A 144,179-nucleotide genomic window follows, 5' to 3' on the forward strand; every position below is an offset into this window, starting at 1 on the left:
GTAAACAGTGATCGATATATTTTTTCGAACAATATACAAATCATTTATACCGTACAATAATATAACATTACACGCGCACATAATATATTATACGACGCGGCGGCGGCGCTATTTTATTGACACGGTTTTGTTTGCCTCTGATAACGCGGTGTCGTGTCAGATAAGAGCGAACGGTTATAATATATTATTATTATTATTAATATATTTATTTTTTTTTTATGAACGTGAAAAATCGTCTGATCGCGCACGAAATCGTCGTACGCGTGCGTACAAATAACGCACGCGGCCTAATAGTCGGTATCCGTAACGCAAACACACGTATACTTAATAATTATTGGTTTTTTTTTCCTGTTGTTTCACTAATATACAATAAAATATCATATCACGTGCGTACGCGTCGAACACACCGTCGAAGCAGATATCTCTATTTATCTAATATTCTATATAGGACATAGGTACATGTCTATTATATATATATATATATATCATAACATAATAATATGCTAGTGGTGTGTACAAGCCGATCGATAAAAAGGCGTACAGATTTGTCAACAAGGCGAGGCCGCGCTCTTCTCTATATAATAATATATTAATATATTACCCGTACGACGGCGGTCATTGCGTCATAAAATAGAATAGTGCGTTTCGTCTGCCGCCACTGTCGACATAATAATATGTCAAAACAATTCACGAGACGCCGTGTCATATTGTCGTCGGTACCACAAGTCGAGGCACTCCGCAGTAGCGTAGCGTTCGGTCGTCGATATATTAATATATTATTATTTTGTACCAAAAACGCGGTTTCCGATGTTCCCACGAGTACACCTATTTACGTTTTCTGCGACGATCGGCCTGGTTTGGTTTTACCGTCGGTAGATCCACACTTATGGGTTTACGAGTGAACAACCGCACTGGTCATCCGTTCGAATCGAACATTACTAAACAAAAGTCATAACGTAGTGATTGGGGTTTAGTGTTTAGTTGAAATAAATAACTACATATTATATTATATATATCGTAACAATTATTTATTTATCTATATAATGATCAAGTAAATTTGTCATACATTTTGTCTCGTATTTCGAATAACATTATTCAACAAACATAATATGTTTTTCGATTTTAATTTTATGTACAACTTGAAAATTACAAAAATTACAATATGCAACCCGTCGGTGCGTATAATATAACGTTCTAACAATAAAAATATATAAACAAATAAAATACACGTAATGACTAGTCTTTTGTTTCTTTAAACTCTTATTTAAGTAATATAATAATAATAATAATAAATAAATAAATAAATAATAATATTTAATGATAATACAATTAGCCTAATTTTTTTAAAACTTTTTTTACAAATGGACATTTTATAAAATGTATTAGTTACTTCCGAATAATATTATTAATATACATATACATGCGTACGCTATACTATCTACTGTATTTCCGATCGATAAAATATCGTTAATAATAATAATATAATATAATTACTTATAAATACATAATTGTTTTATCAAAACGAGGGAAGGGGGACACAGTCGTAGCGCGGCGTGTGATCGCCAACATTCGAACGATACCGCGCTGACGAGGGACCGAAAAAATCTATTTTAACACTTTAATGCCACATAATATTATTATTACAATTATTATTCTTATTTTTTTATTATTATAATTGAGGTATATAATATGTACATCATATATATGTCGAGTATAATATAAATTTATATAGGACGATTTATCGAGTAAATCAATTATTTTTTTTTTGTTTTATTCTCATCGGATACCGTGAAAACGTAGGTCGAATTCACGTACTCGAATATTTTACACAACAATAATATTAAATTATGACATAACGGCGCGGCGGTCGGAAGTTATACGTTTTTTTAATTTTTTCGACGGGTATATAGTATATATATATATATATTGTATTATGCGCTGTACACATAATTATATATTTATACGTTAGGTACATATATTATTATCATTATTATTATTATTTTTATTACATAGGAAGACAATACTGGCCGTCGCGATGACCACACACTATAACATTATACCGCGGTCGTGGTCGCACAACTACCACCACGTTCTGGGCGTCTGGCCGTGCATCAGCGGATGCGAGTACGACGGCAACACCATCTGTTCGGCCTTGCCGCCGGCACCGGGCTGCTGGTTGGTGCACGGCTTGCCGTCCCGGACCAGCACGGGCACGGCGACCCGCCTGGGCGAGGACAGAGCGTTGGCCGCAGGCCGCCGCGTGATGGTCCACGTGCATGCCTTTCTCCTGTTGCGCCCGTTTCGTCTTGTACCTGTGATTCTGGAACCAGATTTTCACCTGAAACATGCAAAACACACGGAAACGTCAGTCCGGCCGTTGTACAAGTGTTATGTGTGAGAGACGAGCATAGAGCACGCGGTAAATCGGAAACCTTTTGCCGGGACTACCTACGCCGTATGTTAGCGACTATAATATTCGCGTGTACATACCGTGGTGATTCGAGTGCTGTGCCACGGGAGCGTCGTATTCGGGCACAGTGTACATAGGCACGGAACCAGATCGACATTGACTAAAGGGTGCCTAGTTTTGACTTCACTCGGGTATCAAGCCAACACTCGTATTTTTACACGCGGTTGTAGGTTATAATACTGGTTTGAGTTTAAGGATAGGGTGAAAAAGGTGGAGAATTGAAAAGTACCCCGTAAGATAGAAAAAACCTATAACTACGTCACTGATTGGACAGATTTTGAGAGAACGACCTAATCACGTACTTAGTATCTATCTGATAAAAATTTCAAAATTTGTAAACATGTATGCGCTAAAAATGTGGAGTACTTTATTACAAACGTTGTGAATTTTGTTTTGTGCCTAGGTACATACACTACAAGCATATAGTAGTGCGATAAAAGTAAACAGACAAATAGGCAAGTGCACGAGAGTCCATGCTCAACTATAACGCTTTTCCGTACGCTAACGAATTGTATATAAGTACTAAACGTATATACGCTTATTACGATATACTATGGAAAATGAAAAGCAAACCGACCTGCGTAGGAGTCAGCCGGATGATCGAGGCCAAGTGTTCGCGTTCGGGAGCCGACAGGTACCGCTGTTGCCGGAACCTGCGCTCCAGCTCGTACGTCTGGGCCTTGCTGAACAGGACGCGACGCTTGCGTTTTTTGTGCACCGCGCCGGCTCCGCCACCGCCGCCGCTGACGTCGGATGGGTGACCGCCAGCGCCGGACGAACCGGACCGGTCCTGTTCGCCGCCCCCGCCGCCCGATTCTTCCTCGAAATCGTCATCCATATCGTCGCCGTCCGCTTCGGACGGTTCATCCTTGGCGCCGGCGCCCGTTACGGAACCGGGCCCGCCACCCGCACTGACGTTCGCGTTCACGTTCGAAGTGTCGGCCGCCAATCCGCTGGGCGTGCTTGACGTGTCCGTCAGGTCTGTCACACCGGGAGACGTGCTGTCTGGGCTGGCTTGCTGGGCACCGTGATGGTTCATTCCGAATCCTAAAACACAAATAACGTGACCCCGTTCGTTAATGTCCGCTGTGCATTCGTCATAACCAAAACATATCAAAGCATATCAAAACCCAATTATACTGTATTACGTGGGCTGACGGTGAAATGGTTCAATGTAAAACATATCCGATTTTTCAGGAGAGCATAGGATTTAAGGGTTGTTGATGAATATTAATTTACAGCTTTGTAAAATTCTTAAAATAAATATTTTGTCCGATTATATGCGGGTATTTTAATTTTAAAATTAGAAATATGTATGGAACATATTTACTCTAGAGCATATTTTACGATTTCTATTAATCAGAAGAACAGCTTAATAAAATATTTTATACCTATTCATCATTAAATCATTCATCAATTATTACAAATGCGACCATATAAAATGTTTAATAAAATCAGATTGGTAAAATAAAGTCATAGCTGTAAAAATATAAAATGACAAAGAATAAAATGTATCTTTATATTATATTAATTTATTAAAAACAATAACTATAGGTAATAACGTATTTCACTCTTCGAAGAATACAATAAGGGTTCCATTTTTATCGGTCCAGTATCGAAAAAATGTCGATTGACATAATTATAATATGAATCTATTAAAAACTAAAATTTTAACTGTTTAAGAGATCCTAAATATTAAAAATTCGTTTTTAACTCTACTGTTCATTATGTGCTCGATCTGTAGAGATTATTAAACTGGTCTATGAAATGCAGTGTTTCTTCTATACTGAAATTTAGATTGTATATTTTTTTGATCATTTTTATATGACCAATTCGTTGGACCCTACCTATGTACAAGACATAATATATTTATCGGTTCAATAGGTACCGTTAATGAGGATATAATATCATATATAAACCTAAACGTAATTATACTGTGACGAGAAGAACACTCGTCACTACGTATAAATGTATTGTGTGTAGAAGACACTGCAGTAGATTACGGTCATCGGTCTTCACTATACCACGGTATCAGTTACGCGCCAACCCCCTTTACAGCCACCCCTGCAACAGCGTGTGCACTGTCATTGATACAACAAAAAAGTCGTTAAACACTAATCGTTTACACGCCAATCGCATTGTCACCGTGATTCCTGTCGCAGCGCATCTGCCTCGCCCGGCCGACTGGTCTCTAATATCATTCCGATGTACGCGTAATATTTTATTATTATTATACGATACAATCCCGTGTCGATCGTTTTTCTTAAGTTCCTCATCATCTCTTTCTCTGTATATTATTATATTGTAATTGTATATCATGTTATGTTGTATAGACGGCGTACGTGAACTGGTAGGGCGAAACAATTAATGTTCCTATATTATATATATATATATATATATATAATATCATATAATATGTGACGTGACGCGGCATGCACCTACCTACAACAATAATATATATATGAACAGCAGACGGGCCGCCAGCAACCATTTTGTCCGCTCTTTTGTTATACGATGTACGTACATATTATTATATAGGTACGTACACGAAACCGTCGTCAGATTATCCTTGTACCTATTGATGTTGTTTAGTTTATAAAAAAAACCCCCAGACCGTCCCCCATATATTATAAAAACGCGTATTGCGTGTACCTCCCTTCGCGGATATTTTATACATTATATTTTAATGTATATATATATATGTATTTTTTTCTTTTTGTGCGTCTAAGCCCCCGTGTAATTCGCACAATGGTCACCTTTGAACGGCCGTCGTGTCACGCCCTTTTGTCGCCAAACTCCACCCAGTTTGTACACACCGCATCGCGTACATGCGAGTCTTTCTCCCTCTCCCTCTCACTTACACACTCTCTCGGGCGCGCGCGCGCGCGTGAACGTAGTAAAATATATTATACATATTATTATTATAATATTATACACACCTATCCCACACCGATACGCGCATTGTAATAGTATAATGTTAGGTATGATGTATGATATTGTGTCGCAGATGTTCGACACGAGTTTTTAAAACGTCATACGAAACGTATTTCGGTGTGGCGGGCGCGCGCTCGCGCTCGCGACAGACTCGCGGGCGGCCGGACAATCCGTATACGGATCGCTACAGCTGATGGACATGTATTATAATGTATATAATTATACGGCTGCGAGTTAACCGCATTGTGCTCGGCGTAATATAATAATATATTATATATTAACAACAACAACAACAACAACAATGATAATAATAAATGTTATTTGTCGGAAACGTACAAAAGCCAACCATCACGTTATAATAGTTTTCTTCAAATCGCAGCTCGTCCGAGACGTTCGATGTACACCTACCACCAGCTACAGATACTGCCGCCTCGTACAATATCCGCGTTCTGACGTTTTATCGCTATAATGGGACGTAACGCGGTATGTCCATAGGCATTATGTATTTTGCCACAACTGTGTATCTCGCCGAAGACGCGCGACGCCGACGATTATCGTTATAATGTTATTATGCATTATTATTACACTATTGTATTATTGTGCGTTGCGAGACGCCCGTTCGTGTTGGAACACGCCGCGCGCCGCAGAATTGGAATATTATATTCGCCGGAGTCGCGATGATACGGTATCGCCGCAGCAGCTGTTCGCGGTGGAGCCTCCCCTCATTTCGGACGCTAACCGCAAATATCGGAGTACCTATCGGAAAAGAAGTCAAAGGTTCTCGGAATATCCGAATCATTGCTGCCGTCTCGTTTTCAAACAAACACTCGGCGAGTGCGTACGCAGAAACGGTTCCAGCCAATGGCGTAATCTGTGGGAAGGAGCATGCTGGTAGTTTGTCCCTGAAATTTTATGAGGGAAAAATACATTGTTTGGGCCTCCCTTCGTTTTAAGCTCCAATTCATAATCGACTATTACGACATATTTATTTTTCAAACATAACCACGCTTGAGCTTGAATATTATTTTTCTGCGTGTGTTTTATGTAATTTATTACTAAGTTGCCATTAAAATGAGTATATCATAATAGGTACACTTAAAGTTTTGCTGATTATGATATACGTAGGACCTATACTTTCTTCATATAGTATATATTTGTACAATTTACAATTAAAAAAGGACTGCAGTTTATTATATTGTTTACGTTTCGTGTAGATTTTTTTATCGATCAACTATTTGTGGACTATAAAGTTGTTACTTCTTCCCTTACTATAATTTTTGATACAATATATTTATTATTAACTATATTTTGCCTCCTCTTCCTAAAAAAATTTAAACCAAAATACGCCATTTATTCTAGCCGTTAAAATACCGTTGGTAACTATTATTACCCTTTTATACGTTATGTACTATAATCAATAATACTTTAAAGCATGAATTACTACACACTCGTATACTTCAATACTACGTATTAAAAACTTTTTATTAGAAATAACTATAAAAAGAGATTTTATTGTTTCTTTGTTAATTATTATCATTTACTAATTTTTGATTGATATATATATATTATGTATATTGTTTACGCATATTTTTAACATACATTTACAATATTACTGGAAGCACTGAGGAACTGAAAATGAAGTATCAATAATAACGTTTTTATTTGTTGATGCTTTAAAAATTAATAGTATTTTATCCACGTGATAATCAGTATGGCTGATCGATGTTCGACATTAATCCGGAAATCCATTAGGAAAGCAAAAATATTACTATATGGGACGATTTATCGGCACTCGGGTGTGCAGGCCATCTTGTTTTATATATTGCAGGAACCGACCTGCGTGTCATATAATTGCGCGGAAATTGTGTACCGCGTTACTCGTGATTTTGCTATTTTTTTAGACGCTTTATAGTTTACAGTGCATATTATTATACTGGTGCGCGCGATATTTTATTTTCTTCAAATTCCGGAAGAGGGAAGGGACAATTTCATCGAGAATGGCGGCCGTCTAGAGTTTTGCCCCGTAAAGAGCCAGCGAGCCGCGCTCGATAATAACGGTCGAAAACTAGAGAGCACTACAACCCACATGTACACAAAACCCTCCGTGTATATAATATAATAATATGTATGTGTGTGTACGTCCATATACACGTGTACACACACACACACACATACAGGTGTATACGTATATAATATACTTGGGTTTTTAATAAAAACCATTGTCGGCTGCGGCGCGCTAAACGGCAGGGAAAATCCGCTGTAAATCTGTTGCTCGCACCGGGAGGGAGCGTGTTTTAATCCACTTAGAGGCGAACGGGAGCTTTGGGTTCACGAGCCTCGCGTATATTATATATATATATATATAAATAAACATGTATACGTCCGGGGTGTGCACGATACGACAACGACGGGGGAGCCTTATGCATTTAATTTGTATACACCTCCCCGCGAGCGTCGCACTCGGTCGCCGACAAAGCCGCCGCCGCCGCCCTTTTCGCGAGCTCTCCATCGGGGCCCCGCTTCCGTATAACGGGTTTAAATTTTAACGTCCGTCCGACCGCCATTATTAGGACGCGACGTCGTGTACATGTAGGTACATATATATATATATATTTATGATACTACCTCTGCAGTACTCGGCTTGCTTAATATCGTATAATAATAATATAGTTTTATATAGACACATAGTAATGTATTATTGTTATTATTACATAAGCGTGTTGAGGATTGTCGAGTGTTCGTATTTTCTATCTTCGGCGCTCATCGATTTCTATATATATATATATATATATATATAGAGAGAGAGAGAGAGATTCGTGGAATATATAATATGCCTACACATATACACATATCACAGGCAGTGGCGTCAAAGCTTGCCAATGGTGTAAAAACCAAAATTACACTTTTTATAAAAAAAGAAAATAAATCAGTATTCTGAATGGCCCGATCTGTTTTATAGACACGGGTCCCCTCAATTCATATCTGCATTTCCCGAGTATTATACCTTATTATTGACGCCACTGCAAATCATATAAGTATATAAATATATAAAATTAAAATATTTTACGTGATATATATCGCGACGATATGGCTAAATAAGATAAATTACACTTTCCCCATCCGTAGGCCATACACGAAATATATTGCGCGCATAGTACACATGAAGAAAAATGTCTAATTCTACTTGAACATGGCACACCGTTACGTCATGGACGCGCAATTAAACACTATAATAAAATCAAAATTTTGGTCGTTGTATTTATACTCGTATTATGTATTATTATACCTAATCTATTATATCATGAACAATTTGCTAAATTATTACAGTGATGTGTAGAAATTTAATATCGTTCTTACCTCGGAGTTCGGTGAGCGACGTGGGCCAATGGTGTAACAGCTCGGTAGATGATTGCAGAACGCTAGGGAACTGGAAGCCGGTGCTTACGTTGTGCACGTCCGGAGCTGTCGGAAAAAAAAAACAATGATATAAAACGGTTTTCCTTAGTCGTGAATTTATACGAAACACGTATATAAGTCGAGATATATTTTATCCGATACGCGATCGGTGACATTATTATAAATATTAAATACTATTGCATTTATCTTTTTATATATTATTACCGTTGATATGGGAACTCAGAGGTGTGTTTGTGTTATCAGTGGAATTGACTTTGCCATCGTTCAAGTCCAATATGTCGCATATGTGGAAACCTGAAGGTCGTGTTTGGCTGCTCGGCATTTTTATACTGTCCAAAAGCCTGTAACATACAGAAAATAAAAATAAAAACCTGTTAAATAAACTTCGCCACTCATTATAGTTATGATAAAATATATCACTATTATTCAACAAATGGCTTTATTTAGTCATTGTAATGTACTCTTTTTAGGCGTGTGCCTATTATAGTGGGTACATTTTTATTCATGAAGGAGGTTCTACAAAACACAAACTATTTCTCAGGGGTACCGTGGTCGTAAAAGTTTGGGAACCGCTGACATAGGGTATCTAAATGGCTACTTAAAAGTCCCCGCTTATAAAGCGTGTTTTTGGACTTTAACGTCTTTCTTCTGTAAAGAATCCGTAATTCTGTAATAGAGCTTGGATTGTACGATTGGTCCGAGACGTCCGAGTAGCCACGAGGAGGGTGTTCAATATTAGCGATAAAGCGTGTAATATATACAGCCGATGTTTCGCGTAGCGTGTGGTATACCATAATGCGCATTGAATTTAACGACGTTTGTTCGTCCGCTACTAAAGCTGCAATGTATTATTCATTATAAATAGGACATGAGCACCGCACGCTCCACTCGACGTATAGGTATATAAGTGGCACCTATATAATATAATAACACTCTCCTTCGGCCCACGCGATGCCCAAAAACAATATAATATATAAATCGCGGTGGCGGTGAGTTTTATACAATCGAACAGCAAGTGATACATCAAACAGCACATAATAAATATACGTGTGTGTGCGTGAATGCGTGCGTAAGTACCCTTCTGTTCCGATGACACTGGGTAATTTCGGTCGTCGTCAAATCCTCGGGAATTCCAATCGAGCACGTTCTTCCTGTGCCCTCCCCTCCCAATCCTACTACCGACCGACCGTGAAGTGGAAGCGACACCTGTTGTGATTATATTATTCTTATATTATTTTATGCCGCCCTATACACCCACACACTCGAAACTGCGTGTACAAAGTATTATAATATTATTATATTTGTCCGTACAACGCCGCGAGACGGTACATGATGCGTATAATATATGATATCCGTGGCTCTCGCCAAAAGCGTCTCCGAAACATCGTCGTGAGAATAATATGCGAACATTGTTGATCGACGATTTTCCAAACTGTTTTCGCGAGGAAGTTCAACGATAAAATCAACGTTTTAGAGTGTTATTATGTAATAATAGATTCTATAATAATATGGACTATCGTCGTATTCTCGAGCACGAAATTTTGTGTACATTTAGAAATTATACATCATCTATTATGGTGTACTCGTGACTTTCGAAAAAGATAATATATAGATAGGTAGGTAAGTATTATATGTTTCGAAGCGGTTAAATGTATTAAATAACCATAAAATCTACCTAAGACCGAAATACATTTTTCCACGGTAGTAGACTTCCACTTTTATAAAATAATAAATACCATATTGGTACTAAGTTATAATATAATAACGTACTACAAACGGATCTTGGTGCAAAATATAATACAGAATAATTGACTTGGGCTTGGATCCTTGGTCCTTAGCTCCTGTTTTAATAAAAGACACGATATCGTCAGAGACGCTATAAGCTTCGTCCACTCTGAGTGCGTAAAACCGGGCTGCACTAAAATTAACATACACCGCGACGGCGGCGTCGTATTTACGACCGTACCTATAATATAATACCTGGAGAGCGGCGGTAATGTTGCCGAAATTTATTCAAAGTCACGTACCGGACTCGTTCGCGCGCGCGTTTGCCCCACGAATATAATGATATAACATCACCTTAGCGCGCGGATCGGCGGCACCAATAAAACGGTATAACATTTTAGGTATAGCCGGTACATATTATTATTATTATTATTATTATTACACAAACGGACCGCCGCACAGCCGTCGACACGTCGTCATATAACGACTATATATAATATATATTATTACTATTACTAAGCCGACTGCAACTGCCGATCGAGACCAACCGATATATATATTTATTTATATATATATATATATATAATGTACACGATGTTATATATTATATTATTATAATAAATGTATCACATATATTATTATTATTATGTTTGTGTGCGCGAGTGTGAGATGCACTAAAAGCTATTACTTTACGAGACCGCCATGCCCCGACCCTCCCGCTTCGTAATTTTGAATTGTCTGCTGAGCCATTGCATGCTATAAGTACGCGAGCACATTATTATGGTAACTAATGTGAAATCATCGCGCCATTACCGGTTTTTTTTTTTTATATTTTGGATCCAAGTTCGTTTTTAATACAAACTGATTTTTAACATTTTTCCTTTCCTCATCATAAATTTTAATTCAACTAAATTCATACATTATATATATTTTTTTTTTTATTAGGTACCTACGTATTATATTTTATTATTTTATGTACCTATAAATTATCTACTCGATACACACGTTGCCACTCGTTGTTTTAAAAAACACGCTGTTTTTTGCCAATAATCCATTGCAGATGACATAATAATAATACGTAATATTATATACGCACTTCATCTGATCGATGGGTAGTACAGCGTTTATATTATAGCCTATAGGACGGACGTACTTACCATACATCGATTTTGTAGTACTAATTCATACCGAAATATTTACACGTAACTACGATCTGTTATAATGACTGTAATTATTCTATATAATTAAATATTTTACCAATGATGGATTGTACCTCAAAATCATGCCATTCACATTATATACCAATATATCTAACCCAACCCTAATGCCGTCTGAAAATAATATGCATCATCGAATAAATGTGAATGGTCCATCGAAAAAATAAATGTCACACATTAATTCTTATGGGACATGAATGGATGTAGATAGGTATGATATAAAAATATTAGGTATAGTGAAATGTGTTTTTGGAGAAGATTGTGTACATAGTGCACAATTAGACACGTATAAAAGATAAATTATGATTTAAGTTAACGAAAGATATATTATGTATATTAGACTAGTTTTACGATTGACATGTGCATACAATAATTGTGAATCTCTTAGTAAAAAACATAGGTACATATTTTAAATTTTGAATAAATTATTTAATATAATTCTATTACATATAATAGGTACTTCTTTTTATATAACAATTTTTAAGAAATTATTTAAAATAAATTGATAATTTACCACAGAAAGAAAAAAAAGCCGTATACAATAATTTCATAGTATGATAATAATATTTGTCAGTCTTTTATTGTGTAGTTAAATGGTTTAAAATTAATTTTAAATCAAGTTTAACACCCAATTCAATCATTGTTTTCAAATATTAAATTACAATTATAATAATTCGAAGGATTTATTACTCTCGAGTTTAATTATTATTATTATAATGAATGGCCCACCAAATATAAATTTAATATTGTGAGGAATACGGGCCCTAGAATCAACCTTTCCAAGTGAAGATTTTTGGTATTTTTCGACAACTATTTACTACAAAATTACTATGCTATCTAAATTGTTTATTAATACTACAGAAAAGTTATGCGGTACCTATCTACTAAAATTATATTTTTATTATCGTGTATCGTGAGACTGTATACACTTGACCACATTAATACAATTCTTTAATCGTAGAATATATAAGTTTACAATTAACTACACTATTGTACTGTATATACACTGTATGCATTATATATTTTATATTTGTATATCTTATTATTTGTAGATATTAAATCAACGCGGCTTGTGTTTAGGAAGGGGAAAAACGATTTATTTCCAAATAATTTAGTCCACCCCCTTACAAACAAATTAAAAGCAAATAAAAAAGCAGTTGTTAACTTTAGTGATATCAAATTAGTTAAATATCAGTTTCCTGTAAAATCCCCTGCCCTACATATTTCATTGTTTCGACTTTAAATTGTAATAATTATATGTAAATAATTAATTTTCATAAAATATAGAGTAATATTAATAGTCAATTAACATCAATATTTCGATTTTTAAAAAACATTTGAAACAAATTATTCTTTGACAATTACAATATGATAAAACAAATATGATTTTTCAATTATCTAATTATTAGTTTTTTTTTAATACTCAAATATCTATATTAAAATGCGTTAATGTATTTATATATTCTAGTAATACATTCCGTGCGCCAGAAATCTAATAATAATTGTTTATGATTATAAGTACTATAAATTATAGGTATACCTAATAATAATAATAACTATGATAGACAATATTATAAAAACTGTTATTTTAATATTAAAAAGTTAAGTACAGTATTTCTCATAAAAATACATACAGATTAGTTTATACAATAAAATTTGTCAAGGCAATAATATTCAAAAATGATTAAGTTTAACATGTAAATCTCGTGTAGGTACGTTGAAAATTCCGAAAATGTCTTGAATAAATCACCAAAAAAAAAAAAATCACTCTAATATCATATTATTTACTATATGTTATTATATGTACTAAAATAAATATTACAGTTGAAATAAGTACTTTAGTACACGATCAAAGGCGGAATCATTGCAGTACCCAAAACATAACTTATACATATATTTATAATACAATTAATACATATACGCGCACAAGTACGTTAAAACTTGCGGAGTTTAACGAGTATTTGATAGCATTTTATGTATAACAATGTTCATTGAACAACTCAACGATTTAAATGTGAACATCACTATGGTACACATAATGTATTATTATACAAACTATATAAACGTATCGGTGTGTGTATAATAATACAACTATACCAAAACCCAGTAATATGTTTGTTCTGCAGGATTTTCGCACAACACTACCCCACGTCCACGCGATGTCAAATACATATTATTGCTATAATGTCATCGTGATTTTACATCGTGACATTTACGTCATCGGCACACACACACACACACACACACACACATAAATCTCGTACGACCATATAAACTTATAATTATAATATATACTGACCCCGGGAAAGCGGACCTGAGGGCTGCCGGATTGCACCAGGCGGCGGGCAGCAGCGAGCACCAGGGCGGCATGATGGCCGGGCACCACGCGAGAAGCGACGGCGGTATCCTCGGGTGGTGGTGATGGTGGTGGTGCATGAGAACCTCTTCCGCGGGTTTCGGGCTTTCGCTGTCGGACATGGCGAGCGCGATCGCGTGCAAATGTTATGCGCGGGTCGCACTTGCGGTATACTAATAATCGTATAATATATACGAAAAATATTAAAACGATATTATTACGTTGTCGAGAGACCGGGGCGAAGTCGCACGTGCCCGGCAGTCGCGGGCGGAAACGGTCTCGCGGTTTAGACAATAATATTGTTAAAAAAAAATTAGTTCTCAACACCGTGAGCGATGATACTTATCGCACACATAAAATAGTTTTAAAGACGATATTGTGACACACACTCGCGTAAATCTATCGAGTTTTCGGGTGTTTGCGTACTACACAGTAACAGCTAGTGATAATAATAATAATAATAATAATAATAATAATAATAGTTATAATAAACGCGCATACACGACGGTCGCGGACGAGAGCTGTCGAGAATCGGAGAGAAACGCGGTCTTCGGATCGGACACTCGAGACGCGATGAGGGTCGTCGGTGCAGTGGTCGTCGACGAGCAACCCACTTGAACGAGAGACGACTGCGGCTGCTTCTGGTGCTGCCGTTGCCGTAGCCGCGACCCCGTCGGCGGAGCGGTGTTGGCCGGGAGGGCGCGAAAAACTCGGCGAATGGGGAGTGGCCCGGGGCGGCGATTGGACGGCAGGCGTGGCTGCGGTGGAAGGGGGTAGAAAGTGACGGCGGCGCGCGCGCGCGCCCCTAAAAACCGTTGTCCGTCGACGGCGACCGGCCGCGTCGGATACATCATCGCATTATTATTATTATTATTATTATTATTGTTATTAGTATCGTCATCATCTGTTTGTGTGTGCGTGTGTGTGTGTGTGTAGATCGATTCCAGCGGCGGCTCGCTGCCGTGTATCGTAGACGATATAGTGTCGGGTAATTATAATTGTAATATGCAATATCATAATATCTGTATTACGATAATATAATAGTTATAGCACTGCTGCCGATGATGCATTATTGTGTACACGTTAATATACTATTTTCGGATATCCGATCGATCTAATGACGATCCATGAATATTTTTATTTATATTTTAATGTTTAATAATTTTTTACACAATATATGCCTATTAGCGGCGAATAGCGATTGTTAGTGAAACGATGTATTTATGTAAACGGGTTTTTTTTTCAAAATGTTATGTTTAATATTATGTTTATTCATAAATCTCTTGTTATTAATAACGATATACAGGTACAGATAATCACGCAACTATGGTACTAATAACAATTTTTGTTTATTTTTAATTTACATATTCACGCGTTATATTATATCTGTATGTTATTATTTATAAGTAGGTACACTACAGGATTCAGTATATTACTTTAGACCAGACATTGGCACTGAGGATGCCTTATTCAGTACGGCTCAATTCATTTTTAATGATTTACATAGCAGTAAAAAGGTAATTGCTGTATTCTTGGACTTAAAAAAAACATTTGATACTGTGAATCACAAAATCTTACTACAGATATTGCCAAATTTTGGTTTTAATAATCTCAGTTTAAAATGGTTTGAAGTTATCTAAAAAATCGAAAACAAATGGTTATAATAAATAATATAATAGGACAAGAAGTTGTCGTTGAATATGGAGTCCCTCAGGGAAGTGTATTAGGTCCGATTCTATTTTTATTATACATAAATTTGGTTAGTGATTTATGTCGTGATGGATAAGTTGTTTTATATGCAGATGATACATGCCTACTCTTTTCCGACAAGTCATGGGATGGGGTTCATAAAAAAGTGACTGTTGGATTAAACAAAGCTTATCAATGCCTATGCGACAGAAATTTAACACTTAATGAACAAAAAAACCATGTTTACGACGTTCTCGATTTATAAACATTTTCCAAATCTTAACCCTATAACAATTCATAGATGTGTCGATGGTAGCAGTTGTAGTAACGTAAGTAAATGTATAGTAATAAAAGAAGTAAATAGTAACCGATATTTAAATATCGTATTTGATAAAAACTTACGATGGGATCTTCACATTCAAAACCTAGTTGGGAAGTTACGCTCAATAACTTATAAATCCCATAAATTAAAAGATTTAGTGCCCAAGCAAACAATGCGGGTTATTTAATTTGCTCTATATCAATCAATATTCCAATACGGAATGTTAGTATGGGGGGGATTGGGCGATACTGTTTTAAACAAATTGCAAATAAATCAAAATAACATAATAAGAATTTGCTTAAATAAGTACTCCCTGCAAGGTTCTACAAATCAAAATTATAAGGAGTTGGGAGTTTTACCGACTAGATTTCCCTATAAAAAAATTGCTATTTTGTTCACTTTTAAAAGGTTCAGCCAAGATAAAGATTACAAATTGTTGGATTGTAAAAGAGAAAATATAAAGTACAATATACCTGTTAGATATTCTTATAAATCTTTTGTAAATTATCTAGGGCCTGTTTATTTTAACTGTATGCCATGCCAATATAAAAAAAATATTCACTGTTCCAAATTTAATATTAAAAAAATTGTATATTATTGGTTATTTTCTCAATTAATCTAAGACCTTCATGATATGTATGGTTATATTTAATATGTAAAATTATCTCATTTTAAAAATTTTTTTATTGTTAATATTATTTTAATTTCTAATGTAATCATCATTTTAGTATGCTAATTATATAATATAAATTATGTTTTTAATTATTAATATTACTCTCTATCTCTAACACAAGCTAATTGCTTAAAAGAGATAGATAATTATGTAAAATATCTGAAATTATTTGTATTCTATGTAATTTATAATGATTAAATAATAATAATAAAAAAAATAGGTAATATGATTTTATTTTAATAATAATAAAACAATATTGATTTATCACTTTATTTTGTTTTAAAAACCGATTCAACTGGTGTAGGTAGTAGGTACCTACTTGGTTATTCAAAAACTATTGAATAATTATGTGTTATGACTATAACATATTAGTATTATATAAAAAAAAAAACTATATTCTACGTCCGCTTAAGATCTTCTATTTTATAAAAAATATCTGTTTTTTCTAAAACCAAAAACCTATGTAATTTTTTCCTGTGTGAAACGGTTTTTAACAATCACGTGTGGGAACCCCTTAAACGAAGTCGTATACATTTATGAAATACAATTTATTGTAGTCTACCAATGCGCTTAATGTATTATTAAGACCTTAAATATGTGGTTTAATCTATGCTTGCTTAAACTATTATACATATAAAATGTTAATTCGTGTATACAGTAGATAATACCACACTGTAATACTGTTTATATGCTGGATATAGATAATGTTTATTATGCTTTAAGCTCGTCAAAAATAATATATCGCAACAAATGTAAATAATATTGTTTAAAAGCCAATTTAAAGACAGAGAATTATTATTATTATATACATTAATCGATTTTATACAGCGCATGATTAGTGAGTAATAATGCGTAGGTATGTACATTTTCAAACCATATACTTGTATAATATTATTTTATACTTTGTACAGTTATTGATTTAACACATAATATATATGATTATAAACCTTATTATATAAACTTGTATAATAAATATTAATTATTAGCCGAAAACTGTTCGCCACAAATTGTATTTAAATTATTTCGCGGAACAACATGATTTAACTCGAAGGTAGTATTGATTTAGTTCACTAATATTTTCAACTCGTTAAGTTAATATAGAAATATAATTACCTAATATTTCTATATTTATAAATAGCTCCGCAATAAGCGAACATTAAAAAAATGTAACTTAACTTTAACTTTAGACTTTGTTTATACCTGTAATATGTTTATTACTCTTGTAATATAAAATTTATTATATAATATTAAACAGCAATACATGTGTGTGTTTTTACAAGTGGTTGTTTTACCGTATAATAATAATATGAAGAGTGGGCTAATAATATTATATAAAAGAATTAAGAATAGGTATAACTATTTCTCTAGAGTCTCTCCAAAATTAAATGGTAGCGATGAGTGTCTAACATTGATTTGTTCCGGTGAATTCCGAACACGATGGACGTCAACAGCCCCTCGAACCCGTTCGCATGTGCTCGCAGACAAGTATATTATAAAAAAAAAATATGCATACCTATTACATGCATTGTATTGCGTGTGCGTGTCGTGTCGAGAGACCCATAAAAATATAATAATAATAATAGTAACGAAAAATTCCGTTCGAGGACTCCATTACTTTGTCAATAAGCCTTTTTTAAAAATAAAAAAATACAATATTATGATATACTTATACATGTTATTTTGTACTGTAAAGTGCATAGTTACTATTATAATTTGTATCATAGTGATTGAAAACGTATAACGCTCGTGATACGATCAAAATTCAACATCAAATAGAAAAATAGATCGAAAACAGCTTAATGTAATGTACAATGCTTTTTCGGTAAAGGCTTGTTAGAACCAACTAACCACGTTTTAATGATCGGCTTATACTTCACTATTCTGTACACAAAGTGATCTTGACGTGGTTCGATCGTTCTCTTGGTTAGATTTGGTAATTTAAAACAAAATGTTATTGTTTTTTGTAAATTGAAGTACCCTATTATTATAAGCACTTTGCGACATTAGACGTAAGTAGGTACACACTACACACTACGCACATTGGTATATACAATATACATAATATAGTTCACTATTTTTTTTTTTTTTGATTATACGCTATATGGTGATCTATTATTCTAGTCAAATAACAATTATAACAATAAGGCAATAGAGATTGGTTAATACATATTTTAAATTTTAGCATAATATTATGGCGATGGTTCTGTTTAGTCGTCAATAAATTCTTAACGAAAACCAACGCAATGAATAATAATTCGTGAATATTTTGTGGCAATTGACCTCCCTGAAAGTTGTATAATCATATTATACTGTTGAGCTGTGCGTATTACGACGCTTAATATTATCGTGTTATCTGGTAATTATAAATGATAGCGCATTCAGCTGCTGTGGCAACGTAATGTGTGAAAGGATCAAGAAAATCACCGAAATTATTGCGTTCCCATTATCTGACCGTTTGAACAATTTCACGATAGCTATCGTTTATGCCTTTCTTCCATTTCTTGTGTACACCGATTAATACACGACCTACATTATAGTAGGTATACACAGTAAAATCCCGTTTCAACGAACTCCAGGGGACCGAATTTTTTTTCGTTATAACGAAAATTCGATTAAGCTCTTTATAAGCCCTGCTCTTCGGCAGGAGACTTCTATGGCTTTCGTTATAACGGGATTTTTCGTTGCAACAGGAATTTACTGTATTATATTTGGTCGTCAAAAGGTACAGTACTGTGAAATATTTGTAATCTCTCTTTTTTGATTTTACTCGATGACCAGTAGCATTGTGACTATAACATCTATACTGGTCGTACAATATCGTCGAACGTAACCTTACTGACTTTCAAAGTATTTCTATTTGTAGAGGACTCGGCCGAGTTCAACACAGCTCATTCAATGCATAAAAAAAACACAATTTGTTTCCCATTATTTGTAATCGCCTGTTGAATTTTTGTGCTTGCAGTGAACCATAAAATATTTTTATCTATCGTCCGCGTCTAATACGAGATATCAATAACTCGCAGTGATTACACCTATGCGTATTATAGGTGATACGGCGATTATAACAGCGCGAGCAATAGCGGCACTGTGCCGTAGGTATAATACCGCAGTGTCAATACACGGGTTATACCGCCGCTGCATACTCCTAAGGCGCATAATGCATTACACATAATATTTTAATTACACTGCGTATCTATTCTGTCGGTCAAAATGTATCCATAAAGTTTATTACCCCGCATCGTTATGCACGTGTCGCGTTCGAGCCGGAGCCGTAATCCGCCATCGACGCGTGGTAAACGGCGCGCGCGACCGTTACGCGTGTTTTTTTTAGATTTATTCCTTTGATATATATTATAATATTCAATCGCCACTCATTATAATATTGTATTACACCTATTATTAGCATTTTCGTTTTGGAGTCTGATGTGCAACACAATACACTTAAATACTGCACACGCACACGTACACATTATTCACCCCGCCGGGAAATAGGTACGATATATTGTGTCGCGTGGGCGCGGGCGTCGTACAATATAACACTTAAATCGAGTGCGAATATAAAACTTTATGTGTTACGTGTGTATATAAATATAATATTATATGGACGGGGATTAATAACACTAAAAATTAGCGCGGGAAACACAATAAAACAGAACAAATACACACGACGCCGGTCGTCGTTGTTAAATATATTATATTAAAACGGTATGGGTTCGATATGATATATATATAATTGTACAAAGTCCCGATACAATGTAATGCATACAATACCACCGACCGAATACGATGGGGCGCGTTAATATGTTATTTTTCTGCTGCTGTTGGCGATATCGTGCGTATACTGTTAACTGCACAACACACAACGTGTACATCCTTCAGCTACACGTCCTTTGCACACAACAGATCTGGCGATCGGTAAATATACAGTAATGTACTGATATGGTAATATCATATGATATACTAAGTGATTATTTTATCGAAGCACGTCCATTATTTCAAAAACTTTTAATTTTTTTAAATTATTATTTATTTACATTTATTTAAGTCGTTACTAAACTATATTTGTTGTCGTAATAGCATCTTAAGTTTTTTTTTATTATTCGTGTAGCGATAAAACAGAATATATTTTGGAGTATTCAATGTACTATAGGAAATGCATTTCGTGCGAATACTTTTTTTAATATAACTATTAACTATATATTATAAGTATTTAAAGACAAAATGAGCGGAGGAAACGGAATAGGACTGGACCGCAAAATGTTGTAGAACTTAAACAAATTAACTCGTTGAAAATTTGAATTTATTCATGGAAATTTATTCTACTTCACGATGTATAAAATTAAAAATGCATGTTTTCATGCAAAACAGTAAAAAATGATAAAAAAAAATTATAAAGATAAAATTTATTTTTGCAAAAATATTTTTTTGCAACGGCTTAAAATGATGTAAAAAAATAACTGTACCACCTATATATTAATATGTAAATACTCAAATACCTAATACCTAATACTTTTGTTTTTAGACCACGTGTACTAGTATAGTATATTATAATGATGAAATACGTGAATCAAAAATATAGTTGTATATATAATATAGACACACGCAATATGCAAGAATGTAAGCATCGAAAGTTCTGAGTTTTTAAATAATACCGTATATAATATTATCAAGACGTAGAAATGGATTTGTAAAAAATCGTAATCATGATAATTAATTTGTGTTTTTTTATTTCTAGAGTATTTAATACTTATATAATATCAAATCGTTTCACGCTATATACAATTTTGGACTTAATATATTGTAGGTATAAATCGAACGCGGATGTTATAACTTAGGAAGTGGTGATTTTTCATACATCTCTCAGTTCTTTCGAGAACTTTGCTAATATAAAGATAAATGTAATGAGCTACAGGGCCTAAAATTAAGATATTTTGCCACTACACACCTAATTCTACACATCAAAATATTTTAAAATAATAAACACAGATCTAGTGCACAATGCACATGCCACATATAACTTCTTTGCATATGTATTTTTGATATTTATTAATAATTAGTTATACTAAATACAATCTAAGACAATTTTCTATAAAAGTTATTGATATCTATATGACTAAAACTTTTAAAATTAAAAACAAAATAGCTTGAGTTGATACACTTATGCATAAAAATGTATTTATTTAATACAATTTGAATAATTTGAATTTGAATTTCGATTTTGAAATTTATTGATTTTTTAATAATGATGCTATTTGCCAGAAACATTTTTTTAAATCTTTCAAAAGGTTTTCAAACATGTTAATTGATGAAACTTAATTAAAAATACCAAAAATTGAACTAAAAAAGGAAAATATGACCTTAAAAGGCTAAAAAAATTACTTAAAAAATTAAAAACGTAAAAAAATGGAAAATAAAAGTTTCGTAAATGGATTTATTGTTACATAATTCAAATTATATACTAACTAAGCTACGTTTCACAATAACCATAAAAAAAAAAATGCACTTTCCTAAAAATTCACAACCCTATTTATTAGCTATCCGGTATTGGCAGTTTTAATCATTTTTATATACCTATATCATGAACATTATTCTCTAATGTTCATGACCTACATGGGCTATATCTATATCACAGATTATATTCATATTTCATAATATTTTTGATAATATAGTCAACATTGTGACCGCGACAGTTATACAACAGTTCTGCTAACGTAAATCGGTACCACAACATCCCGCGTCATGAGGTAAAATGTCGTTCGGGCAGACGGTGTTAACGTAGAAGCCAAGTAGAAACAAACAGCACTAACGCAACACAAACGAATGAAAAAAAAAAATTGAGAATTTCCATTGTGGTGGTGTTATGGAAATGGACCAATTTTAAATGAATACAAGCTAATTGGAAATTTTCAATAATCAATATTAAAAATAATTAATCAAATAAAAATGTACAAAAGCCAAAAAACTTACTGCACACTTTTAAATTTGCTGCTGCATATTCAATATTGGCTACTCTATATATAGTGTGTGCTACTGCACACAATTTTGGGCCCTAATGAGCTACAACGGTGGTTTAAAATTGAGGGCATCGCCTAATTATCTACAACTCGTGTATTGCTGTAACGTTGTTTTTTGCTTTGATTTAATCGTTTTTAAAAACCCGTAAAAAAAACCACCCAAGCTTATTGATTTATAATATGCAATACAAAAATACAAATGTTAATATATACTCACACGACTGTATAACTATATCGCTGTTATATTATACCTCACGCGTGCGGTGGGCGACAAAAAGGCTTTTTAAATGCATCGCCTGTTCAACAGCAATATTGTACAAGTATGTGTGTGTGTGTGGCAGTAGAGCACTAATGGACGAGCGATATGGTTTTTATTATATTATTATTTTTGTTTTAATATACCGACAAATTGCGTTCGTTCCGAGCAATTAGACTGCTCCCTTCGTGACCCGACTGAAGCTCATCTGCCCTTAATTACATAACACCCCCACCACCCACTTTCACATGTATATGTATATATATACTTTATTACCTATACTTTATAGCCCGTCACTTTTTTTTATTTTTTTTTTATCGTATATAGGTACGCGTGTGCACGACACTCCATACTACATAGCTGATTCAGGTATAAGTAATTCCGGTAATATGAATGTTGTTGTTTTTGTTGTTGTTGTTATGTTTTTCGTTAATATGACTGCTGGCCTAACCCCGTCCGGAGCAGGTGAAAATGTTGTATATTTTTTCATTAATTTATTTAGAAGAGCGCACGTGAACGCAAATAAATAGAGTAATTGGTTATTATACGACATACACATAGAATATTGCAGTAAATAGATACAAGATACCTGTATTGTATGTAATATAATACAATAAATTGTTTTCTTATAAAATAGGAAGGTGACAAGAATAATACGGTGTATATATTGCGTGGTGAATCGTTTTGGTTCTACTTAAACGAGTATAGTTCATGATAATATATCAATAATACATCGATGTATAAAAATTATATTGATTAAGTAAAAGTAAATTATGTTTTTCATTTGAATGTAGGTATGTAGAAATGGTAGAATAGAACGGATGATTGGAAAATCAAATGTATTGTTCGTGTTATTTCGAGTAAAATACAATACATTTGAATGAATCAAAACAATAAATAAAAATTCTCTACAAAAACAAATAAGTAAATAATGATAATATGAAACAATTTATAATTAATTAATTAATAATAAGAAACTCGAAATTCGAAATTCGAAATAATATGATAATATTGTTTGGTAGTAAAATATGTAAATATGTTATATTATATAAGATACATAAATAATTAATACTTCTATAAGAATTTTTTTTTTTACTACAACGGTTTTAATTAATTAATTTTAAAATTTAGATCAAAGTTAGAACTCATAAAAAGAATGTTAAAACAATAACATGGTTGAAGAAAGTTAAAAATTGTAGCGTGACTATGTTTTTTTAACTCTTTGTTGATAGTAAATACTTTTTTAAATCCACTCAGTATTATACTTATTTTATAATTGCAGGATCCTACATAAAATAGTGCTGTACTTATTTGCGCCTAAAATAAATGGGTCAATGGGTTTTTATTTTTTACATCGAGTTATATAATATTAAAGGATTTTGCAGGACATAATAATATTATTATACACACTATTCAGTACTTCAGTAGATATTTTCATATGCCGATGTAAATACTGACCAACTTAGATTTTCAGCGATATAATAAATAATAATTACGAGTATATAATATTACGTTCATGCTTACAATGGCGTACTTTAAGACAATATGAAATCGATCGTACAAATATCGCTCATCTATTTGTCTGCAACCTGAAAAACGGACAGCAGTCCGTTCGAATTTGACGTTATTACCTACCTATATACTATAATAATATATCCACGCAGGTACATAATAGTATATGTTATATCAAAGTAATATAACGGCAAAGTACTTGTATCGTTAATGGTTTCGGGACATTAAGCGGTTGGCGTATTTGGCGCGTTAATCATGAAAATCTTTGCACGTTTCTGACGATCGGTTAAAAAAAGAAAAAGGAAAAGAAAACCAGCAGTGCCAGGCACGTGGTTGTGCACGTCTAATCATCGGCCGCAGCTGACGGTTTCTCTCACGCCCTCCTTTGGCCTTTCCGTCGGTAGGTACACTTACATTATATGTATATAAAGACCTGCGTGTATATAGTAATAATACATTCACGGAGCTCGATGTACCCCATTGGTATATATATATATATATATGTGTGTGTGTGTGTGTGTGTGTGTGTATGCATAAAATATATAGTCATAATATTATCATGTAATTTTTTTTTTTTTAAGTCGTTTCGTGTGCTTTCGGTACGAAATGTGTGCCCACGTTTAAGTATATATTATACGGTCGGCCCAGTGGAGGGTATAACGAATAACAATAACAACAAACGCAAACTTCGAGGGGCCCAACCACTCGGCGCAATAAACATTATAACGAACGCGAACTTCAGCTATCTGTGTGTGTCTGTGTGTGTGTGTGTGTGTGTATAGGCGGCGTATAACGACTTTAACAAGTTTTCGGTTTCCAGTGTCTCTTGTCATGATATCATCCAAAGTCCTCGCTCCCCTCTACATATACCTTACCGCCCACCAATCTTGGTATTGTGCGATCGGTATATTATATAATAAATACTCGCATGCCACGGGGTATGACAATTGACAACATAATATTATTGTCGTACATATAATATATATTCGGTATCTGAGTGCACATAATAGACTCTCGACTACCGAACACGATAGCATTTTGAACGACCGTAAATTCGTCGAGAGCTTTCCTATTTCGATTATATTAGAATATAGAATATAATATATTATGTGACATTAAATCCTGCCCGATAACGGGCAGAAAGTCGTACAGCTCGTTCTTACGACTGAATGTCGGTAAGGGGTACACCGCACGCGCCGATGTCATTTCGATTCACGCATAGCGTTACGAGTGCACTTTAGCCAAACGCCACGAACGAAACCGTTCGCTCGACGAATAACTGCAACACGTCACGGTATATGTATACCGTATACGTGGTAACGAATCGTTGTGTTTAAGTTAGATATTTTACATTAAAAGAGGAGTACCACGATAGCATATCACAGTTAACCGAAGACAATTTTAAATAGTTTTATAGTTTATAATAATAATAATATATAATATTATATTAATTATGTGTACTTGTATCTAATTCAATAACTATTATTTAACTATACGAAACATGATTTTCAGTCGAGTAGCACAATATTCACTAACCCAATGTGGAACGACGTGAACAATAACATCGATATAATTAATATTACAATATTATTGTGTGGTATTGTAAGGATGTAGGGATGAACAAATAGATCCTATTTCCGCGAAGTTCGGTATCTATAAGGGTGCGAGTTGTGAGGTGAGCATATCGCCAGAATAAGTTGAACGATAAGGCGAGGTATACCGATACTAATCTGTGTGTATGCGTTTGAAAGCCGTGTAGCCCGTGATACAATTTTGTACTGGGTCTTCTGCACAAGACCGAAAACGATAAATTAGGTTATTATAATGTGTACAGTTTTACACAAACTGCCCACTAAAAAACTACAGAATGACTGTTAAAATTATACAATTATCATGCAACACACACCCCTACCAGAGCCAAACTCAGAAAATATAGGCCCGGATGAGCAATATAACTTTAGGAGCCTTTAATACTTGTTAAATGCAATAATCATTAAAATAACATATAATTATTGCATTAGTGAACAACATTTTTATTTAAAGAACATAAATAAGTTTTTATAATTGTATAATATTTAAATATAATTATTAACTATTTATAGATATAGTTATAATAATATCAGCATAAATGAAAAAAATAATTAATGTTTACTGATGTACCTACATCATGTAAATGTCTAACGAAACCAATGATATACAATTTCACAGCGCCCACTTTAATATTTAATCATCAACATGGGCCCGGTACTGCACCCCCCTCCCCCTATGTTGGACTCTGACATACACATACACATACACACACACATACATATGTATAATAAAGACTACGTAAGTTCGTGGCGCTCGACGGAGCTCGCTGCTTACCTGTCGTATCTCAGGTCGTCGTCGTACGGGTAATCCGGTGGAAGTATCTGCCAACAGCTGGTCTCGTAGGCTCCGACCGTTTGAGTTCCGCCACCGCCTCCGCCTACAGATTCCTGCGGGCCGAAAGGGACCAGGGCACCGGCCGAATCGGTGGGTTCGATGTGGTGGTGGTGGTGGTGTTGTAGTTGTTGTTGCTGTAGAATTATGTGATCTTCGTGATGCTGTTGGTCCTGCTGCTGTTGCTGTTGCTGCTGCAGGTGATGGTGATGGTGGTGTTGATGGTTATTATGTTGTTGTTGTTGTTGCTGCTGCTGCTGTTGATCGTTCATGATCGGCATAAACGTGGTCCCGTGATGGTCCTGGTGATGGTGGTGGTGCTGCTGTAAGACCATCGGGTCGGCTCCGGTCAATACGTCGTGCTCGTGGTGCGCGTGGTACATGTCGGCGGTTCGGGATTAGTGGCGTGTGGCGATCGAACCGTTGTCGTGTTTGCGGTTATCGGCCGGTCGGGTGGTGTCCGTCTCTATTCCTGTGTTTACCGATCTATAAATCGATCGATTTATGTCGAACACACTACGCGCGTTTGTCGCTGTGCGGCCGAACGACGCACTGAACGACCGATTGGAAACGCCACGCCGACGACGACGGCCGCGAAGGCGGTATAGATAAGACAACCTCTTATCCGACGCACCGGATCCTTGTGGATATATCTACGTCTTGGATGTGTGTGTGTGTGTGTGTGTGTGTGTGTGTGTGTGTGTGTGTGTGTGTGTGTGTGTGTGTGTACACAGCGCGTATTTGTACGTATACACACACATAAGTGTACACATACGTGTGCGTGCACGCGTAGACGACACGATTTTATTTTATTTGTCATCGTTGAACGTCGCCAAAGGTTTTCGACATTTTTATTCTCTAAACCGCTGCAAGCACGACTACGTCACACGTGTGTAACATGAATTTCGGTAAAAAAATTAATAAAAAAAAATATACTCATCGGGTGCATCTGAGTATCTATTATTTTTCGTATATTTTTCTCGACAAATACATAGCTGCGCAGCGCCCGAGCACGTCAAAACGACTCAATAACGCGTCTCATCACGCCTGTCAACGACACGCATATTGTCGATGTTTACAATGCAATAATGATATTCCATCTATGTTCCATACGGAGCTATAGGCTGCAGTGTCGCAACTATTACAGGTGTTGATCGGCGGAAGAGCGAGTGCATAGAATATACCGACCAGGACAATATATAATTTATCAACGCCTCATTTCCTTCCCCGAAGAAACCGGACGAGGAAAAAAATCTTTTATAATTGCGATTATTATTCGATTTCAATAATTAATATAATATATATTTTTTAAAGTGAATGTATTTATAAAAATAGTTTAAGACAAATAATGGTCTTGGCTGCTGTGGTTATTTCAATCGATACAAAAAAATAATTATTACCTATTTAATTATTTTTTTTTATTATTATTATTATTAAAATCAAATCAATCGATCCGGGTTTTTTAATGTTCTTATACAAAAATTCAACAAGATTATTGTAAATTTCACCGATTAAACATTTTATGTGTGTAAATTCCGCCGGTATACTAACATTTGTCCTGTAAAATAAGTATAAAATAACTCCACTGATCTTATTTTTAGACCGATTTCATCGTAATTATTTTAATTTCAAATTAAAACTAAATTCGATTAAAAGAGTATGCGTTTTTCATTATTTAAAGCTAAATCAATTGGACAACGCGTTCGATGTAATTTTTATTGTATAAATGTTTGATTTTCTTTATTATTAGTTATCAGTTATTACCGTATTGTTTATGAATATGATTATAACGACGAAATACATTTGTAAAGTTGACTTACTGTTCTGATAAAGAATAATACTGAGTTTGCAAATTTAGTTTTTATTTATTTATTTTATACGGTATATGTATATAATATGCGTATTTATAACTTTGTAAGCGTCATCGTGTATATAATATAGCAATTTGGATTTTTTTTTTTTAATGATGTCGGTTTGATATGTTTATACATAAATTTAGTACCGGAAGATTTTACATTTATGATTTTAAAGCCCTAAAAGTCGATAAAAATGACCAATACAATATTTACATGTAATAAATCCGATCCTAACGACCACTATCTGAAAAACGGTAGAATCCACGCGTGCAGCTCGTAATTGATACTTCTTGCACCCCCTGGTATAGTTGCGGTGCTGTTGTCGAAAAGTGCAACTTATATACATACAACTTCAATTTATATTTGTGTGATTTCGGAAGAATATATTTTTGCACTCTGTATAATCTGGCCTTTATAACGTATCACCTGCACACAATGGCCAATCTCCGTTTCGATCGTTTATGTACGTCTTTAGAAATAAACGAATTCGCCAATCGCGAAAGAGCCGTCAAAGTGTTTGTTATTTTTGATAGATGGCTGTAATGACGTTCACGGAAAGATAAACACGTATTTATTAATACTATCTTTTTATTTATAAAGCATTATGTAGTGCATTACATAGTCTGATGTATAGGCCTCAATAAGTCATATAGAAAACTGTGTGTGTGTGACAATACTATAACAATAACGATGATATGTGTTACAAAGCGTACGTACACAGTGTATAGCTATAATGTGTACACACACTTACATACCTATCGTATTATATTATAATGTCGCTATGTTTTTGTACTATTAAAACGGCACGACCTTGTGCCACTATTGTAACGTTTATATCGTGTGCAATACCTATATACTGTGAACGCATCATCGGGGTGTGTACAAAGGGAATCTCATCAGTAAATCGTATCAAAGTCGTTCTGTCTTTCACTGTTATAATATCTCGTTCTAAATATCAGTAGGACATTTTACTCGCAAGTCACATATATATCATACTTCAAAATACACCGGAAACAAACAATAACAGGTGAGATATATCTACATATATTATCATATGGACTTAATGTTTAACGATAAATTCGACAAACCTCATATACACATACACTGTCGCATGTCGTGTACATATACTGTGTGAAGCGGAACACCGCAGCACTAACTATATAGAACTGCAATCATATACGTACATAATATTATTGCATAGGCATGCGTATTATGTTATTATTGAGTTTATGGTCAGGTTATCATGGTCGTGTGCGTATATAATGATTTATGACTTGTGTAAGCATGATGTACCTGTGACATGTGCCTGTTGGTAAAAATTATGAAATTTGAAGGAAAAAAAATTAGTTTATCGAATGTCTGATTTTCGATTTCAGGTCATGGAATCGCGGTCGCGGCGATAACACGCGTTGAACTCTATCTCGAAAAACAACACTCGGCAATCGCGGCAGAATATCGCCGTCGAAACGAGTGGCTCGAAACGTAAGTGGCCGCGCGGACAGGTACTCCGTATAATACGACGCAATGCGTATACCTGCCCAACGAATAATAATAATAATAATAATAATAATAGCTCTACAACTCCGAGGCAGTATACAATAGTAATACTGTAAAGTGCGCGGTGGTCGGTGTGTACAATCGTCGAAAATGTTGTTATGCGTATACGTGTAACGATGCCGCCGCTGCAGCCACCGCCGCCGCCACTGGTCCGGCACACACGGACCGCGTAACGCGCGGACGGCTCTGCGCGCAGACGAGGCGGAGAGGGCTGTAATAGTAACAGCAACATTGCGCTCGTTGCTCGCGTTTTTATATAATATAATATATTATACTCGCCATCAATATATTTATCTATGTTGACAACGGTAACGTGCGTATATTATTATTATTAGACCATAAAATGTCTTGTTTTATTGCGGTGCGTGTGCAACCAATAGTTATATACCATTATGACATGTGAGCGAGTATACGCAAATGTGTGTGCGTTCACAACGATAAAGACGATGAGGATAATTATTCGAATAAAGCAATAATTTTAGAACAACAACCATTACCGCTATGTACACCCTTACGGCAATATATTACTATGTTACTATATTAGGTATAGGCATAAAGGTACAGCACTAACCGACGTTAGACAAACGCGGTGTGTTTTTCGAAAACTTTTTGTCTGATTATCGTTATCACTCGGACTTACAAACAACGCGCGTCTCGTTTTGCGTGTAGAACAGCGCGGAATTGAAATTTGACGACCGCTTTCGCCGCGACAACATCGTAATATTATTTTCGACCGCGTCGGAATCGCAGGCACCTGCGTACACATGGGAGGTGTGCATTAGTTTCCGTCGATGTCGCAAAACCGTTATACGGTTGTACGACATTGGAATATTGTACCCATTAATCGCGATGCGTGTTGCCGACTATTTTTCAGACCGAACGTCATCGTCGCCTTCGCCTGCGTGTTATACATGTGTATGTGCCGTATGAGCTGATACGTGTCGTCGATGAATCTTGTTTTCGACTATTATGAACAGTTGCAAAACGACCAACAACGACACCTCATGGTTGATTTTTTTTTGGGGGGGGGGAGAGGACCTTCGCGTCGTTAAATCCGTTTTTTTCCACAGGAACACTGCTATCACAGCACAATATATTATTCGAAAGATATATTTTTAATGTACTGTTAACCAGCTATATAAATCGTTTCGTATTATTTCCAATTACGTGTGTACTATCCACGGTGCCGGTACGCATCTTTGAGCAATTACACGGTTATGTTTTATTGTAATAACAGTAATAATATTCAATCGTTATAGTACGTTAGAAAAACATATAGGCGTCCGCAATAATAAGATGTGTGGGTAAAAATGTAAAATACAAATAGTTATATTAAACAATTAAAAACAAATTTGTAATGTATATTTGTCTCTCTATGTAACTCTATCTACAGATATCGTGATTATGATTTATACGCGCTGACACGTTGAACTTCTATACAGATTTCTGAAATAAATTATTATACGCGGGTAGTCTATGGGGCATGGCTCCCATGACCCCGTCCCCTTAAACGTCGCGACTCTTCCATACAGCTGTAATACAGTTGACTCCGAGATTAGTATGGTAAATGATGTAAGAAATTAAGGTGTACATTTATCATCATCTGACTTTAGTTTCAAAGGCCATATAGAAACTGTTTGTGGACAATCTTTTAGAAACTCGGGTTTTATTAAACGTAACAGGGTGTAATGCAGTATTTCATAAAACATCGATTAATTTTAAAGTTTATTAAAATTTAACGGATCGATCGCGGGCCACGGATATCGCTCGAGAGACTATTATTAGCTCGTTATTGATTTATTAAATATTTTGTAATCGTTTGCAATTTTGTTGGAGCTACCCGAAACTAGAGTTCTTTATTTTGCCTCGATGTGTTCCGCTTTAAGCGTTTCATTCAATAGCTTAGCACCGTTGATGAACTAGGTAGCTTAATCGATAAAATGGTTTTTATGAACTGATCGCATTTGAATTAAACATGTAGTGACTATCTCTATTGCTGACATTTATTATTAGTGTAGAGTATCTCCATTAGGTAAAAGACGTGATCATATAGCGATAGCCTTTATCTTTACAAAAACTATTAAATAGATGTATTAACTTCTCTCGGTTTCTAAGGGATATCAGCTGTAAGGCCTTAATAATTAAAATTAGACTAGAATACCTATTTTATACAGAACCCTACAATCATAATTGCAAGTTAAATTATTTCAGAAATTGAATTTTGGGATTCGGCAATGAACATCTATCAGGTTTTTAATTTTTCTTTTATAATAGTTCTAAAAAATTACAATAAATCGTTTCATGATTTTTAGTATTTTTTCAATATTATTTGTTGTATCTGCCTTCGTGCAGTACGCGTATGTGATACCATAAGTCTATAACAAGGCCGTACATTTTTTCGTGTTATATTTTGTGGTAGTAAAATAACTATTTCAATCTCTGTTTTAATCAAAACACAACTTTTTTAGCTTAACCCCCCACCCCCTCCCCCGTAATTAATTTCCAGTTACGGCCTTGGTCTATAACACTTTAAATAATAAAGTACGACAATCGAATCCAAGCGTTAACTATCATATATTACCTATATCTAATGAGTAATGACGTTACACGTTTATACCCATAATATATATAATATGGTCGATTATTTTCTTAAAAAAAAAAAATATTTACTCTAAACACGGATTTGACTGGTGTGTGCACGAGATATAGATATTAGCGTATTATGATATGCCAAGTCCATATAATAGCTATAGCAACAATGTAACAATAATTTTGATTATTACACTTGCATTACATTTCCGACCAACGACGCGTCCTTTTCCAATTAACGGTTAATTAAACACCTAGGTATCGATAGAGTGGGGGCGTCGACAGTTGTCCGTCGGTTATTGAAAAAAAATTAAAATTAAAATTAGTTAGTTATGGGTACGTACAAAATACAAAGCTATATAACTCAAGCATGTGTATCGATTTTTTTCAATTTCTTTGGATAATACATTCATAAGATGGTCAAAATATTACATATTTGTTACTATGATATTATCAAATATTAATTCAACGAATAGTCGGTTTGTTATACATGTAATAATATTATCAGCTGTTGTGCAAATTGCAAATAACCCAAAATCGTCTGGTTTTTACGTTATTATGTCATCAGTTAAACAGGTATTACCCGTGTACTGCACAGTATGATATAATATACCAGCGCACTGTACACCTATGTATAATATATATATATATATGTATACATTGTGTACATTGTAGTATTGTACACTGTAGGCGCAATATACCTACCTAACGTATACTTCCGATGGATCGTCTAAACTAATATTTGACATGTGACTGCAAGAGTACAATAATAGGTAAATAATTATACGTATATATATAAGCCCGCGGTTGTAGAAATGCACACTTAAACGTCTTACAAATACACACACACACGCGCGCGTTCTCACAGGTATCATGGTGTTACATAAACTATTAAATCGTAGGTAACTGTTTAATCATTTTAAAACTCAAGAGAGGTAAGTTTCCTGGACTTGATAATATAACTACTGAAAAGATTACTGCCTTTGACATATTTAATTAACTTAAGTTTTAAATCAGACATTTATCAGAAATATGAATAAATACAAACAATCTGTTCTCGAATATTTCTAACTATTGTCATATTGCATTAATACCGAAAATAAGTAAAATAATTGAGATGCTTGGAAAAAAACAAGTCCAATACCTATTTTTTAAATTTTAAGAATTCTATTAATAATTGTAATATTCGATATGGTTTTAGAAAAAAATATGGCATTCGTACTACTGCATTTACTTCACTCTCTAGTATTATTTATGAGGCACTCGATGATGGTGACAAATGTTTGGCTATGATTGTTATGATATTGCCAAAACGTTTGACTCAGTTTTTCTCGAGTCTTGACATACTAATATGCAAGATTCATAGGCTGTTGAGTAAAATTAATTTCTAGATCAGTTTAAATATTACTTATCTGAGCTAACTCAAATTGTAAGAATTAATAATCTAATTAGTGACATTAAAATATAATATACTACATACGCAGTACCTCAATGTACTGTACTACAGTTTCTGTAATTTTTTTATTTATGTTAATGATTTATATGAGCCAGATGTAGCTTATGCGGACGATACTGCACTATTTTTTTTTTTTAATAAGAATCGCATTAAAATTTAAAATGCTTCAATAGAATAAATACGTCTCAACACTCGACTACTTTATATTCTCAGCGTATTTAATATAACTTAAAACTATGATTATTGTTCGATTATTCAATTATTAAAAATTCAGGGTAATGGAATGTACTTAATTAAAATTTCCGAAGGAAGAAGAGAAGGATGTCTCAAGATCCCTTAAATACAATATTACAACTTGTCAGAATTATTACGTTTATAGAGCCATATTAAAATTTAATAAGCTGCTTAGCTGCCCACAGAAGTTCAATTAATAACGATAAATATATAATTATTCAAGTCTAAGGTTGAACAAATTATACATCGAAAATGCAATTTTTAATTATTAGGTAGAAATTATTGTTGTAGTTATTTGTAAATATTCTAATTAAATATAATGTTTGTCATGTTGTTATCTTTATTCTTTGCTAGATTTTGTTGTACTTAAATAACTTAATTTGCTTAATTTGTTTTGTCTTTTTAATATCTGATCTATATACTGAAAGACCCTCTGCTCACCAACAGTTTGCTCAAACAGAAGAGTAATCAACTCATGTATTAAATTGTAGGTTCCCTATTGATTATATAATTTTACCTTTGTTGAGTTGAATAAAAATAAATAAATAATCAACTGATATACTCTATTATTAGTTCATTAGCAATGAGTTAGGCTATATCATAAGCATCCACAGCTAGTAGGTCTAGCTATTGGGAGGTAATGGGTTTAGGTCAATTACGTTTTAAAACAATTTATTTATACTTTTTTATGCAGTTTTTGTACCAAAATATTAAAATTTAAAACTTACAATGTTGAGACTTAATAAATAGTAGATAATAAAAGCCATTTCTTGTACAAGTTTTTTATAAAATGTATTTATGACTTAGTCTTAACTCTTAATAATACATTTTGGAAATAATATAATTTGAAGTAGATATCTGTATCTACTGTCTACTCTTTTAAAATTGATAAAAAATTACAACTTCGAAAGAATAGGGATATATGAGATGGATGATCTAACATGGGAAATTCAGTATAGAATCCTCAGTTATTATATAGTCAATTTATTCATACTTACACGGGTGATTATGGTTGATAGTTACTAGAGTAAATAATGATAACTCAATAAATATAATATCTTATGTACATATTTGAATCTTGTTGGCAAATCTCATGTTAGGTCTCAACTCAATGATCGTATGAGAGCCAAATATTGCCATACGGGATAGGGTTCCATTTAAAACAAAGTATATGTTTATTATTTCATTAAATAGTATAATATTAAAAAACTAGCCAACAAATAAGTAAACATCAAATTAGGAAAATAAAATACAATCAATGACTTAAAATTATGTACGAAACAAAAATTAAAAAAAAATGTTCTAACTATAAAATAAAAGGAATAAAACACACATAAAAGTTATAGTTTCAACCACAGAATATATATAAATATATAATAATAATAATTTTAACTATAGAACTTATGATTTATTACTAAAACAATATTACTATGTATGTCGACACGAAAAAATGTCCACTGGAAAGTTGTTATTATTCTAGGCCAAAGAAACGACGGTCAGAAAGGATTGACTAGGTTGACCTTTTCAAAATATCATTGTACATTACACTGGGTCTACCGCAACGTGTATTTTATACTAGACAATTATATAGTTAATATTATAATTATTTTAGTTACTAAATGAAAAAGTTATGAACATTAAACAATTTAATCTAGAAATCATAATAAATTGGGCATGCACGATGGCCGTTGCAACGACATGCGAGTCATTATTCGTTACGTCGTCGTTGCGGCATCATACGAAAAACTCAGTCTTGTTGCTCAGCTCGTACTCGATCTCCTCGTTCTTGTACATCTCCAAAAGCTAAAATGTACAGATCGAATATCTAAGATTATATGAAAAGACAACAATAATAAGTCGAGTTTAAACCGGGTAACATTAAAACGTACATTGTTTATTTCTTTAACCAACTCTTGCTTTTGCTTCTCATGTTTCGCCTGCAACTTGTCCTTATCTTTAGCTTGTTTAATCTACAACATTGGAGTCGAAGTGTAATATTAACATTAAAACTCAAACGCACTGTTTAAAATTCACTTTGTACTCATTCCTCATGGAAAATCTAGCCAAATGTTTTTACCTGAGCATATTTTCTCTCATCCATGAATTTTTTAGTGTTGTTCTGTTTCTTTTCTCTTAATCGCCTGTCCTTGTCACCTTTTGTCTTCAACGTCTTATCGTTCATCACCTCTTTCATCACTTCGACAGATACCTTTGCCTGTCTGGTGTTCATCTCTTTTAAATCTCTATAAGCAATAAAATGTCCGTTAAGTTTAATCGCAATATGTGTTTAGTACCGCTGTGTGTAAATTAAAACATACTTTTCGTGTCGAACTTCTAACTGCTTCATTTGTGCAGCTTGGAGGTTCTCCATAAGTTTTAAAAGGGCATCCTGCTGTTCAGTAGCTTGTTGTTTTTGTAATGCCCATTTCTCTCGCCTATGACGTTCAACCATTTCAGACCACTGAGTCATTTGCTCAGTCACCAATTTTTTAACACCGCCATCATTGATTACTTCAGTTTTGCTAAAATATCATGTTAAGAAATAAAAAAAAAGGTCTAATTTAATATTATAATTATACTCACTCTTTGCCTTTAACAGCTTTTTCCACAGAGGTACATTGGTGTTTTTGTATAGCAGACTTTTCCTTAGCTTGTCGCTTGCGTAAAGTCTCTAATTCTTTTTCTTGCTTTCGTCTTGCTTTTTGAAATCCTTTGTCATTTCTCAGGTACTCGAGGTTTATATTTTCGAATTTCAGTTCTTCCTCTGCAACAAAATAGTATTAATCAAGTTTAGATATTTTAAATTAGAACAGGTTGAAGCAATTTTATCACGTTAAGAAGAGAGGTGATGTCACGGAGCCAGTTAGAGTGATTATAGAAATTAATGTAAAAATAAAAATAAGAAGACTGAAAAATTAGATAAATAGACAGAATAGAGAATGACATGAAAAAAGCTAGTGAGTAAAGAATAGATGAGGGGGGGAGCCTATGAAGGGTGATAAATATTATATGTCTATATAGTTGGGAACAAAACAAAAAATATTTTATATTTCAATATTTACCTTTCTTTGGTTCATCAGACTTTTTATTTTTGCTCCCCTTTTTACCAGTCTTCTCGCCTTCTCCTGCATTACCAGCTAAAATATCTTTGGTATTAATATCGGTTTCTTCGATACCCATAGCCTTCATCTGTTGCGCACGTTTTTCTTGTGCTGACAAAAATGCTCTTGGATCAGATAAAGCAGCCATGAAATCTATATTTACATACAAAAAAACATTTAGCAATTCATAAAAATTATAGCAGTATCTATTGAACAAGAAATAGCTGTGACAATTAACTTTATCATATTTGTTACAGATATTTTTCAATTTAAAAAAAAAAAAAAAATAGAAAACAATATGTTATACATATATGATAAAAATCAAAACGATTAATTATATAGGTATATTTATTATCCAATCATGCCTAATAAAGAAAATTTAACCTTCTAAGGTATAATACAAAAAAAATATTTATTAACTTGTCTATGTTAAACTTTAAGACTGTATTATAAAAGGTTTAAATATTTAAGGGGCTAAAAATTAAAATTAGTGAAAAATAAAGGGATCGACTCGATATTGATCTGATGAGTAAAAAAGATTAAATATTTAATTATTTTTTGCGTCATGTACATTATGCAATAAACTAGAGTGACCATATTTAAAAAAATATAAATTAAGACAAAATAATATCCGATTTTGTCAGTATCTCTTAAAGACGGAAATTCAACTTTTAAGTTGCGAGTAGATAGTACCTTCTTTTATTACATTTACATTTTTTTTTAAATTTAATATTTTAGTATTTTAATTTTATAAAACAAGAATGTTAAAATATTGCGTTAAAGAATATTGTAACAATAATAAGAAAATGAAAACAAAAATAAACGATTTCAAAATCAAATTTATTTTTATTAATAGAAAAATGATTGGATCACGAATCACGATAGCCGTTCGAGTCTTGACATAGAGTTATATATAACCTACGTATTTTCATCGATGTCGATTCTCGTGATATTATTTATACTTGTAATACTATATAAGTATAACCATATATTATATTATATTATACTAATATAATTGTATTCGACAAATTTATTTAATTTAAAAATAAAATATATATATATACAGTATGATCACGATTTTAAGAACTACTAAAATATCTCAGCTGGAAGACCGCAGATTGAAATGGGGTTTATGAGAGGTGAAAGAGAATACCTAATTACACATTTTGAAAAATAAATTTTTTTTAAGCTTTTCGGTACGCACATGTTCAATAAAACTTACGTTATTTTAAAGACTTACCTATTTTTTCTTATTACGAAATTGACCATGTTAAAGTAAGTTCAAATTTAAATTTATGCATAAATTAGTATTAAAAAACAAAATATAAGCAACATGTAACATTCTAAGATAGAATTCAAATCAAAGCAGCAACTGCGACTGCATTTTTAAGGTGACTTGAATGTTGAACCATGTTTAGAACATAAGGGAGAAAACTGAATAATTCATAAGATAAATTTATTTAATAAATTATATTATATTCAAATTTGCTTAGTATGCTTTAGTAGCATAGACTGTAAATATTCTTTTAAATAAAAATAAAAAAACAATTATATTTTGTGTTATCATTACTATTTACTACTACTACTACTATTATTATTATTTTAACTATTTTGTTATTGATTTAATTAATTCAGTTAACGAAATACAATAATCATAATCATTATTATTTGGACTTAATTTATTAATTATAAAGGTAATAAATTCAAATTTTATTAAAAACGAATTATGCATAAATCCAAATTTGAGCTTACTCTAACATAGTCAATTTTTAAAATAGAAAAAAATAGCCACTTAAAAAAAAGTAAGTGGTATCGCGTATGAGCGTAACGAAAGGGTTAAAATTGTATTTGGATACACTTTCACTTTCCTAAAACCCTATTTCAATCCAAAATCATGCAGTTAGTGGTACCTGGAATCGTAATCAACACTATAAATTTGTATGATCACCTTACGATAAAACACAGACGGTTATTGCTAGAATGTTAGAAAACATAGATAAAAAGGTTCTCTATTTTAAAAGAAAATAAATGTATGAAACCCCGATATTTGAGAAATACACGGTCTAGTCTAGATCTAACTTTTTAAGCTTATAATAAATGACCATTTTGAAAATAAATGACAATCAGCCGGATTGTATGTATTAAGAATAATGAAGTAAAAATATGTTTCAAAAACTCTAGGTACCTATATTTTTCTTGGGTTTTTTTTAAAAAAAAAAATTTACTCTTCGTAAGTGAATTGTATTTGAATTAATTAATTCATTCGCATGATAAATGGAGAAAAAAATGATTAGGTTTAGATTTGCATCATCGGATATTCGTAAATTAACACAATATATTCATAAAAGATAAGAATTAAAATATTTAATTACACTCTTGAAACAATTTTATAGATTTTAAATCTATTATTTATTATTTTGTAAAAATGTCCTACCGGTATATCCCTTCGAAACTTGGCGGTATAAAAGTGCCTTTTTTTTGTTGTAAGTATTTTTTAATGTCACGCGACGATCGTTACACACTTTTGCGAAAACGCGGCCAACTGTTGCTACGATTTTAATAGCAGTTACCGGAACTTCTCGATTTTTATAATAATTTGAACGTAGGTATAATATTATATACGGCACCGGGCAAGTTACGTGTAATAGTTATCATAATTCAAAATAATAATTATATTAATGTACCTAACACGTCGTAATAATAATTCGTGAGAGTGGTGGTGATGGTGGTTGTGGAGTGTAATAGGACATGGGTGCACAGTTTCTAAACGGCTTCAATCGGAAATATTATATTATCGCTGTCCCCACCGACAAACGGTATCGCGGAACAGGTTTTCAAAGTACTAAGGATTAATTCAATTTTTATTATGGATGTCCGCGTTCAGGATCTATTCTCGACTGTAATGTGGTCGCTTTTTGCGCGCAATTTTTTTCGTAATGAAACTCGTTCACGCGTTGCATTTCCCATCCCAGAAACAAGTTCACAATTAATTAGGTTCTTACTTTTTAATATTACTAGGCGTTTAGGCATGCTATTTTTTTACAGTCTCAAAACCTACTGAAAAGTTTAAAGTATATTATAACTTTTTTTTAAAATTATTTTAACAATTAGGTTTTCTAAAGTTGATTTATTTTTTTAAAATTATTTAGATACAATATTCAATTAATAAAGAGTATATATTTTTGTTAACTATTTAAAAAAAAATATGATAGTTTCCCATTGGAAAAAAAATTACAACTTAATAACATATTAACGCACCTTCAAAACCATCAGGAACATAAATTTTCAATTCAATGTTACAGAATAACATAGGAAGAGCCATTGGGAAATTGGCTTCTGATCTTAATGATATATGTCTATAGCCAGCTTGTAGACCATCCAAAGGCAAAATTCTTTGTCCCAATAGTTTTCCATTTTCTTCATACACACCAATCCTCAATACTGCTAAATCTGGTAACACTACCTAAAGTACAATATTACAGAAATTAATATATTATATACACTTGATGATCAAATATTTTAAGCATAAATTACATTTAAAAGTAATACTATACACTATGTACAGAACATAATAAAAAAATGCGAATTACCTTTCTAAATAAAAATGGTTCTTCATTGTACACTGGATTTAAACCATTGCTAGGTACCATCCGGGTACGGAATTCTTTACGGATAGTATCTGTAGGAAGGCCATACATATCAACTTCAACATAAGTACCAACCTTCTTATCAGACAAAAATTGGCCAGCAATCACTTGAACAGAACACTGGGCAGCAATCACCCCATCTACAGGGGATTCTGCAAATGGGTCAAAGCTTCGGTCTGCTCTGCGCATGAAATCTGGTTTCAATAAGTATCCACAGTTACCATTGTATTCAAATTTTCCCTGATTAAGCTGCATAGGCAAGTCAGCAGTTTGAAAATTTAATGATACCATTTGACAACCAGCGTTCCAAAATACCTACAAATTAATATTATTTTAATATTAAAATGATAAATAATTTGTTAAAATTGAAAGTAGAAATACATGTTCTTGATATTAATAAATTATTGAACAATTATTATTATAATAACAATTTTATAATTTTACTTGTGGCATATAGTTTGAAGAATCAGCACGGGTTCCTTTTGGATAGATACGGCTCATCTGTCTTTTATTGTAGTTTACAAATTCAATTGCTTGAGATTTTAAATACCCAAGTCCAGTGTTTTCAGCAAAGGAACTCATATTATGATGAATATTCTTTTCTAATAAATATATAAAAAATATTTATACATGGTAATTAATTAAAGAAACATTACATTATCAAACTTACTTTCAGCTACATCAAATCCCTGAAATTTGATAGGCTGTGCATAATTAACCATCGAAGATAACCACGGATGTACATTTGTAGTTGATCCAGTATATTGTATAGGCGGTGGTGCCTCGGCACCTTCAGTACCTGTTCCCACATCAGGTACTTCAACCTTGTGAGAAAAAATAAAACAATTATTTTCATTTCAGTAGAAGTAATGTATGCGATATGCATATTTGACTTGAATTATGTTTATTATTTTATCAATAAGAAAAAAAATATAGAAGTATTAATTTACCTATAATTGTAAGAATATAAGTATCAAAAACATAATGATAAGTAGAGGACATAAATTTTCATTAAATTAACATTGTTTCATACAGTCATACCAAAACCCACACTTAAATAATCTAATGTTTTTCTGACATATGAAATCTAAGTATAATATTAAGACAAATGGTGAAACCCCATTTTTAGACAAACAAACTCAAGAAAAGTGATGGACACACTATCACCCTAAATAATAACTTTTAAAGATCTTATGAATGGCATAATATAGAAAATTTAAACCTACTTCGAGGTGAATTAAACATTTTATAAATTCAGTAATATATTGTTATGAAATCACGTGATAGATAATTATCAGTAATAAGACAAGTATTAAGTAATAATTATAAAAGGTAAGTTAAAGAAGTATGTAATATCTAATATTATTTGATGTTTTGTATTACCTTTTTTTCTTCAGGTGGATTTGAAGTCACTGCAGTTGCATCCTCTTTTTCTTCATCCTCAATGACAAACTGACCTTTCCTAAACAGCTCTAACTCACTTTTTTCAACTTCTGGTTTTAACCGTTTATTCTTTATCATAATTTTCCTTTTAAGCATTGACGGAGGAGGTAATGCCACTCCTGGATCACACTTAAAATATAAATTATTAAAACAATATTGATAAGCATTAAAACAACAATTATTAACTTACTGGAAAATCAGGTAGGCATTCTCTCATTAATAAATCTCCAAGAATTTCATCACAATATTTGGCAAGTTTGTATTGTTGACTTTTACAACAATGATTCTCAAATGATAAAATAATTGGAAAGTCAGATGTTACAAATGCTGTGTCTCGGATAGCATAGATTACATCCTAAATTTAGTCAAACAAATACCTTTTATTATTTAAAATTAAGTAGTTATAAACATATAAGATGATGTTCATAACATAGTTATTGTTATTATTCTCAACTTCAATATATAAATAGAATTTAAGTTATTCTTGAAAAAAAAATAAAATAGTATGATCAATACTTCAATCTTTTAAAAATTCAAGAAATCAAAATGATTATTCAGTATTTAACAATAAAAAAAGAAAAGACAGCAAACACTTATACATTGTTTAAAATATTTTACTAAAATGTTAATCTAATTTTAAACAAAAGTAACAAACATTTTTTTTTTTTGGAGCTAATGACAACAATTTTTTTTAAATACTATTTTTAATGATTAAAAAAAATTGTAATTACAATTTTTAAATTAAATTTGTATCAGATCATTATTTTTAGAATATTTAATTTAAGTACTTATTTACATTGTTTTAAACATAGTCAAAATAAATACAATTTATAAGTGTTTTTATTATACATATTAAATTCTAATGGTCAAGATTGTTATGAAAATAAACTGCTCTTCTTGGAAAATATAATGAACATAAAATTACTAAAAAATAATAGTCATACCTTAAATAGAATATCTGTACACATGGCTTTCCCGTGGGTAATAATAGGTTCTTCTTCTTCGCCTTTACCATCCCAACAATCGAGTTCAACACATCTATAGGTTTTCAAGGTAGGTTTTAAAAAATAAAAATTAATTTGAATGAAAAAAGAAGTTTTAATTTTATTAAAATAACCTTACCTGCATCCAGCTAAAAGTGTCTGACGATACATTTCAACACTAGACTTGCCACCAAATTGTCGTCCAGATAAATATGTGTTATGAGATGAATTAATATAATAATGAGCTAAAGGTTGATCCATATCCATGTAGAAATCTAATCGATCCAAAAAAACTGGTGCATTTTCATCAGACATTAGGTATCTAATGAGACCTTCTTTTGATAATTGCTCTAAAAAAATTATTAGTATTATTATTATCATACTGGCCTTAATTAAATATTAAGTTATTAATTCATATATTGACTGTAACCATATAAACACAATTACAAAAACTCAAAATCATTTATGATTTTTGATATTAGTATTATGTAGTAATATAAATCAGAATATGGATGTTGATTTAGATCTCAAAATATTTGGTAATAATTTTGCACAGAAATATTATACAACACTCAGTAAATGTCCACATAATTTAAGTAAATATTATGAAAAAAACTCAATATTTGTGCATCACAAAGTGACTAATGAAACTCAATTTGTGGTTGGCCAAAAAAACATACACAATTGTGTGGTCCATCTGGGCTATAAAGGATGTAATATCAATATACTTTCAGTTAACACTCAAAAGCTCTATAACTATATAGTAATAGTTATTAATGGTGACTTGACTAAACACAATAATGATCAGAGAAATTTTTCACAAACAATTGTTCTGGATCGTAATATCAGAGATGAATGTATAATAAAAAATGATACACTTGTTTATTTAGATCACAGAGCAGAGCTCAATATAGACAACAAAAAGGTAACAATAAGCACAAGAAAATCGCAAAACCAATCATTTAATAGAAAAATGCATTCATTAAATCAATATGATAAAATAATGTATCCACCTAGAAGTAATCAGTTATTTTTGTCCGGTATACCAGTCAATACAAAACCTCAGGACCTGAGTCAGTTTTTTGAACAGTATGGTCAATTATACAGTTTGAGGATCATGACAAGAAATGTGAACTACGGTTTTATAACATATGCTACATCCGAGTCCACACATGCAGTATTACAAAACCGTCCAATAACATACCCAAATAAAACTGGAGTGTGGTTAGTCGTCAAAGAGAAAAAAAAGACATACCAATACAAGGAAAACAGATATCTTCCAAATAGTCATCAGCTGTTTGTAGGCGATATTCCAGTTGACGTGACATCTGATGAATTGAAACAATTTTTTAGTGCGTGGGGTGAAGTAGTGAATGCACGAGTTATAACCACAGAGAAAAGCCTAGAACCTAATACAGATGTTGTGCCAGGATTTGTGACGTTTATGACAGAAGACAGTGCAAAAAAAGTGTTAAAGAATCAACCAATTATGTTTCCTGATCAAAATGGTGTAGTACTAAAGGTAACGGAAAAAATAAGTAGAGTACAGAAAAAGAAAAGTATTGTACATGATGAATATCAAAAAAATGTAAATGATGATAGTTCATTATTTGTATGTTTTTAAATAACTTCATCAATCTTACAAAACATGATGTACCTAAACAATAAAATAAACTTATAATATTTATCTATTAACCAAGATAAATTTAAAAAAGCTATTTTTATGTTATCATGGAATAATCCAATCCTTGGCGCCAACCTAAGTGACCTACTACCATGATAAAATTCATCAAAATGTTTTCAACCAATTTATTTAAACTGTTATATTATTTAATAATTTTTATATTTTTATGGTTCTTTCAATTAAATTGTTTTAAAGTAATAGTAATAATAAAATAATACATAGACATAAAAATATAAACCAATCAGCTGAATTGACTTTAATTTTAACATTCAATAATAATAATAATCTCAGATTAAATAATTAAAAAAATTGTAAGTAATAAACTTTAGGTCTCCCAACAGTAGATTGTAATTATATTTTTAGTTCATTACTTAGTTTCGAAATATATATTATACAGAGTGATTCTTTAATCAAACAACACTCATTATTTCAAAAACTATTAACGTTTCAATGATATATCGTGATATAAAAATCAAAAACCAGACAAGTAGTTTATGATTTAAAAGTGGAATATTAGACCAACATTTTGTAGGATATCCTTGTACCTCTCCATTACACTCGCCTAAATTTTGATTTTTTTTATACATCAAAATAATACCAACAATATTTAACTTCAGAATATGATACTGAAATTGTATGTTGTCATTAAAAATATTATAATAACAAAAATATTTTTAAAACAACATTAATAGATTTCTAAATAATGAGTGTTTGATAAAAGAATTGCCTGTATATATGTATTATTAATATGTTATAGGTTGCTAAAATTTAAAGTTTTTCAAAATGGGTAGTTCCATGAAAAGTTTGGAAACTCTTCTGAACTATTGTTAATTTGAATTAAATATTTAGTTTAAAAATGTTTACTTTCATTCTTCACTTCTTCAGATGGTTCATAGTCGTTGATAATTTCAATTGCTCTCTTTTCATCATACAGAGGATACAAAATCTCGTTTAAACGAGGATCACGCTGTTTCTCATTTAGGAATGTGATAAATTGATCCAAACTGATATTTTCAGCTTTTCCTTGAGTGCTAAAACACAAAATATTGTTATGTATGTAGTACTGGAAAACAGATAAAAGATAGTACTTAGAATGTTTAATTTGTTTATAAAACATTTTTATTGAAATATCTAAATTAAGAATCTCAACTAATCTGGTGCTAAAATGATACTTTTAAAAAGCTTCTTATAATTGTAAGTAACCTTATTAATATATTAAATGCAAAATATACTTAATGTACTCATTAGAAAATACAAGTCAAATTTATTTTTAAGTTCCTTGCAGTTTTTAAGGTTACACTGATATGATTTTATATTAAATTAATAATACATTAAGTATTGAAGCGAAAAAAAAAATCAAGGATAGAAGCAAATTTTTTATATATTTTGGTACTGCAATAATCGTATAATTAATTACTCACATTGACTGGAAAAGTTCTTCGATATCATTTCTAGGGCATATCTTGTGATAAAGTTCATAGAATTTATCAAATGTAAAATCTGATGGTTCAATAGTATCATTCTGAAATAATAACAAAATTATACAAATATAATTTTTTTTTATTCAATTTTTTAATCTTTTATACTTTTCCACTAGGCAAGTTGAGATCAGCCAAACACTGGTAAACCATTTTTTCAGTTTTACCTGAAGCAAATGTTCTAGCGATTACTTTTACAGGAACTTTACCTTTTGGATCCACCAACATGCCTAATCGCATCCAACTATAATATATTAATAACAATTAATGACACAAAATACATTTATTTTATACAAAAAATGTATATTATATTTTATAATAAGATAAATTATTATAAACTCACTGTTTCATAAGATTGGTCCGTACACAAACATTGTTCATTTTGTTGTTATGCGTAATTTTACGAAGGCCTTCTTGCCATTGCTTTAATGAAACAAAATATACATAAAAATGTAGTATTTATTTAATAGTTAAAATAAAACTGATGTATAAAATGAGTTAAATGCAAATTTGAATAATTTAAATTTTATATTAAAATTTTAAAATTATTAAAAAAATAATATCATTATTATCTATAAACAACAAGTTAATTTACAGCTAGCAATTAAAGATTAATAATACCTACACTAAAACCAATTTTAATTGTATTTATTATAAAATTTATTTTAAATTGGAAAATTGTTGCTTATTTTGCTTTATTACTTATATCATTAATGTTTTTTTTTAATTTAATAATAAAAATAAAATAATTGTTATTAAGGATTTCTTAAGTAATGGTGATATACATAAAAATCATAAATCAGAAGATTGGTATTCAAATAAAATAACAAATTTTGCAATTTTTATTATTTAATTTTAAGTTAGGCTTTTTGGCAATATTTTTGTATACAAGAAAAATGACATAATACATTGAATAATTAACCAAAAATATATTTCAAATATAGTATAAATATATTATTTATACTAAGCAAAACATTAATAAAATGTAGGTACTTCATTAAACTTAAGTTTAGTTATATTAAGTATAGTAGATAAAAATTTAATATTATACTTGTGATTTATTTATTGTTTCCCTGTGGAATTTATAACTGTTACTTGAACATGGATGATTGCAAACCAAATACATGAAAATGAAACATGTAAGAAATAAAAAAGTATCTTGTATCCCGTTAAAATTATTTTGTAAGGTGAATGCTGTAACCAATTTATTAAATTAAAATCTATTGCTTTTTGTGGATAAAAAGCCTATTAAGTTAATGATTAGCAAATAATTGTATTAACATTTTTTAGTTACTATTTATTAACAAAGAATATAGAAGAATAAGCTCTAATATACGTTAAAAGTTACTAATATAAACAATTTAATTTAAATATTAGTTTTAAAAATATGGGTAATCTATTTAAAAATCAAGATATTGATAAACATACAACTTTTTTCAAAGAATTTGTATAGATTTGGTTCAGTAATATAATGTAACTTTTAGTGTTTTCATTACACTATAGTTTTAAATTATATTAACTTATAATATCTAAGGTGTGTAGGAAGGTATTAGATAATAGAATAATTTTAATAATTTTGAATAATTTAATATTAATACATAATATTATGAATTAAATCATTTTAAGCGATGTAATTATTTAGTATTGTTTACTTTAGCTGTAGCAGCATCTGGACAAATAACATGCTGATAATTTATGTTGATGTAATCCGTGTTGCTGCATATAGTTAGGGATTTCTCTTCCAAGGTATCACCATGTTTATTTATCAACTGCTGTTGTTGTCGGGTATCCTGGAAAAGCAATATTAATATTTTACATTAAGTATGGATTTCCACACCTGCATTATAATATTATCTCAGTCTACAAAAGTATGACATAGACATTTTTCGTTCAGCAAAATCAATTTTGTGTAGTTTGCTTTAATATTCAAGTACATTTAAGTAATAAAAAACTTATAGATAATTATTTATGCTTGTTACGAGTATTTTTATACCTCAATATTTTACATACTCATGATTTACTTAAAAATTAAAATATCATACAAACATAGATAAAGTTCTAACCATTAAGTTTGATATAAGGTCAATTCATACTTTAAAGCTGATAACATAAATTTGCTATATTGTAGTTTTGTAAAATGAAGAAAATATAATATATGGGCATAACGTCTTTTTATAAAATATTTCAAAACTGGGTTAAGTATAAAAGTGAAAAATTGTAGTCTCATAATGTCATATTTTAAAGTTGATAATTTTTTTTCAAAAACACTTACTTTGGGTAATCCTCCAGAGCGTATGTCACTGACCTGGCACAACTCAATGACGTCCCCATCCTAAAAATAGAAGAACATATTTAAATAGATCTAAATTACAATTATAAATATATTATTAACGATAATGAACAAAAAAAAAAAAAACATATAAAACTAGGTAAATGTTTGATGTAATTTAAACCAGTGTATCTAATGAAAAAATTAACTTTTAAGGAAAATATTACGTTCAAAAATTAAGAAAAATTATTCAAATGGATTAAAAAAAAGTATTTATAATAAAATAAAAATTGAGTATTCGTTATTTTAAAATAGCACTTACTCGATTTTCACTTTTCCAATAGATGAAGAATCCATATTCATCAACCTTGAATGTACAGCCATATTCGATTTCCACATTATCTTTTTCTTCAGACCAGCGGTCGAACACACAACCTTGTAACAACACTTCCGGAACTGGGATCTGCCAATTGAATTCAAATTTCTTTGTCATTGCGACCGATTGGCCGTTAAGTTCACGTTGTGTTCATGGACTATTGAAACAAACAAGTGAGTAATTAATCAGAATCAATTACAATTAAAAACAAATTTAATGGGTTTTTAAGTAGCAAATTAAAGAGCAATTAAGGTTGAAATGAATTTTTGGATGCAATGCATTTTATATCGTACCTATTATTATTATTATGTAATGATTTAATTAAAATTAATAAATTAATTAATACTGAGACATACTAGACATAACAGAATTTTACTTTTTTATACCGTAAGACTAAAATGAGATGGATATAATAGATTATGTAAGTGGCTAAGTAAGTAGTTATAAGTTATTATAACCAGATTAATTATAACTTATAAGTAAACTGCTAATATTTTATGAATAACTAATAAGTTATCATTATTAATAAGCTTGTGAAAATAAAACTTAAAAGTATATGCATATACATATATTAAGGTATATACAAATACAAATATTAAATTTAATTCTGTACATAAAATTGAACGGATAAGGGTATATTTTATTTTACATGTGATTTTAATAATTGTTAGATTTTACAGACCAACCATTACTGATAGTACTTATATTATAATAATAAGTGTCTAGATTTAAGAGTAAAGTATTTGTTAAGCACCATATGTAGTATAATTTTACAAGTGATTTTCGACAAAATACAGTTGAGCTTTACATTTCAAACTTATTGGTACCAAAATGGCTTTTAAGATTAACCAAAAAATAAATAAAATTAAAAGACCTAGTATGAAAACGGTTAGCCTAATCCCAAATTTTGAGTAAGCAAAATATAAACTTATAGTTGAATAGGTAGGTACTATTACGACACAACTATAAACTAATAACACTGGTCGAATCAAAAGAGGTATAAGGACAAGCGGGTATCCGTGGTGTTCCACCTGTCTGACGAATAGGTCGGGAACGATCAACCAATGGTCATCATACATCGTCGACGAGACGAGAAAACCTACGAGATGGTACCGGGCAAATTCGTTCGACTTGTACCTAAGTAATATTACTCACGTATGTATTAATTTTCCCTCGGAAACGACCGTTACCTACTGCCGTCGATACAATCAATTAGGTACGGACTGTGACCATGCCCATCTTGCCTGTCACCCGGGATATCTCAGATATCTGACGGTTGTAATGGCGAGCGGACGTCTACTGTCGGGTCCGTCGGCGAACACCACCATCGCCGGCACGGCAACCGTCATTCGGCGGCGGCGACTCCGGTGGTCACACGGCACTAAGACGTCGGTGATAATGTCTTACATTTACGTTGCCGTCAATCCGTAACGACAGTTTCGACGGTCTGTATCGGATCGGTATGCCCGTGGGGTCGTCCGACAAACCGCGACGAGCGCAACGGATCGGCGACAGTAGTTCAAATAATTGACAGTTTGCGAGGGAGAAATAAAAAAAACAAACCGAACGTGAACGAGCGGAGTGGACAATAATTCAAAAACAAAATCTCATCGAATCAAAATAATAACAAACTACTGTCCGTCACCGATTAGCCGCGGCTGTTATCGATCTTATCAGTGATTATACCGTGCAATCAGTGGTCGTCCGTCGCCGGAGGTCGCGCGCTGTTTTTCACTTTTGCGAACCACTGTCACGCGTCTCGGCAGTGCACCGGCAGCGGCGGCGGGCGGTCATCGGAATAAAATACTAAAATAGGTAGGCACTCGTAAAACGTTGGAACACTTAGAATCGTATTTTTGCAATGAAAAATATGTCGTAAATTGTCATGGCTCGTTGTTCGTTAGAAACACGTTAATGTTATATTTTTGCCCGTTGGAATTGAATTTTCATTCAATTATAAATTATAACATTATTAATATTAGGTACCTACTTTGGAACCGTTTGAAATATATCATAATATGTTATTATACATCGTAACAAATGCGCTCGGTAAACGTAATTTTATGGAAATTATTCAATTGGAAACATAATATACGTATGATGTATATTGATGCGGAACAGTAATATACCTCCTACTGAACGATATTTGTACGGAATCGTATTTACTCAAAAACTTAGTAACGTGGAAAATATTTCGTTGGAAATATGTATTATTAGGATATAAATATATATGGTATAGACGGTTCCGAACAAATAGGTACTTTTCCGAAATTAAGTTTCAATTAAATGATATTTTCCAACGGTTTGATTTACAAACATTTTGGAATAAATAAATTTCCAACTAAATACGTTTCTGAGTAAATAAATTTCTAAATGAATACGGTTCTATAATGAGTGCTAGATTAACATAGGTATTCAATTCAGACAATAATATTTTACAAATTATTTATTATAATTTAATAATACATAGTAATAATATGAAATAAAAAAAATATAGCCTCCATATGGAAACCATGTAATATGTATATTATAATTTATAATTATGTTATTTTTTGTATTCTGTGTACACAGTTCGATCGTTTTATGTTTATATTGTATTATTTATTATTATTATAGAATAAATAAACATCAAGTCTATATTTTCTGGAATTCAGATTGTCTATCGTACAGGTTATGGCGTATAGTATTATTATGTATTAGTATATTATACTATTGAGCGGGATAACTATACAGTATATTATATAATATAAATATATAATATGTGTACGATGTTCCTTTTTTTTATCTACCCGATTCTTAATATAAAGTACGGATTTTCACGATTTTAAATGGGTATTTGAGCCTTAATGTAATATTATAATATTATATATACCTACCTACTGCACTGCAGACTACTTATCAAAATTAGTTTTAGTGAATACAGTTTGACGAGGATAAGACATTTTGCATATAGATATATAAACCTAGTCATAACCTTATGCTGCCATTTAGTCCCAATGCACATTTTTTGTCACGCTCTTGCTATTTTAGAAAAAAAATAGAACTTAAAACTAATCGTTTTTTAAAGTGATGTTATTATAATATATTTAGGAAACTACCTACGACTAACACGTTTTTGTGGATATTACTCCTTAACGGCATTTCCCCCCTCACTGCCCGCGAACAAAATTATTTAATTAATGAAAAGTCCATACTCAACCATTGATATCTATGATATAAAAATTAAAATAAATACGCCAATTCCTGCCAAACAGAACTTAACGTGAGCTAAACAAATGCTATTAGTGCCACCGATTAAAATCATAAAACAAAACACATATATATATATATGTACCTATACCTATTGCAGTCTAATAAGAAAATCTCCACTACATAAACGAAATCTTTGATCTCAACTGGATCGGGATTGTATTGATCAAATTATGTCATAAACGTCTAAATCCAATTGGATTATAATCATTATTTGAAACAATTAAAGCAATAGGTACTTAAGAAAACGGAACCAACACGGTTAACGAAACCATTACAAAACTCCCCAATAGTCATCAAAAATTAAATACTATTAAGAGTTTTGTGATAGTAACAAACTATTTATAGTTATCAAATAAATAATAATACCACAACGATTATATTATACCGATGGAACGATGCGTCTGGATAGGACCAATACATTTTAATAAGAAAAATAAAACTATTATAATATTAAAAACGTAGCGTGATGTTATCAGTAGTATTTTCTATTCTGCGCGGAAAAAACATTTAAATATATTATATTATATAGGTTTTTATAATTATAATTAAAAAACGCATTTTTAACGATATTGGTAACGGATATGGTGTATTCTTCTGTTGCTGGGGGTAACTGGCGACTATAGGTACTATAACGCTAAATTAAGTTAACATTAACTTCATCTTTGTTATAGTTTAGTTTCTATGGCAATTGCATAGGTTGGAAAAACTTTTTTCAGAACAAAAATTCGTATCCATCCAAAAAACATATATATATATATATATATACATATTATGTTAAAATTATTAACGAATAATACCCAGCTTATGAATTCACTTGTAAAAACTCTATTGCGCTTAGAATAAACTAAATACCATCTCAGTAAATACACAAAGATTAAAAAGTCATGATCAAGTTTTTAAAAGAATCAAGTGGAATTGTGTACTACATACCTACCGATTAAAAGAAAATAAATGACATCGGATTGTTTAGATTGTTATCAAAACTGTACATCCCACTACGCGAGATGTTTGGAAGAGAACGCAAAACGCTCATTCACAGAACATCCAGAACACCGCAACTTCTATTTTTTGTTAATTTGGAACACCAAAACAATATAGATACATTCATGCTTAAATGTCTATGCTATGTCATAAAATATTCAAAAAAATTGAATTTCAAAATATTATTTAACTGCAGTCACACACACAAGCACAATCGTATACACGAGCGAGTATACACCTTGTCTGTAATATTTTTTTCTCATTACTACTTTAAGTACCTGTTATTTGCCGTGTAGAGGTGTATATAATACCTATATATTATAACATATACTATAAAATATAAATTATAGTATTGTCGCAATCCATTGTCCTCATTTTTACCTACACTATAGTACATACAGATATACTCATAGATATATTCTCTTCCGCGCTAGTTCTCATCATAACTATTCATATTTCATACCCACCGTGTAGTTGAACCACACAATAGTACAAAATAATATAATAATAATATGTAAACGTGTAAAACAGTTATCGTGTAGGTGTACATCGTGTGCAAAGAACATTTAAAATATCTATAAGAGGAGCATTAAATAAATAAAAATAGTTACATAAAAAATTGATGAGAATAATTATAAAGTTATTCGAAAAGTAGAACAAAATATGTCTCAAAAAGATTTATTAAATCAAAAATGTCAATATAAAAATTACAAAATTGAATCCAGTGGCGTTTAATTAAAAATTTATATAAAATAAGCTAAACGTTTTTCATATTTTACAGTAAAATAATTTATTTTTCTACAAATTCACAGACATATTAATACAATATTATATACACATTATCTGTATGTAAATGTATAAGTGTTATCAGGCGGTACTGACGAAAGTCTTCCCATTTCGACCGAATAAGTTAAGTAAACATATTTAGAAATCAAACTTACTTATTATACTATATTGGCATATTTGTATACTGTATAGATTGAAAATAAGTTTCTTTTTAATAAAAAAAAAATACAATAATATTATTTAATTGATAAATTAAACATATAAATTGTTTTAAACTCATATGTCCAGATTTTTGGACATCATTTTTGGAATTAATGGTGGATATAAGTATCTCCGCCATTAATTTCCCCATCAATTTTCTTCTATGCAAGTATCCTGTACATATTACATTTACGTTTATTTTATTATAGGTTATAGTTACTTATAGTTACTTATACTAATAGTTATTTATGGCTGTTATGCGTTGTTTTTTTTTTATATATATAAATATGTAAATATAATATGTTATACGCATGGTCTTTTAATGATTATAAAAAATCATTATATAATAATATGGACGAAGAGAAAATAATTGATAAAATGAAGTTTAAATAAAAATGAAAAATACTTGTTTCTTTACTTTTAAGGTTAATTTTAGATTCTGAGTAAAGCAATAAACGTGTATTAATTATTTTTTTTTTTTTTGACATTCATAAAAATAAATAAATAAATGGTAATTTTCAAATATCTATTGATAGCTTAAAAAGATTTAAAATATTTTGAAAATGATATTATGTGAAGAAAATGTTAACATAATCATTTGGTCAAAATTTCAAGTATCTATATTTCACAGTTACAATTAAATACATTACAATAACCATAAAAAAACCAATAAATGTTTTTTAGAATACTTGTTTTTTCAGATTATTTTGAAAAATACTAAGACAATTTTTTACTTTTTACTTCCCAAAGTACTAATAATTGGACCGAATTTGCTACCTATTAGAATTCATACTCAACTTTTTAGTCCAGTCAGCTAAAAAAATTAAATGCTCATCTATAATAAAGCTACTATAGTTCCCTAGTTCCCATTTATAGTCGGATGTCATCTAAATCTGGGATTAAGCAAAACCATCAAACATTCGTCTACTGCGTGGAAGAATTTCAGGCAATTAGTTTATGATTAATTACTGGATGCCCGTGCCTCCGGGGTACCTATGTATTTAACCTAATTTAAACAACGACCTACGTATCTCAAACATGAAACAAATATAGCCCTTCAGTATAATATAATACATTACATTAAAATGCAATAGATTTCACAACTAACATACAAATCTTCTATCAAATGTCCTTTTAAATTATTCCAAGAAATTACACTTGAAAGATAAAACGATATTTTAATAGAGACGGTTTAAAAAGTAATATAATTGTATATTTAATCCCTTTTTCTCTTAAAAAAAGTTAAAATTAGTTTATATTTCAGAGACATTACTAATAATGGACATCTTTTGGGATCTTTCATATTATATTCATGTAATTAATATTGACTCATTGCGTGTTATTATAATAGATGTAAGTATAGTTTGTAAATGATTCCTTAAAATCGACGTCAAGCATATGCATAATCAAACAATCACACATCGTTGCTAGCCTACAAACCGACACATATTAATCGGCCCATTTAAAATCAAATATATTCCCTGGCACTCTGCAATAATATAATGTGTCTAATATTATACTGCTTTTAAATTTAGACAAAGATTTACATCTGCAGATATGGAGGTAAATCGAAAATATTTGTTTTACAGGGGAACTAACGAGTATATTGTAATAGTGTGAGAATATAGTCAATGGAATATAGTATGCATACACAGTGCACACTACACACATCATATGCTTTATATGGTTAGACTATCAAATAGTACTTTGATTATTACTATAATGATGTGTAGGATATCAAATAACAATACGAATTATAGTATTTTAAAATTTCGTTTTGTGTATTGATTTTTTAAAGGTGGTTTAAGAATACGGTTTTACTAAATTTGCAAATTTGTTATGTTGAACATGTTCTAGTACAAAAATATTTATCAATTGATTAATTTATTATAAGTATTTGAACATTTAATGAGCTGAATGGAATATCAAAACTTTAAGGGGTATTCGACCGCAGACTGAATTTTACTTTTGCTTAACTTTACAATATGATATTATAATTTATATAATAACTACGGAAAATTGAATCAATATTCGATGTTTGACTGATAACACTTCCAGAAAAATATTCCTATTTTTCAGGATGTGGAACTGATGTATATACGGGTTGTCCTCAACTAAGTGAAGAACTTCAAAAATGTCTACAAAAAAGAAAGCAATCAAACAATTTGAATAAATTACTAGGGTTATACGTATGAATTTTAAATTAAATAAAAACAGCGCAGTGTAGTAAAGTTGTAGCATTATTGACTATTGTTGTACGAGTGATGAAATTGATGTTTCGCAGTATAAAGTGAAAAACTATTTTTAAAGAAACACTACCAACGCCAGCTCGATACAATTAGTTGGTCTGTATCATATAAATTGATTGCAGGTATTTACGCATTTTATACTATTATATATGTCAGTGTTTGTCGTTTCGTTTATGCGGATGCTGCAGAGAAGATGCCCTGCAGTATAAGTATGGTATAAGCTTATTAATATATATTTTATCATTCCTTATTATTACGGAAAAAAACCAGCTTCGACTGGTTCCTCTTTTTCTTTTTTCGACGTAATAAATAATTTAAGCACTGGTGTTTGAAGTCGAGCAGGAGTCAAATACCGTAGTCGACATTCAGTATTCAAAAGGCAGTTTCGAAGTGACTCATATAATATTTCTTTTTATGTTTTCTGTGCCAAGCACGTCCGTGTTAAAAACATATCATTTCCTGTACTCATCTATCTATCGTACAATCGGGTTGGATTTTCACTTATTTATTTGAGTTCGGTATAGGTATACGCATACTCGGAAGTTGAATACATATATTATTATAGATAAATGGACGAGACTTCTGTTATAGCTTAGAAACAAACCATAAGGAACTCATCGTTAAAAATATTAAGTGCATAAGAGTTTATTAAAAAAAAAATAAGGTTCTATAATTTTGCTTGAATAAAGTAATGTAATGATAATCCTATAATCATAATTTATGAAATAATATTATTGAGTTATTTTTTACTCAAATAATGTGAAAATTTGACGATATATTATACTACTTACAAAAAAAAAAGTGAAATATATGTTTATTACTATAATATAAAGTTACTTTATGTAATACTTTGAGGAAAGTGATATTTTTCATTTTACAAATGTTTATCAAGCACATTATTTATTTTTATTTTAGAAGCATTAGAGATTTCTACTGTAGGTATTTTTCGAAAAAAATTTAGTGGAAAGTGTCCCTTCTTGTCCCCTACAATTACGCCAATGGCTATATATATTATCATCACATGGGTATATTTAATAATGTTAAAATTGTCAGTATCGTAATATTTGTAATACGATACCGTCGGTATAACATTACACAATCAAATATCTAACCGATAGATTCTATCAGCGCTTAAAATTTCTCAAATTTCATAATATACCTTTTGGAAACTTTGTGTTACCTACATCTGCACCATCAAAATATTAAGTAAATGCAATTAGTTAATTTGAATATAATGATTATATAAAACATGTAGATACTTTTGATTATAAAATTACATTTTATTATATTAAATGCACAATATTATTATTAAAACCAATTAAATTTTGTACTACGACCGATTTCCGTAACAGTACATTATAGGTAAGTTGGTACTTATTCAAACGCTTTTCAAGTATAAAAAATTCAAAAAAAAAAAAAAAAATATCCACTAGCTCCGATATGAATATGAATATTAAAACTTAATACTGTATGTGTATATATATATATTAGGGTGGTTCTGAAAAAAATTTAAAATTCTCAAGCTACACCCCCTAGATTGATTTAGTAAACCACAAAAATGAAATATTAGAAGTTTCAACATAATCGAAAAAAGTTAAGTCGGTGCCTCAAGAACCTTAAAGTTTTTGGTTTTTGATTTTCACAAATTATTTTATATTTTTAAATCTGACTTATGAAATATTAATTTTACACTAAATTGTATATAATAATATTTGTATAAATTACTATTTTTTAAACTTTATATCCTTTACTAATTTTCATTGAATTATTATTTTACATACAAATAGCGTTTTTAGGTAAATATTTGTTTATTTTTATAATTTTTTGGTCAAAGAGTATTTTGACATTCAATATACAACGTTTATTTTATTAATTATATTAATATTGTACATAATGGTTATCGTAGAAAATAAAATGCAATAACTAAATTCAATAAAAATTTATTTTTGTCTTATATCTTATATTTTGAGAAAATATAATACTGAAAAATTATTGCATAATGTTAGTGCGGATATAATAGACTTTTCTATCAGTTATTTAAACAATAGGCTTTCTAGGGAAGATTATAGGGAACTGTTAAAGCTAACCATAATTTTTCTTGGAGCAGTACCACCACGAGGACTAAAAAGCTATATACCGTTTAAAAATGTATATACGAAATCAGTTTGATTTACAACATCGAGAAGAAAAATCTATTGCTGATATATGCGTGTTTATTGTTAATTTATATGTAAAAGTTTGGTTTAAAGCTCCGTTGACTTCAAGTACACCACTGCAAGATTTAACATTTTTAAAAGATTTAATAAAATATCAATCGGTCGATAAAAGTATTTCAGACATAGCAATAAAAAAAATGTGCGGACATTTATGGTATTTATCTCCAGAAGCGACTGCATTCTCATTTTTTGACTAGAATGTCCCCATGGAAACAAAGAAAAACACGATAATCGCTCTAAATACGGACTTTGAAGACGAATACAGAAAACAATATGTTCTCAAACCAAACTAAGTTACTACAATTTTAAACAAAAGTATTGAAGATTTTATGTGTTCAGAATCAATGGAACTATTTAATCGCTTTAAAATAAATACAGATTTCATAAGTATTGATCCGTCATCTTGGCAAAATAATGAGAGCTACAAAAAGGCTGCAGCTATAATTAAAAATATACCTGTCGTCAATGATGTTGATGGGCGAGGGGTTAAACTAATAGAAGATTGTAATAACAAAATTACTAAAGATGAAAGCCAAAATCAATATTTACTGCAAGTTGTTTACTATCGCAAAACATATCCAGACTCAAATAAAGGAACACTAATGGAGAAGTAAAATTGCATGTAAAGATTATATTATACATAACACTATTTTAGTCTAATTATCTTAAAAAATATTAAGTTTATAAAAAAATAGTTAAGAGTATGAATCGTAGGGAATATTGTATTTAAAAAAAAGTTCTTTTCACATTATCAAAAAAAATATTTATTTTATGACTTAGAATATAAAAATTAAAAAAATACATATTTTCTTGAAAAATATTGAGATATATCAATCTTTGAAGCTTCTGTGGTACAGGTTAATTATTTCCAATCATTACCAAATTTTACAAAACTCATTTTTATTACTATTCAAATGAATCTAGGGGGTGTAATCTGAAAAAATCAGATATTGAAATATAAGGACCACCCTAAATTGTAACATACTGATTAATGCTTGTATAATATTACTGAAATTATTATGTGATTTATTTATGAAAAACTCATTATTTGACATTTTTCTTTACATAGCAACGTAAATATGTATCAAAAATAATGAGAATTATTTGTAATCTAAAATAATACGAGTTTTTCTCTGTGAGGCCCAGTATTATTTCGATATTAATTTAAATAAAAAATATAGTCTTAGTTTTGGGGGATGGATCCTTCTTAGAACCTTTTTTTATTATAACTGTTCGAATTCCAAAAAAAATGTTTATTTTTATACTCTATTCAACTTAGAAAAAAACGTAGTCGGCGGAGAGTACCTGAGTAAGAATGATCAGTTTTCGTTGAGCGGTAGTCAAGCAATACTCGTTTGTCATCCCTATCGAATCAACCATCTGTAAGCTAAGCTTACCATGTTCGTGATACACGAGCCTGTGTATAAGTCGGCAGCCGAAATTAGGTTGACCAAAGTTTAAATGGATATTTTTATAATATAGAGAAAAAACGAGTTTTCCACGGTAGTAGTTAGCGATATTATATGTGTTGTTATATAATATGTTGCCGACGAATGTCAAACAACAATAATAATTTTATTAATGTTCTTTTGAGAAAATTAACATAATATATACCTACTATTTTAAATTTATATACATATTACTACTATTATAGAATTTATAGTATATTATTCATTATTGTGATTAATTAATTTTTTTTTCTATACTTGAAACAGTCGAAACAGTAAAATGTTATATTTTAGCAATTACTTATCAAAAATAAATTTCCTTTACTAGGAATTAATACTTTACGAAAATACGTGACGCTTTACAAATAGTAACGTCGTTAAACAGCGACTACACGCGTCTATGCGTTACTTTCATTATTACTATCCAAAACAGCAATCAGTACGTCATACGGTTTATAATTCATTATGCACTAAATAGATTGCTTTTGGTTGTATACCAAAATATGTAGTTTCTAGACGTTTTTCTAGACGATTCGTATCCGCGTGCGATAATATTTTACCACAAACATATAGTCAAAACAATTTTAATTAAAAATGCTTAGTGCGCGAAACGGTATCGTATATTATTGAAATGACATATTTTACCTACGTATATCTAGTGAATCGGTGCAACGTCGACGCTAAGCCTAATGTTGTTGTACACAAGTGTTCAGCCATATGTTTATATAGACGCTAAAAACGTGTATCATGTGACGCGCATGCTCTTTAATAATAATCTATCATATATGATATAAAATTTATTAACCGTTTTTTATAATATTATGTGATATGTATTTACTATATAATATGACATTATTTTGTTTTAATAATGTAAAATACCACGTGTTTTTGAAACGAATTAATATAATACATAATTTAGTAATATATATTATTATACACAACCATGTAATAAACTGTATAATAATATTGTCTTATAAATAATTAATAAGTACCTACTTAACTCTGAAAAGGCAAAAAGGGTAAGAAAAGCCATTTTATTTTATTTTTTTAATGGTTTTTATTTATTTTTTCATCAGAAATACATAATCATATATTATCATATTAGATTTTAAACAGAGTGGTAAATGTATTGATTTCAAAATAATATATTTTTTTTATTGAGTGTGGTCGACATTTTTTACTGTAAAAAAATGCGTCTAATATCAATTTCAATATTTTTTCTGACAGGAAAGTGAAACTAGTTAATTAGTACTTTGTGGGATCAAAAATAAAAAAATGTCAAGTACTTTTCTTAATAATTTTATTGCGATAAAAGAAAAGAAAAAATATAATTATGAAAAACGGGAATTTGTATGCAAAACCAGTTTATGATAAAAATGATTCTTTTATTTAGTTGTTAACCAAAATTTATATTAGTATTTTATATGCATGGTATTATTTTCAAAATATTTTGACTTTTTAAAGCTGTTTATTGGTATGTGACACTTTTGATATATTTATTTAGAGTTTTTAACAATTGTTAACAAAAAATATTTTACTCAGTCTAAAAACTTGGAAATTTAATACAAGGTTCTTTGTAAGTTGCTTATTCTGAAACCATAATATTTTAGATAGTTAGATGCATTTAAATCAAAATTATTTTTGATGTGTATTCGAAGTTCAAATTTAGATGGAATTAAATATTTAAACGAAGAATAAACATTTTAATTATATTGTTGAAATTTAAAACAAAATATTTACGAGCTTAAAATGTTAACGCATATCATTTGTATGGTTATTAGTAACCTGTCATCATATTAGATTTGTGATTTTCTACAAGAATTTTATAAATATTAATTATCAACTGATGAAATAATAAATCGTGGATCGATAGCTATAATGTAGGTATTGTTTAAGCCTGTAGGACCTTAATGAGTTATTGGAATACAATTCGTAGATGAATATTACACAATCATTTTTTTGTTTTGTGCGATACCATTTTCAACCATTTTAAAACGAGTTTTAAAAATTAACTAAATATTGATTGCAGTTACAATTAATTATTGTTGTTTAAACCAAAAAGACGTTTGTTGGTCATTAAAAAAACTCTTATGTTTGTTAATTTATTGGGCTCTCAAGTATAATAAATATTATTGTACATAATAATATTTTGTGTTACCATACACACAGGTAATAGGTACAAGAAATATACAAGTTCGTCTCCACCCCAACCAACGAGAAAATTGCATTTTTATCATACACTGTAGGGCAAAAGAGGGAAAATATTTTGAATTGAATGCTATATATTGGGGCTTTACATTTTTACGACAATACGCCTAAATTGTTTAATGTAAATGCGATTATATTATATGCTTTCATTTATGTTGATAAGCGATTGAATGATTGGTTGTCACGATAGTTGCATTACAACATAAACCAATTATGCGGTAATCTATTATAATGTGTATGCGTCAAAATAATATTATAATCATATAAATGTTGATATATTATTTAATAATCGCATTCTCCCTGAAAATTTGTTTTAATGAAATGGATAAAATGAATAAAATATCGCCTATTATTATAATGGGTTTTATACAGACTATATATTAATATTTGAAAAAGCTACTAATAAACGCCATTACACCGTGTAAATTTCTCTTTTTAATAACTAGAAATTTGATCACCTACCTACCTATTTGTTATTTTGGTACAGTATATAAATTGCTTTGAATTTCACAGAAATATCTCCCGCCTCTTTTACTTAATACCTACATTTAAATTCGTCTGACTACAAAACATCACTACATGGGTCAACGGTTGACATATTATTATAATATATAACTGCAATATAAAAATCATTGGTGTAAAACGTGTAAAGTGGCCAAGATAGAACCCACAATAGTTTATAGTGCGACGAGTAGTAAAAATAGAAGCAAATATCATTTTATTTTTTATTTCAAACAAACTTAATACCGACAATCGTATTTTAGTCTCGGTTGATTCGCATACAGTATACGTCCATTTTTTTTTGTTTTATAAATAAAAATATATTTTTCAACTCGTCAAACGACTTTCGGCGTTAGTATTAAGGTACACCTAGACAACTAAGTGTTATTACATTCTGTGTCATAATATAATGTTAAATTTCACATTTACACACCTAATTTATTTTGGCTCTTAAGATAATTAATGATACATTATTATGTGTATGATTGATGAGCATTACTATACGGTAATTAGTATTTTACTGTTATTAAACCACATAATAATAATTTAATCAATAACCACTCACTCGTTAAATTAACAAACTATTAACTTTATTTATAAAGTATCTATATAGAATATAAATTGTATACAAAATATGTAGCTATGTATTTTTAAGTATAGTAAAAATTGAATTTGACCCAATTTTTTTGTATGGAAATAAAAATCTATTCATATATTTTTCTCTCTTGTTAAATAAATGTTGAACAATAAATCGTGATGGTTTATACCTATAATCGATTTTTTAATAAAAATACTATGAACTTTTTATCAAATAGTAATTATTTTTAAAATGAATATTGTACGGTTGATTTTCTTATAAGTCATAATAATTAAAAATTTAGATTTACAGTTAGCCTGAGATATTGTAAATTAGGTAAATCAAGTATACACTGTTAAATATATTTATTTCGTAGAGGACACCATTGAAATATGATATTTTGAATTGAATCGTGTGACTATATAATATACTAAAATTATATATTATAATATTATATTATTAATTTATGATGTTTAATGTGTATATTGTTTTATGTGTATTGGAACCTAATACAAATTGTAGATACCTGCTCGAAGATCTCGGACTTAAATTCAATAATATCGAAATTTTTACTTACATTTTAATGATTATCAAGGTGAAAAACTATTGTCAGTTTTAGATAAAAATAATATTATAAGCTATGAATAATTTCAAGTCAACTGCAAATAGATGGTTAAATTAAATATGTTACTTTGAATAATTTTTGGAAGTATAGATCGCAGGTCTCGTGGGAAAAAGGGGCTCTAGAATTGAGGCTGTTAACATCTTTAACGGAGAAATAATATATCGCAATTTTATATATGTTGAATAATATTTTATAATAATTAATTATAAATAATTGTTCTGAATAAATTCACATGTGAATATACAGCTCTTAATACTTTTCGGCGGTTTATTATTACTCTATCAGTATTCAACAATTTATTATTCAGCCTGTATAAAACAATATAGCGATGGTGGGCGTTGTAATAAATACTATGTCAATTAAAAAGTTGTTAAGTCCATTTTTGAGTAAAATTTATTTTTATTTTTAAGTATATTATTAGTCTAATAATTTAATACATATATACACACACATAATATATTATCTTTGGACAATTGGTGAGACTAGGTATACGTTGTGTCATTACTCATTCTCCACTGGTATTATATATATATATAATATATTAACACCTACGCCGCGTATTCGACTTTTAAGGCAACAGTAATTATTCCTGCTGAATGGCCTTGCATTTTATTTAGGATTTATCCATTGAATAGAGAAGAAAACGTTAAAATTCAAATACTTAATTTTATAAAAAATTAACTTTTAATTTTTTTTTCTTTTTGTCTGCGCTTGAGTAGATAAAAACGTTTTTTCTTCAGTAAATACCTCACTTTTGAGACTGGATTTAAATTATATTTTATTTTCAAACAACTTTGATTTCTAAAGTTGTTTATATTTTCACAATTTAATTTTTATTACCATCTTAATTTATACTTATGTATTACGTGAAACCAAACGGAAATGAGCAAAATATGGTTAAAATGAAATTCATGTGATATTTGTATGAGTTAATTTTGAAGCTGTAAACAACTAAAAAACTTTATAAATTAATTTTATTATACATGCGCAGATTAAAAGTATACAAACGTTTTACATTAAATTTTTTTTATAAAATCATGTGTATTATAATGGCCTCTGCTCGTTGGAAAATCCCCGAATAAAATGCAAGGTCATCCAGTCGATATAATTATAGTTACCTTAAAAGTTGAACATATGGTTCTAAAAAAAATATTTAATTTTATAGTCAGTATGTGTATGCTGTAATTTTGTGTACGTCCGACAAAAATAAAAAAATGAAAGCATATTATAAGTCATAACGCAGCTATTGTCTTCCGAATCCGTAAGTGTTGATTAAACACTCGGAATAAAACACAATAGATTGAAGTAAAATATTTTGAGTTAGAGTATATTGAGTAAACCGGCACAAGCATCGTATGTTGTGTAATATTATATAGGTAGGCTATGTATTGGTTTGTCGGTACCTATTTATGGTCTGTAATAATATTATATCCACGATCCATCGGCTATATGCAAATCAATCCTATTATTCATGTTTGGAATAAGTCATCAAAACATCAAACGTACTCGATTTTTCCGGAGGTAAAAATAAAATAAAAACGAAAGCCGATAAACGAGTAAGTATACGTACAACGCATAGTTATTCAAACTTTATTTGGGATTCAGGCGTATAATAATACGCTATATACACGATGATCACTTCGTGTAATAAATAATGTATGCGATAATATAAAATACAAAGTGTTTCTTCAAAAAGTAAACACTAATTTTCTCGAAAAGTGTAGAATATTTTTGGAATTTTTTTTTATGATTTTAGTGTTTTGAATGAAAACATATTATACTCATTTAAATAAATTTATGATTATTTATAAGTTAAAAAAAAAAACTTAAGTTATAACTAATTAACTACTCGTTTGAAATCTGATTTTAGTGTATTGAAATTCTCAGAAAGTTATTCTGTTTGAGAATACGAAATAAAAATGTATGCCATCATTATTCAAAAACTTTAAATAGTGTAAAAATTACTTTTTTCAAAAAGTTTTAACTTTTAAAAAAAAGTAATTTTTACCTTAAAATAATATCCCTCTGTGCATAATATCTCCATATGTAGTTTCTGTCAAACGCAGGTGTAAAATCTCACAATAGATTTTTTTAACTTTTGATATTTTACCATTTACTATAATTCATAATATTATATAAAGTTAAAGTAATATTTACATGTATAATTATCTATAATATTATGTCTCACGTTCAATGTCGACCGTTTATTATAATTTTCCGATATAAAACATAATAATAGCCTGCAAATAATGTTCCGGTGGAAAAGGAAATTCAGTATGTTTTCGATATGTTATTTAAATCATCGTCAATATTATAATGTCGTACTGGAATAGGTGTAAAAATTATTCGCATATTATACGTTGCAATATATTACACACCGACGGTTATACAAATATTCAAAATAGATTCGAATTCCGACCGCGCTGTATACCTATATATACCAATATATACACAGTGTATATAACACACGCACATAAATATATATACCTACCGGGTATTAACTATATAATAAGAGTATATATGATAGTGAAATCATTGATCCTTCCGACGAGCCGACGAGTCTTATTTATATATAAGTACATCTGCGGCGTTAAATATCGAAAAATCGACATAATACGTTTTGAATGGTAATAATGTATTGCCAATAGGTATATATAATATATATGCGATAATGCCAAACCCGTCGAAGCGATTTGTGTACACGCGGTAATCTGCAACCCAACCCCAAACTTTTATCTGCTGTATACGTATAGGTGTATAGGCGTATAGCATAACCTTTAAACATAATATTCTCAGATCACTTCGGTCGTGGTTTGCGCATCGTCTGTCCGTGTGTCAAAATATCGTATATTCGTTTACATCGTTTGCGCATCAACATAATATCGAACAATAGACGGTATAAAAATATTGGAAAGTTCACGAGTTGTGTACACGGTAACACCACACATTAAAAGACCTTTTATTGGAAAATTCTTGTCGAATTATAAGTAATTCAACAATTATTGTTATAGTTCACGTTATACATATATATATATAATAAGTATAGAGTTTCAAAATAAATTGGACTCTTGATTAAATCTTAATAATAATAGTTATGATTATAGTGTATATGCATCGTAGTTACGAGTCACACACTTATGATGCCGTTTAATCTTGTCGTAACATACATTTTTACACAGAAATACTCAATAACTGAAAATATAATACTACGAACGTCATCGTTACGCGTTATGATGAAAGTTAGTGAGAAACTTACGCTTTTGACTAGAACACCACTATATTTTCTAGTTCTATTTTCTTAATGCACAGCTGATGCACGATAATTTGACGTGAGATGAACGGTACAGTCGATGCCCAAACTATGTATAATTCAAAAATCGAACGACTTGCAACAGTCTTACAAAAAAGGTCGAAATAAATATTATAGTGATGCGCAAACGACTTTCGGCCTCCCGGATGCTATATCGTAAGACAACTAAATAAATCTGTAAAATGCGCGTTCGGTTAGGTGATGATGATGATGGAGCGGTGATTACTGATTTTATAAGAGGAGAGGGGCATTGAATGGGACACACCCGTCGCACCCATGGTATGTGCGATACGTAGTAATTATAGTCATCACGATAGTCTTAAAAAATATATACATATAATTTATAAATAAAATGTATTTAATATGGATATTTGAATATTTCAATGGGTATGAGTTATAGTGTATAGCATACTGCACACACAGTTATTTCTCACGAAGGTGGGTGAACCTATAAATGGAGATAAAAGCGAGACGAGTAAATATGTAACGTATTTTCAATTTTCATCCCACCATCACGGGACTCGTCGAGAACCGCCTTTGCGGTGATATGGATTTCAGGAAATTAAAATTACTCTAATACCTACACACATCCTTTTAAAATATATGACATGCGCGCGTGCGATTGCGCAGCTTTGTGTGTACAATATATTTTAAACGGGTAACATCCGTCCGGGATTGTGGCCTGTGGGTTGTGGAAACCGTATTGGAGTTCGTTCCACACATTATACCTATACACAGTATACACCCTTATTCACTTACACACACCCCCGCGCGCGTATTTATGTATAGGTATTAAAATAATATGATTTGCATAATTGCATACGATACACGACCGCAGAGAAATCTCCCAGGGGATCGAAGGGGGTCGAATCGTCTCGACGACCATCCCGTGTGCCGCACACGCGTTTCACAGTTTTATGCATTACTACCCACGTCATCGCTATACGGGAGTCGCGCCAACAAAACATTTACTGATTATATTATGATATACGCAATACGACGGTGTTCTCTCATATTTACGAGTGGGTGTACATATTTAGTGCATTCGGAAAATATAATATTTATCAATTATCGACTATATATAATCGCATATTTTCTATAGTTATATCATACACCGGTACAATTTAACGACCCTCCCGTGTAAACCTTTCAGGCCGATTACTACGACCACTATTATACTGTTGCGCGGCCGGAAGAAGTCGCGACGACCTCGCGGCAATAATGAGCGACCCGTTCTGCACTATCGTAATAATATTATTATGTTACCTCACCGACCTAACCTCGCGAATGACGAGCCGACGGGCTGTTATGTATACGATAGGCGCCGCGATAAGAATCAGACGCCATCCAAACCGAACCCTTATCAGCAGTATATGAAATATTTGTTTTGTTTTTTTTTTTTTCATTTTTAGTTAGGTAGAAAAAATATTACAGACCGCCATGGGCGGGTCATACGCTCACACCGAGTCTTGTCGTTTACCCGCGTCGGCTTGACGATGCCGAACTATATTCGATTATATTATTATACGGTATATTTTTTTATGTATTAACCGCAGTCGTACATTATGGATGATATATATATTTAAAAAAAAAAATATTGTTTTACTTAAATATTGCTGGACTGTGTTCCGAGCAAGCGACCTGTGAACAATATCGCCTTTTCGTTGCGTGGCAAACGGACGCATAATTCGTGGGCCCGTCAAGTCATAGCCATAATATACAATATATATATATAGTATACGGAGAAGTTCTAAATCGATTTTTTAATTATTGATAACAAATGAAATAATTTATATATTACTCGAGAGATTTGTACACGGAGACAATACCCAACAACTGACGGAACAACTCACAAAGCACACCCCGCACACGCAGTCTATCATAATATTATTATCTATTTGATATTTAATACATAATACGTTAATGAAAAAAGAAATGTAATCGAAATAGAAGTTATGGTTTGTGTAGAAAAAAAAATAGTGCTTATATTAACGATGGTTTCATAAAGAATAAACGCAAAAAAGTAAGAAACTTATTTTGATAGACCTTTTTAATTATTTAATGATACTAAATACATTTTCATAATAATGTGTTTCCATTAGTCTATTAACTATTGCTCTAATATAATATCATAAGACCATAATATACGATGAAAGTATACATAAAATGATTATGCTTTTTCAAGTGTGTAAATACTAATCGTAAATATAATTTAAATTAACATATTATTTATAGGTACTTTGTAGAAACAAAATGCATGTACTATAAAAGTATATATTATCATACAGATGGAAATTTATCATTCATATCTATGCAGTATGCATATACTGTTTTATTGATGTATAAATTTTTATTAATATAACATTTCAATTAACTTTATGAATATGTTTTGATGACCTCGAATAGAAAAACAATTGGATGCATATGAATATGAAATACCCGATTTATAATATCAAAGGTATACAGAAATAACGTTAAAATAATAAACTATTAAACGAAATTCAATTGATACAAAAAACAATTAACTTATCCATTGTTATTTTTAAGACTGAAATGTTTGTACAAATCGAATTTAAACTGTTTCGTTTAATTTTAGGTACATAACAGTTATAATAATGCCAATAATGGTATTTATGTGTGTATAATACTATAATGCAATTGACAGGTATTGTAATATTATATTAGATAAATGTACATGTGGACAGACGGTTATTACTCGTATATTAACATAACAGTAATATTAATTACAATTATATACATATAAGTATATATAGCATAATACTACAATAATTATAATCCATCTACTATATTGTGTTTTGGTTATATTTCTGTTTTATCTATTATTTAATTAATACTAAATTTTCATATACACTTTGGGTTCTTAGATAATTTGAAACTTACACAGATAGCATGTTTACTTCATTTTTATTTTCGATAATGCAATTTTTTAGAATTTGATTTTTGGAAAATTAAGAAAAAAAGTATTATATTTTACCAGATTATTCTAGTACTTTAAATCTGAATAAGTATTCGGTAAAGATACAAATTTATATTTTCAAATGAAATCAACTTCCCCTCCTGTTTAACATTTAATTTCAATCATTTAGTGGATATTTTTTGAAAATGTTGATATATTAAAATATAACTAAATTCACACGATTAGTTTTTCAGTTATTTAACTCTGTGTTCTATAAACTAACATTTATAATTTGTAAAAATGACCCAAATATAATGAACACTATAATATCTTATATAACATAATATATTATATATCTTTGTAAAACTACTTTTAAAGACTTTAATCTTAATAATATATACATTATGTACAACTTAAAAACTACTCATTCGAATTTTGAACTGGGTATATCAATTTTTTTTTAAATCAATATCTGCTAAATAATTTGCAGTAAAAAAGAAGTTTTATTTGAAAATCAGTAGTTTGTATCATAATTACACGACACTCAAAAGGTAATACAATAATATTTTAATAATTTAAAAATATTATGTTTTTTGATTATATTTAAAATTTTTAAAAATCAGAAAATTTAAATAAATTCGTTATGAAATGAAATAGTATTTATAGCTGTTGATCAAGTATGTAAGTGCAAAAAATATTTTTAATGAAATTATATTATCAGTTATCACCGCTCAGAAGTCAAATTCTTAAATATATATGCGACGTTCGCTCAATATATTGTACATGCGTATAGGTTCCCATATGTTATTGTATTATAATTATATAGGTACCTACCAATATATCGTTCGTGGCATAAATAAAAAATATGATAATGAATGTATATTATACACTGACGGGCGTTGTTTCGTTGCAACAAAATTAATTTGTTTTAACCGAAGATTGCGAAATAATAACTTTGTACTGCTTTTGTGCTCACAAATTCAAACCGTAACAAAAACCTGAAATATGGTTTTCAGACAACTTTCGTATACAATATAAATAATATTATACATGCGGAGTGAACCATATAACTTAAGACATATATTATTTTAAATAATATTAATGTTAATGAATGTATTTCTTTTACATAATTTTAAGTCGATATAAAGCAATATATTTAAGAACAAAATTCTATTTTTATTTATATTTTTATCTTTATCATTTTTTAAGTTTTTAATATTTTTAATGACATCATGCATTTTTAATTTCATATTCAGAAACAGAATAGTATTATTCAGAGTATTTCAATCTATAAAAAGGTAGCATCTGGGTCAGTACCCCCCGGCTCTGTTGTATATTCGGTGTCGAGTGGGTCAACAGACCCACTCGAAAGTTAAATTTGAATTCAATGATATATCATTGTATACAAAAAATGATTTTAAGTAAAAATTGTCTGTCAGCCTATATAGTATATCATCAAATATATTTCAAAATAGATTTTTGATTTTATATTAAAGTCAGTTGTTTTACTTATAACACGGAATAAATTCATTTATTCTGTGCTTATAATATTATAGTTTTTTTGATAAAATTGTTTTCGATAATATTGCAATTATATTATTATTATTAGTATTTAATTATTATGATAATATAATACATACGAGTATATATATTTACATCATACTACACCAAATTAGATAACTTAAAATGTAATAACATACTATTTATGTAAATTATTTAAATACTGTGAACGAGTAAAAATAGATAATATCTTAAGAGAAATTAAAAATGCCATTGCGTATACTAAAATTTGTAATAATATAATATACATAAAAATGTTAAATTCTTACGAATAATGTTTTTAAGTTATAAAAAATAATTAATATCGATATTTATTTAAAATATAATATACTCTTAAAAATCTATTTGCATGTTGTCATTAAAAAAGTTTTAACGATAAAATTTTTTTGTAAAATATCAGTTTTTTTAGAAAATTGTCGTTTTTAGTGATTTTAATTATGTAAAAATAAATATTTAATTTCCAAGACAATAATAGTTTTTGAAATAATGAAAGTTACGATAAATGAACAGCCCGGTATAGAATTGGGTATAATACTATAGTGTCACTTCATACATTCATGAACTAATGTCATTAAATCGGTGTTTAAAGTCATTAGCGAGTGAGTAGTTTTCGTGGAACGCACATAACGTATTGTATTTTAATTTAAACGAAAACAAAAATACAAATTTATTTTTAATAATGAACAATCACAAATTTCCGCTCTAATTATATTCCATTGTTCGGGTGACGAAAAATATAAAAACAACCCTTTATTTTAACAGTGTGAAAAAAAAAACTACAACTATAACTGTATGGTGAATACAATAATACGTTAATCATTGAAACAATACAAACCACGAAGAACGCACATACCTTCTACCGCCTATACGTTTCAAACTACTCGTTCAACGCTATTAATCTATGTAAATTCTAACAGAAAATAATTGCGACCGATAGTTTATTAAAGCCAATATATAATAGTTTAATACTTTGACGTACTGTTGGTCGAAAGTCCGTCCGCATGGCTTCCATCTACAGCTAATACTGCCGGTTTTACTTGGTACGTGCTACGATGTAATATATTATATCATAAAAAAAACTTCAAAGGTTTCAACGGATCGAATCTAATTAAAACCAGTAAAAAACGTTGACTTAATACTATATCCAACGTAGTTACCAGCTAGGTCACATTCATATTAAATGTTTAGAGAAAATAACGAGGTAACGTTTAAAACATTATTCTGATATTTTTATGGACAGGTACATAGAAACCATACAAAATGAACGCGTTTTTCGCTGTACAAGTCATCGTATCACCTCAAACCCACCAATGGGCAATGACTAATATAATTTTTTTGCCAATACTTTTTGTTTTTACAAAATGAGCAATATTATACGTATTCTGCATTTTTGTATAAAATATATGCACAACACACATACGGTTGATGAATTATTTAATTGATTGTATTTGGTAAACAATTAACAAGCATGAAACAAATTTGGTTTTTATCGTATTATAATATGTTCGGTTGTCTCGTTTTTCTCACTTCGGCAGTCAGCGTGAGATTATGAATTGTAGTATTATTATTAATTATCATTACTAAACATTTGAAAGCGATGTGATAAATTATTATTGAACTAAAAGAAATATAAAACAATCAATTAATTAAAAACCGTCGTCATTCATCGAATTTTATGTAATTGAAAAAAAAAATGTACCTTATTTTTATTATTATTAATAAATAGTTTTGAAATAACCTTTCATGCATAATATTACAGATTAGCAGATAATGGTTTGTATTACATTTTAAGCTCTTTGAAATTTAATCTATGTCTCCATTCCAGCGCATACGTTTGAACATTTTATCACAATATCAATAACACCATGTATAAATACAATCAAATAATATGGACAATTTAAAATATGAAAGAAAAATAATTCCTCCCCGATGGAAGTGGGAAGTACTCTGATCACTTTTGTAATTCTGTATCATTGTTAGAGCAGCGACAGTTTAATGAAAAATGTCAAAAACCAATGATAATGTTTAACCTCTATCAACAACATAACATTAAATGCATCACATTTTCAATTCACAGGAATAAAAAGGCTAAATAAAACTTTTGGAGAACGTTTACTTGTATCTAAAATAATCTTAATAGTGAATCTAAAACTATTAGATTCAATTGAGGTTATATGTTTTCTATGCTTAGAATATAATTTTATTAAAATTTTAATTATTTTGTAACATGCTATTTTATTATATATAAGTATTTTATGTAACATTTTTTGTGTAAATTATTTTGGTTAGGTTGAGTTTGAAATGATTGTGAGTCCATGACCTTGTAAATATCTTCGCTATACAAAAAATAGAGGTCAATTAACAAAAAATTGATATTAATAATAAATAATAATATAATGATATTTACATTATGACATTAAAGAAGTATAACAACTTAGATTTAATGCATTAAGCAATTTAGTTTTATTGTGCTTATTAATGGAGTGAAGTTAAAAATGTAATACATAGATAAATTATAAGTTTATAGACTATAACTATTTGATAATGTATAAACTATGTTTAATTGAAATTAATAAATTCGTCTGAATATGTGAGCCTAACCTAACATGAACTCTGAACCAGAAATAACTAATAGTAATGTATTTTACTTCTAAAACTTTATTTATCATTTATGAGAAAAATGTGTTTAGTTATGAATAACTATAAAAATTGAATTCATATATTTCAAAATTATTAAAAAAAAAAAATATCCTTTAAGAAATTATGAAGATTGATGAATAATACTATTAATTATTAATTGTTATATTATATACATAGTGTATAGTGTAGAAATCACGTGAAGAAAGCATAATATGCCATAAATATTCCATTTGGAGGACAAATTAATTTATTTTAAGTATCCAGATAAATACTCTTTGACAGTCCAACAAATATGTTTGGTCTAGACTCGATGAATAATAATGACGTGTCTTTTAAATACAACATGTTATTAATTCTTTATATACTTTTATATGGTTTAATATTCGAACAGATTAAATTACATCAAATTTATTCTAAAATTTATATAAATGATAAAGTTAATATTGATGTAAAAATGTATTAGATATCTAAATTATATTATACAACTGGGATTCATATATTATCAAAGTGCTATTGGGGTGGCTGATGCTACGATCTCTAAACCTCATTTAGTCCCCTATCTAAAATATTGAGATGTTTATGACAAATAAATTATTTTATTGTCACATAATGATTATTTATAATTTATGGAATTTTTAAAACAGATAAGATTTTTTTTTGTCTAACCACAACTGCAGTAAACTTTACTCATATAATGTAGCTGGTAAAAAATTGTTAGTTATACGACTAATATGTTACCTAGACCTTTGCTACAACTCTTCATCCTACCTATAAGTTAAATATATTTAATTCTACACAGCAAAAATGTGTGTATTAAACTCTTTCTAGAGTGGAAGGGGGTCTAGAATTCAAAGCAGTTACATGGTTAGAAATTATTTGAGAGGCGTTCAATTAATTATGTATGTTTTTTTAATTTTGAGAGTAAATACCTCTATACATGATATAGTAGAAAAAGCTTAATTTAATAGATACGGGAATTTTAATTTGTGTTATCAACCATCGATGATTATTTATTTTTATTTAATTTATATAAAGCTATTTCCTTATATTGTTTTATCCAGTATTGTAACTTATTGAACTTTAGATTTTACAATCTATATATCAGGGAAGAACAGGTTTAAGTATGATAATGATAATGTATTAATAAAATGTAGTATGAAAACCTTGTAAAAAATTTGTTAAAAAGAATGTAAAAAGTAAGCAGATAAGTTTATGGAGGCGTGGAGGGCTAAACTTGTCTGTGTAGTATATGTTTATATAATTTCTCCCCCATAGGGCAAACATTTAAATTGTTCTTATAAAAAATAAAAAACTATTAAAATTTTAATAGTTACCTTGCTATTTTATTGAATCTCAATGAAGATTTATAGAAACTTGTTCAGTCTTTTTACGAGAACAATAAATCAATACTGTTAGTACATTGTCTTACTATTAAAAATCTAAACTTTTTCATTATAATAATCGTTTTATATAAATGGAGTTAAGAGATCATAAAAAAAAAAAAAAACAAGTACTGCATTCGAAAAGAAATAACAAGAAAAGTTTAAAATTGAAAAATTTGAAACAAAAGAATACTCCGAAATATATGCCATAGTTGTTTTTTCATACTGTTTTTCAGTATTTTACTACAGTTAATAAAGCTTAAGAGGACGCTATACCCGTATGTGTTGTCTCTGTCTTATACACGCGTAACATAGTTAAAAACTGTTTTGCGCGGGACAACTTTACTCCTTCGATATTTTAATAAAAACGACCAAAATTATCAATCCCACCGGGAAAAACTTTACCTGTGACATAGCGTTTTAATTTTTTTGATAACATGAATGCAATTAAAGTTATCGGTTCGAGAACTTTAGGTTTTTTTCATTTAATTATTAAAAAATATTGGTTACTACTATCAAAAAAATTAAAACGCTACGTTATAATTTTGGTAATTTTGATACAAATATCGAGGGAGTAAAGTTGTTTCGTGCAAAACAGTTTTTAAGTATGTCACGCGTGTATAAGACAGAGACAACACATATAGGTATAGCGTCCTCTTAAGTATATTATATACAAATAAATCTTTAAGAGTTTTTATTTTCTATCCCATGTGTCCTGTACGAGTAATAGCGATATATTTTCGAAAAAAAAAATCCTTTGTAATATATGCTATAACTTTAATTTGTAACTGTATTAATGATTTCGAATGAGGTTTTAAATTGTAATTGCCTATAGAGAGAGAGATCATCTATGTGGGACTTTAACCGTTTTAATCGGTTAATATAAAATCGAGGAATAAATGAATGATTTAACGAGCGCGGTGAGCTGAGTGAGTTATTGTATAGAAAATAATAACCATAATAATATACCGCGCATATAGCTATTATGCATGTGATTATATCGCGTATAATTAGTCACGAATGGGCACATCGTAAGGACCCCAGTTAGTGTGTAAAATTCGATATGATCGTGTTCATAATAAGGTGCTAAAACGATCGACATACGGTTGCGATCGACTCGGTCACGGTGAAAATAAAAAAAAAAATAAAAATAAAACCTATAACATAAAATATTACACTCGCGCGCGCATAACCGTACCCGATAACCGCATAATATAATATAATATTATTACCGCGGAGAGTTATATCGGTGTATGTGTAGATCGACGCGTTATTGGATAACGTACGTTTTGACACGTACTTTTAATGTAATGATACGATTGATACGCATAAACCTATTACGAATTTATACGCTCGCGCGATCCGAGTCGGGTTTTCGTATAATTGAAAATCGGCGGCACGTTAATTGCCCGCGAGTCGCGACGAGTATATTATTATTATTATTATATACAGGTACGTGAAAAACTAATGTAACTCGTGTACAGCCGATGGGTCGCCGCGGAGGTGGACCGCGGTGCGGTGAAATGGGTGTGAAAAGTCAATATGCGGTTTACTATATAGTCTATAGGTACAGCCGTCAAAACGAAAATGATAATATTAAAAACAAAAAAAAAAAAAATAGGAAGCAAATATTAGTCGGTATATCAGTATTATAGTGTAGTAGTGTCTAGCACTGTATAATTTTATTATATCGGTCGAATGTAAATATTATAATGTATATAGTTCGAGCGCGCGAGACACGACGATAGATAATATCGCTTTAAACATCACTCGTTCGGGCAGCGTGGCGTGACGAACTACAAGCAATTTGTCCGATGCCGATGTTCGCCCGTCCAGTAAAATATATTTAATAATATAATATATTGTACACACACTCTACTGACTATATCGCATTATTATACACCTGTCGGATAGGTTACACGTACCGTTTTATATCCACCCCCCCCCCCAAACCCGCTACTATAATATATACATAATAACATTTTTTTTTTATTTTTATTTTTTTTTCATCGCGATAGGGCGAAATTTTATCCCCGGGCATTATATTATTATGATTTTATTATTACCTACTTTATTTTTTTTATAACTTTTATAAGGTAGGTAAACGTGTTTGAATTATGAAGAAATATTTATGAATAAAATATAGACTGTATGCGTTATCCTTTTAAAGTTTAAAACAGAAATAAAATCATACATAATAAAGTATAGCGTGGATAGGATATTATATTGTCGTGTGTGGTTCACGATAAAAAAAAAATCAGCCTGCAGTATTTATAATATACTACTTTTCGTGTGATTGCTAACCCTAAAACCTCCATAAAAAAAAAGATATAATACATTGTACAAAATAATATATGGTATTTAGCACACGGGTACTTGCCAACCACTCGTCAGCCGGAAAACTCACGTTCAGACGGTTCTCGAAATTCCCTGAAGGCTCGACGTCTTCTATACATCGTTGCTTCTTCTCCGCAAGCCTATGGCACGTACAATACAGGCGCGCGCGTGCTTTTACGTGCACACGCAATACGTATATATAATATTATTATGTTTAGTGCTTGCGATAAACCAAAGAAAATTCGATCTTTTCGCATTCGAACGTTACGTATTGTAATATGTATTATAATAATGATAGAATAATGCTTTACGTTTACACACACAAGGCTTTTTATCATTGCGTGGGTATAGAGAATGTCGAAGATGGCGTGTGTTCAAACTGAGTCAGACCATAACTATACTGTATATAGAACGTTGTCATTTATGCAATAATATTTAATATATTAGTTATCAACTTATCATTATACACTAAATATCCCAAAAGTCCACTTTCAGTATCGCTTTTGTATCACTGTGATAAATCAATGAGAATGTCAGTAATTCAATCATTTCACTAATCAGTAAATCTTTTACAATTTCAATTTATGTTATTAACTAAAAAAAAATGATTTTTATACCATTCAACTTTTGGAATAGTCAACTATATTTTTTTAAACAAGAATAAAATGATAATAAAAAAAATTAAAATTGAGTAAAAGTTGACCTAGATTTTGATATTTATTAATGGTTCATTTAAAAATTATTATTAAATTAGAATTTTCTTAAAGATTAATATTGTGGAAACTCCCGTTGTTTTTCCGCGGATGACTAAGGTAAGGCGACACTGGCATTTTGGGATATTACATTGCATAGTTTAAAATAGTTAATAAATTATCGATTACTTGACTTATTATATTATTTGTATAATATTTAACGCAAATGCTGCACTCCAGAAAACACGTCATGTATTTCACGTATGTAAATATAATATACGTATACTCTACATATTATATAATATAAAAGTAATATTATAAACGCACTTATTTATTAAAAAACGCAGTCTGACACATGTGACGTTATAATAATATAGTTGTCGTTAAACTTTCCGAATATTGTGTTTTATATTTTCTGTGCGGCGAAAACAACTTGTTAACATCGGGTGTCATTGCATGCAATAAGGGCACCGTGGTGGTGACAAATGCAGACATGCACACAATTTTATATTAAATTATGCATATGTGCGTATTATTTTGTTATACACACCAAACACACACACACACACATATATATATAAATATATAGATATACCATTCTAAATGGAATTCAAAATTTTCGCAAATTATATAACGTAATATTACATTATACACGCGCACTTAATGACGATATTGCTGTAATACTCGCGAGTATTATGAACACTATAAAGTAGTTTGCACAATGCACTAATTTAATAATATAGTACATTATATATATATTATAAATTAGATTTTATTACACAGAGTGTCATTAAATCATAGACCTGATATTAGTTCTCTTATCGGGCTTAATAGACTCGAGACATTTGCATATTTTCAATTATTATTTATTATAAATTATAATTTGGAAGTATTTAAGACTTACATAGTCCTATAGGTACATCAAATATGATAATTTGTTTAAAAAGGCACTAGGTTATTTGGTTTTAGATTTTTGTTTTACAATCTAGATAATATAATATAATTTATATTATTCTAAACTCATTTGAACTTAAAACTAGTATTTAATAAATAATATCATAGTAGCTATTCGTATTAAAATAATATTATATAGTAATATTGTAGTTATTAACATGGATGAACAGTATCTAAAATGTATTTATATCTATCTATATTTTTTAATTTTATTTAAGAATATTGTATTTAGATATATATTTAATGTATATATTCTTTTTTGGTTTATTATTTTGTATCTTTTTTTTAGTGTATGTAAAGATACTAAATACAAATAAAGATTCATTTATTTGTAAGACTTTGCACTCAAATCTTTTATTACTCGAGTTAATATCGATTAATATACAAATGTTCAATAATCCAGAAAAAAAATACAGTAGGATGAGCCATATAACAAATTCTTGGAAAAAAGATCATTCGGGTTATATAGGCTATGAGTGTTTAATGTTTGGAGGGTTTTTAGCGGAGTTCAGGTTCTTGTAGTCTATTGGGGTAGAATGCCCCGTTATTTATTTATTTTAAACTGAAAAATAATAACTATTCATAAATATTTTATTTTTGAATATTAGTGTATTATATAAATAATTTATCATGAAATAGCAAAAAAAAACTATATTATTTAACGCAGATAATGATGTGTATAATGTACAGCCCTATATAAATGTATAATTTTATTTGTTATTTGACTTTTTGACCAAATAGTTATCACTTGTTCCTATATATTCTAGACTTGTACTTTGTATAGTCATTATTTATGGGCTCGTATCTCATATATGTAAGAAATACATTGACGACCTATTTTAGAACTTAGTACGCTTTTGTCATTAATTGAAATCCCTATACCGTCAATAACTTATCATATTTTGTTGCCATTCAGTTTATGTAACATATTTATGTATTTTTGTATTTTTTATACAAATTCATACTTAATAATTACATATTTACATAATAGATGTCTGAATTTCAAACCTTTTTGTTAGAAATTGTCGCTATTTTACATGAAAAATATTTAAACAATTTTGAGATTCCAGAAAAAAATAATGTATTTTTTTTCATGAATGTATTAATAAATATTTAATTTAAACAAAGCTAAAACCTGACTTCATGGTCAATCATACTGTAAGTTTTTTAATAAACATTTTAATGTAATGACGTTTATTTTATCATACTACAACTGACTAATAGTTAGATCAGTGTCTATAATATTATAATCTAATGATTATTATTTTTTAAGTTTATTGTATATTTCCCGTATAAAAATTATTTGATCAAATATATTTTATGTTTCGATAAAGTAAATATTATTTATTATGTACAAAAGTATTTAATATTTAATATTTTTTTGGAAAAAAAAATATGTTTTTATAAATATATTATATATCTTATATTTTATACCTTGAAATAAAAATGTATGTGTTTAGTATCCTATGCCTAGATACTTTTTTCATATATTTTGCTCATCCCTATCTATTAAAATATTTTTGATTATTTTAAATATTATTATATCATTTATATTGTGTATAAATATTTTTAGAACACAGAAAAAAATAATCTGAAAAATAATTGCTACACATTTAACTCTAGCAAAATGTATAGAAATTATAATAGTGTTAAGAGCTCTTTAAGGTTTAAATTATACAATAACACGAACAGAAAATATGAAGTACCTAACTTACAATTTTATTAAAAATAACATACAAATAAATATTTTACTAAAATTAATTCAATTTTAATTTATTTAACAATTGTCTATTAAAAATTGTAATAAAATAATATAATATTAAATAGGTATATCATAATCAGATTAAAGACAAGTCTTTGAATATAGGTATGTAAGCGATTTATGTTGTGTCTTAGCATTTGGCACGTGTGCGTAGGGTGAAAAAAAGTATTTGGGCGTTAGCAAGAACAAAAATATAATTCATATTATTTTTCTAAAGGTCACGAGTATAGTATTGTTTGATTTTCTGCTTATAGCGCAAATAAAAGTAGTGCGTTTCCGATCTATGGCGCTGATGTATATTCTTATAGTTTATATATATTTATAATTTTATAAATATACCTATTGAAAGTTATTTTAATAATAATTTATTCTTACATATTATGTACAATACGCAAATGTCGTACTAATTGGAAAATACAAATTTAATAAAATCATTCGTTTTGCGAGTAAATTATATCGTCATTTGTTGCATATTAGGTATTATACGCAGATTTGTACAAAAAATATTAAAAACAAATAGCCGAAATTTTAATAAAATAGTTTTAATGACTGGGCTGGGAATAAATTCATATAAATTAACGTGCACATAAATGGTTGAATTATTAGCATAATTTTTAATGAAAATCGAAAACTATATCGCTGTCTGAGGACACTCGCTGCTGCTGCTTTTGAAAGCAGCAACTCGGCGTGGTGTGCAAACTTTCTTGGCCGGTCCTCGTCCTCGTTTTCGTTTATTGTTGTTTTTTTATTCATTTCTCTAATATCCAAAGAAAGTGAAAATAAAGTCTATTCCTTGTTAAATTTTCTGCTAAACAAATCCGCTCGACTTTCCTTTAAGCACGTTAAAATAATATGTTCCAAATCGAAATGTTACAGTGCAGCAAATTCGTCTATATATAATAGCTTTATAAATTGAAACTAAAAATCAAATATAACTTTATATAAATTCAGAAAGATTATTATGCGCTGTAAGGCAAATTTATTATTAAAAAAAAAAAAAAAAAAATGAGTGCAAATAAAAATATATTATACCAAATAACTGATTGCTATCAAAATTCAGAATATTTTAAATCGATAGAAATGCAATGGTTTTTTTCTTAAAACATACATAAATAAACATAAAACAATGTGTAGTGAGTATATATTGCAGAGTACCTAACATAATTTCATTTTAGAACATGGTAATATACATATTATATATTATATGTTGTGATATTTTTTTTAGTAAAAAATGTACTTATATTAAAAATTAAGTTATTTTCATTAAATCTTATTTAGTAAGTACCATAATTTACGAGTTGTATTAAAACTTAATTTAAAGTATCTAAATTATTAATTTGAAAAGGTTAATGTATTGTATAACATTATTATTATTTGTAATTAATCATAATGTTTTATGCAAATATAACTATACATTTTAATACATTTAGTGAATGATTATAGCTATCAAAGTTTTTATTAACACCTTTATATTAATGTCTTCAAGATATTAATTTAAATATGTATTATAAGCAGTTTATAAAATTACATAAGCCATAATTTAACATTTCTGGTAAAATATTATTTGTCGATTATTTTTTAGTACAATAGTTATAATATTATAGCTTCAGTAGTATCGTGAACTTAAATGACTAATGAGTCATATTACCAACACAACAGTTTAAATTATTTTCAACCGTTAAATTTCATAATTTAATTTATTGTTATATAAATATTACTACTGTTGAATACCTAAAACAGCTCGAGTTTTGATTTACTCGGAATAAATAAAATCCGCATTTTAAATGTTTTAATTAACGGAATAATAATATAGTGTGGTTTGTAAATTGTGTTCTATTAAACTTACATCGGGTTGTGTACGAAGCGTTTATTTGTGTAGTTCGATTTGGAATAAATTACGCGAATTTTATGTAAATAAGAAGATGCCGACAAATGTGTGACCGCGTGTGATTTATCTTGAACAAAACTTTAATGTAGTTAATCCCAAATTCCAAATTGCACTACGACAGACTATAATAACATTGTGTATTAAGCTCTCGTAAAAAACAAAAATGATTATTGGCATGATTTTATCTACAGTAAATAAACACGATTGAGTGCAATCAGGATGGATAAAAATAATTCGATATACGTATGTCAAACTATTTGAGTTAGTATAATCGAATAGTAATCGAATTCGGGAGTCGTGTTCATTAATGAATTCTATATTATATTTTAATTCATATTAAAGTAAGTAGATATCCACCATAACTCCTAAATAGTCATATTATATCATATGTTTATTATGAAAAAATGAATAGGGGTGTTTTTCTCGTTTGAATATCACATATTTATGTTAGTGTATATAGTATATACACTAGGTACCATAGATAATTTAGATTTCTCTTGTTATTTAACACAAACGTAAATCAAAATTATCATAATACGTAGGTAAGTACATAGATTCCTGTACATAGTTTACGTAATCATTATTAAAAAGCGAAAATTTAATCTAATAAAACGTCAAATAAAACTCGACCCGTGGGGCTCGTTGTTTTTAGTTTAAAGCAGCGTATATTTTCTGAATTGCTTTTTGAATAGATGCTTTGAAGTCAACATGAATCAAATCAATTTTAAAACCAAAGCACACTTTTAAATGTTTTATATAAATAGATTTACAATTTAAATACTTCAGTATAGGTAATGTTTTGTTTATCTTAAAACAAAAAAATATACTCAAGGCATGTAATAATTATTGTTAAAAAGGCCGTGAACTGTAAATAATTGGTTAACAATTTTGTATAATATTCAAATCTATTATCGACATTACGCTGTTTTAATTTTACTTAAAAATTCAAAATTCAATGTTAATGTTAACATTACCTTCTATACTATTAATAATCAAATAAATATAAATATTTATTTAAATGAATCATATAAAAATAAAAATGGTTCATCTTCATTTGTATTACAGTTAATGGAATTTAATATTTATGAATAGTTAAAATATTTGTTGGTGATTTTGATAGTTTTACATTTTAAGCTCGATATAATTAATTTTTTTACAGTGAACATATGCAATTGCTAATGTATTTTTAACACTTATATCAATATTTTCTTTTAAATACTGATGCAATAATTTAGCTATATGGTATTTCATGATATAACTCTTGTGTGCTATTCTTTTGAAAGAATTACTTACAATTTTTCGATTAATTATTGCTTTAGATAGTACTTTGTGGTTGTGCGAAAAGTGTCGGTGACCGATTTAACTGTCATCATTGTCGTTGAATTTAAAATATACTCTACACGTTTTCAGTATATTTCCAGCATTTAATGTTATATTAACAAAACATTTTTAAAAACAGAACTTAAAACCATAATTTTTTTTCAAATACTTTTGTTTGTCATTATTTATTATATTTTATACTTTTATTATAAAAATATAAATATAAATCAGTTGTCATAGAAAAAACTTTGTATGAACGAAAATTGGATAGAAAATTAAATACCAAACATCATTAATATTAGGTTACGATTTTGGTTAATATTTAATAATAATTATCTGTTTCACTGTATTTAATCAAGTATTTTATATTAGTTAGTGTGAGACAAAGTAGTATAAACGTTACATATATTAACATGAATATATTATACAAAGCATTGATAGTATATTATTAATAGACATTAAGATTTTCATGAATTTGACGACGATAAACGAAAACTTGTTTATAATATATTTATCAGAAATTAGGAACAAAATCCATCCTTAAAAATCGTAATTCATAATATATGATATGTATTTTGGAATAATATACAAGAATCTCAGTCACCCTTAAAAATATACCACGAGAACTTAAAAAATTAAAAAAAAAAATTGTACTATTTAACAAATTATTATAGTGTAATTCTTGTATATCTTTTAAATGGGATGCAAATAAGGTGCTCCATTTTATAAAGCGCCATTTAGGGCATCAACTTTTACAAAAAAATCAACTGACTATCTAAAATTATAAATAATTATTACATTTCATGGACCATAAAGGAACTAAAACATCTCATTAGAATTAGGTATTTATAGTATTAAAGAATAAACAATTTAAAATTAATTTATGTTAGCACTATTATAGCATACAAATTACATAGAAATATAAAATTGGATCGACTTTATCAGTAATTGAGATAACTATTTTTAATAACATCAAATATATATGTACAATATACATATAGATACTATCATTAAAAATATCATAAAGTATATTGTATATATTTTTTTTAAATAAACGATCGTAACAAAAACAACATAATTTCGTTGGAAGTTATTATTTCATATTTGTTCATACAATTATGATACTATTTCAAATGATTTAAGCACATAAAAATAATAGTTATTGTTTCATAAACGTATTTACAATATTAAAAAAAAAACAGAACAATTTACCTATCAATTGCATTAACAAATAAAAAAGTAATAATAATAAAAATAAATAACATAATAATATTTATAAATATTTATATTATGTCGATTTTCGATTTTAATAAAAAAAGTAATACTTTAATTCCTGGTCTCTATCCAATTTCACCAACATATTTTGGAAACATTAAATATACTACAAATCTTCTTAATTCATAATTACACAACTAACAATTGTATTAGTTAAAAACATAATTAGAACATATTAAAAAAATTGAAAAAAAATTTAGTTTATTAATTTTTGTTTTGTTTTTTTATGTTTCTTAACAGAAAACTAAGAAAGAGTAATTGCAATTATGATTGCATTTTATTAATAATGATTTACTATCGTTATTTGGTTTGATTTTACTGATATTATTTATTGTATATTATTAATAGTGAAAATATATTACATAAAGCTCGAATTAAAAATTATATATACATATCTATTTTTCCAAAATTTATTGTAAAAGCATAAACATATATGACGTATTTTATTTTTTTAAATTATTTTTTAGTTTAATAGTTTTGGATATACTTTAAAATCTTTTCTGTTTCACTTATGAAATTTTGTCATAAATATAATCAATTTTACTTTTTAAACTTTGTGTATTTTAAGTAAAAAAGTGTTAAAAAAAGTTTGGGCCGAATAACAGAATATAATATTTCTGTATATTTTTTTTAACTTGTACTAACCAACAAGTTTATGTATAAGTTTTATCGTAAATAACATAACATAAAAGTAATAAATTGTGGTAATAACATAAAAGAGCAGTGTATACATGTATAATTATTACAAATCACAAATATGTAGGTAATATTAAATATGTACTGTATAACGTATAAGTATAAGCGTTGATAAATTATTGAATTTGGAAAACAGATTGTAATAACTAAACAATGTTTAGGTAGTTAACTATGCATAAGTAATAATGTTTTAGTTTGATGTGATGAGGACTGATATTTTCAAAATGTATCAAATACGACAACAATAACTAATTAATATGACTGGATAACTTATATGTTTAAGTTATCTCGTGTTGTGATTAACTTATATGCATAGTATTCTAATTACGTATGGTATCAAATAAAATGATTTAAAAATAATATGTATGTAAAGTTTATATATTAGTATAGGTACATATATATAATATACATGAATAATATTCATGTAAATAATAAAAGTTATGAGCTGTCAATCAGTGTTATAATTTTGAAATTTTCAATACTATTTTTTTAAATACATAAGAATAATGACAACAATAATAGCTAATACGCGCATTTTTTATTCAAAATATTATAATAATTCTAATTTATTTACAGGGTATAACTAAAATATAAACTAATTAATTAACTTTGTTTAACCATAGTATTATAACTAGATAACATAATGTTAAAATATATTATTTAACATATTGTTACATGTCATTATAGTTATCTGATAATATGGAAAATTGACTAATGATACATCAACATAATAACGTTTCTCACCACGCGTTTGTCTTTTGGTGGCCTAGGTCATACAAACTAATCTGTGAAATCCTTATGTAAAAATGTAAAAATAAAAATGGGCCATATGACCATAAACTTTAACAGATAAAATATGCGATCGCCCCAACATTAAAATTGAAACACGGTCACAGCCAGATTATGGATTAACCGAGCTTTTTATTTTATTATTATTTCGGATGATTTTAGCTTGGAAAAATTGTTTAATTTAACATTATATAGATTTTATAAATTATACGCATAATAGATTTGCTTGTTTTTTAATTTATATTCTGGGTGTATTATACATTATACAGTATATTAAAAATTTTAATACACTCATATAGCATTGTAATAATATTGAATGATTTAAAATTGTTTTGTTTAAACAGCCGCTGATTCCCAGATACCGTTAGATACACTACCATAAAATTCCAAAAACATTATAACATAATTTTAAGACATTACTAAAATTTTCCGATATTGACATAACTAAGGACGTATAGGTACCGGTGTACTTACATATATCTATTTATCCTATGTCTATTTTTTTTAAACAAACTAGCCATTACTATTATACGTGTCTATAATTAAAATTATATTTAAAAAATGAGTAATTATTAATTAATTAACTTTGCGATGTCTTAATTAGTAGTGTGTTTAGGATTTTAGATCCACGGGCACATACATGTGTATATATATCATATCATACAGCTTATACATAGGTAATTGACTTTATATACCATTACCAATCCCCTAGGGTCGCATACACTTATTATACACATATAGGTACTCAAAATATACCAGCAGCACAAACAGGTTCATTTGTAATTGCATGTATGCTTTATAATATATAAGCATATGACTTTAATACCTATATAAATGCAAATCTATCCTACAATTATTCGTTATGATGAATTTATATACATTTAAATTTTTAATTTACTATGTAAAAAATAAATCACCACAATACTTATAGGTAGTGTTTAGGTATACATATAATATACAATATAGCAAAAGATAATACTACGTTAAAACATAGTGACGTACTTTATAATTATGTTTACCTACATATACGATTATGCCGTTGTTAAACACTAATAATCCGTTATATGTGTTATTAATAATAAGTGATTATTTAGTATAAATTGTCTGTACAATTTATGCAGAGTTGTTTTTATGACAATAATAATATAGAATATTTACGATATTATGATTTATATTATGACACCTTCGTTTAAGTATTAAAATTTAAAAAAAAATGGGGAATTCCCTATGTTGAACAGTATGACGTGTTGAGTGTATCACATTTACAATGGAAATTAACGTGTTAAATTTTAATTCATTGATAAATCATTGCATATAGCTATGAAAAAGAATTTTGAGCAGAATGATAAGTCGTTATCTACTTCTATAGGATATTTTATATATTATTTATAAAACAATTAGTAATTTAATCCATACTATTATTGTAATACATTAAGTTTAACTTATTTTTCTAAAAATATTGCATTCATTATAAATAATAATTATAATATTGTACCTGTTATAATTTATTAGGTATTATTAAATTTTAAGTCTTTTCAAAATTAATTTAATAAATAGTTTAAAATGCATGATAAATATTTTTAAAATTGAATTGTGCATAGAAATAATTAAAAAATAATAATATAAAATGTCTTAACTTAAATTAATATTATTTAAATTTTTAGAGTAGTACTACTTATAAGTACTGGAAACTTTTTTCTTTTGACTATAAAAAATAAAAACAAGATCAAATTTTGGTGGATATCCTATTGTTTAAAATAAACTACTTTGATGTTCTATATATAAATACATTTTGCCTAATTACAAAATTACATTAATGAATTAGAATTTGTATTGGATATGAACCCTGAAAATCATTATGATGATTAAAAAACAATGCAACGAAATAAACTTTATCCATAATGTGTTCGACAGAAATGCCATATGTAGGTACATTTATTTTCCAAGTAAGTAACTCTACCTTTTTTTCAGTTCAAAAACTTGGTTTTTGAAATTTTTAAATATATTTAGTCCATATTTTTAAAACTATTTAGATTTATTGTGCTATTTAAGAAGTGTTATATGGAGACACAAACTATCCTGTTTTTCAAATAAAAAAATCCTTTTCTACTGTAGATTATTTAGCAGATAATTTTTCTAAAATTTTGACGTAATAAAATTAAAATTTGAACAAAGGGAATTTAAGTTTTAATTTTTGTGATCTAAGGATTACATATCTCCAATAATGGGAATAATATGTAATATATCTATAATATGGAGATTAAAAATTAATATTGATTTATCAACATTTATAATTTGTAAAAATAGTCTAAGTATAACAAACAATGGAACCAATATTAAATATTATATTATACATTTTCATAGTATTTTTTTAAAAGATTAAAGTCCTTTGAATAAATATTTTAATAGCTAAGAATTACTTTTTTTAATTTTTAATTAGTTGGTATATCAATAATCAAAACAATATTGCTCATTAAATAAAGTACAGTAAAAATGAAGAATTTCATTTGGGAAACAGGAGTTTGTTTACCAAAGGATACTCTTTAAGTAGTGCATACAATTTTAAGAATTATAAAAGGTTAGGTTATTAAAAAATTCCAACAATCGGATTTGAATAATTTCGTTATAATTGTGAAAAAATGGTGGAGGCCCCATTGAACATGTTTTGGGAATTATTTTATAAAACGCTGCTTTTACTATATTTGAAAATACCACCTAACGGTTTCTTTGTAATACTCGTAATATATCATATATTATTTAAACGTTGTAAGTATTATTACAAAAAAAAAACTCAAGAAATAATAATAAAACAATGTAAATGGTGTTATTTTTATACACTTAACTGTTTTTTTATTACAAATTATAGTATCGATATAAATATTTACCTATATACATTTAATTTATAAATTAAATTAGGGTGGAGCTAAGGCGGGCGTGTGAATACTCGAATGACCATTTAAATATAACGAACTTTAGTCAACAGGCTTTTTACACGCGTGTAAAAGCCCCACTCTCGCTTAAAAAAAAAACGTTCGACCTATACCAATCGTCCTACACACACCTAATATTATAATATTATTGTACACGTTAGGAATGGGCATCAATCACAACGCGCGCCAAAACTACTGCTGACTGCTGAGTATGAATTATTTGCACCTTTGAATATAGTTGCACCGTATTATATTAAAAAATATAAAATAGCCTGCCTACTATTATCATCGCATATTACTGAACTAATTCCGTTTATGATAACAACTACTACACGGACCCGTATCTATCTTGTTATTAATATTATACTCGATGAGAACGAAAAATATATGCTACTTCAGTACATGTATAATAATATATAGGTACATCGTATATACTAAAGGTAAATATATATATTTTAATCACAATAAATCGTAATACATTTTAATGCCTTCTTGCATATGGTTTATATAAAATATTCTTTATTATTTTAATTTCAAAGCATTTATGTTGTACGATATAGATTATAGGCATTATAACATATTATCATCATCATTATCACGAGTATTATTGTGATATTTACATATAGCTGGCTTTCTTTTTCTTTTTATCGTTATTGTTATTATTATTATTATACTGTACATATTATTATATTAATATATGCGATAGTCGCTCTTACCGGGACAGCTCGAATGAAGACGGTGCCGTTCGACGACTTCGGCGGTGACGGCGGCGGCTATTATACGTCGACGGCGACGATGTTGCTGCGTGGGCGGTCAAGGAAGTACTGATTACGGTAGCGAAAGATTTCGCGCGATATATACGTTTGTGCAGCGTCGGCGTGCGCGCGCGTGTGTGTGTGTGTGTGTGTGCGCGCACGGCGGCGTGCGTGTTTTTTTTCTCTCGCCTCCGTCCGCGCCCGTCCCCCCTGCACATTCACGAAAACCGTTCCCGCCCGCCGCCGTAATAGCTGGCTGGCTGGCGGCGAAACAAAACGCAATATCGATCGGAAAAGCGCGCGTGGAAACTCTCCTCACAAACACGCGCGTACACACACACACGCGCGCGCGCGCTCGCCGACACCGACGGACAAATCGGGGGGGAGGGTCGATCGCCAGACGTAAAAAAATAATATATCCCGCCGTTTTTTTTTTCTTTTTTTTCGTCTCGTCTGCGGCGACCGCTTATACATTATTATAATGACGTATATATATATATATACATATATGTATGGACCATCATCGTCAGTCATCGTCGTGATGTCTTCGGAGGTTCGTCTTCTGCAACGGGCAAAAACGAGTTGTGTTTTTGTTTCTCTATTAATTCGCACAATAAACGGTGCCATCAGCGTCTAATTGGTCAACCGTGTACATCGTCGTTTATATGTAACAACAATAATACGATTCCGTTATTCCCGCGAGCTACGCTTCTCGGCCGCTCATCGGCGCGTTGATAAGAGATTTCGTATGTTTCGAAATTCTCGACGACGTTCTCGAATGATAATAAATATCTATTGGACGGTTAAGTATAAATTATACATAGTAGGCGTTCAGTGAACGTCTATATTCATTAATACTATAAAACGGCTGTGCGATCTTCATATACTGACCATGTACAGGAGTGCGTGGGTTAAGAACGAACGATCAATTTTCGCTCTTAAACATATTTTTGTTTTTTTCAATATTATTATATTCATATACCCAATCAAACGTTACTTTGCATATTGTACATATAGTCAGTATATACAGCTGTAGTAGTTACGCGTGTGCGTTATGTATTAAAATATGGACAATATGGTCCGAGTGTATATAATATAATAAAAGTCCGACCGCAGTCAATTTAGACACCATTGTGACTGTAAGCGAATGCGTAAGTGCTCGTGTTTAGAGTAATATTGTGTGAGTGTGTGCCGTGCGTAAACGGTAATTATAAATGCAGGACAATGATTACAACGATAGTGTGGACGATGGAAGTAGACGTATCGGTGTAAAACATAATAGTACGGGTCGTCCACAATATTGTTTAATGAATGTAAAGATCATCGCATATATTGGATATTTACAAATACTATATGTATTATGTATATGTATACGTATCTCTCTCTCTCTCTCTCTCTATATATATATATATATATATATATATATACCTATATATATGTATATATAGGTAAACTAAACGCGAAGAAATTCTATTACATATATTTTCAAATGTCATGTGACAAAGTGATGCGTGCATTGTCGATAATAATTTTCCAAAAATAAATAATTCAAAATAAAATCCAATAAAATAAATTGAAAAAAATAAGGAAATGGCATGGTTCGTATTATTCATATTTTTTAATAAATTAGTAACCAAAATAGGACAAAAATTGTATAAAATTATGTCTTATTTAAAAACATCTAATATATTGTCTTGTTGTTGTTCAAGATTTTCTCTAATACCTGTATACTATTTAAAAAAAAGCTGAAATAATAAAAAAAAATAATATTGTATCTGAAAAACTACGACTGAAAGAAAACCAAGGACATTTTTTAAACAATCAATTTAAAACATGTTTGCTTATATAGTTTACTAACTCATTTTCTTTTTATTTAAAATGATAATTTTTTCTGCGATGTTCATAAAATTATACAGTTGAAAAAAAATTGCCAATGAAATTAAATTAACGTGCTGAATGTTTATTATATTAAGTATACCTATGTTCAAATAAAACTAATGATGCGTTATTCGATCGTAAAATTTAATTTTGCATTATAATATTAAATTATTATAAAAGAAAATGAGTAAAATATAATTTGCTCTCGTTTTTTCATTTAACAGCGATCGATATTCAAGTCAAAATAACACATTTATGTTATACAAATGAATAACCTGCAGACTTCAATGTATCGAGACAATACACAATGTATATTATATTTATAGGTTCACTTTTGGATAAATAATAATATTAGGAATTTATTGCGCGTTACACTTTACAAACTGCCGTCTGGACCAACATATATTATGACGTTTAAAGATTAAATTATATTAGTTACCTATATTGATCAGAATTCCAAATTATTACTGTATTATTATTTATTATCATCTCAGATAGTCAGATCAAATGGTCGTGTATGATATACTTAATATGTATACGCTATTTAGACATTGTAATTCATAATACTATCGGAATAATTAAAAAACAATTTTTTTTTATCGCATTCTTTGGAAAATTATGTATTTTATTTTCACTTGTAGATTTAGATATCATGCAGTCAGCACTACCTATTTGTGTAGCGAGGTAAATTTACTTTTATTTTCTCTTTGTTAAAAATGAATCGATATTCGTTTTAAAAGCTTTGTAGCAAGTCAATAAAGGTTTATACTACGAAACTAGCTGCATTATATTATTATACACATGAAGTACTTACATATTATTCAATATGTTGTCAATTAAAAAAGTTATTACCGATTATTAAATATATTGCCATAATTATATAAATGCGGATGCCTATATTAATCATAGATGGAAAGTTGAAAAAAAGTATAACTTTGAATACGAATGTTAAATTATTATTTAATTGTTAATAAATTACGAACAATGTACTTTAAGTTTAAATTTAATGTTCAAAAAAATATGTTAAAAAAAAATTATTTATTTTTCATTATTACCAGGATCACAAAACGAGTGCAATGCAACTTTCGATTTTTTTAAATAATAACTAAATATATTTGACAATATTATAATATTATGCAACCTACGTCTTGCAATAACTGTAGCTAACGGTTTTAGCAATTATATGTTAATATAATAATATATTTATAGTTTCGACTAAATTATTTTGATCAAGAAATATTTATTTGTTTATTTTTATTTAAAATGATTACGTAGAACTTGATTAAATAAGAAATAACTAGTTACACTATTTTAATCTAATGAATTATTTTTAAATTAACAGGAAAAAACTAAGTGATTATAATATATACACATAATTAATAGTTGGCTTAATAGTTAAGATAAAAAAAGTTTCTTAACTATATTTTGATGCCCTCATTTTAATGGTTAGTTAGAATTTATAGCGCACAATACTTAATACTATACAGATATTGAATATACATTCAAATTCGATGATATACTTGAGAACTGTAAAGGATTTAATTTTTGAATTAGTGTAAGTAGTTTGTTATTTAAAACTATTTAACAAGATTATAGCCGCATTGCACGGGTTACATGTACATACCTTTCATCATTTAAGTAACTTTGAGAGTTATATTACTATAGTTAATATAATTAACGCAAACAAAAAAAAAGCCATCCAACTGAAATCAAAAGAAAAACCCAATGGTTTCTCTTTAAAACAAAAATAATTTGTAAAGAAAAGTCAAAATCCAAGCTTCGCAATCATCTTTTATTGTTAACCTGTATTTACCAGATAATTTAATCGTAAAAGTCGCTTTTAGATTAAATTGTATATTTAAAATACCTATATGTATTAATGTATTATTATTATTTATTATTATAAGTTATGTTATATTGATTTATGAAATTTCCAACATTTTACATAGGATCGGCTAGATCGAGTAAGGTAATTACTTTGGTAATTTGTATTCATACTTTTCAGTTTTATATTAACTAGACGAACCCAAATTACCACCCTATACCCATGAGTCTCGTATATATATGATAAGTTTACATATCGGTGCTTGAAAAAAAAAACTGGTAGTCTAAAAACCTACTAATGACACGTCATGGGATTTCCTACTGGATCAATTTCCCTATCAAATCCAAAATAATTGAGTTATTGCTACGATAGCTAATACGTTTCTATATAAGAACATATTCTTCTTCCTCCTTCTTTCACGATGACTCTACCTATCTACATATCTCCAGCAATCTAATAATAATAGAAATATTTTATTGTATTGCATAATGATGTTATGAAAATAATCTAATTATTAGATTCTAATATAGCAATTATATCACATAAGTATTTATAACTTATTATTTTCAAAAATAATGTCAACATAATAGTAATTTTATTGTATTAAAATCAGCTACTAATATTTTGTTAGAAATATTTGAAAAAGTATTACGTATTTTAATATCGATACATTTTACTTATATTTACTTAATTTACATTTATGTGTTAAAAAATTGAGTCATTTGACTAATGATAAGTGGACTTCTTAGCTGACAAATTGTATGGAATATAATTGATATAATTTATTGTACCATTATTAGACAATGAAATAACGGATATCAATTAAATGAGATTTGTAGTTTGCACATAATATATGTATATAAGATATGATAGGTATTTTGTGTGTTCTCGCTTCAACTTGAGCAGTATACAAATTAAAAATCTGCCTCCAGGTTACCTTCCCTTGTACTATGATATTTATATAATATACCGTCAAAAATGTTCAAACAATGTAAATAATAATAACAGTAATTGTTAATAGTAGCATAGTTAATTATTAATATTTCATAACAATTACTCGTAAAACAGTAAGACAGTTTCCTAAAGTAACACCTATTGTACTTGCTTTAACTACCATTTGTCAATTAATTGAATGCCTGTATTAAATATTGTGAAAACTAATTTACTAAAATGTATTTTTAACAATATTTTTAAATAGATTAAATATAAGTATAATATAGTATTTAAATTATACGATATAGCGTCAAGCTAATAACGTACTAATTATCACGATTAAAATATAATAAAATACAATTCAAATATTTTTACCATTTTTCTTTAAATATATATTAATTTATAAGATTAATGTACACGTAAGATATGATATAGATACAGAAAAATATTCTTCATAATGATCATAGACATTTTAGATTAAATACCTACTGTCGACGTATTGATCGTCTGGTGGCGAAATGATACAATAATTATTATACGAATTCGTGGCATCGGTACAAAATAACTAATAAGTAATTACCAAGCATATTTAGTAATTATTAAAATTGATTAGTAATTTTCAAACAATGCTTTCAATATTTTTCAATGATTTATTGCTATAATGTGTAATACAATAATACCTAAGTACTAAACCGCATCGTATTAATTGATTTTTTTAAATCTAAACGATACAACGAAAACCGAATGTATATAATTGGAAATAGATTTATTTTTAAATGTAAAATTATTTTATGATTAATATTATTAAAGTCCAACCCGAGAATTAAAATGGAAAATTGTTTATTTATTACCGTTTTTTCAACCGTCGGAAATTGGTATAAAGGTTAAAGCGATTAGTAGTTTTCAATTTAAATCAACTCCATTTATTATATATAACTCTAATGTACGTTAAACATAAATAAAATAATATTATTACAAAAGGATTGACTGACGCGAAAAGCTTTACCGCAAAGTAGGTATTGCAGTTAAAACCAACACTTTCATCAAAAATCAAATTAAAAGCATTACCCACCTAGCTATATTATACTTATAATATTATAATACCAAATTCGAACGATTGCGGTATTGCAATTTTATAGCACTTTATTTTACAAAAAATGTATATAATAATATATCATTCATAATATAGTTAATCTATTTCGGAAGTCAAAATTACATTACTGGTAGTTTAGGTTATGGCCCAATAATATTGTTATAGGCTTTAGCCGATACAATATGATATTATAATAATGTACAGGAGATGTTTGTCGCGAGATTAACACGATCATATAATATTGAATAAATAATCCATTTAAAAGTCATTAAATTAATATGGTATACAATATAAACTACCTATTGATAATAGAGTGTTTCATATGTGATAATTCAAACATAATATGCGTATCATAATACTTTTAAAGTTTTAAATATATTATATTATATTATGATAATATTATGTTGTGGCTGTTGTGCAGTTTCAGTATATCAGTTCTATGAATAATATTATCTGGTTAATTTTCCTTTACAAACTATTATAAAAGCAAACGATTAAACACAAAAGTAAAGATTTTCAGGAAAACATTAACCGACTATGTCAATCGATGTGTAAAATAACAAGTTATTGTGAAACGGCGATTGATTGCGATGATTATTCAAATATTTGGTTTTTTTTTTTTTAATTTTTGACTTCTATTTAATTAATACCGACAAGCTAAAAATCAATCTTTCGAATTATTTACACTAGTAAAATCAGATGTTGCGAGTACAATGGAACAACAATAACGACAATAATAATAATAATAATAATTCATAAAATTGACAAATAGTTTCAGTGGGTTAAAATTATTTTCAACTTTTTGAATAATTTATTACTTTAATTCTATAATATTATAAAGTAATACCTTTAAAATTGTATCACATTAATTGATTTTGTATCAAATATGGTAATTGTTTTTGTCCAATGTTTGTATTTTTATATTTCTACCGCTCTAGCGTGCAGTGGTTACGATTGGGTAACTGTAATGGATGTGTTAAATTTGAATTTAATCATAAGTCATAGTATGCGAAAATTGATTATGAACGGATACGGTATATCAGCCTGATTATATATCATTAATTATATTTCACGATAAGCTTATTAATATTACTATTAAAATAATTTATTTGGCTATTGCCTTATTAGTCAACGGCCTACGGTAGGTTGATTTAATTTTGAACGGTAATAATGTATTTAGTATATTATTAGTATTTAATTTAATTATAATGATATATTTATAGGTCGTGTTAAATATTTTATATTATTATTTATTATTATTATTAACTTTTAAGTAAAAAAAAAAAAAATTATCACATCTCCGTAAAGTAGTGTGAATAGATTCATAAAAAGTTATAAATAAATAATATTAAAATTGTTCGTCTTTGGATTGTATAACAAAAAAAAACATATCATTTTTTTTTTATCAATTTAGCGTTTCCTTTTTTTTCTTATTTTTTCTTTAATTATTGAGAAAAGTACTGCGAAATTTTTACAATTAATTCTTCAAAGTACCGAGTAGATTCAATTTACAACTAAAAACCCCTCTCACAGTTAAACATTTTGAAAATGGAAATATTTTTATTGGCCAAAAGGTGATGACAGTTATTTAAAAAAATACACGTCACTGAGAAACCATTACATTGCTAAATTCAGAATTAAACAAATAATATTAATTCAAATTAACAGGCGTATATATTTTTAAATATTTAGTTTTTTTTTTTTTTAATAAATTATACAACAAAATTGATTTAAAGCATTAACATTGGAAAATAAAAGAATCATTGAGATTTTAATAATAAATTACAATAAACTTATCATGTCTCAATATTATTATTACAACTTAACATTTACTTTTTATTCACTTTTAATACAATATCAAAAACAATTCATTTATTTAGTTCATAAAATCTATAAAAATGTAGTAGATTTTCACAGATTTTTCAAAAATATAATTAAAATGTCTAAAACAATAACTTAAGCTCGATAAAATGTAAAATTAATTACTGGTTTAAAAAATAAAATAACAATGAAAAGGGGACAGCTAGAAATTAGAAATTCGCTTAACATAATATTATTTATTTATTATATTTTACTATAGGTTTTTTCTTATATCGAATAATTCAATAAAAAATTGATAAGTCACAAAAAAATAATGCCAACATTTAATATATTATTACAACATAGCGTTATGTAGCTAATCAATATTTATTATAATATAAATTATAGAGTAGCTCAGTAAATTTAGTGTAACATAAAAATGTGTACACCGTAAAGCACAATGTTTGTCTGCTTAGATCGCTTAGGAAAATATTAAACTAACATTAAATCTCTACCCATTCAAAAGTCAATATTTCTCGATATACGGATAAAGGACACGTTTTTATAAAACTATTTATTGCTCCTGTAAATTTCATTAAAATCGGTTCGCTGATAAATATGACGGTAGTACGCACTTGAGGCGAGCGAAGAAAATTTACTGATTGGAAACACGCCCTTCTATTATTCGTGTACCTACCTATAAAATGTAATAATCGTATTACGTTGTATCTAATACTACAGAAATATGGCCGCCGTGCTCTATTTTCTGGCCGGAAAATATTATGACCCCATCGTTTCTATAGGTTATATTAATTACTTATCGAAAACTATTAACCAGTGTCAAAAGAGTTTAGTATTGGATATCACAAAATTCTCGACGTCAAAAATTAATATTAATTATTTATAACTCCTGAAAGAATCTACACAATATTATGTTTACATATTTGATATCATTTATATTATTTTAGCTAAATACTAATTTATGATTTTATACTATTATGAAAATTCATAAAACTATTTGAACGGGATTTTTGTGAATTTTAATAATTAACATTTGTTTTTATATTTATAATGATCAGTATTAGCCATTATAGGTACTCCTGTCTATTCAGTAATAATTAATCATTTTTACAAATAATAGAGATTTTTTATTTAAAATATAAGTTTTATTTTAGTTATATAGATTATAGCTTAATATGTATGAGAAATAATATATTCTGTGAAATACTTTTATTATTATATATATATAATTATATATATGTTATAATTAAAACCCGAAATCCACTAAAACTAGTTAGCTTGCCCACTTGAAAACGGACAAGGTTCACTCTGCTCGGGCAATCTCGTACAATGTTCGGCCAATGTATGAACAATTCGAGTGTTAAAGTGATCATTATTACATTGCCTAAAATGTTCGTGCATTGTATAACAATGCCCGGATTTCCTACTTTGCCCGTAACATATACATTTATTGACGCCTGTTATGCATTGCCAATACGATCGTATATACTTAAAAAAAATAGTCCGTCAACAACAGCAGGCGCATCATTTGAGATAGTGCAAGGACTGCATTTATGTATATTTTTACAAAATGCCTTCTTTGGCCTGTCGAAAATAAAATTAAAGCACCGATATGGCGATATGTGTTTTAAATTCTGAGAGGAACAATGAGCGTATTTAAATATGATATTATGCTAGTTAATTTATGCAGTGATTTTAACATTTTAAAATTACCAAGAGAAAAAGTTGATAACAGAAGTCGATAATAAGTAAAATTATTATACAATTTTAATATATTAAATTATAAAGAAAACAAAATATAATAACAATAAGATAAAAATTATACATGGCACAGAGTTGTTGCTTATACTGATCAAAAATATGCAAGAAACGAATTAAAAGTCTTAGTAGTTAAATCGAGATAAGATGAAATCACAAAAAAATATATATTTTCACTAAAAATAAAATAAAAATTGAATTTTTGGTTATTATCTTATTAACATTTTAAATTTTATCAACTGCATATTATACTACATGAATGTGGTGTAACTATCGACTATCGAGTAAATTTTGGCAATCGACATGAATGTTAAAATAGCTTAATAAGAATTAAAAACTGAAATGAAACACCTGACTTTCCTCTGAAAATCGGACTATTGTGTATGCTGTATGCATATTGCACAATTGTCTTATGCCCATACAAATGTATTTAACTACCAGTTACTATATTCTAGATTGGTTAGCAGTCTACCACTCTAGAGGGCGATAAAAATAAAAACAAAAACAATTAATTTTTATTTTAATACCAATGATGGATACAAATAATTTCAGAATTATAAATGGCAAATTTGTGTTAAATTTGTTAATTTATAATTAATTATTAAAATAACATCTACAATGTTGAGTTTGAATCGTTTTTTAAATTTCTCAAATCAAGTAAACTAAAAATAAACTTTGTATTAACTATAACTTTCGGGCACTATAGCATGCGAATTCATATACTAAATTAATAAGAGCTAAAATATTACACTAACAACATAGTTTTTATGCAGAGGGAACGCCTACATTTAATCACTATTTAAAATTGAAAGGGGGCTATATAAAATCCGGAAATGAGCATAAAAATCCCGTACTAATAATGATGCGACCATAAAATACGCCCTAACAACATTGGGGAGTGCTACTAACATTTATCCAGCTCTACCTGAGTTCTTATTTTTGCGAAAAACAAATTTTACAAATTTGGTAAATGGACCTAACCAAGGCACAAATCACATACTAAATACTCTAAATAATTGAATAAAAAAAAACTTGGAGATCGGAGGTCACACGTATTACAGTGACCTACTCAATGAAAAAGTACATTTTACGCCTACTAGGTATTTAGTAAAGCGACTTTCCCGGTATGTATAAAAAAAATATATTGCTAATCTTTTAAAAGCTGCAACACTTAGCTTTATTATTTTTCTGTTCACAATAATATATTTTTCACTGTTATTTTTAAAATTAACGCGAATTGCCCCATAATAAAATTTAATAAGGTAGGATTATTATCTGAGAAATCTCGGAGGGTTTTACTATAAGATGTTTACACTAATATAAAATATTATGACTTTGAAATAAATTATGATCATTTTAAAATTTATAAAAATAAGTATAATAATATTTTTATTAATTAAATTTATAACTTTCCTAGTTGCAGTTTTAATGCTCAAAATTTGCTTTAAAATTAAAATATTCTACTATTCTAAATAATAATTATACCTTTAATTTCTATTGATAGGCTATTTACTATGATTTTAAAAATACATAACGGAGTAAAATAGATTATTGTGAACGTAAAACATAAAACGGAGACAACACAGACGGTTGACCTCTAAAAATCTTATATTCAAACATATTCGTTCTTTTTATTTTTAACAATGAAGTGACTGAATTGAGACTCAAACCATAATACTGGTTAATTTGTAAAGTAAAATTTGAATACTACTACTATTATAATAAATAACTCAGTTTTTAAAATGTTACATACAACTATACATAAGTATCTTTTATACATTTATATTGTGATATTGATTTATTGCGTACATAATATTATAAGATCATAAAAGCGTTAAAACGGTTTAATTGATGTTACCTCTCGTTTTGTGTTAACGTTATATTTTCTTTTGCAAACATTTCTTTTTTCATAAAATCGTTAGAAGTTGAAACATACTATGGTAGCTAATAATAATAATAATATCATAATACTATAGTATTTTAATAAGTAATTGATAATTTGTTTAAACGTGCACACGTCTCTTTTGTGTGCTGATGTAAATTAATCAAATACGTGATGTTTATTATAATCATCGCTAATAAAGATAATATTACGCTTAGTCAATAGCAGACCCGTATTAAGATTATTCGTACAGACATTTTAATAACTGTGCTACTCGCAATCAATTGTTTGAAAACATTAAAATGTGTGTAAACAAACGAAATCCCTGAGTGACGGGCGATTCCAGTGAATACTACGCAGACAACCGTATACGCATCGTCCTCGGTTGCTAAGCGACCGTTTAAATAATAAATAATAATACAAACAGCGTTGTTTTTCCAGTTCTTTGGGATTTGCTGGCGTAAACAATACTTTGACAACGATGTTTCGGTTGACGTCAAATATATCCGCAAACCCGCAATCGTACACTGCTGTTTGTCGGATTTTAAGACTCTGCGCAGTAGATATAAGTGCCGTGAATATTTCACAGAACATTTTTACATCATTCGGTTCCCGCACGAGTTTCAGCAGCGCGATGTCTGTTAGGGGCAATTGTAATCGGCCAGTGATTTTTCCGCGAGCCCGTAGTAGATCTCTGATGGCGAGCAGACTCGCGTAATCCACGTCTGTGAAACCTGCAGGGCCTTAATCTCAATAATAGACCTTAACACCACTAAGTCCTCATAAAACCCAACACCCGAAACCCTTATAATCCGAATCGTTTTTTTTTTTTTTTGCAAGCCATCCGCCCTAACCGGTGGTACTCGAATAATTTTTTATTTTATACGAAATTCGTGTAATTTTACATATATTTTTTGGCGATCAGTATTAGATTTTCTTATTATTATTTGTTTAGTAATAAATGACAATGATTAATTATGGTGTTGTAAATGAACTAATGAACAAATTTAAAATCAATAACTATTAAATATGTATCATTGACATTACGTTTTAACATTTAATTTTCTAAGGAGTATCTCATAACCTAAAAAAAATAGTTACATGATTTCAAATCAAACCATCATTTGATCAATTCAATAAAATTAAGTCTTCCTTGAACTACTCAACACTCGTATTAACCCAAATAATAACAGTTATGACAAACCAGATGTCTTTGTGAAAATGTCATATAATCATGTGTCATTTGCAATTATTATTATTGCGCTGAAATGAGCATCAAAGGCTAAACAGAATATTGTATTTATAATGCAATGTGTCACCATCATTAAACTATAAATATACTCAATGAATGACATTTTTAGAATCGTATATATTGTATACTGTATTTGTACTTGACAACCACATAGTTTTCATGAACATTTTGAACATTTCGTTTTGGGTCATTTCATAATATTATAATTTAACGAGTACTTAAATTTATCGAATATCGATATATTTTGTTGTATTTACTACCTGTACTGTGTAATAAAGTATTATAAAATGTACAAAATAATATACTTAAAATAAAATTTAATTTTTATTTACGAACAACGTGTTATTATTCATATCTGTTTTGCACTTTTCACACTCCGAAAAAACTTATGACATGCAGAAATGTCATTAACCGCGATTATGTCCCACTGACAGTATTTGCGCATTCACACTTGTACAGCTTGAAGAAAAGCGTCCTTAAAATAATGTACATTTATAAACAATCAAAAAACACGCAATCGTCGTCTTGAAACAAGTCGTGGATTCCTTTGTATTTAAATGTGCACTAGTGGCTTTTATTTAGTTTCGTTGTATACTGTACATTATTCTCTTTATCACTCTCTTTCCGCCATCCCTTTTCTCTCTATCTATACATAAGTTCTATACCGATTTTATGTAATATACATTCTTAAGTATATTGAAAGCTTTAGATCGTTTACTTATTGTAAAAATACTGTAGTGGGTTTCGAAAATATAAAAAGATGAAACGGTCTGAAGCAGATACATAATAAGAGAAGGAGCCACTCGGTCTGAACAAATTTAGACTGATTTACTATTGACAATTTTTCATTGCGTTTTTCCCCCTTCTCCGAGCGTTACAATATAACAGATGGCGCTACGTTTAATTTTTCAGAAACTTTAATAATGTTTTCATTGTTTAAAAACCATTACTCACAGTGTATCTACAAAATAATATTACCCGATTAAATTGGGTACCTAATTAAAAAAAAAACAAATCGTATTTTTTTACTAAATCACAATATATTCATATTATCATATCCAAATACTATGTATATTTATATTATACAATAAATTTTATATCTTATTAGTATAATCCATTAAACGGAAAAAAACGAAAGGAAAGGCGAACCTGTTAAGATTGTTTTAACAAAGCAATTATTTTAGCAAGCAAACATGGCAACATGCTAATTGTCATTTTTAGAAGCATAAACTTTTTTTAGATTCTTAACGATGTTGACACGGTACGCAAATGACTGTATTTATTTTATAATAATGGTTTTTTTTTGTGTGTATAGCTGTACAAGTGCAAGTATACATACTGTCGAATCTTTGATTTTTAAAAATGCGTATGGTTTGTATATCAAATTTGATCTAATTTATATTTAAGAAAAGTAAACTTCAAAATGTACAGTACTTGTTTATATAATTAAAAAAAAAGAAAAATAAGGAAAACCGAGATATTTTATACAAATCAGATTTTCGATAAAATCAATTTTGCCTTTTTAATGTAACTCAAAAACAAAAAACCTAGATATTTGACATTTTCACTAAATATTAATGTTATTGTTTTCTATTTACAATTAAATAATTCTCAAAATATTTCTTGCTTTTTTTTTATAAATGTTAATTAAAAATAAACTATTTTCATACATTTTGAGTTATATAAGTTGACATAAAAAGGTATAAATATTTATTATTATAATAATTAAAATATACTAATGACATATCAAATAAAATATTTTCTGGTATAATTACATCAACCTACCTATATTAAAAGTAAAATAAATTACTTTAACAGCTATATCAAAAAAATATTATTATTTAATGATATAGAGTATAGATTGGTTGACCGTTTCCGCTCAGAATCGTTTTTCGTGTACTATCATACGTCTATATGAGCATATCGTTGAATTACAATTTAACAGACCTATAATAGTGACCCATTCAAAACCTAATGTAAATCAGAACGGTATACTTACTTATCTACCTTTTTTAATTTATTCAAAACGTAAGTTTTTTCAAAACAACGAAATGTCTCTGTGAAAAGTTGATCTAGGTTAGGCTATGAACATAGGTTGTGAAGCATAATGTACTATCATACAACATTATGTCGTGTATAATTATAAATAAAATACAATTTTTTCGCATTTGAAAACTCGACAAACTTTTTTAAAGTATATTGTCGATTCCGTAAGATATTAGGTTGCGCGATATTCGAGACTTTCGCAGTCAAGTCGATTACCTATTGCCGGGTACAGTTTAACGACAGAATCATAGACTGTAGATTATCAATAAGAGTTTATCACACTATTAAAATATTGAACGATTTTAAGCGAAATGCAGTTTTATAGTGTAATATTAACATGTGTTAATAATGTTTATATTTTTAATTATTTAATCAATATTTTATAAAACATGTATACACGTACTAGTTTTATTATAGTTTTCGATGAATTAACAAGAAATCGCTATTTAAGTTCAACACACGACATTTTAATATACGCACCTCTTGCGGGACGAATAATATGCTTTTGTCAAATACCACGTAGACAAAAAATATATCAAGTATAATATTGCCATTGTACAAAAAATAAAATTGCAAATTAAACTCTTCAATGAAATCTTATATTATTTTTTAATATTTTGTATAGTATATAAGAATAGAACTTAGATAAGAGTTAACTTGGATGAAAAATACTGCAGCACACTGCAAAATTGAATTTACATAACGTGATCATCTTTTATAAACCATCATCGTCAACCAATTATTTATATAACGATCGTTTGATTGGAACCGCAACGACGCAATAATAATATTCAACGTCTTATTGTTAATTTAAATTTTATAGAAATGTAAATATGAGTAACTGAGTTCAACAGTGTTATTTTTATGAAAACTGCAGAGACGTTAAAGCTTTCTGGATCGATAAAGAAGAAAAAAACCGGTCGAACAATATAATATTATTGAGACGTAATTATTACATAGGTTAGGTGGGTCGCTGTCAACGTATTTACTGTAACTGCGAAAGTACGTGTGTTGTAGTGGAGTTAATATTCTCGAAATCGTCGTGTACGTTTATTATATTAATTTATTATTATTTATTATGCGAACGGAATCCGTAGATCTCGGACGTCGAAAAGTTTTCATACGCTCGATATATCTTTTTAAATTATTAACGAGAACGTCGCTGCTACGACGGAGTACGGTTATAATAGAATTCAAAATTATAATAATGTATAATAAGACGAAAATCATTTTTCGCCCAGTAACTGTATTATTATAAATTGCAATCATAATAATAATATTATGTCGTGATAAAGAAAACCCTATTACCATATAGGTATTTTGTGAGTTTGGAAATTATATTAGGTACATATTATTATTAAATATTAATACACCAATATACGCGTACAATAATGTGATTTCCAGAGTAGGTCACTAAAATATTGACGCCGACGGAAAAGTTTTTCTATAGTGGCCGACGATAGACCAGGAAAAAGAGAGAAAACATAACAGAAAAAAAAAACATTGAATGACCAAATTCGGACCCGAAGCCTGGAGTGAAAAATAAGTGAAATGACGGCCGTATAAGATCGGATTTCATAAATCATCTACAGCTGGATAGATTTATGTACTTTTTGTATGTATGTATGTATATATGTATATTGCATATACATAAATATGTTTAAAATGCATACATCATGTAATATAATAGATGAATATAATGTAGTTAAATAAAGATCGGAGTCACAAGAAGAGTTTTTCTCAATTGTAAAAGGGTTGGGGTGAAAGAAATAAAAAAAAGTCTTAGTAACGCTCGAGCAAGGCTTAGTGCAATTTGATCAATTCGAATAATCGAAATGTCAACATTTTTGCGTATTAAACTGTAGTTTTCTCTCGCTATGTATAATATATTATATACTAAGTAATTCACCACAATTATTCTTTAAAGTATACATTTATTTAAATTCTGATTTTTGGAATTTTTAAATATACTTAAAGAATATATTTTTAAATTCTTGAGATCGTTTATATTGCTTAGTAGCACGAAGTGGTTAACACTTTGTTATTCAAATGAGAATTTCTTATAGGTATACAAATATAAAATAAAAGGTATCGAAATCAAATATCGAACGAGTAGTTTTTATTTTTTGAATTAATTGACCTTGTGTCCTAAGAATATTATTATGTTAAAAATAATAAGTTTATAAGATACATGGGAGTTATGGTGATTTTAAAATTGTAGATATTAATACTATTACATAAATACTTAATCATTTTTTGAAAATTATCACACACACACATATTGCCTTATGCATCCTTCGAAAAACGAGGGTTAACCTAACCTGGCATTAGGTATAATATATGTTGTATGACTATACCCGCGATATATATATATTACACACACACACACGAAACAACTACATAATTGATCAAAATATAGCACATAAATGCATTTTCTTATACAAAATAATATATACTTATATAATAATACACATATATATTATATGTTCGTAATGGGAAGTATGTCTACACCGTCAAGGCATCAATAAACTTATATGACGTCCGTCCGTACGAATATAGGTCAGTCTCGGTAAAACCGAAACGACTTTACATTTTATTATTTTATAACATTTGAAAAACATTTATGATACATAAATATATGCCATGTTATTAGGTATATTTGTTTTGTGCACGATATGCCATTGAAGTTTTGTAGTTTTTCCGTTCCGGTCCACGACGCCTATAAAGGATTTTTTTTTTTTTATATACGCGCACAAAATTGAATGCTCGCCCACGCGACAAAAGTTAGTTTTTTTTTCTTTTTTCTTCACATTTTCCATTATTGCCGTCATCAATATATTATATTATGTATGTGACTACGTGTGTGTGTACAGGCCACGACGTATAACCTTCTCTTCCACCCTTCTTTTACGCGCATACACCCTTAATTCACTCTATTTCCACAGCTCGGTGACAAACGCCCCCGTAACTATTATTTTTTCTCGTTTTTTTTTCACTTCACACTAAGTTATATGTACGCACGGTACACGACACGTTGCATGGTGACCTTTAAATCACGTCTACACTCTCTCTTTCTTACACACATACTTGTACATAATGTTAACCCATATACTTATACGAGTATGTATTTAAATTATATACAGTATAATTCACCAAGCGTGTCTATACCCATATTTATTTTCCTTTAATAATTCATTTATTCTAACTCTGATTTTTGGGATTTTAAGCATACACCTAATGACCTTGATTTTAAATAAGCACAAAGATTTAGTACGACTCATAAAACTTATTTTAAATTCTGAGCGTAGCGATTAACATGTATATTGATTTTAAAATTATGTGGGATTTTTTTTTATTTTTCGTGTCTAGTATCACATTTTAGAGCACTAAAAATACTTTGATTTTTAACATTAAGAGTGATAAATATTTGAAACAATCTGTTTTTATTTTGTAACTAAAAAACGAAAAACAGTTTAATATAAAACTAGACTTTTTTAAACTGAATATTCGAATTAGAATTGTCAACACCTATGAATATTTTCTAAGTATTTTGACCCCTTATTGAGCTATTTTTAGACATTTAAAATATTATCTTATTACTGATATTTCTCAAATGTTTAGTGGGACCCATTGTATTTTTGAAGTAAAATTAAATTATTTATTTATTTAAATTTAAAAATAAACAAACATAATTATTTTTTATGGACATTGAAAGTTCAAATTTGAACGAAATTACTTATTTTAGCGATGAATATCGATATAAATTACCTATTTTGTAATAACTTAAAAACATTCGTAGTAGGTACTTAAAACTTTTATGATTATCAACACATTTACTATACGTAATGACTTTTTTCAAAAGTTAATAACAATAATATGTTATGGTATATAAAATATACTAAGTATTATAATAATTAAAGGTGTGTGATTTTATATAATTTAAGGGCATGTTTAATGATTTTTTAGGGCATAAATAAATACATATTTTAAGGTTTTAAGGATATAAAGTCTCTAGTCCTAATAATAATATAATAAATGCAACGTTTTTGAAAAAATTTACCTAAATACTATTATACTTAGTAAAATAAATTACGTAATTGAATCACGATATCAAAAATATATCATCAATTAATATACTTAGTGTCTTAGTGATATAAACTGACAGACTATTTTCACACAGATTTATTTTTGTATATAAATTTATATTATAATTTACTAAAATTAAAAATCAATTTGAAAGAGTAGTTTTAAGTTATTTAAAATTGTATACAAGGATAATTTTAAGTTCACGTTTTTGAAAATTTTATTATTTATTTAATTTATTAAAATTTAGTGATATTTTGTAAAATTATCCAAGTTATCTGTTTTAAAAATTGCAGAAAAAAGTATGATAATGTATGCGTGAGCTTAGCAGGATTTTGTAATAGATTTTTAAGAATTTTGATTCAATAAATAATTGTTTATTTTCCTTTATATAAAAAAAACTAAAAAAATTGAAAATTGAAAATTTACCATGCCTAATAGGCATTGCCTATATATAGCTCAAATATACCTAATACATGTTGAAAATATTAGTATAAATAAAAAACAATATTATAAAAATTTGGTGAAAATTTTAAGTATCTACGGTAATTCATTCTCGATTCACACTAAGAACACTAAATCAATTCGTATACAATTTACCGTTAAGTTTTTTATTGGGTTTACCTTTATTATAAAATTTACTTTTAGGAATTTCTAAATCGTTGTCCCATAAAGTTTCAACTAAATCCAATTTGCTACCAGAAATCATCCCCGTTTTGAAAATCGAAGCATTTTAATGCCCCGAAAAGTATTTACAAATACACACAGCATTATAAAATCAATACACTCCTTGCTTTGCTCAGAGTCTGATAAAGGTTTATTTGTTTTGGAATTCGCGCTGTACGATAACGATAGTTTGTGAATTTTTACCTGTACACACTGACTTAAGTATAGATATGTTGCATTATTTAAAAATATTATATTTTTTAAGTTATTTATACGACATTGATATCTGTTTCGATTTTTATTGTTTGTACCGGGTCAATGTCAAACTCTTTGATGGTGTATTTAATACAAAAAGTTTAATGAAATAAATACAATATTATATCTCTTACATAGAAACTATACGAGCTCTTATCAACAAAAACAGATTAACTGCGTGGTAAGGTTTATATTTATATAGTAACGTTTGCCATATAATTGTATCTACCCACGTGCGAATCACATTCGATGTACCTCAAAATAAACAACGAATAAATCAATCTCTGAAGTTATGTTTGGAGATGATTATAAAAATAAAAAGTTACCTTTCGTGAGAATAAATTACAAATTACAGTTTGTGCACCAGTACACGTGATTTTATATATCTGCAATCCGAAGCGTTCCTTCGATTTTATTTGTATACTTCATTTTAAATCATTCGCCCACAACAGTACTACATAATATACGTTCAATAATATAAACATATATCAGTGATGTAGCCAGAAGCGAATAGTGGGCCGCAAACTTTTCAGATGTTTAAGAACAATATTTAAAATACGTTTAGTGTTCAGTGATTGAAGTTCGAATGACGTTGGCTGTAGTGGTTACGCCCATGTGTATTAAAATTATAGTTTTTATGACGATTGCAGAAAAATTTTAAAATGTTAAACATCTACGTCATAATTATAAAAAACTTTTAAGGAATCCTAATTAAGTCTTTTCTGTTTAACAAAATATCAGCCTCTTATGAAAAAAGAATCAAAATCCTGCAGGTTACGTCACTTAGTTAATAGTTATGTATCTATTAATAACTTACAACTTGTTGTATATACTGTGAATAAGTAATACAAGTTATTACTAATAACCTAATAACCAATTTGACATTTTAATATCTAAGGAAATTTTTGATTGGCAAAGCCAAACTCTCAAAAACAATAATTGCTACGAAATTAGGTCGTGCACAGGCGAGCATGCACAGTAAATAGCTATACTTACTGATAGACACTGATAAAATTAATGAAAATCACGCAAGACTCACATAATATGCCCGTGGGCATTAGTTTCAATTTTAAAACGTTGTTGTAAGCATATTTTCTTCGTTTCTTCTAGGGGGAAAGAGTACTTAAAAGTAAATTTGTGAAAAAACTGAACATTTTGTTCTTATAGAGACTGGTATTCTGGCATAAGTACTTTAGATTTTTACTAATTAATTAATTTTTTCAATAATTAACAAGTGTTGAACGGATGCTTGCACCCCTGCATATTATGTTTTTATGTTTAAGTACAACGACGTAACGACCAACATTTTGGCCATGTCAATCATTTAATTGAAATAACACGTAATTATTTTGCTTAAAAATGACATTGGACCACAATCGACCAAAATCTAAAAGTAAAGGAAACGTGTGTGAAGCAGAAGCATAGAGATCGTGTAATTCGAGATGAAATAATGATATCATTTCGGCATCCCTCCCTAAAAGGAGTGTTTGCAGTGTTTGCACACGTTTTTCGAATTACGTATAAGTAAGTATAGTAGTAGCACCATATCAGGTAGACGGGAAATAAATCTTTGAAATGTTATTGGAAATGTTGGAAAAACACGTATGGAGTTTTATTCGAATTTCTCATCACGTAGGGACGCCAATAGTTCACGAGTACACGTAAATGTACAAACGAACACAATGCGGTCTGTTATTAACACACTGAACTATAATGATATATATTTATATACATATAATGTAATACCACAGTACGGCAGCTGTCCCAAGAAATACGAACAATATTGCATCATTAGGTAGTGCATTTTAAATTTTTGTTGTTTATTTTCGTTTTACTGGAATATTATTATAATGATTATTGTTATTATCGAACTATTGGAAGTATATTTGGATCACCGACCACAGTCGTATAAGTCATACTGACATATTATACACTTACATAATTATACACAGGAATATTTACTGATCATGATAGATCCCCCTCCAATTTTTATTTTAATAAAAAATTCATTTGAATACGATTTAGGGAATTTTGAGTACACTTTTAGGACCATATTTCTATTTTTTTCCAATGAGAATCAAATTTTTTATTGTAAATTTTGAAACAGATGATTTGTTTGAAAATGTTGATGCGTTATAAAAACAATAGTTTTCACGAGTTGTCAAGATATACACATTAGGTAATGGTACTAAAAACTGCTTTATTAAACTATAAACTTGATGGATATTTAATCTAGTTAAGATATAACATTTTCATTGATTAATCAATAACAATTTCTGCGATTTTTAAATCATCATGGACCCAAAATTATGTTTAGTATGTAAGAAGGTATATAAAAAACTACTTTTTCGAATTTTAATTGAAAAATATAAGCATAAATTTAAAAAAAAAATCCAATATAATATATTATATGTATATAAGAAAAAACATTAATATAAAAAAATTGTTGAGTTTAATGTTTTTATAAAACAAAATAATTTAGCTATTTTTATGTAACTGAACAAATTCAAATTTAAAATGTTGAGATGTTCTTTTCAAGTACATCCATAAATTATAACTTGATCATATATGAGCCTTTGTTGCATTTCTTTTAAGCATAATATAATGTAGGACTGTACTATTATTATCTTATATAATACCTCGATTTAATAATTTTTAATAAGGTACGTTTGTAAATTTTACTTCGATTAGTTCGATCAAATACCTACACGTTTGACCGAAAAAAATTGGACCATTAAATATTCGACCATATTATGTTTTTTGACTAACAATAATTCAATCACACGACATATCGATCACCAAACCTTCGACCAAATGGTTCGCACCGATTATATAATAGTAGATAGTAATAAAGTACGTGCTGCTCATATGGAGTACTATTTGTTCGGCTGTTGATGAAAAATATATAACTCTTTATTTTCTATTAATGTGTGTTTCGCCCATAGGCGTTTGATGACGGTGGCAGAAGAATAAATCACCCGCCTCTGCCATTTTCAAAGTGTCACCGAGCCGGTCGAATGTCAAGAAAAAATTTATATACCCGAATTAATAGATAATAGTCAAATAGTTTTGTATAATATCTAAGTCTTTGTCTTTACATTATCATTGTAATTGGTTAGTATATTAATCGGAGCGCCGGTAAATCAATACCATCATAGTAGCAGTGACTGCGACAATGGCAGTAGTGACGAATCCGGACGTGACGTTCGGGAAGCTGCAACTCGTGGCACGGTGTTGGTAATATCGTTCACGGATCTTTCGGATACATTTATATATTTTATGTATATAAAGGGAGAAACCCATATGCAATTTACTTTTATATAAAAGTATATATACGTATAACAACTGCTAATTAAATAGAATAGTCATACGTATACACGTGGTCCACTTAAATTACATTTTTCAAATAATATCCGATTATCAGTAGGTAATATTATAACTTTTAATCGTATAATATTTTGAGTTGGTCGGCATCTTACAACAGCCTTTGCAGTGCAGTACGCAGTGCGTGAGAAACACATTTATGGTGTTACAGCTTATAATACATTATAAATTATAATATTATATTACTGGAAATGGAATATATCATCTGCACGAGGGTACCACGACGAAGATGTGTGAACAGAATTTTATTAAATTTGTCAATTAAAAGGTTATGAGTTGTGAGAGATACATATTTTTCTATTGTAAGTGCTCGATTTATATAGCATACCGGATTTATAAATGCATTTGATGTAATAACTAGTTTAAAAACAACGATTTAAAATGTATATTTCGTAAGTTTTAGAAAAAAAAAGTGCAGGTTTCTTAATATTAGATCCTGAGCAGAGCGATGAGTATATTGATTTTACAATCAAATTTAACACATCCGTTTTAGCGAGTGACTCGATACTGTATAGCAGAACGGTACCGGTTTTTTAAAGTTGATTTTGTTGTAAAACCTGTAAATTATTTAATTAATTTATTACTTATAAATTCGATTGTATTATATTGCACTATACAATTATAAACAATAACTACATTTTAATTTATCATTGGACAATATAGGTAGTGTAAGAAGTAATATTATTGATAATAATAATAGCTATATGCTGTATGAACCAAGTTATGCGTGGACGGACTGACTAAGCTGTCTTTAGCGTTTTGTCTTGTACCCCAAAGCCAATGGAACATTTTGTACTGTTTAGTGTTAGTTGAAATAATGGTTAGACTTGATCAATATTCATGTATAATAATATAAACATATAAATAAATATTATACTATGAACTTAAACATGTATATTTATATAATATTTTCAGACTATTCGTAATTACTTGAAATAAATCAACTTAAAAATAATAATTCTGGTTATACAAATAATATGGATTCAATACAGTAATAGAATAATATTAAATGTTTAAAAAATGTTTGTAGTTTTATAGCTACATTTAAAAATAAAAATAAAAAATTATAGCAATATGAAAGAATAAAAGTAATTTACATTTAAAAATATATGTAAAATAATCAATCACGTTACAAGTATATATTAAGAAAAAATAAATAAATCCAATAAATTATTATGTGAAAAAAATTATGTATATATTATACAGGGTGATTCTTATATCAAACAACACTCATTATTTCAAAAAGTATTAATGTTTTTGAAAATATTTTAAATAAATTTTTTTTAAAAAAAAATCAATGTTTTTATTAAAAAGTTATATTTTTAAATATTTTTATCCTTATAATTTTTTAAGTTTTTTTATTCTATTGAGAAGAACTAGACAATTTATTTTTATACGAGAGATTGATTGGTATGAAATCTAAACTAATACTGACAACGAAAATGTTGTTTTATTTGCAACTGGACGAAAGTATAACCATTCAACAGACATTTCCTGGACAACGAACAAATTATACAATATGAGTTATGTAGTCATCCGATTTTTTTTCAATAGAGAGTATATAAAATATAAATACATATTTCATATGCAATTTTCTTTGTCTTCAATTTTTACAAATTTTGAACATACAATACGTCACATATTATCACAATAATACGATTACGTATGTATTTGAAATTGTTCGATTATTGACAATTATTACAGTTTGTTTTATTTTTATAGATAAGTTTTTCAAACGGAAACAACACATGTGGGCATGTGGCTGTGCAAGCGTCTTCTTATGTATTAATAAATATTCAAAATTCTTGACATTTTTTCGTTATATTATGTTGATAACAATTTCTTTGGTCATTGCTTTCACTGGTGTAATGTTTAAGTTTTTATTTTCAAGCTAAATATATTACACTCCAAATAATATTATTTATAGTTGTGTAAGTAGTAATTTTATGTTTATAGATAACCGTGTGGACCGTACAACAATATTCAACGATCACTATTGATAACGGCAATAACAAAAGGATACGCAGTAACTTTTAATTATGTGGTTTTTAAATCTGGCAATACTTTTTTTTGCGTATAAGCTCTTAAAATGTAAAATTATTGCTTTTGAAGAACTTATATAAAGTTTATAATATGTATTGAATATCTACACCGATATACATACCTTCATATTTTATTATTATAATATACACGTATGTGTTAAATAACCACTAATTGTGTGTAATTATATTATATTTTATATATGTACCTGAGTGCTGAATTTTACAAAAACTTTAAAATTACTATAGATATATCCGATATATGTTTATTATGACACAAGTCACCTACTCAACTACCTAATAATAATATTATAATAAACACAACAAAATTGCTCTACAAAAATTATACAATTATAATTATTACGTTCATACGGAACAATAATAAAAACAAAAATACCGTTGAAAAAAAATTCCCGTGATAATAATAATTTCACTACGTCAGCGTTATATTATAAACATAATTATATAGGGCGCGAACGCGTGTATCTTAAGCGCCATCGAAATTTCATAAGACCACAAATATTACAACATTGTGTAAAAAATAAAAAAGAAATGTCCTGTGGCCAGGTCTCGCGAGCAATTATATTAGGTCATGATTTCGTTTTGCTATTAGCAGAGTAGATAAAAGATAAGTCGTGTATAATAATAATATTATTGTTACGCGTCATTTTATAATTAAGTTTTATTTGAAAATATATACTAGTGTTTTTAGGGCATATTTAAAAGCTAACGTTACTGCCAATAAAAATAATACATTTACGAGTACTGAAATATTTTCACAGTAATGGAAAAACAGTAGATTTTTTAAACATTCAGAATCTTTTTTAATACTACTCTGACAGTGTCTACAAAAATATAATTTTATTCGTACAATATGTTACTTTTTGTAAACATTTTATCTACCGCAATTCTGTGTCGGTTTAAAATTATATCTATAAATATTAAATACAAATTGTATCACTTTTATAATGTAATATTTCTACTGTTCATTTTTCATCAATAGTGTTTAGGTTATGTGTGAGATGTTGAATAATTTTTTTTTTGCGTATTTACTATCAAAGCGAAATTGCTGGCATTTTTTTTTTTAATTATTTTACATCGCAATTATATGGTTTCAATAATAATTCCGAAATAATATTATAACAATGTAGAAAAAACAATAATTGTTATAAACTTATAACTCCATTACAGTTCTATTTTTCCAAAAAAATAATATTGTATATTTTATATAAATTTCATTTTACGTTCACGTAATATTCCGTTGTTAAAATAATTATACATAACATTATTTATGACTTGTATAATATTACTGCAATACTGCAGGGTGGAACACAATTTTTTTTGGAAAAAATGTATTAAGAAAATATTTTTCATTCAAGGACCAACTCTCATAAAAATTCAATTGATATGAAAATTATCAAAAATTCTTATGAATTATCTACATTAAACGTATAAAATAAACTCTAACAAATGGACCTAACCGTGTGAAATCGATTGCGCATATTGCCATAATGTATCGACAATGTTATAATACATATTCTTCAGCGTCAAATTATAATATTAATTATGTGCGTGTTACTACAATAAGTATTATACAACCATAGTTCCTATCATAAAAAGTTATTGAAGACTGCATACGTACGTTATAAAAATTATATAAATATTAATATTAGTAAACACTAATGGTGTATTTTCAGTGTTATTGTGTTGTGCAATCAATATGGTCATGAAGTAATAAATACTCGGCTTCCAAAGAACTATATATTTATAATATAATATTTGCTACTATTTTTTCCCTATAAAAACTGTTAGTAATATACGTAAATGTTGCGGTGAATAGTAAAAACTAATAATTCTGAAATATTTATATATGTGGCTATAGTTAAATAGTTAAATACCATAAAACAAACAAAATTATAATGTAGTCTTATTGATCATAATTTTACGTTTTTATTATCAATATTATTTGTGGTTTGATGATAAACATTTTTGAAACTAAGTTTTATTCGTTTTTTTCGAATAAATAGTTTATTTCGAGTAAGTCCAAACTCAAAATATATGTAGGCACTTTGTGTTTTTGTTTTACATGGTACTTTTCATAAAATTCTTTAATTATATTAGCTGTAAAATGTATTTTTTGCTGTCGAATAATATATATATATATATATATGAATTATATGAGGGGAAATAATATGTGTTACACAATATCGGATAAAGCGCACGTCAATAAAAAAACATAAAAATAGAGGTTTATTAGATTGGTGACTTTACTACTACTACTAATATAAAATAATAATAATAAGTATCTTCAATTTTTTTTTAATATTTAAGGACTTGTATACGGTATACCACTTATATAAAAATAAATAATCCCAATAAAAATTGAGTAGCCTGAATTAAAACCTGCTGTTTATCCATTTAACAATCTCAATATACATATTTTGTTTAATTTAAAAACTTTATTGGCTTTAATGTGTTAAGAAAAGTGATGAAGATATATTTCAACTTCTGAAAAAAAATATGAAATGTATTTATATATAATATTTTTATATTTTTAGACCCTTGATCCCTGTTTTTTTTTTATACTTTTAACATTGAAATAAGATAAAATGTTGCAACATAGTTTGAGTTAAGATAAAATAAGTGGGTGACTATAAATATTTTTAGTTAAATTTTTAACCGACTTAATTTATTAATAATGTATCAGTCAAAAAAAAAAATATATATATATTAATACCCAAAGAATCATTATAAACTTAAAATGTTAATTAACATAAAACACATTAAAAATGTTGATTTTTTTTTTTGTATTTTAAGTAACACACTCGCTCTCGTTTACTATATACACAACTGTTCGTATTGGCTGTTTTTACACTAATCCCATAAAAATGGTTATAGAATATAGCTGCGTGCACAAGCACCGTGAATAATTGCAGAAAAATTGATTGGTTTTCGGTTAACTCACTGTGAGTCATAATCACAAGATCGTAATATAGAAGAGGTATTTTCAATCAGATATAGGCGTGTTATTTACATTATATGCATTTATATAAATATATAATATAAATAGGTCAAGTTTTCCTACATCAAACTATTTCTGCGCCCGATATTTTAACCTGTCCGAAAGTACCGAATTTCTACGTCACTTTTAACACTCGCTAGTTTTGCAAATTGATTGATAAGAGTATCCACACGTGAACTTTATAAAATGGCCGTATATTTTATGAAAAATCTGGTCGTTAAGTCTTTTCGAATCAGCCTGCAATTTGACTTATGTTCTGAGCTCACAAAATGATTAGCAATACGTTGACAAATTATAGGGACGAATATAAATGTAAATTCTTTTTGGTCTTGAATGTCTAAAAACATTATTTTACTAAATTGTGCACAAACTTCGTGTCATAACTCGAATAGTGATAGTTACGCACGGCTAACAAAACTAAATTTTCACCATGTGCATGCAGAAATATAATATATGGGCAATTTAGGGTGTCACTTATTTATCAATAGGGTTCGGATTTGTAGGCAAAAGCCTTTTTTTTAATAATGATAATAGAAAAATATTTTTTACGTAAAAATGTGTCATTTAATATTGAAGATATGGAGGATGTATTTTTCTTTTTACCTTTTTTTGTCTATTTACTGATAAATGCCTTTTTTTTGGTTTTTATACTTATTAATGCGTTCTTGATTTATAAATGCCTTTTTTGTGTTTAATTTTCAATTGATTTGATAGTTTTATACAAAACATGCATCTTAATGGTACAAAATATAAATCGATAAGATCTTCTGAAGAGGTACATTGTCAATTATTTTTAATGGATTTTTTAATCGGCGATGTTTATCAATATCGCTAAATACTTTATTGAGTATTTGGTATGGTCAGTTAATTTAACGTTTATAAAAGTACCCATACTACCTATCTATAGATAATTTGTTCATAATGCGTTGGTACTAGATTTAAAATTATTTGTCAGTCCATCATATTTATTTTTTAATACAAACTATAGTTACAATATACAAAAGTACAAACTATTTAATTTTTTACTACATTTTGTAATTGTTTTTTTTTTAAATTAAATGCTTTTTTGACATTTTAAATGTTTTTTTTTTTATTATTAATTATATTGCATTTAAATCCGAACCCTATTCATCAATATCAATATTTCACATTCTAAATGTGTATAAATAGTGAAACTTCTGAATAGGCTACTCTCTCGATATCACTAACATTTTTTTCTTCTATTCAGATATTATATATAATATTATATATTTGAAAGTGCCCTCTATTCAGAGGGGGTACATTTTTGTACTTCATAAAAGTGTAAACATTAAATGTTTAAAAGGAAAATATATGTACTATGTTAAATTAAATTATAGTTAGAGTTGTTATATTTTAATTTTATAATGATCTATGTAATAATGCATGTATAATAATAAAAAAATGTACATATATTTTAAAAAATTCAATCCATAAACTTAAGTAATTTGTTAAGCCTTTTCCTGTATTGATGGTCTCAAAATATCTAAACTTTCCTCCCAAACTTTACTAAAACAGACCAAATTTTTTTTATCAATCACATTTCCTTAATTTTGTTAATTTGCATTCGTTATTTTCATTTTAAACTCATTTAATTTGTATAAGACACAATATCTACAATCTGTTTCCTTACACGAACTAGTTTTACCCTAATTTTATTTTATTTATACATTTATATTATATATATACATACATATGAGGTCTGCAGCAGAAATATGGTTATTAGCCTACTTTTAAATAAGATACAGGTTAATTTTTAAAACAAAATAACATTATTTACAATTTTAGACTTAAGTTTATACTATGAAAAAATAAATACCTAGCTTCTGTATTTTCTTTTTTAAGTGCATGTTGGAGTGAGGTCGGGTTAATTATAACATATTGCATGTTATACATTTATATTTTGATATTAACCGATTTAAGTAGGTACCATAGAGCACAAACATAAAAAAGATTTATATAATATATAGAAAATTTAATAAACTAAAGAAATTTTAACATAGGCATATAAGAATTTGTTTAATAATTTTGTATAAAATACAATTGAAAAAAAAAGTTTTTTCATAATAATACAATGTAAACAACATATTTTCTTTGATATTAAATATTGCAATGTATAATGTTGAGTTAGCCCATCGGTTATCTGGTAGGATAGAGGAAAAGGACAGAAACTCCTTCAGCTTTGTCAGTGTTACATAATTGAAATATCTTCAAGTGTTGTACTCTAGTTGAGTCAATGCAATCGCCATCTGAAAAAAAGACTATAAATTAATAATTTAGTATTGTTTTATATTTTTATACAATGACCTAAAAATGAAATTCATCAGATTATTATGATATTACGTTGGCGTGCTAAAACTGCAAAAATATCGCACAAAATACGAATACATGACGATTTTGAGCTTATGTTATCTATTTATTCTTTGAATCTATTTTCACTGTCTTACGGTATTTACAGAAAGCTGAAATAATTCAGAGTTATAAAAACTAATATATTATATGATATAAATATTAAATATTATCTATCTATAATAATTTAATACTAATTATATAATAAATGTTATAAACGCAATATTTTCGGAAAAATTATTCCAACCAAACCGTAATATCAAAAGTGAAATAAATGACTTAAATAGCAATTTATCAAAAACCATATGTATATGCTATTGGATGCATAACAAACTGTTTGATTTTTATTTATACGAGTTTGATGAACTAAATCTTAATACTTATATTAACTGTTTTAATGATATTATAGACGGGCTTAAAATTATAGAATATAAAGTAAATACTGATGAACATGTCATATTTAACAAAAAGATTAATGTAAAACAAGATTAATGTCCTTAATATTTCGTTACATGACATATTATGTTAAAACTTGTGAAGAGAGTTTTAAAAGATATTTATTTTTCCTGATTACATTTAGCGTGTGAGTCTCGTGGTATTTAAACTCAATATTAAACCTTTAAGGCAATTGTAATTTGGTGTTAGATATTTTTATATTATTTTTTTTCATTACGAGATACCAAAAAAATAAACCGCGACAGGTGTGTAGTCAAATTGCCTATGTAAGTAGCCTTATTATTATCATAAAATTTTATTTCGTTGAGGAGACGAATAATACGAGTATATTATTATTATTATTCTACTACCAAATAAGCTTCATCAATGCGAGTTACTACTGGTCATATTTTCGCAATAGAAACAATTAATGAAGTTTAATTTTATGGCCTAAGTTCACGAACTTCCATCTTCGATTTACCGGTAACATGTGTAATTTAAAAACACCTCAATAAAATAAATGTCCTTACCTTTTATTAATTAAAAACTATAATTTTACCTTTTTCCAACTTTAATATAATATAACTACATTACCACATTGTGAAATACGATATTTTAATATTATACCATAGTTTTTGAAATATTTACATATAGGATATTGGAAAATTAACTATGACTATTACAGTGAATAGATGTATGATTTACTACTAAAGGTGATAGAAATTTAAGATTTTTTTTTATACAACTTCTGGTGATTTAAATGTATTTAAGATTTTAAGGTCTTTAAGTCATGAAATATTTGAATATTCGATTTTACCTACCAGGTAAGGTAAGTCATATTTGTAAAAGCACACAATACATAATTTATATTTTATCCAAACATATTATCAGAAAATTAATACTAAGATTCACATCAAAATATTTGTTATTTCTAAGCTAAGCTGCATCATATTAACTTACTAAATTAATAAACCGCCAATCGTGATCAAAATAAAACAATTTTATGTTATATTTTGTATAAATCTTACATACTGTATATATTTAAAAAATAATTTTATAGATTTAAGAACAGCTTATGATAAATATTTTATGGATGTTATATTAATCATTTTATCGACTATTATCATTTATATCGTGTATACAGGTGACACAAAAAATTAAAACAGACTTCAATGTAAAATCGATACATTTATCACTCAGCCACCCTCGATCTAAAATTAATCATATTTGCTTTTTATATAATTTACCGATCGAAACTGATAAAACTGTGTAGTAATCATTCATTGCCTATTATAAAAGAAATATTATAAATAAATAAATATTTTCGAAAAAAAAATTGTTACATTTTAATTCATATAGGACCTACGGACAAGATATTGTAACAAATCGTTAGGTTAGGTTATTATTTTAACATACTATTATATTGTTAAAAATATGTAAATTATTAATTGTTTTCATATTATACTCAGTAGAATTTCAGTAGAGTCAGAGGTTTCTCTTCAGATTTTCTTATAGAAATATTAAATAATAACAAAAACATACTTCCAACTTTAATTTAATAAGCATTTATAAATATTTATTATTGTCACGCGATGCAATATTGAATGTCTATCTTATAATATTTATTAATTCTTTACCTTCAATTTTCATTGCTATATAATTATTATTCCTACCTATATTATTACACAAATGCAACTTTTATAATCATATAGTACAACAAATGTATAGAATTTTTTATTTTGGATTATGCATTTTTATTCGTCTTATGATGAATACAATATACACAATTTCGATAAAATAAATAAAATTTAATAAAATACCTGTTGTGTGTTTCATTCAATTAACAATAAATTTGCAGCGCCCAAGTGATATTGTTGCGTGCCGTAACCGTTGTGGTTTTTCAAGGATTGTATCACGCGTCCACGCCGCCAACCAGCCGGGTTAACCACCATCTATTTACAAGACAATCGACGAACGATGAACACCTACAACTCATCAGAGCGTTAGGGTTCGAAAACCGATTTATTCGAGTTTCGGCGAATACGTAAGTAAGTTTTTACGTACTATTTATACAAACTAATTATTTTTCCAAACTCATTTTATTATTATTATTTGTGTTTTCACATGCTATAGTATACATGCCAAACACATGAAAAATAAAGTTCAAAGTAACACAATTAATACAATTAAACGGCTTTATTGTCTTATAACTTATTAATACAATTTTCTATCGACAAATAATCTACTTCGCAGTTGCAACGGACTTCCTATGTATTTTCACATTTTGTAGTTTCAAATTTTTATTCTTATGTAAACTGTATAGTCGTGTAATATTGTATTTAAAATAGAACTTATAAAAATATTTAGCCAAAACGCCAAACAATTATAGGTGCTAAACGATTTAAAATTTAAATTTAAATATAATTCCAAAATAAGTGGTTATTCGACATAGATTTACTCAAAGAAAACTGCAGAGCCAAATTGGTCGTAAAGAACGAAAATATTACTCTACAAGAGAAATCATTTTTGGTACATAATCTATAGCTATACTATAACATATATATCTAATTAAATGATCAACGTATACGTGTTAACGTATCGGTTATTATATACATATAGTATTTATAAATTATATCATATTATATATAAAATAAATTGTCGCAGTTTGTATAATGTATCTTATCGCGGTTTAGTCGCAAATTGTATAATGTTAATTTTTTTTTTGGCGCAGTTTACAAATCGACTTTTATAAAAGATATAATTTTGTCACAGTTTACCATCTCCCAAATTATTAATATCGAATGTATTAATATTTTAAAAGTCCGATTTTATCAATTTTGAATTTTCTATTTTCTTAAATTAGTTTCCAAATTATTTAACGTATTGTTATTTATAATAATTACACTGTATTATAGTAACGCGGTTATATAGTTTCTAATACGTATTTTACCCATTTCCCCTGTTTCAGAAATGGTATTATTTGTTTGACTAATTAAATACAATATAATTTGTTATTAATTCCAATATTATTGTATGTTGATTATAATTTCTTATTTTTCAATTTATTTCTTAACTTGTGAACATGGTGAAGTTAGTTTGTCTTCTAATATTAATTCTATTTCATCAAAAGTATAACGATATTTGTGAAGTCCAACCGATAGCAATAGTTAATATTGTATTAAACAAAATTCCTAAACCCATTTTTCACTTGAACCGTTGAAAATATTTGAAGCAAACTGTTAAAATCTTGCGATTTTTTTTTTTCCATTTAATTCTATTATAGACAGTTTTTAATTTAGAGTCAATTTCGTTATTATTATTTATTTTAGTTTTTAATAATTATAGAACAGTGCTCTACCTTCAAATAAATTAACTGTCTTTGAATTATAACACAAGTTAGAGTTTTGATTTAATTCTTCAATTTTTAATTTGTAATACTTTGATTGCTTTGTGTTCAAATTTGGTGAAAGTGATTTGTCTAAATTTAATAAGAGACACACATAAATAATAATATAATACAATTAGTCAATTGAGAAATCACCTATAAAATTAAATAACGAGTTGCTTATTTCATTTCACTCATGCAATTAATAGCAATAAGTGGAAATCGCATCGATAATGTGAAAGTATATTATATTAAAGTTAATAAAAATCTATTTTTTTTAATAATAATTATTATTATTATAGATAGTCAAAGACATTCAATGATTATACACAAGTAAGTTTAGTAAATTATGTAAAATTAATGTTTGATAACTATGTGTTCAATGTTATAGGTGTAACGAATAACGATTAAGTATGTACTTAAACAAAATAAAGATAACATAATATAAATTTCTTTGATGGTGTGATTGGGATACCTAAAAAATATTTATATATATATTAAAAAAATTACCTAAAAATTCCTTTATAAGCGATGCGTGATATTTTACTTAGATTTAACAAAAGACGACCGAAAGATATCATTAATATCGTTACTCGGTGTTCTGCATAATTATAATAATAGAAATTATTATGACGATGGATGACGTTCGAGAAGAGAAGAACCATATTTTCAATATAAGGTTGGCCAAATGTACAGGTCTATATCAAATGTTGGATCCCGGAACCACAAAATGTCTAGGTCGAAACGTCTATCATATCGCTTTGGCGTTCATTTTGATGTATTTATGCGCAGTTTCGATAATGTCGACTGTTAGCTGTTTGTACTATTGGACGGACAATATGTTGATAAGTCTAGAAGATTTCGGGAAAGTGGAAACTGCGCTGTTCGTGATCTACAAAATGTGGATCGTCATCCACCACTCGAACGACATATGGAACTGTTTGTCGATCACGCGGTACGGTTTCACGTCGTTCGGCTTTCGGGAGAGGCACATACTGGATCGTTGGCGAAAACGTTCGATGAAGTGCTCGAACTTGTTTGCCATCACGTATTTGATTTGTGTGACCATTTTTGTGGGCACTACACAGGCGTTCCGTAACAAAACAACACCGGTCAAAAATCGCGACGGTTCGGTCGGTTATTACCGACAGAATATTATGAATTTCTACATAATTGTATCCGACGAAACGTACAACTCGCATTACAATAAGTTTTGCTTTGCCGAAGCGCTGTTCACCGTCTCTATAGGAATGTTATTCCTCATATTTGATACTCTTCTGGCCACACTGTGCTTTGCTATTTGCGGTCAAATGCAAATAATTAACGCTACGTTCGAATCGGTCGGACATAAGTCGATACGTGATTCTCATTCCCCAGTTGGTGAGTACCTACGAATTTCGTTTACGTCAAAATATCCCTATATAGAATAGTTATGTATTTTAGTTAGAAATGTAAATGGCAATAAATATTTATTCCTAGCAGATTTCAGTAAAGTTTCAAGTTTGTTTTCATATACCTACGTATTATTGATTTATGCGATATTTTTCAACTTAATATTTCCGAGATTTAAGTATTAAAATATGTTTTATTTGTTTTGTTTTTTTTTTTTTAACAACTAAAAAGAAATTCTTTTACCATTCATACGTTTAAATATTATTTTGTCAACTTGTAGACTACATTGTGGACGGAAAAATAAAGATGTCTAAAGTACACGATTTAATATATGATGAATTGAAAACAATTTTAATGGAACACCAAGAAGTTATGAAGTAAGAGTTAATTTTTATTTTATATATCAATTATTATGAAATATTATATTACAACATTTATAAGGATGCTTATTATGTTATATAGCTAACAGTATTTTTGAACTAAAATTAATACTATATAAATATATAATATTTCCAAACACTTTTAAATTTTAATGTAAGTGCAAGAACATTTTTTTTAAGCGGTAGGTATTCATAAATTAAATTATAACCAACATAATTGTTTTCTGATATTAATGTTTTAAGTTCATAATTTCAATACCTTGTCAATAGTTTTTAAGCTATAAAATCACAAATTTTGCTTATTAATAATTTTATTTAAATGAGATAATGATTCATTTTCCGACCATAAAAATAGAAATATTTTATCAAATTGCTTATATTTTCAAAAATTTCGTATCATTTTTTTTCATAGTCTGTACAATTATTCATCAATTCCAGTCTTTCAATGTTTTTTAAAAAAAAAACTTTAACCAATATCGTAAAAACGCTGAGGGTGTTCGCAAAAATTTATTCAAATGCATTACATAAGTATTTTCAAAAATAAAATTTCGAATTTGACTTTGAAGATGGAATTGTATAGTCTAGTAGGAATAATTATATAAATTATTTTTTCAGTCTCCACTTATCGTATACACTTTATTATGATAAATTGAGCATAGTGTAGTTAGTTTTCCTGATATGTGAAAGAAAATGGTTTAACTTTTAAAATTTTAAAAAAAATTATATTATATCATTTTATATTATAGTACTTATATTAATAACCACTTGTAAATATTAACTGTGGATGAAAAAGTAACAAAAATATAGTCTGAGACGCAATTTCGTTTAAAAAGGTACGAAATTTGTGAGCTTACAACTTTATTGCTGTTTTGTGAATCTGTGGATCCCTCATATTTTTATCATTCCAAATGCTATAATAATTAATTTTTTTTTTTTTAGGAAATATGAAATGTTTTTAGCACTATTCGAAAAAGTAATGTTGATGCAAATTTTGTTTTCATCATTATCACTCATCATATTGTGGGTTATTTTATTGATGGTGAGAAAATAACGTAATATGTACTTAGATTTGATTACAATATTAGAGGCAGATTTAGAGCCTGAGATGTTTGCCCCATCTTAACAATTATATAATATTTATAAAGCTAAAACTAAATGCTAAATATAGTATTTACAAAATTACATTATTTATTACAAATAATAATATGCAAAATTTGTATGACCTCTCAAAAAAAAAAAAAAAATCCTTGATTCACCACCACACAATAGTATATAACCATTTAACCATCAATTACAATGATTCAATATTACCTATTCTTTAATTATTGTCTAATTAAATGAGATTATTCTTAAAAAATTAAATATAATTTGCAATTATGTTTTTAAATTCAAAATTTCATGTTTCATCTTTCGTATAATGTTTACAAGTTATCAAACAAAATACAATTCTAATAATAAGTTATATTATAAAAACAACATATGAGGGGTGGAAATCCAAAACGTACTATTGCCAAAATTGACAAAAATGAGTAACATATCGACTCTTATAAAAAAAACGTCGAAAAATCGATTGTTGTTATCAGAATAGACCAAAACGTACTACTTCCCGGTCAAATCAACTGCAAAAAATGACTGCTAAATCCCAAACGAACCTTTTCCATGCATAAAAGTTATATTTAGATAATCAAAACGTACTTTTTCCAGTTTTACGCCAAAACGTACTATTGCCCATGTTAAAAGAATAGGCACTAATCATTAACTATACCAAAACGAACTAAACTACGAGAATTTCCATAAATTATTCCAAAACGTACTTTTTTTATGTTATATCAAAACGTACTATTACCTATGTTGTAGATATAGGAAAATAAAATAGTTAATCCAAAACATACTCAAGTATAGTTTATAATTTATAATATTAAGTTATTATCACAATCATTAAACACATTTGAGTCGTTTTTAATAGAAATACTATATTATTAAATATTTTAAAAAAACTTCCTTGTCTTCAAAATGACTTGTCTATTTTATGAAGGTGAAGTTACTAAAGTTGGTGTCATAAAAAGGTTTAAAAATCTTCAGAACATCGGTCAAGTCGATATCCTGCCAAAACAAAACTGTGTTAAGTTAGCAAAAAAGGAAGATGTATTCAAATTAAATATTTTTTTTTTAAATACCAATGGTTGCTGAGGAATTTTATAATGATATCTTTCAAAATGTAAATAATAATAATATTGAAAATGACGAAAGCGGGATTTATGAAGAAGACCCTTATTAAATAAGAATTTTTATCATTTTTATTGTGTTTATTAATTATGAATTAATAATAAATTAATCATAATATGATTAACAGTATTTTATATACTTTTCAGGAGATGCAAAAAAGTAAAAACCATTTAAATATGTATACTAAAACTATAGTCATTGATTTAAATATCTACTTATTATTCAGAAACTTAAGATCAATATTATTTTATTGTAATTTAATATCATATGAGTTATTAACTATCAAAATTAGAGATACAACATTGGAATTAAGTATTTACGTGTCATATATTAAGCATATTATTTTAGAATGATCATAAAAAAGGTTAAAATTTAAAAACAAGAAAATAATTAATAATGTTTTTATTTTGGAAAAAATACATTTTGAAGTTTATTTTAATAGGTTTTTCAAAACGAACTATTTTCATAGAATTTTCCAAAATGTACTATTTCCATTAAATTAATGGAAAAGATACATTTTGTGGATTATTTTACATTTTTATATATGACAAAATAATAGGGGTTTATACTAAAAAAATGATTTTTTTTTCAGTCAATTGACATTGATTATAGAATAGGAGATACAGAAAATCGCTTCTCCTGAAAAATCAGTATTTTGGCAATATTACGTTTTGGATTCCCTCCCCTCAATTATTTCATTAATTATTATAGTTGATAAAGTTAATAAAGCAGATGATTAAATCATTTAATACATAATTTCAAATGGTCAATTGTCTATTTGCATACAAAATATATATAACTAAGCAAGGAAATAGTATAATATTATTTTGAATACATTTTTTTTTTTAGATTTTTTTCGACGACAATAGATTTGTGAATTCGGAAGTTACAACATTACAAATGGTATGCCTAATTCCTTCATACTCATTTCAGATATTTATGGTGTGTTATTTATTTGGAAATTTACACAACCAAGTAATTTGAAATTCATTATTATTTTTAATTTTATATATTTTTTAATCGATCAGGCTGGTAAGTCTTATGAATTGTTTAGGAATTGAACATACTGATTTTTCTTTCAAATGTATATAACTGAGATTTACATTGAATTATTCAATAATTTTATATTTAAAATATTCCATTGTAATATTAATGCACCAATATATTATTTAAACAATAAAAAACATAATGTGTTTAAATATTTACTTTAAAATTTATGTAGTCAACATACATTGCAATTTGTAATGTACATAATATGTAATTTTGTATATTGTTCACACTTGAAAACAACTATAACAACCTTAATAACGTATATGTATACTATATATTTTATACTGTAGAAAAATAATTTAATTTCACAAATTATACTACAGTTTACAAATGTTTAATAAATATTCTTTGTAATTTTACATTTTATTTATTAAAGAAAGATTCAATAATATTCGCATTGTACAGCAGTAATTGGACTGAAATGAATATAAATTGTAAAAAAATGATATTATTTATAATAAAAATGAATAATGCTAACTACAAAAAATTAAAATTCACAAGTACAAAAATTATAAACTTGGAAATGTTTTTTAAAGTGAGTATATACTGATATAGTTATTATTTTACCATTATTTTAATATTTATAATTTTAGTTTCATTATAATATCTACGTTATCATATTAAATTATATCAACTATTTTATACTTCAATCATATCATCCATATTTCAAGTTCCTACTATTAACAAATTCTAAAGACAACAAAATAATAAAAATTATTGAATTTAAAAATAAATTATGTTAGAATATCAAAAGCATAGAAAAAATAATGTGGTAGTTTATTTTTTAATATTTTTGAAAAATTTACAAAAAACTATACATTAAATTATAAAAACTATGAAATTGAAAATAACAATGTGCATATTTTTAAAATTATTGATTCATTATAGTTCATTATGAATTGCTAATAAAATAAATCAATTTTGTTGAAAATAAGTATTAATGTGTATTTTTTATTAATTTCAGACAATGGGTAATTGTTATACAGTTATTTCGGTTTTAATAAATCAGATTAAAACAAAGAATGAATAATGAATATGGAAAATTTATTCCTTTATATTTTACTTTGACATTGATCTAATTATTAGATTTATCTAGTTATATCTGTTATCTATATTAATTGTAGCAAGGTTTACCCCCCCCCCCTAAATGTATTCAACCTGACAGACAATCAGTCACGCAGGAGCCGTCGAGCAAACGATCCGTCATTGTTCCTGACATATGTGTAGTTTATTTGTATATGTTATTTTCTAATGTGTAAAGAATATCGTGAACAGTGTTATACAATTTAATAAAGCGTTCGAATGATAATATAATTTTCTTAGCGTTAAATGTGTTAAATATTGTGTACGTATAAAGTATAAATTATATCAGTATATAACATAACTAAACCTTAATAAATATCTATACATATTATAAGACTCATTATTAATAAGATAATATTATAATTAATATTAAATAAATTATTATAAAATATAATAATTTACGTAAATTGTCAAAATAGTTATGGGTACTTACTTATATTTATATGATATTATCTTAAATGATTTTAATTCAATTTGATAAATAAAAAAATTCAATAAAGTTAATATTACTGAATATATTACAATATCTAAATCCATTATAAAATAATAATTTATTGTATTTTTCTAGCATTTTAGAAATTTCTCATGGGAATAACTAATTAATATTATATAACAAATAAATAAACTATTTCTGTTAAGCATAAAAAAAAAATAAGTTTATTGATTGAAAATGATGTTCATCACATTTATTTTATTTCAAATGATGGTGCCTAAAACAATATCTAAATATTTATATATTTAGTTTTATACTAAAGGCTTTACCTAAAAGAAATACATTTCTTTATTCTATTACTATTTGTAGCCGCATGGCGTCACCTGTGAAATTAATTGCAAGTCAAATATCCTTTAAATTTTTATTTTTAAATAATAATATGTATCGAACAAAAACAAATTATATTGCCTCGTACCAATAGGATAAATGATATTTATTGTTAATTTTTATATCTGAGGGTATAATTGGTACCATACCCGTTACTATTATGCACTCGATCTATAAACTTGTCAATTTTTTGATTTCTAGTCTTATACTCTCTTTAGTCATTTTACTCGTAGAAAAAATAAATAATAAAAAAATCGGGAAAAATATGTTATAACAATGCAGAAATCAAGCACACAACTGATACCGAGGTTCGAACTCGAGATAATCTCTATTAAATCATATTAAAGTATCGCTGCGCAAGAAGATTTTCAATACAAAGTAGTAATTTCATTGCTTTTTAAATAGCGATAATATAGCCTACGTCTCCGAGGCACAAATTTGATTGTGTCATAGAATTTGTATTAATCAAATTATACGAATAAATTATATACCTACACATAAACCTTCCTCGGTTGATTGCCTATCTGACAATGAAAACCGTATTGAAATCCATTAAAATGTTTCGGAAATTATCACGAACAAAAAAAAAAGCTACTTAATTTCATACTATTCATTGATATTTTATTCAATTTTTCGAATAAATCGTTTATTTCGAGTAAGTACCAACTCAAAATGTTTTAGGCACTTTGTGTTTTTTTTGTACATTTCATAAAATTATTCGATTATATTACATGTAAAATAAAGTTTCCCTGTCAAATAATATATAAATTATATATATATAATATAATGTACAGAGGAAGGGTGTTGCATAATATCGGAGAACCACGTCAATAAAAAAATAGTTTTATTAGATTGGCGAGTATACTAATAATAATAATAAGTATCTCTAATTTTTTTTTTAAATATTTAAGAACTTGTCTATTATTTATTTCAAAATAAATAAGTCTATTAAAAATTGGAAAGTATGAATCCAAAGGTACTGTAGTCTGCCTGTTTATCAATCTTTAAATACAGATTTTGTCAGATTTAAAATTATTATTGGCTTGAATGTGTTAAGAAAAGTAATAAAGATATATTTCAACTTCTGAAAAAAATTATAAAATGTGCATATTATGTTTTTATATTTTTTAACTCTTGCCTTTTTTCATACATTTAACATTGGAAATAAAATAAAATGTTGCACATAATTTGAGATAAGATAACGAAAAAGTGGGTGATTTTTTAAATTCAATTTTTAACCCATTAAATTTATTACATATTATCAGTCAACTTAAAAATAATTAATACCCAAAGAAAAATCATTGTAAGCCTAAAGTGTTAGTTAACACACAAAAAAAAAATGTTGATTATTTTGTATTTTAATAAGTAAAACACAATCACTCTTGTTTACTCTGAACACAAATGTTTGTACTAGCTGTTTTTCATTAATCCTATGGAAATGGCTATAGAATGGTTGCAGAAAAATTGATTGATTTCCGCCTTTCCAGTTAATTTCACTGCGAATCATAGTCGTAAGATCTTAATATAGAAGCGGCATTTTCAATCAGATATAGACGTGTCATTCACAATCTATGTATATATATATATATATATATATATATATGGGTTAAGCTTTTCTTTATCGAACTATAACCGTACCCGATATTTTAACCTGTCCATGACCTACAAAGGAGAACCGAATTTCGACGTCACATTAAACACACGCTGCTTTTGTAAATTTATCGATAAGAATATCCCACACGTAAACTTTATAAAATGACCGTCTATTATGTTATGAAAAATCTGGTCATTTAGTCACAGCTCCTCGAATCAGTCTGTAATCTGGCTTATGTTTTGAACTCAAACACAAAGTTATCAGCTATATGTTGTACAAAATTAGGGATAGATGTAAATGTAAATTGCATTTTGTTCTGAATGCTTAAAAACATCATTCGTCAAGCACAAAATTCATTTCATAACTCAGAGAATTTAAAATAAAGAAACTTATTTTTTATACATTTTTTTTCGTTTTGGGTACATTCTTTATATGTTTTAATTATTTATTTTGCTTCCTCAAATTATTTTTTATTGCATATTATGATTTTACCTATATTATGTAGTAACCAGACAAAAATGGTGTTAACTGTACAAAAATTAGATTTTCATAACGTGCAGGCAAGATATTATATAAGGTTAATATAGGGTGTCCTTTGTCTATCAATATCAATATCATATATAATATATATATATATGATGATATTAAATCTTTTTTCTCTAACTCATTATTAATATTAATACATTTATAATAAAAATAATATAATAATAGATATGGTCTATTTATCATAAAAGTTAATTTATAATCTAAACAGAGAACAATTATTGTTCGAGATGCTGAAAAAAGCTTTATATATAAATATACATACATAGAGAGAGAGAGAGAAAAGTGTCCTAGTTAAATTAGTTAAAGTATAGAACTTTTATACTACTTTAAATAATATGCTCTGCGTGCATTAGTATATATAAATTTATATATACGTATGTATTATATGTGTATATTATAGCTTATATATAAGATATGAAATGAATGTACAGTATTTTTTTTTAAAAAAAAAAACATTAATTTTATTGAAAAGTGTTAATATTTTTTAGGAAATTAGGAGTATATATTTTTTAGCATAATTTGAAGTAAAAAAATAAAACAAATAATTAAAATAATATATTGTATACTTTTTATTATTCTTTATCGTTATTTTTTTTTTTAAGTTTATACCTTTTCAAATAATGGTATACATTTTTTATTGTAAATCTCAAATCAAAATATTTTATAAACAATTTCGATGAATAAAAATCGAATTTTGAAAGAGTAAGTAGGTACCTAATCAATTAACGAATAATCATAATATATCATAGGCTAATTAAATATTCGTTATCAGTGACAACTTATCACACACCACATAGGTACCTATAATATTCGATATTTAATACATACCTCAGTTATTGTTAATGATATATTAATGCTAAAAATTTTGCTGTTGTTGGTTATTACGAGACCCGCGTTCTAGCAAAGGTACCTACTATAAAGTTATTTTTTATGAATAACCTTATTGATGCATATTGATTTTGAAGATTAAAAACAATTTTCATTGGGCCATCATGACTCACAGTTAGTACGCATTTATTACAGCGACCTTATCCCTTTCAGAAACATCCTATATAATATATGTTTTTTTTTTTTTAAATGGTATTAAAATAAATGTAGTTGCATTTTTGAGTTATTTATAAATTTATATGTAATGATATAAATATAATAAATTGTAATAATTGAATATTGATAGTAGATAATGCAATATGTTCTGAAAAACTATATCAAACGTAATATTGTAAGGAAAAATGATGAATTTAATAGTTATTTATCAAAAAACCATATGCATTTGCTGTTAGACGCGTAATATACTGTTCGATTTTTATTTTTACGTGAGGTTAATGAACCAAATTGTAATACTTATAAAGTTATAACAATAACCACTTCAGTGATATTAGAGAGAACTAGTGAAATAGAATATATATTAAATATTGACTTATCTATCACATTTCCTAAAATCATTCATATAAAACAAGATCCTGTTATTAATAATTGAAAATATTAATTTACTAGCAATTATTATTTCATTTTATAAATTCGTATAAAACTCAGTAAAAAAGTTATAAAAGATATTTATTTTTTATTATTACATTTAGCGTGGGAGTTTCATGGTAGTTAAACACAATATTATATCTTTAAGTCATTGTAATTTGGTGTTGGATATATTTTTGTATATTACTTTTCTCACTATGAGATACAAAAAATAATAATAACCGAACGACAAGCGTGTAGTCAAATTGCCTATTTAGGGAGCCGTGTTATTGTCATATAATTTTATTTCGTTGAGGAGACAAATACATAATATGTTATATTATTATTATTAATCTACTGACAAATAAGCTTCAATACAAATTACTACTAATAATATTATATTCTTTAAATGGAATACAATATCTATGTATTAATATTAAATATACACCATAATATTTTTTTATGTCTATAATACAAGTTGCATCATTAACTTAATCAATTAATAAACTAAAAGTATGATAATTACTAAACAATAAATATATAAATTAAAACATTCGATCATATAATTAATAAGAATCTTACAATTCTTTTATGCTATCTATTTAATATATATTTATACATTTTATATAAGCATAACTAATGAAGAAGTTTGTATTAAATTTTAAAATTTTTTATGATTATTATATATTAATCATTTTAAAGAATAGTTATCCCGTGCATTGTATGCAGATAACAAAAAAAAAAAAAACACTTAGATGTAAAACCAATACATTCATCACTCCGTTCATAATCTAAAATCATGACTTAAAAATAAAAGGATAGCGCTCACATGATATTTTTACGTGCTGCATTCATCGTGTTTTTTTAACAGTCGTATCACGTGACCAACCAGCCGGGAGAAATGCCACTTATTTACAAAACCATCGATGGACACTTAACTCATCAAAGAGTAAGGGTTCAAGAACCGAACTATTTCAAGTTTCGGTGGATATATATATTAAGTACGTATTTACTATTTACGTGCTATTTGCACCAACTAATTATTTATCCAAAACTCATCTTTATTAATATTTGTGTTTTTGTTTGTTCACTATAGTATACACGCCAAAAACAAAAACACCAAAAAAAGAAAGTTCAAATTTACACAAAATAAATACGATTAAACGGTTTTATCGTTTTATAACCTATCAATACAATATTTTATGTTAGACAAATTGTCTCTTTCGCAGTTGTGACCGTCTTCTAACGTTTTTTCACGTTCTGCAGTATATATCAAATTGTTTGATATGTTTATGTAAACTGTTAAATTGACATCACTTATTACAATAAATAAGTTTAACGTTTATCTTAAATAAACATTATATTTCATTTTTTTTTTTTTAGTTTCATAATCAATAAATAATTAATAAACATATTATACCTATACGTTTAGTATTTGTTTATATTTTCTGCAACCACTTACAATACTTAAAAATAAGAGAATATAGGTAGAATGTAAATATTTGAAAAGCTAAAACTTGAATGAAAATGACCAAGATCTGGGTGATTCTTCGTTACACTTATTAGTGCTGGAGAATACAATCATCTACTAAATATACAAATGTTAAATTCACGCTATTACGTTTCTCCCGATCTATCTCCAGGTAGCTCTCGAGGTCTTGGTCTAGTAATTTGATAAAGTACGTCGTATGTATAAGAAAACGTGTATACAAACTACACAGTATAATATTTATATGAAACATATTATAACAATAATGCACTTTACCTGGTTCGCAGATGTATATATGTTACGGATAATGTAGAATACCGGCAATGTGGTATTTCCCAGGCAATGTGCACTGTGAATATAAACATTGATCATTAATTTTATTGAATTTTAACATATAACTCATATTTTAAAACAATTAAATTTGATAATACAACTCATACTTATATATTATTTATAAAATAACAAAAAATAATAATAATAATGACATATATTATTGTTATTATAAATTTAATTTCGTTCCATAAAATTTTGTAATAAAAAATGAATATGAATACATAATTTAACTATGCATATCATTTTACTCAATTATCTTCTGTAATTATTGGCATAATTAATTTGTTGGTTCCTAGTACTGTCATGTTTCTTCAGTAATTTTGAATCTATTTTCTTCTCTTGCTTTATTTTAAATGATTAATCATTTCAAAATATATTGTTATACTAAAAAAAGTATATTTACTTTTTTTTTTGTATAAATGTTCATTAAATTTAGGTTCTACTTTTAAAAGTATTGACAACTAAAGAAAATCACATTGATTTAATACTATATACAGTATACATGTATGATGTAGTTTCTTGTAAAGTACAAATACTCAACTTGTCAATTGAAAATATAAATTATTGTTCATATATTATTAACTAAATTTAATAAGATACCTAATACTTTTATCGTTCCTTTACGATATTAAAACATCATGGAAAAACTATAATTCTTAAATAGGTTAATAATAAAATTAAGTTTATATAGCGTATTTCAAGAATGTTATAGTTTATTATAAACATTTATGGAATTAAATTTACAATAAAAATAAAACAATGATATTTGTTAACATTTTTTTTATTATTACATAAAATATTGTATTATTAAGATTGATAATAAACAATAATTTTTTTAAAATATGCTTAACATGTTGAAATCGTATAAGATAAATTATCTCTAGTTTATTATAAATTAAAAATTATTCGTTTGTATTTGCAGATCACATTGCCTAGTATTAGATATTTCCTGTAACATGTGTAAAGTAGTCGGGGGTGACCCCTTAAATATAAAAGATTCAGTGAAGAAGTTAGTTTCTTTTGAATCTGTATTCACCGGAGCTCGGGAGAATAAGGTATTTAGAATTTTTAATAATACAATTAAATGCAGATCGGTTCATTAATAGTTAATACATACAAGTTTATTTATACTTATAAAACAGTTTACTAAAATGCAGGGCTCTGTATTGGAGTCACGGTGAGCGTGACGGTCATCGCGGAGAACTGACGTTCTCGTACATATTGGATTTTGGCCATAGCCTTACAATATACTGAATGTGGCACAAAGCCGGGGTGGGCGAATTAATATCCAGATCAACATGTATATAAAGTGTATAATATATATATGTTACTATAATGTTTACCTGTATTGTACATATAATGTTTGTTAGCTATAAATAATTATGTAACGATTGTTACACGTGTGTATTGTATTGTATTGTAAAGTGACACAATTTTTTTTTAGCACGTATTCAAATAAAAGTCTGATTTAGCTAGTAAAAAAATGGAGTTCAGTGGTCGTACACAGAATCCGATATTGAGAGGTGTTACTAGTATGACCGATGTACATAGCGCACACACTGGTAAAAAGGACACAGTCGGCTAAGATGGATGTGTAGAACTATAATAAAAATACTTGAAAGGATAGAATGATATTCGTGAATTGGTGTGTTGGTGTATTCATTGATCGTGTATGACGACACAATTTCAATTTCACCGATGTTAAATCATTTTTATATTTTTATTCACATTCAGCTGTCTCAATTTGGTTGTTTCATTAATCTAGTTGTATACTTTCTAGTTAAATACATGTCATTGTATTTTTGTGTCCAAGCTAAGTTTTATCATTGACATACAAAAATTATTAAAATATAAGTGTGATGATCACAAAACAATATAGGCATCTACTACAAGTGTATTATATCCTATCCTTAATGAGAATCGTACATATTGTCTGTTTAAAAATATTGTATACATTAATATAAGAATGGCTTATGCAGGGTTGTATATTAGTATATTACATTTGAAATTATACATTAAAAAAAAAAAAATTTAACCATTGAAACGACTATACTAATAATGTATACAAGTGATACTAAAAAAAAAAATTAAAACATACTTTAACGTAAAATCAATACATATTCATCGCTTATCCGGTCAGGATCTAAAATCAATTGTATTTGCTTTTCATATAATTTACCAAAACTGATAAAATTGTGTAGCAATCACTCACTGTCTAAAAATAAAACAAATAACACAAATTAATAAATATTTTCGAAAATTTTTTTATATTTTACTCAATAAAAGACCTAAGAACATGATATTTTATCAAATCCTTATACTCGTGTTATTATCATTATTTAATATTTTTAACATACTATCTAATTGTTAAAACTATATTATAAATTAGTAATTCTTTTCATACTACAACTCAGGTTGTTTAATTTAACCCAAGGTGTCTCCTACGATTTTTTTATAGTAATATTAAATAATTACAAAAACATACTGTAAGCATTTAGAGTTCAAATTTTGAGAAAATTTAATAAACATTCATAACTTTGTACAAAATTGTATTATAAAACTATTATTGTATTCATAATATATTCATAGTATACACCTGAAATACTTATTATGCTATAATGTTCTAAAATGTAAAATTCGTAATTATTTAAATCAATAAGTAAGGAATTATTTTAATTGTAGCACACAAATTTCATGTAAATACATTTATCAAACATTTTATATTATTAATTAAATAATTTAAATATTAGCACTCACTTTAAAAAACATTTCTAAGTTTACAACTTTTGTTCTAGTAAATCTTAACTTTTTATAGTTAGCATTATTCATCTGCATCGTTAATAATATCAATTTTTTACACTTCATGTTCATTTCGGTCCAATTACTGCTGTATAGTGCGAATATTACTGAATCTTTCTTCAAATTAAAAAGTAAAATTATTAAAAATATTAAAATCCTATAAAGATGCGACTTCAAATTCAATTTGTTTATTCTAATAACTATTCCATAACCTTTTTATATAGCACGTATTCGATGTGAATAATTAACTAAATTTTATATTTAACAAAGTATGCAAACAACATATATTGCGAAGAAAAGCAATTTATAAATACATGTCTTTTAAAATAAAATTATTAAATGCTATTAATCCTTTGAATTAAATTAAATTTTCTTTAATTTTTTTCGTTTATTTAAATTAAATATTATAAAAATTTCAAAGACGTCAAACCTAAATAACAACCGATACATAATTCTAAAACAAAATGCAATTCAAATTACTTGCTTGTGTAATTTGTCAAATAAATAACACACCATAAATATTTGAAACATCAATGCTGGAATTGAGCACATCATTTTTTTTAATATAATATCCGAAGCCACAAATCTATCATTATTGTCAAAACTCTGAAATCATTTTATTCAGATAAGATAATTATTTCACAAAACTATGCACACGTGAATTTCAGTGCATTTAATATTCGTTAAATTTATTTTGTTTGCAAATGTAATGATATGTGTACTTTATAAACAAGAGTAATTAATAGAACGTGTTGTTTTTATAATATATTATGTGGTAACAATAATTCAATAATTAAGTTTACAAGAATTAAAAATATGTTTTTGAGATTCTCAATCACCTAAATAACTAAAATAACCATACAAGAGTATTATTAATTGATACTAAATTTGTTTAACCATTGCATTCAATTCTAAATATTAAATATTTATTTTTTACCATTATGAATATAAACCATACTGTGATGAGAGAAAATGACGAAAAAAAAATTTGTAACAACATTATTTTTCCAAATAAAGTTAAAAAATCTTCATATTTCCTGAAAAATACAAAATAATGGCAGAGCTATGTTAATAAGTCATTTAGCTTTGTAAAAGGATGAACATATTATTTGGTAATCAGAGATAATAACTCGGAACACCCTTATCCAAAATTAGAATCATTTCAATTGAAATATAATACTAGTTTATAATAATTATTTTAAAAAAAATGTATTTCTTACTTCATAACCGCCTGATGATCCAATACAATTATTTTTAATTCATCATATATTAAATAGTGATCGTTATATACCATTTTTTTTTCATCTGGATAATCTACAAAAAAAAAAAAATTAAGTGTGTACAATACATATGTTTTTACCGATTATTGCGTGTTTAAACATCAATGAGTATAAGTGCATTTATGAACTTTAAAAAGTCTGAGAAGAAAAACTTAATGTCAGAGTTATCAAAAATTACAGAGTTTCGTAATATAAATACAAATGAAACATTTACAAGATATTCAATCGAGTACATAATATTTTAATAAAAAAATAATAGATGAGTATAGTTAAACCGTTTAAAATACACAATAATATGTTACTAAATATAAAATAAAAGGTTTAGAGGTAGTCATTAGTAAAGTTTCGAATATCGCTTGTGATAACAAAGAAGATCTGAAGTTCAAGATGTATTAATATTATTTTCACAGGTAGAACGTTTTATGAACTTCATAAAGTACCTATCAACTCGTCGTCTTGTCGAGAATCACAAAAAAAAAAAATGTTAAGATAATAACAATAAATTTAAATGTACTGTATGTGTACAATTTATTTCTGCGGACGACACGTACTATACGCGTACATCGAAAGTCGTAGATACTCACCGATCGATAAATCAGGTTTACGAATCGATTTATGTCCTACAGATTCGAACGCAGAGCAAATCATTTGTATTTGACCGCAAATGGCAAAGCACACGGTAACCAAAAGAATATCGTACACGATGAATAACATTGTCAGCAATATGACGAACAATGCTTCGACGAAGTAAAACGCGAAATAGTAAGCGTTGTACGTTTCGTCGGATACGATCAAATACAAATTCATAACGTTCTGTCGGTAACTGCCCACCAGACCGTCGTAATTTTTCATCTGAATTATGTCTTCGCGGAATATGAGCGTGCTGATCTCGTAAATGACCGTCGATGACCCGTACATACTCGTCAACACGGCCGTGTACCACACCGTGCGCACTCGCCAACGGTCAACTACGTGTCTGTTCCGGAGGCTGAATGCCGTAAAATCGTACCGCGTGATCGACAAACAGCTCCATAAGTCGTCCGAGTAGTGGACCACGGTCCATATCTTGTAGATACTGAACATCGCGGTTTGCGCTTTCCAAAAATAGTCTACGCTTATGGGCATGTTGTTCGTCCAATAGTACACACCGCTGACGTTCAAAATCATCGAAATCACACACAAGTAGAGCGCAATGAATGCAACGACAACGTGGTAGACGTTTTGACCGCGAAATTTTCTAGTTTCGGGATTTAAAATTTGATATAAACCTATACGTTTGGCCAACCGAATGTTGAGCATGTAGTTGTTCTCGTCCAGAACGTCCATCGCAAAATGGCAAGTATTACTAAACTTATTTAGAACGATTTGTGATGTTTAGCTTTCGGTCGTCTGTTGATAATCTATTAGTGTATTAATTTATTCGTCACTTTTAATTGAATTATTTTAAACATCATACATGTTAGACCCAAACAAACTTTTCAATATAGGGACACGTGAGGGCAAGACCGCCGATGTCCGCCGATAGTAAGAATTAGACTAGTACACAATAACACATCGTTTTATTTTACTGGAAGCTCTCCGATTGACTAATTTATTACTAATAATAATTATATATTATAATGTTTATTGGTATATCAACAATAATTATCGTCACGCAATTAAATACCTACCGACTACCATT

At 28.3% G+C, this 144,179-nt stretch overlaps 6 protein-coding genes across 11 annotated transcripts; 2 read left to right on the forward strand and 4 right to left on the reverse strand.

The window, feature by feature from the left end:
- Window positions 1–1,040: 1,040 nt before the first annotated feature.
- Window positions 1,041–27,610, reverse strand: LOC113560409 (homeobox protein vnd-like). Its single transcript, XM_026966267.1, is given in 6 exon segments — window positions 1,041–2,250; window positions 2,252–2,338; window positions 3,048–3,517; window positions 8,762–8,866; window positions 9,026–9,162; window positions 26,950–27,610. Coding segments are annotated over 6 exon segments (1,410 nt in total). The 5' UTR covers window positions 27,390–27,610; the 3' UTR covers window positions 1,041–2,079.
- Window positions 27,611–35,935: 8,325 nt separating this feature from the next.
- Window positions 35,936–92,017, reverse strand: LOC113560564 (1-phosphatidylinositol 4,5-bisphosphate phosphodiesterase). 6 transcript variants are annotated; one of them, XM_026966510.1, is made up of 22 exons: window positions 91,892–92,017; window positions 49,626–49,836; window positions 49,307–49,366; window positions 48,687–48,824; window positions 47,378–47,457; window positions 47,143–47,278; window positions 46,978–47,078; window positions 46,421–46,587; window positions 44,012–44,222; window positions 43,834–43,927; window positions 43,080–43,244; window positions 42,830–43,018; window positions 42,117–42,270; window positions 41,891–42,048; window positions 41,390–41,761; window positions 41,058–41,262; window positions 37,761–37,952; window positions 37,282–37,462; window positions 37,017–37,220; window positions 36,776–36,941; window positions 36,588–36,668; window positions 36,446–36,523 (listed from the first exon to the last, which is right to left on the reverse strand). In XM_026966510.1, exons 2-22 carry the CDS (start codon window positions 49,794–49,796, stop codon window positions 36,446–36,448), a joined length of 3,303 nt encoding a protein of 1,100 aa, XP_026822311.1. In that variant the 5' UTR covers window positions 49,797–49,836; window positions 91,892–92,017. The 6 variants fall into 6 exon arrangements, with proteins under 6 accessions (XP_026822312.1, XP_026822315.1, XP_026822311.1 ...); XM_026966513.1 differs by lacking the exon at window positions 91,892–92,017 and adding an exon at window positions 73,490–73,508; XM_026966512.1 differs by lacking the exon at window positions 91,892–92,017 and adding an exon at window positions 50,870–51,318.
- A 34,672-nt stretch (window positions 92,018–126,689) lies between these two features.
- Window positions 126,690–127,800, forward strand: LOC113549921 (the record flags this gene model as incomplete). The annotated part of the gene is made up of 2 exons (XM_026951438.1): window positions 126,690–127,434; window positions 127,727–127,800. Coding segments are annotated over exons 1-2 (819 nt in total), but the record flags the coding sequence as incomplete, so codon positions are not given.
- Window positions 127,801–132,132, forward strand: LOC113549922 (odorant receptor 33b-like). The gene is made up of 5 exons (XM_026951439.1): window positions 127,801–127,823; window positions 128,766–128,865; window positions 130,902–131,027; window positions 131,479–131,637; window positions 132,067–132,132. The coding sequence occupies exons 1-5, from the start codon at window positions 127,801–127,803 to the stop codon at window positions 132,130–132,132; spliced, it is 474 nt and encodes a 157-aa protein (XP_026807240.1).
- Window positions 132,133–140,568: 8,436 nt separating this feature from the next.
- Window positions 140,569–142,467, reverse strand: LOC113560601 (odorant receptor 46a-like; the record flags this gene model as incomplete). Its single annotated transcript, XM_026966583.1, has 5 exons — window positions 140,569–140,634; window positions 141,177–141,335; window positions 141,699–141,824; window positions 142,156–142,255; window positions 142,439–142,467. Coding segments are annotated over 5 exons (480 nt in total), but the record flags the coding sequence as incomplete, so codon positions are not given.
- Window positions 142,468–143,026: 559 nt separating this feature from the next.
- Window positions 143,027–143,824, reverse strand: LOC113560608. The gene has a single exon (XM_026966595.1). The coding sequence runs from the start codon at window positions 143,822–143,824 to the stop codon at window positions 143,027–143,029; it is 798 nt and encodes a 265-aa protein (XP_026822396.1).
- Window positions 143,825–144,179: the final 355 nt, after the last annotated feature.

This window comes from Rhopalosiphum maidis, chromosome 1 (assembly GCF_003676215.2).
Source record: "Rhopalosiphum maidis isolate BTI-1 chromosome 1, ASM367621v3, whole genome shotgun sequence".
Lineage (NCBI taxonomy): Eukaryota > Metazoa > Arthropoda > Insecta > Hemiptera > Aphididae > Rhopalosiphum > Rhopalosiphum maidis.

Coding starts and splice junctions, on each gene's coding strand:
- LOC113560608 (XM_026966595.1), bottom strand. CDS start 143,824: ATGGACGTTCTGGACGAGAACAACTACATGCTCAACATTCGGTTGGCC.
- LOC113560564 (XM_026966511.1), bottom strand. CDS start 49,796: ATGACAAAGAAATTTGAATTCAATTGGCAGATCCCAGTTCCGGAAGTG. Junction 37,221..37,281: donor AAAGCTGTTAAAGGCAAAGA/GTGAGTATAATT, acceptor ATGATATTTTAG/CAAAACTGAAGTAATCAATG. Junction 36,669..36,775: donor ATGAGAGAAAATATGCTCAG/GTAAAAACATTT, acceptor CCAATGTTGTAG/ATTAAACAAGCTAAAGATAA.
- LOC113549922 (XM_026951439.1), top strand. CDS start 127,801: ATGGAACACCAAGAAGTTATGAA. Junction 128,866..130,901: donor TGTGGGTTATTTTATTGATG/GTGAGAAAATAA, acceptor TTTTTTTTTTAG/ATTTTTTTCGACGACAATAG. Junction 131,638..132,066: donor ACTTGGAAATGTTTTTTAAA/GTGAGTATATAC, acceptor TATTAATTTCAG/ACAATGGGTAATTGTTATAC.